This window comes from Ammospiza nelsoni, chromosome 3 (genome assembly GCF_027579445.1).
Source record: "Ammospiza nelsoni isolate bAmmNel1 chromosome 3, bAmmNel1.pri, whole genome shotgun sequence".
Lineage (NCBI taxonomy): Eukaryota > Metazoa > Chordata > Aves > Passeriformes > Passerellidae > Ammospiza > Ammospiza nelsoni.
Window position 1 is genome coordinate 101,095,059 of NC_080635.1, and position 132,940 is coordinate 101,227,998.

General features: G+C 38.7%; 1 protein-coding gene across 2 annotated transcripts; it reads right to left on the reverse strand.

Moving 5' to 3' along the window:
• Positions 1 to 22,565: 22,565 nt before the first annotated feature.
• On the reverse strand, positions 22,566 to 113,230 carry PRIM2 (DNA primase subunit 2). 2 transcript variants are annotated; one of them, XM_059468586.1, is made up of 13 exons: positions 112,996 to 113,230; positions 112,228 to 112,331; positions 111,845 to 111,924; positions 106,383 to 106,503; positions 90,957 to 91,052; positions 89,973 to 90,110; positions 59,637 to 59,704; positions 56,605 to 56,677; positions 55,464 to 55,649; positions 35,764 to 35,890; positions 34,841 to 34,923; positions 28,051 to 28,119; positions 22,566 to 23,160 (listed from the first exon to the last, which is right to left on the reverse strand). In XM_059468586.1, exons 1-13 carry the CDS (start codon positions 113,147 to 113,149, stop codon positions 22,933 to 22,935), a joined length of 1,527 nt encoding a protein of 508 aa, XP_059324569.1. In that variant the 5' UTR covers positions 113,150 to 113,230; the 3' UTR covers positions 22,566 to 22,932. The 2 variants fall into 2 exon arrangements, with proteins under 2 accessions (XP_059324569.1, XP_059324570.1); XM_059468587.1 differs by lacking the exon at positions 28,051 to 28,119.
• Positions 113,231 to 132,940: the final 19,710 nt, after the last annotated feature.

The window sequence follows — 132,940 nt, forward strand, 5'->3', positions numbered from 1 at the left end:
TTGGAAACAAGGTCGTTCTCAAAGCCCTGATTTTCTGGGCACACACCTTTGCCTGTGCATCAAACTACACTTCCTGACCCTTTCTGGCCCCTTTTATTTTGTCTCCAGTAAGGTAATAAATCACAGACAGTGGGGTACAGGAGGGGTGGAGGAACTGCATGCTCCTCCTCAGCATGCTCCCCGGCTGAGCAGCATTAGGTTAGACAAGCCTGGTTCTCCTGTGCACTCCTCAGCTGAGGTGCAAGTAACCAAAAACTGTGGGTTGGTACTTTTTAAGCCCTTCTAACAGAGGGACAGAGTTCCTGCACTCATACCCTCCCACAGCAAAAAGTAATTATACCTTAATCCTCCCAGTTAAATGCCTATTTCAACCCAACATCAAAAACTTTAGTGACTAACCAGAACCTTAAGCTTACTCCAACTAGGAGATTTAGTAACTGCTACTTTGGACTGTTGAAATGTAAATTAAAATCTCTTAGGGCACTTTTCTAGCAATTTAATTTCAGGCTGTGGAGGAACGCCAGGAAAAAATCTCCTTCTCCTTGCAGAAAAAAAATATATTAAAATATGGAAGCTGCTTTGCAGTCTATTGTGCTGTCATTCACCACATGCTACCTGTGCCAAGTAAAGGGCTGGGAATCAGGCAGTCAACAGTAAGTCTCAGAAACATCAGTGAATTTTACATGCAGTCTTCATGCTTTGTACTGGCACCAGAAACACTTGACTGCATGAGCCCTCAGAGATGGGGCAGAGGAGAACCTGTGCTTTGCCCCTGTGGGACACCAACCTGGAGTAAAATGCGTAAGGTTTGCTGCAGAAAGGTTATGTGGTGGGAAGAGAAAATACCTTGTCTAATCCAGGGGCTTGGATTCACTTTATTTTAAGTCTGTCTTCATTTCCTTTTGGGTCCCAAAGGCCCAAAAAAGGCACTTGGGACGAAAGCTCCAGAATCAGGCGTGCAGCCTATTGCTGTACACAGTGCAAAGGTGCAGCCATGCAAGGCAAGCCTCAGTCCTTACCTGAAACACCAAGGGCCTGGCAGTCCTTCTCAGCAGAGACTCTGTGCCCTGCAGCATGCTGGCCAGGTGCCTTCTCCTGCAACAGCTGGGAGAAACTTTGGAGAATCTTGAAAGCAAGATCCTTAGATGTGCATTTCACCATGGCCACCTTCAGCAGCAAAAATAAGCCTATAATCACAATAAGTTTGTCTTACTGTGGCACAAATTGAATATGCTGGAAGTACAGGGCAAAACAAGTAATCTGATTTATCACAACAGACACCAGTCCCCATTTATAAAAACCTGAATTTGTGCTGTACAGTTGTTGTACAAAAAGCCTCAGTAAGTCATTCTCTATCCAATAGCTACATTGAGTTATCACAGGAGCCCCATTACTCACAGTGACAGTCCCAGCACAAGCCCCTGCTGAGAGCAGGAGTTTCTGCCCACATGAAGCAGATGAAGCAATGGAAATCCATCTGCCTGGCTGAGCCCAGCCCCGAGCCTGGCTGTGCACAGGGGGACAAATCCACCACAAGTGCATCTCTCCAAAGGCAGTAACTCTCTGCAGGAGAAAACTGACATGCTGCTGCTTTTCTTCAGACAAGCCTGGGTTTTGTTGATTTGGGGGGTGGGGGGTGTTTCTTTGTTTGTTTTTGTTGAGTGAGTGAGAAGTAAAAATAACTCCCGTTTAACAGTCACCAGGCACATCAGGCAACATATGAGGGACAGGAGGTAGGGAGTAACCTTTCAAAAGTGATAGGGGCAAGCTTGGCTTTGATGTTCTCCATCAGACCTGATCTGCCTGGAGCACTGAGGCCCAAAGATAACCAAAGGCCTGGCTGTGGAGCCTTCTTTTGGGAAGAAAGGGGCTGTGCAGATTAGATCAGTCTTGGGGGCTATTCTAATACAAACCTACAATCTTATTTAAATTAGTCCCTAGACACCCCTATATTATCAAACATCTTGAAAGGTAAGTTTTCTAAAGCTGCTACTTGACAGAGATCAGAATTTCTTCTATTGCTATGTCTCTTGATTAGATATTTCCTAGCTGCAGGCAGACATTGCTGGATTTGAGCTGATCCCAAAGTATTTTTGTTAAAAACCTATCACCAAGCCTTACAGTGAAAACAGATGATTTATTCTCTAACCAAGAATAGTAAAGGAGAAACAAAATGTACACCAGTTATTTTCCTACTCTCAGAGTTGTTTTGTTGTAATTTTATAACTATTTCTTCCTTCTCCTAAAAAAAGTAATGGAATTCAGTGTCTGAAAACAGAATATTCATCTCCTGACTTTTTTTACTCCAGTTTTAGGATTTTATATCTTCACTGCATATTAGGAGGAAGACAACCCCAGTAAGTAGCTAGTGAGATTGATTTCTGGAAATGTCATTTAATCTCTGGGGGTTTTGCAGCTCGTAATACAACACAGCCAGTGGGGAACAGCCACATTTTGTGTTCATTCATCTGAGTAAGGAGAAAAAGTCAGTGCCATGCATTTAGTGGGGGATTGGATGAATTCCTACAGTCTGAGCCATCAGGGCCACACCTGTGCTCCATCAGCCCCTGCACACCTGCAGGCAGGGAGCTGCCAGGCACAGTCCTGCACCCCTGCACCCCAGTGTCCGCAGTGCCACCACCCCAGAGCAGCCTCCAGCCATGGCCAGCTGCCACCAGGGGCGTGCTCCAATCCCATGGAGAGTTCTGCTCCCAAAGAGACAGGAGGAAAGAAGGGGCTCAGAAAGTTCTCCTTGCTACAAGCACCAATGCTTGACAAACATTGCTACTGACAACAAGGAGGAAAATTATGCCCACCTGTACTCTTTTGTTTGAAACTTTGTTTAAAAGGAACAGGAGACAGATGGGGACAGAATAAATCTGCACTAAGAAATGAAGTGCAATAACAAATAAGATGACAACACTGAACTCCACTCTTCAGGGAGCACAGCTACATTCTTTCCTAACAGCATGTCCCTTTAATGATAATATACTGGAAACAGTTCAAAATCCCATTAATATAAAAAATAAGTTCTTGCCTTCAGTTTAAATGACAAAGATCTCTATTAATGTGAAATCCTTACTATCTCCTTCCCTGGATGAGGATGTCTAATTTGCAACTCCATTATCCTGGGGATTTAAGCTATAAATGACCCCACCTGATGCTGCAGTACTTTTACCCCCAGAGGGGTGGGAGGGTGAGGAGCAGGTTCTCTTCTGAACCATTGCCAAACACCACAGCACAGCAACTTCAGTACCTGATCAGGCAAAACCTCTTTTAAAAGGCAATAGTTATTTACACAGACAGCAAAGAGCTGAAAGAACAGAGCTCTGTTGAGTGGCACAGCCACAAGAAATTACACTGTGTCTCTTTGCCCAAAGATGAAGAACAGCACTTACAGAAACCACAGCAAAACTGGTCAAGTCATCCTCTATCCATCACATCTGCAGCTACCTTTGCAAGGCAGCCAAGATGATGATAAATATGGTGCAAGGGCATTAAAGTGTGTCTTTTTCCTGAACCACAAATAAAGCTGCCTGCAGGTTCTGCCTTCCCAGAAATAAATGTCAAGGAGAAATCCAGGGAAAACAAAGGGAGCTGGTTAATTGAGTGATGCCCACATCACACACCAGACATGATCCTACAGAATGGAGCATGCAGTTCCAATCTGGCACTGTTTACAAACACGATGCAACTGGCATCATTTCAATGTTGTTGTAACAGGTGAGAACTCATACAGCCTGGGGAGGAAATAGCATTTTTATTGACTGACAGATTGTGGGACTACATTACATTGAACATCCCTACGAAAAGAAGAGTGAGCCCTGCCTAAAATATGGCACTGCACTGTGCAGAGGTTAGCAGTGCAGTGGTCACTTTATTGAGGTTCAGGTTGACCTGCAAAGTTTTGCTGGAAGAGCTGTGTTGGTTATGAATGTTAAATAAATAAGTAAATACAAATCATATCTCACAGCTTAGCTCTGCTAACCCCTAGAGCAGATTTTTATCGGATGCTTTTATCATGCTTTATAACATGCTTTTATCAGATCAGCTGGGCTGCTGGAGGAAGCAGTGTAACAAAAGCAGAATCTCTCTGTGTGTCTGTGCTGCAGGGCTCAGCAAACACCTGGTGCCAGCACAGCTGCTGCTCCCACCATCAGCAGCCCCGGCACAAGCTGCCTGCACCTGTGTACCCACACACACAATGTGTGTCTGCAGGCACATTCCCTGACCCTCAGGTGTGGTTACAGCCCTGCCCCTCACATGTTTCTGGAGCACACACAGTCCTCAGCAGCTGCTGGCAGTGCCAGGAGCCACCCCACTGCCCCTTCCCTTCAGGCTGCACCTCTGGCCTGCCTAAAGCCAGATCGGAGAAGGTCAAAACCGAGAAAAAGTTCTTAGGCACAAATTTGACACTTCAGATTTTTCAGAGGTCTGAATTGCATCTCTGCTAATTACACATCTAGTTTTTCTTACTCTGACAACTTCATGGCTGACATTTCTTTGTCTCAGATTTGTGCACTGATCTTCCGCCCCTACAGCAGCCAGTGCTCAAGTATTCATTGAGAATCATTACTCATCAAATACCATTGAGAGTAAATGTATAAATCCTGTAGATTGGCCAAATAAGTCTGGATGGAATGACTTTCTGGTCTTGCAAGATTTCAAAGGTCTCAGGTTTGGCTTTTTTTCATGCACTCAGATGAAAAGTGATTTGGAAAAAACTAGAGATCACATATTTCTCAGAAATTACTACTGTACCAGTCAGATAGTGTATCCCAGATTAGAAAGATGTAAACTAAATCCTCATTTTGCTTCTTTCAGAATAGGAATTTCCTTCTAAAACCGTTCCATCTGAGAAAGATATTTCACAAATAATTTTATAAAAATAAATTTGGAAGTTTCTTATATTTCTGACAAAAAATTTTGCTCTGGACTATCAGACAAGAAGGTAAATTATAGCAATTTGCATTTGGATTAGAAACATTTATATTTAAACTAATCTTTCACTGAAAGAAGACTCACCCTGAGGGCAGACAGAGCTGACCATTTCATCACCTGCCTGTGCTCATGTACATTTGAAGGTGGATGGCTGAAAACCTGTCCATTCCTGTCCCTCAAACAGCAGCACAAGAATGAAGCTCTTAAAATCCTCGACCTCCCCTCCTATGCCACTTGTGCCTTCCCTGAATCCAAAATCTCTGTGCCTCCCCTGAATGACAAAGCTGATGTCAGCTTCTACTGCTGAGCAGCTCAGAGTCAGCCCTGACTCCCAACTGGCCAGGAATTTTCCTGAAACAATAATGAATGAAAAATTGGAGATATTTCTTGTTATGTCAGCAGCACGTATGTGGGCCTTGCATATGCTAAGGAGCAATGAGGAAACATCATCAGAGTATTCACAAACCTGTCACTCCACCTCTTCACACACTGCCAGCCACTGGTACAGCAAAAGCTTCACAGTCTCTCCTGGGTTCATAAACCTGAGGGCCTTTATAACTCCCAGTATCCCTTAAACTCTGCCTCACATTTACACAGACCCAGCAGAGCATTTCTTTCATGAAATGCAGATTATGCAGAGCCATAAGTAAGACTCCTTGGATGAAGCACAGCTGGAATGTATTCTGGGCAATGATACCACTGCTCAGGAGCAAGGACAGAGAACATCTATGTGTAGACAACTAAAAAAACAATATTTACTACACATGGACACCCTTGCTCAGTTATAGCCAGTAACTTCTCCTGCGCTTGGGGCTCTGATAGCAAATGGATGAGTGGAAAGTGGGATCTGAAAATAAATCCCTGTCTAGGAAGCTGCTCTCTTAGGCAGTATACACTGATATTTCTTACAGGAGAGAGAAATGCTTTCTTGGCTTCCCCTTTGACACAGGTAAGCCTGGTGGGAACAAACAGCAGAAGGAAAATCCTGCCCCAGGTGTCATGCTGTGCATGCAGCTCACACTCCATCCAGGGTCATCACTGCTCTTGGTTTTCAGAAGCCTGCACATTCTTGAAGAAACAGTCTGTTTCATAAATAAAATCCCTACAGTGTTGAAAAGATAGAAAGCATGAAAGTGTGCATGGAAAAGTAGGGGGGAGGACTACCAAAAGTGGTTTTCAGTCTTTAATTTCTTCCGTAGTCTGAAGAAAAGCTAACCCATATTATCTCTGCAGTTGCTTCAGCCAGTTCTTGTTCTTAAAATCCATGGAAATAATAATTTTCAAAAGTGCATTTAAAGGCCAGACAGGATTCCAAGCATTTTTTAAAATGAGACAAAAAAAAAAAAAAAAAAACAGCAGATCACAGGAAATAAAGCTAGAAGGAGCCAAAACTCACTGAAGTTTTAAGATATCTCCAGTAGATCCAGAAGCATTTGGTCCAGAGTTTGCCTTGTAGTCTAATCATCCTAAAGGCTGTTTGCAATGACAGAGTACAATTTCTCTTTTTTTCACAGTGAGAGTCACATGAATTGATGAATGCTGCCTCATTTGAAAGCTGGGTGCTTAGTCCCTGGCTCTAACAACACTCTGCAGACTTAGGACTGATTAATTGACAGGCATTTGGGATACCTAGGGATAAATATCAACAACAAAGAGAAATGTCAGCAAGTGAGTGAAATATATTGCAAGGCTTGTGTGGATTATGAGAAGCTGTATCATCAAACAAGAGAATTAAGTCAAGGGATAAGCAAGTGTAGAATCAGAGCATGCAGCAGGATAGTGATAATTAAGTCCAGGGAGATAATTTTGTAAATGTAGATTTAACAGCTTTAGTCAGATGCTCATCTTTTCTTGTATAACCAGCAGGTTTATTCAAAGATCATGTTGGTAATCAACTCAAGTACAAGTAGCAACGTGAGGAGAAAAGGGGTCGCACAGTGGAAGGGTTAGCTTGAAGAAAAGCAGAATTACAGTCTCCCTGCTGCCTGCTAATGACTTAACAACATCAAATGTGATCCATAGAGGGCTGCAAAAGAAGCTGTCTTTTGAAATTCAGGAAGTTTCACATCTGTTATGCTCATTTCCAGACATAGTTGTCACCAAATTAATATATTAAAAAAATATTTTGGCTGTCACTTTGGGCTCGAGATACAATCCTTTTCAGTAAATATATATATACATATATACTATATATATATACATACACGAGCAAGTAAGCAATAATGTCCCTTAGGTTAGAATTGTGACCTCAGTGTCACCCAGAAAACCAGCTGTGTTAATCGCCCAGCTGCAGTGCCATGAAAATAAACACATCTATTTGTGAGAACTGCCTGTTCTTACATACCTGTTACTGGGTGCCCCAGAGGCAGCATCTTACTTTGATAATGAGTCTGGCCAGAAAAGAAAGCAAAACAAAATGAAAGGTTTTATATTTCATCACAGAGTTTTGCCTACTGTAAGCACAAGCTGGACCAGCCATGCATGGCTCTGGGAGAGGACAGGAGAAAAGCAGTAACAAGATAATAAGTGCTTATTTTATAATAACTGCTGTGAATATCCAGTGTTAAACCACCATTCCTTGAGGTCCCTGATTTCCCAGCAGCTCCTCAGGCACAATACCACGTGATCATTGCTCCACACTGCATGCACAAATGAAATTATGGGCTTCCAGTTTGCAGCCTCCAAACCCATAAGGAGTCCATGGAGTGATTTTAAGATGTCCAAGAAAGGGGATTACAAAAGCAAGCTCCTATACTCTCTGTATAAGTTGGAAAAGGAGTTTTTTGGTCCACAATTGCTAGAAATTAAAATTCTCTGAGTAAACTCTTTAAACAGCCTATGGGAGTTTAAATCACAAGGCATGACCTGTGGTCTCATAAGACCAGCACAACTGACTGTGCCATGAGAGGACCCCTCAGCCTTTCTGCTGCAAACACCAAGCCAGAACCTGAGAAGCCTTTGCAACAGACCTCTTGCTAAAAGGTGTGCCCAAAACTTGCAATTCCAACAGATGATAGTTTCCCTACATCCATAACTTGTAAATAATAATAATAATAATAATAATAATAATAATAATAATAATAATAATAATAAAACAGAGGCATAAGCAGTTTGCACTAAGCACTTCTGTCTTGGCTTTCATAAATTTAGAATCAACTAGAAAACTGGAAACAAACTTCAGTGTAGTGAGAGATAACAACCAGAATTATCATAAATTACAATGAGAATAAATGGGTATTTATTTTAAAAATTGTAAAGTCTGATTTTACATTTAAGCTATTGTTTCATTATGATGAATTTTAAATACCTATAATTACATGTTAGTTACTATTGTTCAGACCATTTTCTAAGAACACATAGGGAAAATGTTCAGAAATAAATCCTGAGCACTGATTATTTTTAATAGTGTAATCCTTCTTCTATGGTAATTACTGGGGTACAATACTCATTAACCTACTCAGCATTCCTAGAGGAATTTAAGTCAAAAGCAATCTGATTAAGGTAAGGGCTTCCCATGTCTGCTTTCTCTCCCCCTTCTCTGCTCAAATAAATATAAATGTGTGTTAGCTATGCAGAGAATCAATGAAATTATATTCAATTTGCAATTCAGCCAAGTGTCTGCAAATTCAACTAATTATTTATATTTTGAGTCTTGTTGATGCTGCAGTTATTGTAAAGCTCAACAGTCCATCTCTTTATTGTAACCAGTACTTGAAGCTTTTATATGTCCATTTCATTAAATTTGAAACATTTTGTGACCTAGTTAAGTGCCATAGGCAGTTTTCTAATTATTTACCAGAAATTGTGAAAAATGGTTTAATCTCCTGAAATGCATTTTACAAAGTAGCGTATTTTTAATATGTGCCAATAGCTTAGTACACACGCTTTATAAAAATATTTGGATGTTTGGAAAATCATTTACTGACTGAGTTTACTTCCCATAGGACTTCTGTGAAAAGCTTTGGTCCTGAGAGCAGCAGGTCCTTTCAGACTCCATACAGCAGGCCCTGCTCCAGGAAACTGTGAAAATACCCAAAAAAAACCCCCATCATTCTCCCTGTTCCAATGGTAAGAAAGCAATTAGCTTGATGTTAGCAAATCCTGACAGGGACAAGGAAAGCCTGCCCAAAGACACTGGGCAGCCCTTTTCAATCTATAATATGACAAACATCGGTGCAAATAATTCAAACTTGATTTGAATCCACAAGGAATAGTTCACTGCAAAGACCTCCTGTCCATGGCTGCTGAACACCCTGCAACATTCATCAGAGGAGTAACAATCTCACTTTTCCTTGGGAGACATCCTGGCCCCCTGAACTGAGCTTTAAAAATGTCAGTCACATTACCCATTTCCAGCTTAAAAGCGTACATTATTAGCAAAAATGACATTTTGGTAGAGAGATAAACTATTTCAATGTAATCTACAAAATGATTTGCAGGGATTTTAGCAAAGCAATTAGGGGAATTTCTGGACTACAAACACTGCAGTGTGTAATGCGAGATTTCATTTTGACTGATAGACCTGTTAGGATTTCCATCCAAAAATACAGCTGTGTTCCCCTCCTTGCCACACCACCCTTTAATGAATTATATGTGAAATTGTTTCTTTCCTGTATTTTTTATTAGCACCTTGCCCAACTTTAATCCATTTCAATCCTCCTGTTGTCCCACTGAGCAGAGCAGATGTCCAGCAGGACTGCAGAAAAAGGGAGAAACTGATGCCTACAGGGCCCAGGAGCCACCAAAGAGAAATGCAAACCAAATTAAACCTCTAAAACTTACCAAGTGCTCATTGGGCAGGGGGAAGCAAGGTGAACCAATCTTAAGTTCATAAACAATCATAGAATGGCCTGGGTTGGAAGGGTCCTTAAAGATCTTCTGGTTCCAACACCTTTGGCTGCACTGGGACACTTTTCACTGGACCAAGTTGCTCAGATTTTAATCCAGCCCAGCCTTGAACATTCTCAGGCATGGGCATCCACAGCTTCTCTGACCAACCTGTTCCAGTGCCTCACCACCCTCACAGTAAAGAATTTCTCCCTAATGTCTAATCTAAACTATCCTCTTTCAATTTAAACAGCTCCCCATTGTCCTGTAACTATGTGTCCTTTAAAAAGTCGCTCTCCATCTTTTCTGTAGGCCCCCTTCAGATACAAAGGCCACAACTGAGTCACCCCAAAGCCTTCTCTTTTCCAGGCTGAGCAAATCTGATTTGCCTTTGCTCATAGGAGAGGTGCTCCAGCCCTCTGATCAGCTTGGTGGCCTCCTCTGGCCTCTCTCCAAGGAGCTCCATGTCCTGCCAGTTCTGGGGCCCCCAGAGTGGGATGCAGAGCTCCAGTTCCTCCTGCCTGCATGGATGATGCTGCTCTGGTGTGAGCTCAGCCTTCTGTTCTGCTGTTTGCTGTGACAGCCAGCTCAGACACAGCCATGCCAGCTGCACTGGGAGGGAACACAAGCACAGATAAACAGAACATTCAGAATAATTAGATACCCACAACACTGCAAATAATTTAAATAGGGGTTTTCACACTCTGAAGAGTGGGATGGAGCTGTTCATGGCACATTTTTAGTGGCTGCATCTGAACCTACTATTAAAGCAAACAGCAGAACAGAAGAGTGAACTCAAAGCAGGAGCAGCCTGCACCATCCATGCAGCCAGAAGGATTTCCTTTCCTGCCTTATGTATCCCGTGCTGCAGCCCTTACACACAGACCATGCCCAGCCCTGATGGCTGAAGAAGAGGTTATGTTGTGACAGAGGAGTGGGAACAGTTCCAGGTGCACTGCTGGAAGCACAAAGATTTGAAGGTAGCATCAAATGGCAGATTGAAAATCCAGTACTGCTGGATCAACACGAAATCCAGAACTTGACAGAGTCAGGAACTAGGAGTGTCCCAAACACCCAGAATGCTAGAAGAGGCTATCTGAAACATTTGTTCCCATTAAAATCCAAAGTTATTGTTCAAGTAAAACACCCCTTTACACATCATATGCCTGAAAAGAGAATTTTCATCATTGTTCATTGTCGTTGCAGGCAGATGAGACACTTCTCCAGATGTTACACAGGAGGAGAAACAATACCTGTGGTACAGACTGATGCAAATGGACCAGAACTGGGGTAAGGAGGAATAGTTCTCTCTCCCTCGCAGGTGAGACAGACAATCTGCCACAAATCACCAGGGAAATTCAGGGCCACACCTCAAATTGAACATAAGCATTCGCTGTTGTCCCAACATATAAGGGTATCCCCATTAAAAAGTGTCTCTGCCCACTGCTGGCATGTGACAGAGAGAGTAAGAGATTAATGAAGCAGAAAAAGATGGTGTCAACAGCAAAATCTGTTACTGCAGCTGTACCCCTCCAGAGCATTACACTGCAATTTGGGTATTTGCCCCCTTCCCCACAATTTCCCTGGGAGACCACACTAAGAATACAATGAGCAAAGTCCAGATACAGGCTCAGCCCTGGAAAAACTTCACTTAATGAAGAGAGAAGAGAGGGGTTTGCAATCAGCTTGTAAATCTGGAAATATTTGGCCTTAGGCTCATATCTGGCATTAAAATGTGGTAGTTTCTGATAAGCAGGCAAGACTATGTTTTTCTCATCATAACTTACTGGTCTTCCCATCATCTTCCAGTTCACTGAGTCAAAACCCTATTCTACCTACATCTGACAGCATTTTAACCTTCTCTTTCTGGCAGGATTGCCCAGCTAGTCCCTATTTACCTTCCTTCATAGTGCAAGCTGGATACTGCACCTGCTTGCACATCCTGAACGTGTGACTGCAGTTTTTCATTACTGCCTCTGAAAACCATCCTGCATCCTTTTGTGATGCAGGTAGATAAAACTGTTCTGTCCCTCAAGGCCCTACAATATTTTAATTTTTCATATCTTTAGTAAAGCCACTTAAAAATCCTATCAAGTGACTTGTTTTACTGCGACTTATACCTAAGGTATGCCATTTTGTGGTGCATTCATAAGAAATATGTATGCCAGAACAAAGAATTCCTAAGCTTCACCCACAGTGCATTGTGACAATGCATTTATTTCTGGCTGTATTCAGCCACCACCAGTGGCTCACAGTGCACCCTGACAGCTGCCACTGGTGTGTGACCTCCTGAGCAGTCCTCATTAGCACAGTTTCTCAGCCCATCATTTCACAAAAAAGAAATTACTATGGAACAGCTCCCAAATGAGCACCTCTCCCTGCAACTCAAATTCAAGGGATGAGACAAGAGACAGAACATCTGCCAGAGAAGAGGATATTTTGTATGTTGATCAGCAGTGGAGAGCAAATAAAGCATCTTCTGAAAATGGAAAATTGACTTCCTCCAAATCAGGAGAGCATCTATGCTTACTCTGAAAAGGAAAAGCAAGTGACTGACTCTGCATAAAGGAGCACCCATAATCAAAGGCAAGGTAGCTCCCCCGCCTTGGGGGAACTGTTCAGCAGGCAGAGGAAATGCTCCCTTTCCCACAAAGGCTGAGGTTTCTGGGTGATGGAAACACTAGCCCTTCAGCACAGGCATTACTTTAAGGAGAAAAATAAAAAAAAAATTAAAATAAAAAATTTACCTTTCTGACTTTTTTTTGGTTGGTATCTTTTAGACTCTTGTATGCTCTGTCCTCGGAACTAAAAGCTCAAATGTGACTGCAGAAACAGAATTTTTTTTCTTCTTCAGCCTTTTGTCAGGAACAAAAGCATTTGCTTACTGATCTACCTGCAGAGAAACAAAGCACTACTTCAAATACCCATTCCAAATCAGAAACAAAAGAGAAAAGCCAAATAAGTGGGCACCTGCTCAGGGTTCATAAATTTCTTTAATTGACATTATTTCTACAACAAGCTTCTTATCCTGAAAATACTATTTAAACCTGGAAAAAAATTCTCTACTGTAAAGCAATTATGGAATGGCAGAAAATAATTAAGTGACCAGAATACTGTTTTGAACATGTTTCAAGCGCTCATCATGAAGTTTTTTGAATGTATTTGACTGGAAGCTCTGGAAATAAAAACTAGGGCTAGAAAGAGCAGAGCAGGTAAGAGAACATGCTGGTTGTTTCACCCCAGACACATCTCTTAAATCAAATACATTATGGGAACATATCTAGAGTGTGGAAGACAGCTCTGTCATCATGTCAAAGAGGAATAAATAATCAAATAATAAATAAAATAAAATAAAATAAATTAAATTAAATAATAAAATAAATATTAAATAAGAAAAGGAATAAATTATCATTACATTCTGGATATTCAAGTATTGAAAAACTGTTGCTAATTATTAGGCTGCATGTAAAAAGATAAATTAACAGAAAAAAGAGTTCTCTTTTTCCTTAGTCAATCAAATCTGTCAAACAAAAGATATTTTCATTTATTTTTTTGGCTGGGTAGTATTTTTGTATATTATAAATTGTTAACTGTTAGTTATGATTATAAAATAATTACTAAAATATTAGACGCGTTTTATGGCATCAGTCCAAAATCATTTGCTGCAGCACATAAGCTAGTATATGAAATTTGCTGAAGCCAGGGTTTTACTCCAGCTATAAAATCACAAGACTAGAATACAAAACAGACCATTCAAATCCAAAGACATTTATGAACATTACCTACCTGTATTTAGAGAATGAGACCAGCAACACTCAGAACAGGAGGAAGTGTTTACAAGTACACACAATTCTATTCTTTGGTCAATCTGTAATAACAAAAATAGTTTATTTTTGGGGCATTTCATCCAATCTTCAAGATCTCTCAGAGAGGAGTACAATGATAAAACATGGGGCTGACTTTGGCTTTCACAACACTGAAATCAATCAAGTACCTGTATGCAGTCCAGAGGGATGATAAATCGTGTTTGTCACACCTAAAACCAATTTTCTGAGAAGAAAAAAAAAAATCTAACAATTTAGAGGAGCCTAGCTGCCCTATATTCTTTCCCTGAAAGCCAGAAGTGAAGATAGAGCACATCTCTCCTATATATATATATGTATATATATATACACATATATAAACATCTTTTTAAATAGAGCCTTTCTTTTTAGAGCTAGACTTCTTATCACAGCTGAAGCTTGTGCTTAAGGCAGAAGTTATTTGAAATGTTTGAAACAGCACTGTGGGCTCCATGTAGTGGCCTAAGCTATAATTCATAAAATGAAGTTATATTAATCTCAGCACTCATCAGGAACCATGAAAGAGGTTAAAATGCCTTGGATTTTTTATTAAAAATAATATAATGAAAAATCCTTTCTATTATATCTGTTTAATTTACTACCTCCTTCTACATATATATTCTAGTTACAAGACACATTTGTTTTCTTTATTGGTAAATATTAGGACAATATGAGATTTTAGATTAGAAAATATGTGCTGTTATGAGCTCTTAGTTACAGAATTACTTGTTTCCAGTAGATCTCCTGGATACATCACTGATCTATATAACCCTAATAAACATTCGAGTCTCAAACACAGTTGCTGACCAGGCAGATGATGTTTCTGGAGCTAAGAAAACACAGGAGAGTAATTTTCTCTGCAGCCTGTCCAGCCTCCTTTGGCTACCCCCAGGCAGAACTACCAGGTACACAGGAGTGTTCCTGCAGGTTGGATATGAGAGGTGATCTTGGCTCTGAGCCCAAGGCGGGCAGTGAGGCTCATTAGCTGCACTGCAAGTGACCAGACAAGTCCCTGGAGCTCTGGGACTGGAAACACAGCCTGCAGTCCAGGATGGAAATAAGCCACATACAAAAAAGGCACAAGAAGAAGAAATATGAGAGACAGAAGAACATCCGTGTGCAGAAATATCAAACACAGTAAGACTCTTCTGTTTACAAAAACCAGGACAGCTAGAACCTGCTATTTTGAGAAGGTGAAAATTATATTTCATAAAATATAATACAAAATCTTGTGTCATGGTAATACAAGAATGCCAAGATTATAAGTGTAAGTAACTTTAAAAAATGGCTTTAAAATTCATGGACTACCCAGAGAAGGATCACTGCCCACTTGTTTCCTTCCTCTCCTAAGCATCCAATGAGTTGCAGCTGCCAGGGATGAGGTATGGACTAGAAAGTTCTAGGACTCACTCAGCCTCATCAGGTAGCAAAAATTCATTGCAATTCAAATGCTGAGGGAGTACAAAGCAGCAGCAATAGCAATGAAAATTTAAGATTTGCCCATCAGAATAAACAATATACAGAATAGGCAATAAGAATATATCAAGCCTGTTATTGCCATTCTATGAGAATTAGAGCTGGGAATGAGACATGGCAAGTAGCTCCAGTAATCATCACCTCAGTTACAGAGCTACTTTCTAATCAAAGGTCTTTAAAAACAGAAGGTATCATGACTAGTTTGTGTGCATTATATTTACTTATTTTTATTTTGACTGAAACAAGCAAAGAAACCCAGCTTTTAGATGCCTTTGTGATCACTCATAAATGCAACTGAGTGCACCAAACCCCAAATAGATTAAAATAATCTTTACAAATAATTATGAGCTGACACCTAAGAGCTGACATGGCTGAAATGACAAATTGTCATCTCATGATGTGGATTAGCCTAGTGTCACTCAAAGCCAATGTATTTTAACCCATATCAAATTAGAATTGCCAGCTACTGTGGACTTTTCTTTGCTTGAACAAGGTACAGGTGAAAGGCCTGCCAAGAGAAACCCACATTTCTTTTGGAGCAATCTACAAACCACCTATATGTGCCACTAATGCTGGACGTGAGAGCACAGCTGTTGCATGTCAAAATGCTTCTATGGAGTTAGCACTGCTTTGGAAATAAACCAGGCTAACAAAAATGTGTTTTATAAGCTGAAAAAAATATCACAAAGCTGAAGGAAAGAGACTTGGACAACATCAGAAACAAGATGTGGACTGCTCTGTCTCCAGAAGTCCCAGGCAAAGAAATAAGTAAAGCTTTCAGAACACTGAGAAAAGCATGATTAAAGACCTTGTCAGACACAAAAGCATCATCTCATAGACATACATAAGAAATAGGCACATTGCTGTGCCCTTTGTTGTCATTGCAATGCCACATCAATAATCCAGAATTAGGAGTCAGAAAGTGAAAGCTCGTGTTGATACAAGAACATCTGCATTGTCAAAGATCCTGCAAACGTTTGTGGACAGTAAGAGAACACAGAGTAAGAGAGGTACAAACTTCATCTCAGGGTTATTTTGTATATTCTTTGTATTCATTGATTTAAAATGCTTCCTCAGTACCCAATTGCTCATACTGGATAGGCAAGTGGCCAGGGAAGACTTTGGATGTAATTAACATTTTAACAACCCACCTCAAACCTCCAACAATACATAAATGAAAAAATATCACTGGTCACAGTGCTTGCCATTTTACATTTTAATCATCTGCCCCTCGTATTTGTTACATTCACTCATTACCTCATCTCATAATTTAAACTGTAAACTGAGGACAAAAAATATTCTGTCTTCAATATTCTGTCTTCAATATTCTTGTGCAATGACACCACAATGAGACCTCGCCACAATAGCATCTTTGGAAATTAATACATGTAACAATATTGTTATATCCTTCCAACCTTTTCTCTATCATTTTGAAGTATGTTTTTTGCTTTATTTCTTTAGGAGCAGCAATGGAAGCTGCTGTCTGGTTTGCACCTCTTTGCATTTTGCACAATGTGCCCCTTACAGCACACATCTTCCATGGGAAAAGTGGGTAGTTGGAGCAGCAGAGGAAATGAATTCAGCAGGGTTTGTCCTTCAGGGGACGACGCCTTGGTTTTGTCACACTCCATGTGGTGCTCCAAAGTCACAGGACAGCAACAGCAGCCTTCTTTACACCGGGAAGTTAAGATTTTTACTAGTCACTTACAAACATCCCACTGAGACTAGTTCAGGAGTATATCTTTAATTATTAGAGTTCAGTCTTCCACCCGGCAGAACAAACATGCAAAGTAACCCATGGCTTTAATAATTTACCCTCTGCAACCACAACTTGGTCATACAGCTAATTCGTGCTGTAGATTCTGCTCAGTGAAGCACCACAAATTATCCACACAGGCAAAAAAAAAAAAAAAGACTCTTCTAAAGTAACCAGGAATAGAATGTGTTGGTGTTGTTTGTTTGATTTTAATTGAAATATTTAGACATTTGGATTTTAAAGGAATGCCAGCAACCTTCAACTTACTGGTTGAAATAAGTCCAAACCAAGTTTCTTATCTCCTTATGCAGCTACAAACTGAGCATTCAACTTGTGAATGAATTCTCACATGAATTCAGCACGTGAGATCTGAGTTTTCTAAGCAGTTGGTCAATGCACACAGTACAGCTCACCTGCCTGTCAGACCCAAATTCCTGTCCTCACATGAAAACAGTCATGAAGAACAGGTCAGTCTGATAGTAGGAATCTCAGCCCCGTTGAGACATAATACCAATTGCAGAATCAACCTTGCTCAGTAAAAGGGGTCTAATAATGCCAATTTAACAGCTGTTAAAAGTGGTTCTTATTAAAGCTAAAGTGCCCTTATTTAGACAATTTTTCCAGATTTATGGACAGCATCAGCTCTTAGGAATTAAATGTTCACTATAGTTATGATGATTAAGAAGAGGAAGAATAACACTGTAATTCAATGTTATTCAGAAAGTAGAATAGCACTACTTTCTGTTCTAGGATTTTGTTGTTTCAAGCTACAGAAAGCTCCTCAGGTGATTATTTTTTTTTAGAGAAAATTATAGCAGTCACTCTCATTGAAGAAGACTCAGGCAGGTTTAGGTCTACCAACATGAGTAAAAAAACTAACTTATTAGGAACAAACATCTGGCAATAAGCTCCAATGAATTAAAAAAAAACTTCTGTAACAGACTGTAATTAACAAATGTAGCAATTTTTTCAGTTTAAATGTATTAAAAACTTTTTTTAACAATTATTTCTTGTTAAGATTACCACAAAATACTGAATCACTACAGCTGAAGTGTGCAAGTGATATTTTTGAAGCAGCATTAAATTCTATTTAGGAAAAAAACATTTCTAGAGTTTGCTACTTTGTGAAAAATAAGATCAACACCCCTAGAGAAACTGAATCTAAACTGTGAACTGAGAGTGCTGGTGGCTGACATTACTGCAGAGAACTGGGTTTAGTTCTCTAAATCTGCACAGCAGACAATTTAACAAATACTGAACTTATAAAGTTGTGAAATAATCATGTGCTAAGAACACTTCTTGCAAAAATATGACAAGGCTGTTACAGTACAGCTGTTGTTATTCAGACATAAAACCCATTTAGAGAAAGCACTTTAGCAGAACCAGTTATACAGCTGGGTGGCATACACAGAGATAGGATTTTTCCCTCCCAGATAAGCATTTAAGCACCTTAAGTAAGTGTCACACAGGCAAACTGGCTTAAATAAGTTCCAGCTACCTACAGGAGACAAGTGGCCCTCCTCTGCCATCTAATTTGATACATGCTGGCACACTGCAGTTAAAAAGAGTGAATATCCCATCAAACTTGCTTGACAGCCAATTTAGATATTCCAGCTTGATGGTTGTGCTTCAGATAATTTTGGCCTTCAGGTTGGAAGCAGTTCAGCAGGCTGAATATTCTACTATTTTCATTTCTGATAAGAACAGGGAGGTTGGTTTGGTTTTCCCTCACAAATGAAGTCCCATTTACATATGTTCCAAACCAATTCAGAAATCAAAAGAAAAGCTTTGCCTCAAGAACAGGCATAAAGATGTCTTAAGGCTTCCTCAGTGTGATTACAGCCCCTGTTTAGAAGAAAATTTACTTAATTTCTTTACTTATCATTTCTTTTGATGGAAACTTTAGAAGGTCAAAGGGAGGAGTTTATTTCATTTGGCCTATGAAGGTCATCAGAATTTTCATTGTGTAGGGACTTTTTTCCTAGGTGAGGCATGAAAAAAAAATTAAATTAAGTCAGATTCTTTAATCCAAAACTACAAAATCCTGAGAATTCAAGGTAAGGCCTTACCTAGCTCATAAGAGGGAACTTAAGCCAAAACATAGAGGCAAGAGACAGAAAATCTACAAATATCAGCGATGAATTCAAAAAGGACATTCCAATGTAGTTTTTCCACTGCATAACAAATCTGAAATTTTTACAAAACAAAATTATAATGATCTTTAAATGAATGGTAAAAAAGGGAGAAATATACTTTTTAAGGCTCATTTCTAAACACACCAAGTAGAAATAATCTGGGAAAGCACTTCTTTCACATATTCTTGCACTCACCAGATTACTGTGACTGCACTACCAACATATTTGACTATTGTAACTGATTACACACCCTACAACTGACATGACAAGTATATTTAAATAATTCTTTTTATTTTTCTTATTTGTATGTTGATTCAGATATTTGTACTTGTTATTCTTGAGGTACTAAAGTATTGATGAAACTGAGAAGAAGACCATAGGTAAATACCTAAATTCAAGTGAAAAAAAACATATTTCTATTAATGCCAGGTCCTGGAAAAGGAAGTTTTACAACTACTCCTTAGGATATCATAATAGAGAGAAATTTAGATCACTGTAGATAAAACCACTCTTTAACAGTGCCTCCAGATTTAACCAAGAGACAATGTAAGAAAACTTTCATCTCCTTCCTAAGCCACAGTTGACAAGGATTCTCCTTTTCTCCCATTCAAAGTCATACAGTAACTGCAATTATTACTGGTTTTCACCTACAGCATGTTAAGAACTTCACATATTTTTAATTATGCTCCAATACCAAAGATCAGCTCAGAATCAAAGTAATTTAGCAGGTTCCCTGGTATTTTTCTACAGCCAACAATTTCTCTCTGAAAACTGTAGCTGGCCAAACCACTGACAATTCCAAGACCTGAACATTGAGTGGGTGAATCTCACATCTCTGACTCTTCCATCTCTCTTAGATTGCCTCTAACATCCCACCCAAAAGCACTACAGAAGCTGCCTGAAGCAGGGACACTTTCAGCTTATAAGATTAAATTTGTATTAAGCATAAAAATAAATCCACATGTCACAGACTTTAACGGCCAAAAGGGCCAGCCAGGCCATCCACTTTGAACAGTGCGACAGAGACCATGACATTTCATCCAGTGCATGCATCCACTTGACTAGTTCACTTTGAGCAAAGACACTTCTGATCTAAATTATTTTTTACTACTTATGAAGTGAAGTTCAATTTATGAGTCTGGCCATTGAGCATGGCAGAGATTTTCTGTTTGCATAACATCTCCCATGATACAGCTCTGATCCTGAGTAGAATGTAATATTCTTCTGAAAAAATAAACATTGTGCCATATAATTTTCCACTATACTGATTTCTTTTTCATCACCCCATTTTCACAAACCATCTTTATTAAAGCTTATGATTATATGACAAAACATGCTCAACTTGGCTGAAAACTCTCAGCTAGAAACACAGCTTCTCATGATGCTTCCATTGTGGTTGTAATTTTTATTCTAAGAGAAACTGAGAGTTCATACATCTTCCTTGTTTTTGCAGCCTAAACACCAATCCTGCTCTCCCCCAACAGATACACACTGATACCACCTGCAAGTGTCCAGCCATTGATCTACTTTTCACTCACCCTAACCCTCTTCTAAAGTCTTGCAGTGCTTCCTCTGTTAACAAGTTAGTATTTAGGTATCTATTTGTAATATTTCACAGCTATAATTCATTCCTGACATTATCCCAACCATTTTTATACTTGTTTTTCAATCAATTTACCTATATAAACATTTCAGGTTCCTTGTGGGATTGAATTATACCCATTGATCATAACCTTTGTCCAATTCAAACACCATAAATCCTTCAGCATTTGAGGGATTTAGACAAGTCTCAGCAAATGTGTTAAGGGGTGAAAGTCTTTATTTTTCTTTCTGTCAACTAGATACCACAGGTAGAAGTTTCAATGCTGAGATAATGCCATTACCAAGAGTAGCTCATGAGTACAAGAAGAAAAAAAGTGATTCTTCTGTGGGTTTTTAAAGGACTCCAAATTTTAGAATATGCTATATATGCTTTAAAAAAATAAATAACAACTGAAGTATCATGATGTGAAATACACCCAAAATAAATACACTTAAATATGGAGACCTTGAATACACACTTCCATCTGTAATTCATTGGATTTTCCTGATGTGTACTTGGGGAAAACAGGGAAGGCATCTAATTGCTTGCAATCAGTAAGCTTACCTGAAAGCTCACACAGACCACAGACTCCCGGAAAGGGATGAGGGGAAGGGGTGAGAATCAAAGAGAAAAAAACAAAAAAAAAACCCCAAAAAACAAAAACACACACAAAAAAACCCCAAAAACCTCATGGGTTGAGATAAGAACTGTTTAATAACTGAAACAAAATTTTAAAATATTATTATAATAATAATAATAATGGATATAGAGGAATAAAACCCAAGAGGAAGAAGTGATACATTAATACAACTGCTCACCACACACTGACTGGGAATTGGTGACTCCCAGTAACTCCCCTCAGTTTACACACTGACCATGACATTCTGCAGTATGGAATATCCCTTTGGCCAGTTTGGGTCAGCTGTCCTAACTGTGCTTTCTCCCAGCTCCTTGTGCAGCTGCTCCCTGGCAGAGGACAGAACACTGAAAAGTCCTTGATTTAGAGTACACCCTGCTCAGCAACATCTAAAACATCTGTGTGTCATCAACCTTATTCTGAGTCCAAAACACAGCACAGTAACAGCTACAGGAAGAAAATTGACTCTATTCCAGCCAAAACCAGGATAAATTACATGGATTTAGGACTGTCTGAAATGTTCACCATTTGCTCAAGTCACCTCCATTTGCTGTGCATTGGCTCACGCTGCTAATCAGGCTGCATGCATGCAAACTGGGTCCCTTCTGGAAGAAGTTCACACAAAAGGCACATTCTGCACATTCCTGCACCTGCTACTGACCACTCCAGCCACAGTGTAAGACAAAAACTAGCAAAAGTAAACCTCCCAAAACATGCAGAGAAGGAACACAGCGTGCTCAGCCGCGTGGATCAGCTCCGATGCTGGGTGCTGTGACAGTGGTGGCAGCTCCTGTCATTGCCCTTGCCAGGGCAGCACTCCTCACCTCACCACAGCCCTTAAAGCCTCACTCAGTCTGGGAGCTCCTCAGCCTTCCTTCTGCTGAACACCCAACAGTGACATCCTCTTCATCATTGGATCCTGAAAGGCTTTGAGATGTTTTATTGTCTTGGATGCTTGCACTTCACAAGCTGGGGGCCAGCATTCCTTCTGAAACACTCAACTCCAAACTGAACTGGGGTACATTTGAGATTACAGGCTGGATGGAAAGAAAACTACTTCCTACATCAGCATGACTGCTGCACAGAAATATGTGCTAATAAGCTTTTAGCTTCTTCATAATGAGTCAGTTGCTAGAGTATCTTTTTTTAATTACTTTTTTACATACAGGTGTCTAAACTCTGATTAGGTTCTCTTCCAACTATCAAAACCAGCTCTCTAAATTTAGCGCCAAGGTACAAATTAGGAAGCTGATTTCCCTCAGCTTCTCATACAGAAGAGCCAGACAGACTCCTCCAGAGGGTAATTTTGATCATAAGAACACCTACTTAATTACCATCCCAGTGTAGCTAAAAAATTAACACAAAAAACTTTTGGTTTGCAATTTTTTTATTACGATGATACACAGAAAAGTGATCACAAGGGGATGAAAATAGTTGAAAATTTTTAAGAAAATTAAAAAAAGATAAATCAGACAAAAATTACCTAATAATTGTGAAGAAAGTTTCATTTCCCATCCTTAAACACACCCTATAAAACAGCTTCCTAAAGCAGTAAGAATAAATACTGGATGCAATTACTGCTTCAATATATATCTTTCATTTTTTCAGCCTTCTCAAAGCACTAAATGCTTCTGTCTTCCAGGTGGTGAAGTGCATATTCCTCAGTACAGGGACAAATCCAGCTAGAGAAGGGAAATAACAAAAGAAAGAAAAAATAACCCAAATAACACAGCTGCTTAGTCTTCAGCGAAGTATGCTTCCAGTCCTTCCAGTTCAGTATCAGCTTTTTCATTTGAAGAGGCAGGAGTGGAACTTGAATTTATGCTTTCCTGACTATTATTTTTTTGTTGAAAGTTTCCTGAGTTATTGAATTCCTTCTTCGGTTCTCTACCACCATTTAACAACTTCTGACTCTCTGTGAAGTACTGATTAGGATGATTCAAAGAAAACCCAATGTCATCAATCTGCACATAGAAGGAAAGGAATACCAAGTTATTACACTTACTTCTAAAAATCATCTTCATATTCAAGAACAGATTAATTAACAATTTAGTAAGTTCCAATTTTGTTGAAGAAAAAGGCATCAGTTTGTAAATAATGCTTCAGTAAATGTTAGCATAACACAAATCTAGTTTCATCAGAAATTTTCTTCCTTCATTGCAGAAATAAAATAACTTTGGCATATTCAAACATTATTTCACAGTCTTTACAATAGTAAAAAAATAACACCTCAAAGCATCTAAAAGCACACAAGTAAAATGGCATCTCTTTAGAGATGTAGGACTATTGAACCTACACCTTAAAATGGACTTTCACCATCCAAAAGAAGGAGTGGGAGAAGCTCAGAGTGCAAATGAAAGTGAAAAACACTGCTAGAAGTTGCAGCAATTGCACAGCATAAATCTAGATCTTTAGTATAAGAGTGAAAGTGCAAATGGAAAAGGGGAGCTTCATGTCTTTCCCTGGTTTCCCAAGAAGGTACAAATGCAATATTTACAAGGGAGTGAGCTAAGACAGAAGCCCCAGAGATCAAACTTATCCTTGCTCCATCAGTGCCACCATCAGCACCTGACTCTAGACGCACAATCAGTACCACAGAACATTTAGTCTTCAGTGCTAAAAATACAGAAAACTAGCAGCAGATATGTATTACTACTTTTTACTTCAGCAAATGCATTCTTTCAACTCTGGAATTATTTGAAAAATGAACATTCACTTGATGCTCTTCAAATATTTCAAATCAAGAAAGCTTTCAACTTTAATAGGAAGCTATTTTATGTAATGACCAAGAAGCAGAGTTATAACTTTTGTATTTCTTTTGGGAGGCCCAGAAGTTGGAAATGCTTACTTTAAAAGGTGCTTTCACCTCCTATTCAAGGCAACCTGCACCTTTCATCTGCCTGTCAGTTCATGTGAATTGTAGGAACATTTAAAAAAAAACACTGCTCTTAAAATACATTGGAAGACTTACCAAATATGGGGTACAACACACCATGGAACACTCAGAGTCATATACCTGTTAATTTCTGCTCCCACTGCATTCCTTTTTTCCCAGAAGGGAGTGGCCAATTCAGGCATAATAAGCAACTCTGCACACACACTGAGTCTCCTGAGGACATACTGTGGCTAATTTAATATGCCAAACCCCACCAATTTAAATTTCAGCTGCTTGTGAATAATCATAAAGCAGAGGATCAGTGTGTGCTCTAAATGGAACCCTGATTAAATGCATTACCACTGCCTAGCTTAGCTCCATTAGAAAATGGTGACATGGATAACAAAATCTAATTCAGACATGAATTAGCAACTGTAGTCAGTGACCTTGCTTGAAAAATCTTAAAAGTAACAGTCCTAGCACTCTAATTTGGTATTCAAAGGAATAATGAAAAAAAAAAAAAAAAAACAAAAAACCTAACCCAAAGTCATCACTGAATTTGATTTTTGTTTTATCTGGATGAGTTTCATCCAGCCAGCTTTCATCGATGCTCCAATTTTCATTAGATGGGAACTAAATTACCTCTTTACATGAAAAAAGCTTAAAAAGAAGTGATATAGTGAAAAACTGGCTTTCCCTTAGAGGTTGTTAATGAGCTCTGGTTGTTTTAACCTTAAAATCTCAGTTCTCATCAGACCAATTTAAGAGTTATTTTGTAACTTTTAATGTTATTCTAAACTCTTCTCTCCCCAACAGTCTGGAACAAGCTGTAGAAGCAGCTCATTGTATGAATGGAGCCTACAACCATGTCTTCAGAGGTGATTGATGGTATTTGTGGGTTTTAATTTGTGTGTTTTTAAAAGTTGTCTATGGGTTGTTAGTTAAAATTGTTGATTTGATGATTCCATGTACCATTTTTTCCTTTTCAAACTTGAATGCTACTTAAATAAAACTCTATCAGATGAAGCGTAGACAACTCTTAATTATAAGAGTTTCAAACCATCAAGTTTTTCTGAGAGCTTTAAAAGAGAAGGGGGAAGATTTTTTCATTATCTTCATTTGTGATATAGTGATATAGAAAAGTCTGTTCTCTGTAATTTTCAATAGGGTTCAGTAAACATTTCTTTGAATAAAAATTTTCTGCTCTGCCTGGAAATTCACAAGAAATTTGAATACAGAAATGGAAGTATTTTTTTACATTAGACTGCCCATACAACTTTATGCAAGTTTTACATGTTTTTAAGTAATATAGATCAAAGCATATTAATTTTAAAAGCCTCATCATTAACTTAGTTTGTAAGTTAGCCGAGACTTACTACAAGAAATAGAGAAAGCAGATTTCTCTAACAGCTTTGCCAATTCACACTGGTAAATCTATCTGGAATCCACCATAGCCAAAGTAAAATGCATGTTCTGTGCAGCCAAAACTTTAAGCTTTTAACATGCAAAAGTTTTAAAACTTTACGCTTTTAACCAAGCAAAAAGACCTGGCACTTCAGACACAACTGTGTAATCCATCTAAGTAGGTGACACTAACACAAGACTTTGGATTCAGCACATTTTACACATACTGGCTCTCATACAAACTCCAGTTTAATATTCCTGCTATAGCAAATATTGTTTTGAAAATCCTGAAATAATAATTTTGAAGCTATAACATCTTAGAGTTTTAACCAAGAACTTTTAAAATGACAGCTAATAATGCTACAGCTGATATTAGAGAAAAACCACGTGGAGTGATGATGGTGCTAGAGCTTTCCTTTTGCACCCTTACTGAAGAGTTAACAAATTGCCTACATGTACCTTAGCTCCTGCCAGGTCCATGCACTGGGAGACACAAACAATGTTTGCTTTTGTTCTGTGGTTGTGAAAAAGTGCAACCAAAGCTCAGGAGAGGTGCAGCACTGAAGTTAACAAGCCCAGGTTACACAGACTACCCAGAGCAGCAGTTTTTGTTAGCCCATGCTGCTCAAACACAGCACTGACGTGCAAGGACACAACCCCCATCACCACCCCCCAAAAATCTATCTCAGCATTCTCACTCTAGTCCAGCTGCCTGTGTTAGCACAGCCTTGGTGCCAAGCACTAGACTATTGAAGCTGACCCTGTGAACTTAGAGAAATAAAATCTTTAACAAGTCTCCATTACAAAGTCATTCATAGTCAATCTTACCCACATAAACACCATAACTTATAAGAATAAGAATTGCAGGCAACACCAATAACTCTCCAACACATTCTTCATAAAATTTTTACATAATTTAAATTAAATTTCTCCATGTGAGCAAGTCCATTACTTCCATGAAAATTTTACATAAGATTGTTCCCCAGCTCAAAGAAACAATCAAAGTTATGCCACTTGATTCTTGTGAACTTTCCTTCAATGAAAAACTCTGCTAGTGATATACAGGAAAGGAAAGGTTTGATTGCAAGTAAAGGTCACCAGCTTCAGAGACACATCTTTTACCTCCCCATTGGAAAAAAAAAATAATAAAGCACAGAGTTGCAGAATAGAAAAATCAGTCCAAGCAGGCTGGTAACAAGCAGCTAAATTCTGTAAAAAAAATGCCATCATAAGCATGTGCAATTCAAACTACAGCGTGTGTGTGTGTGTATTTTGCTTTCTCTTACTGAAATGATATCAAGGGCAAAGCAGAAAGATGATTGTGAGTGCAAGCAGCAAAGACAGATATTTATATTACCACAAAATTGATAAAAATAATGCTTTTCTGGAATTTCCTATAGAAGAATGGAAAGACAGCTTTCCTAAAATGCATAGTACTGATTTATCTTTTGATGAATGCTGACCTTGGGGTCCACAGTCATCTTGGGAAATTATTATTTCTACTGACATGGGCTTACACAGAGCAAGTGTGACCTAAATTTAAAACTGTACATTATTTTGAATTTCTTCCAGATTAGTAGACTTTTTCTCACATTTTCCAAGACCATAAGACAAAGTGTTCCTCTCAAAATACAGCCAAAACAACAGTGGACACAGGCTCAGGCTACACCTTTGCTATACATTCATACATATGACATCTGGAAATATGTGAAGACAAACAGTTCCACTTAAATCAATTGTGAAAATCAGTTAAGAACAAAAAAGTCAGTGGTAAATGCCTCTGGGTGGGTCATCCAGTCCTCATCCATATCCTTAGTAAGGCTGTTCCCTAGTCTGCTGTTTGAAAGGGATGCTTCCATTTTTGGTTTGTGAAGAGAACAAAGCTGTAAGAAGAGCTGTGCTTCACAGGGGTTTTTTGATGACAAGGAACCTTGAACCAGTAAAAACACTGGTTCTTTGAATCAAGAAATCACACAGGAGATGGAGTGTGACCATTTATTATGTTAAAATTTTTTGGAGAAAATTTTAAGATAACTTTGCTTACAATTAAACAAATGGGAAAGCTCTGAGAATGCCCATCTTGATTTAAAAAAATAATCACACACGACTACATATGTGAATAAACACCAAATAAAAATTAACAAAAGGTACCATGAAAATGCTGGGAGATTTAATTAAGAGGTTTTAGATACTTTCCCTTTATTTTTCTAAGGATTTTATGTGTTCTATCTAAACACATCAAACTTGCTCAATGTATGAAAGCCTACACATTTGATTAAAAGCAGGATCTTGAAAAAGCTAAATTACTTGAAAAAGGTAAGATTCAACCATATTGACTTTTTCAGAAAGACAGCATAGTATTTTACAACACCTTGTAATATTGAGGGTATTAATAACATCAATATATAAATGCAGAAAATTACAAAGGAATATTTGAAATTACTGAAAGGATAACTAACAAGGCAAAACAGCTAATGATGCATGGGCAAACTGAAAACAGCCTCTGGGCTTCATTCATGATTTCCAAGGCCTTCCTCAAGACTAAGTGGGTGATCAAAGAGGAGCAGCTACTCACATCATGGGTCAGCTCAAAGTACTTCTGGCAGGCCAGCTGGTAATGCATGCCCTTCACCAGCTCCAGCACCTGCACGGGAGAGACACGAGACACTCACAAGCAGCACACATAAAACTTACTGACACCTGCAGCAACAGGGAGCTCCAGGACAGCCCTGTACAACAGCCATGGACATCTGCAGCACACCACACCTGAGAATCCTACAAATAACTGACAGCATTTTAAAAATGCCCTGGCTAAGTTAAAAACAAGATAAAACCACAGGAAGGTACGCCCGACCCTTAAAATGCAATTTCAATACTCTTAACTTCAAGAATAAGTTGAATCTATATTTTGGTAATATCGTTGTGACAGTTATTGTCAAACTATCATACTGCAACATCTCTTCTATAATTGCAGACATAAATCTAGCAATTCAAGTGGTTGAAGCATGAAGCAATCAAGGACATGATTTGTATTTTTATTTTCCCCATTACCAGTTTATGCAGATGCACAGCAAAATACTACTGTGCTCCCATCAAGAAAATTTAATGCAAATCCTTTAGACAAGTATCTGTGAGAGGGGAATGCTTTTACCTTCAATCAGATTTGTCCTTTTAGAAATGAAGCTATTTCTAGTCAAGCTCAGCAGAATATGTCAGTGAATAGGCTGTTTTGAACACGCATTAGGAAAATCATGCCATCTTTTGTAAATACAATTTGCTTTCCAATTCTACTTCAGGTAATCTCTTCTGTGCTGCATGAAGTCCCATTCTTATCACCAGAATGCAATGCTGGTTGAAATATTTTAAAGTTTCATTACCTCCTCCCTCCTTTATATAATCAAAATGTATGCTCTCTCTGCTTATCAAACAGAGAAAATTGCTGGAATTAAGAGATAGCCTCTGTGGAAGGAAAAATAGTTTTCAAGAAATGTTAATTTCAAGCCATTTCCCAAGGCTGACCTTTGTGTCAAACACAGCAATATACATCTTAAATCCCTGCTGTACTCATTATTGGATGGTGCCTTGTATTTATTGACAGATATATAAATAAATTACATTTACTGAATGGATAAAAACAGCAACACACTGCCAGGAAAGTACTTAGCCCCATTATTTCTCTGTAATAGCCCAACTGATTACATTTCTATCTCTCTTGCCACCTCCTGCTAAACCTTCTGTAAAACACAAAGGCCAAGGCCAGCCAGGCAATGAAGTCTGAAATCTGCCACTATCTGTGTATATAAATATATTTCCATTTTTCTCCTCTCTCCTTGAAATTGAAAAAATTAGTAGTTCAGGATTGAAAAACCTCATCTATTCTTAACACCTCAATTTCCTATTGCCCTACATTTGCTTGTTTGTTCTTTACAATATAATCCATGTCATACAAAAGAGCCATCTCTATTTTAAAGAAAATGCTAACCATGTTATATGTATATACTTTCTTAAAAAGTGTTTTTCACATAACATGAAATGATTATCAGAAGACCTATTTGTCTGTTGGTTAGATAAAAGAAACATTCATTATATTCTGTAGCATTCAGACCTGTCTAACCTGAATTTCCCAGTTGAAATAAGTCGACTAATTCAATCTAGTTCATAAATATTCACAATTTTCCCCAAATTCCTCTTATTTAATCAAGATTACATGCAATAAAATGATATAAATAAAAAGTTTTCTAAATTTAGGTGTAAACATTTTAAATCTCAGAACCCTAATTGAGCAAGCAAACTCAGGTATGCACTAATTCTTAGTGTAAACCCTAAAAGAGACAAAAAAGTTAGTATATGTATATCTAAGTTTCAACTGTACACATCATGGAGGTCCAGGTTCCACTTTGCACATATGAAAGGGAGGGGGAATTAAGGGCACATTTAACATATTTGAAGAAGAATAGCTTTAGTAGATTAACTTGCTTTATCAGGGGAGAAGTTGCTAAGAGGAAACAAAAAAGGTTAAACCCTGCAACAGAATGAAGCCCAGCTAGAAAGGAGTCTTCTGTATGAGAAAAACTATTAAAATAAAAAAGATTTACCATCCCTAATAAATATTATCTTTTCTGCTACATTTCTGTCCATAATGAAAGCAAGCTTGCAGCTGTTTTTGCCTAGTATTTCCCAGAAACAGACCTGCACTCAAAGCTTCATTCACAGCAATCTTTTGCCTCTACATACATTGAGCCATTTACACTGCATTGCTTTATTCTGTAAGCAGAGGTACACACTCAAGGACTTTTCCTGTTAGTCCTTATGTGCCTTTTTCTTCACTGCCATCTGCAACTTGCTTTTCTGATGTTGCTCTACAGACTGCTAATGAGGCTGACATGATGTTTGGCAGATGTATGCAGCCACCTGCTTTTACAGATCCTCAGCACTCAAAGTGAAGATGTTGCAGAGCAGGACAGTTGGGGCTCTATAATTATCCACTGTTATTTTCAACTTACTCAAAGTGAGTTTGGGTTGGGGTTTTTTTTACATTGCAGAATTAACTTATCATGAAAATCCTTCTACCATAGACTCAGTTGTGTGTGATTAATTTCTAACTTTTCCTGGAAACTTTCTTTAGCTGCAAGAAAAATAGTTTTACAGACAGCAATATCCTAAAACTTTTACAATATTAGATCAACAAGGAAAGTGTTATGTTTTCTTCCACCGTGGTGGTCTTGTGGTGGGTTTTTTTGCAGGTTTGGCAGTTATTTTCTTTGATGGGATTTTTTTCATTCATAGAAACATACAGCTGTATCAGAGGCCTAGGCACAGACTGGTTTATTTATTTCCATCTCTGTGAAGAATCTCCAGTCCACCAAAACCCTAAATCTGTTGAAAAATATTACACAAAATTCAGTGAGTGACTTTATCAAAACCTTTAATTTAACCCTGTTATGGGGGGAGGAAAAAGATTTTTAAATTAAGAGGAAAATTCTACTAGAAAGAACAAGCCTTCTTCTGAAGTTATCTGCTGTTCACCAACGTAAGGATTTTTCCCTAAAATGTTTTTACTCCTAGTAGAAAAGCAAAAAGAACTAGTCTAGACTCTCTGTTTCTCCTGTTTGTAGAATCAGAAATTTTTACTACTTTTTGCTTTTGCTATTGTTATTGACATGATTTGGGAAGAAGGCAATTTCTGCAAGAAAACTTTCTGAAACAAATAATAGATATTTTGAAATAACTAATTCAAAGCCTATCATTTCTATCTCTCTATATGTAAGATGTAGAGGCAACAAATTACAGTGCATTTAGTACAGCATCAGAACAGATGCATTAATCACAGAATCATAAAATGGTTTAAGTTGGAAGGAACATTAAAGATCATCTAGTTCAGACCCACCAGCCATGGATGGAGACACCTTTCGCTAGACCAGATTGCTCAATGCCCCATCCAACCTGGCCTTGAACACTTCCTGGGATGGGAAATCCACAAATTCTCTGGACAACCTGTCCCAGTGACTCATCATCCTCACAGTAAAGAATTTCTTCCTTTTATCTAATCTAAACCTTTCTTTCAGTCTGAAGCCCTTCCTCCTTGTCCTGTCACTACATGCACTTGTTCAATGTCTCATATGTAAAAACATATCTGAACATATTTTTAATCTTTATATTCTTCACATTGATTAGCTGTTATCAAACCTGATTTCATGAGGATTTTACCTAATTAGCAGTATACCAGAGACAGAAATGAAAAATTATACACTATAAATTCAAATGTCATGCACTTACACATCCATACATCAGATGCTCATCCAATGCTTCTTGTCCAAGAAGCATTAAAAAAAAAGCTACTATCACAAATATAGACTAACGTAAGGAAAATGTGAAATTAGTACAAGTTAAATAATTCAGTTCTTGGAATAAACATCAGGATTAGCTCTCTGCCTCAAGCACTTAGATAACTAGACAAGACCTGTAAGTCATCTGCTGCATTACTTTGAGATGATTTCTTCAGCAGATAGAATCCTAGACAAGATACAGCCTCAGAAAATATGGACTGGAACAACAGGTCAGATCCAAATACTTAATAGTGAGGAGAGTCACATATTCAAATGCTTTGATCCCTTTTTTCATTACTGACAGCACTACAAAATGAATGCAATGAAAGCAGTCTAATGCTCAGACTGACTACTGAAGTCATGTGAGATCTGGCAGCATTTGCTCTTTACCATCATCACATCATCTTTCCCTTTTCACACCCAGTCTTGTGAAAAAGCCCTTTAGGATGGGGTTTGTTCCTACTATGCAGCAATCAAATGCTTCATCTGAATTGGAAAAACTCAGAAATTCTTATGAACCTTAAAGGAAAGGGTGCATGGCAAGAGTATGGACAGCCCCAGAAACAGAAGGCTGAGAACAACCCTAGAAAACTGATCACCTTGGGTAAAACCATAACCATTAGGGCTAGACACTAACCCCCACTGTGGCTCACATCATAACAGCCATGAGGAACAAGCTCCTAAGACAAGGAAGGGCCTTGTTTGTGGGTTTGGATGGCAGACATGGAGCACTCTAACCAAAAGATGAAAATCACATCGGGAGACCAATTCCCCAGTGCATGGCTAAATTCAAAATAGATGTTTGAAAAATTATGCATCATTCCCAGAATTCTGGAACAGAACAGGGAATGAGCATAAGAGGTCCTGAGCCCCAGAAAAAAAACATACTTTTTATTGAAATACAAAGCTGAAAGGTCAAGCTCCAAACCATTAATTAAAAATAGGTATCTACCAGTTTGTAAGGGAGCTTTTGTTGGACCTGGAGTTAACAGGCAGCCTAAGAGTCAGAGGGTATGGTTTGAGTGAATGCCAGGCTAGCTACATGAGACCATTGAAAGATTGGTAAACCATCCACTCCTAATGTCTATTCACAGAGCTAAAGGAAAAAAGCATTTCTGATACTCAGTAACCATCATCAACATCAGAGAAGACTCCTAAAAGCCCCATCTGGACTGAAGGATCCTGACCTGTTCTTAGTCACACAAACATTACTGGACCATGAAAACAGAACAAAAAGGAGAGGCAGCAATAATGACAACTTGGAGACTGATGGCAAATATTTTTCTTCTTCTTCTTCTTCTCCTACTGGATATCTCAAAGACTGTCTGATGTAAAAGATTAATTTCTCAGAAGCCAGGCACAGCCAACATTTTTTATTTTACATTATTTTATTTTATTTTTATTAGGTTTTGCATGGAGGGTGTATAATTTGGTGGGGTTTTTTTGTTTAAAACTAGGAGTGAACACTGGAGAGCCCTTTACCCTAATTGCACTTAAACACCACAAAAGTCATGGAAAGGACAATATCCATTTCTGGGCAGACAAGATGTTGATGGAGACAGTTTCTCTTAGTCACTTTTGATAAAAAAATGTAAGACTGCTAATGAATTCAAATTCTACTTTACAAGAAAAAACCAAACAAAAAACCCTAAACACATACACACACAAAAATAAAATCACATTCACATTAAATAAGGAACTACATTAAATATGAAGATACTGTCTTACTGTACAAATTCACTGAAGAAATAACCTCTACTAAATCTGACCCACACATACAGCAAGGGATCTAAGCCTGTAAATCCTCACCAATCTTTCCAATTATTAGCAGGATAAAAAATCCTAGACCAGCATCAATTCTTATATATATATATATATATATATATATATATATATATATATATATATATATATATATATATATATATATATATATATATATATATATATATTATATATATATGGAAAAAAGCCAAAGGAAATGATCTCTAGGGCCAGTCAGATAGACAGATGCTTATTGATATGAACCAGAAGAAAACATGGAAAAAAGAGAAAAAGGTAAAAATACTCCTACAAAAAATATGAGTATTTCAGGAATTTGTCAAGAATTACTATAGTGAACAATAAACTCTTTAAAACTATTCTCTTTTAATTTGTATCTTAATTAGTCCTTCCAAGAGGGACTTCTTTAAGTGGAACTTTCACATTCTTTTCCATCTGGTACAACAGTCTGTTGATGCCTGACAAACAATGGTGACATTCCATATGAACTAAATACAACAACTTTAAGCAGGTTTTTCCTAAGGATCTAAAGCAGGTTCCAGCCAGTAAATACACAGAACTGTTTGGTCTCAGCTTAAATCTCACCAGTACCTCTTCTTTCAATGAAAATGATGACATACTCTTACTGCCTTAAGATCTTGCTAGAGAATGCAGTGGGAGACACAGTTCTTCAGGACACATCTCAAAGTTCTAATTCCTACATTTTATTCTATCTATAAGACAGATTTTTCAATTTAAGTTTACATTTTTTAAAAACTGATCAAAACTTCTGCTTAATTTCATTAGGTGTTTTATATGCTTTTGTCGTTCAGAGGAAGTCAGCACAACTGATAATAAGGAATGTATGGATTTTAGAAGTTTATTATAGAAAAGAATTACATTTGTGTACTGGCTACATAGTAGTCATCCACCAGTCACTGCAAGAATAAAACTAAATTCTCTAAAACACTGCCATAATTATTTAAACTTATTTTCTAATCACAGTGCAGTAAAACAAAGTATAAAAAAAATCTGGATTGTATCCACTATTGGAATAAACCTCCTCACAATATTAAACAATAAAAGGTAGTGACAATAAGCATCACATCAGTGGGAGCATTGCAGCCAGAAAGTTAAAATTCGGGTATAAAACCTTTATAAGAAGAAATATTTCACAATACACAGTGACAAATTGCATATGGCATTCCTACACAAATAGAAAGTAAAATTGAAAAGCAGAGCCTTATTAATGAAAGTGTCAAGTAAAACATGCCTTACCTGAGCTATTCCACTGGGAGGGATCTTGTATGACTGCAGCTTCTGCTTCAGCAGCTCGGGATCGCTGTGGCGGAATGGGCACCCTGACAGTAAAAAATAAGCAAGCTCACAAACAAGGCTGTTTACTCAGGAGTTAGTGCAGTAAGGTACTCAAGAGACCAGCTAAGCTGTTCCTAATTGTCTAACAGCTTATTAATAGGAAAGTTAATTACCCATGTGTACAATTGCCTTTTTTTTTCCTGTAAATAATTACTTTACTGCAGAGTTATCAGGGCACCACAGGCTCAAGAGTCACATAAAATATCCCACCATAAAGAGGCCACAATTCTTATTCACTGACAGGAAAAGAGTTTAAATTAGTTCCTTACTAACAGTGGCAGTGTTGGTACATTTAATAGCTGTGGAAAAAACCCAAGAAAATAAAAGTAATGAGGGTCAACTGGTCTTTAAAAGCATAGTCCATTGTAAAATATCACCTTATAAGTAACTTAGAAAGTTCCACTACCTGAGTGGAGGGAAAAACTCCTAGAGTGAGTTTTGAGACACAACTGAATGACACACTCAGTTTTAGCATAACAGCAGTGAAGCAAGTGTAGGTTTCCCATGTCTAGTCATACAGTTGTATGAGTTCTTAAAATACCCTAGCAAACTTCAGACTTCCTGTATGACTGAATTCATGTCTCAGAACACCTCCAATTGGTAATTTCTTTAAAAATCTGCACATTTAAAGTGTCCTTGAGCTACATGACACAATGTAGGTAAAAACAGCAGTTATCAAGTCTGATCTAAAGAGAATAGTTTAAGACCACTATGGTCTGGAAATTCAATACACAATTTAAAAGACTACAGGAGGGAGTAACTTCTCTAGCCAAGAGATTCTGTTGTTTGTAAATGCTTGGGGTTTTTCCCCTTAAGGAACTCACCATGATAATCCCCTTGACTTGGTGGATTGGACATGATAATCTTCATGCAGCTGTATGGGGTATAATCAGTTCTCTTTCCTTCTTTCCCATAGTTGTGGCGAATGCTGTAAGCATATCCTTTGTCAAACTGAATAAAAACAGAAGAATAAATTCTTATGTATTGGGTCAGGAATACTACCTTCTCTGCAAATAAAAATATTGAATAACAAAATCATTTTTCCAAACATACTCAAACTGAGGAAAATAAAAACCTAGTTGCTTGCTGCCAGCTTTGAGTTTTACATTACACGAACACACATTTGTACATAAATGTGCTTTACAAACACAACTCAAGAGAAGTGTGTAACTTCATTGATTTAAGGTCTTTTCAGCTGATTCTGTAATGGCTTTAAAGATAAGATGATATAAGGATCAAAGTTTTGGACCCCACAGTATTAGTAAATGGAGACAACATGGTAATTTGAAATATTTCACAAATATCCATGAATTGACTGCCTGATCAGGAAAAAAAAACAAACAGAAATTCAGATTTCTTTACTCAGGTTTATGTTCTTGTTCTCCCAAAGTATAATGCTGCACCTAGACTTTGCTTCAGCACTGAAGTTCAATTTTTAAGATTCTAAAATGAAGTATACTTTGCTTGTATAAAAAAGATTTTCTCTTATGTCTACCAATAGACTACCAACTCCTCCAAAAAATGAAATCTTCTAAAGTATATAGATGTAATCAAACATTTATCTTTACAGCTGAGCTCAAAGTTATCAGTATATCATTTTAGATAAGTCATGTGGAAGCCATTCAATTACATGAGCTCATGTCATTTTTTATGTGGTAATAGGTGATATAAAATCTGTAGAGGAATTAGATTACTTAATATACAGATTCCATTCAATAGCATTAGCTACTATAAGGCATCAAGGAACATTTGTTCAAATAACATACTTTAAGTTCTAAAAACCACAAATATGATTAAATATTGAAGCATCATATTTAGAATTACACCTTTTCAGTATCTCTTTGCCTTAAAAAAGAACCATGACAATACATAAAAGGAACAGCTTTGCTTTTGCTCAAGCCAAAATTATAACATTAAACTCAAATTCCCCACCTAAATATAGACAATACCTATAAGAATTTAAGTTTTCTTCTCAAAAAACTTTTTAAATTAATTTTTTACTCTAACTCTGGTATTTTACTGATAGAAGACAATGTAATATACTGAGAAAAATCATTCAAACATACCACTGCTAACACTACTACTGCAAGGATATTCTCATTTCTACTGATAAAAGTAGTACCCTATTTGGCCTATGGATGTCCAAAGAGTACTTCAGAATATTCATATACCTATGAAATCTCTTGACTGGTCTAAAGATGACAAAAACAAAATAGAAACATAAATGTATTTTTTTCATATAAAACACTTCAATTATTTTGAAAATATAGCTACTTAAAACTCTATAACATAATATGCAAATATACATGATAAATGTGTATAAAATATACACAAACTTTGAGAATAAAATCCTAAATTGCACCTGACTCAAAGAGTAAAAAAAACTTTTCCATCAAGATGCTGCTCATAATCAAGTCAATACAAGAAGACTAAAATTCAGCACTAATCCCTAGTAAGGTTTAAGACATCCAAAGCTCTGAACAAATACTAATTAATCTATACTGTGCATTTGACAAAGTGACTTTACTCTACTTCAAAAGTCTTTTTAAAAAGCAGGAAGGGGAAGAAAAGAGAGAAAATAGCATTTTGTTTTCCAGCATAGCCACAGGCAGGATCAAGCATGTGGGAATACTCCTTCCTATCTAGTGAACCTTTTTGCCCAGGAGAGAAAAGAACTGGATGGTTTAATAGCAAATGAACATCACTTTTTCCAGCAACAGAGTCAGGCTCACCAACTCATCATTAGAAAGATTCCCTGGGTGTGTGCTCTCACTTGGAAGGGTCAGGGAACAGCTCCCCACCCCTCACAGGACACCAGCAGCTGCTGGCCAAGCCCTGCTGCTGCTCCTCTTGGAGCTGCAAATGCTCTGGTTACTCCTGAAAAGCAGCAAAGATCAGATACAAAGATGTCTGCATTTTAATTTCCAATCTCTGCATGAACCTGTTAAACTGAAGATGGAATCTGTGATCCTGCAGCCACCTGTTCTTCTACCCAGAAGCTCTGGAATATTTCCTCCTTTACAAAAGATGAATTAATGCACATTTCATCTTCTTAACAAAGGATATTTGAGCAAGCAATTAAGTTAGACTAATTTTTTTTTCCCCAAGGGTAAAGCAAATCATGAATGCTTCAGGATGTACTGCTTAGTTTCCTAGAAAATTAACACCCCTCTTTAACAGCTCTGTACACTAAAATCTTGAGCTGTACTTTTCACATCACTTGCCTTAATGCCCACAGAAATTACTTTTAGTACCTAACTCATTACTTTATGCTGAGAAGCAGCTCTTGCAGTAAATAGTCACAACAGCTACATAATAACACAACACAGCCTTGGGACAGGTTGGATATTTTCTTGCTGCTTTCTTGTAATCCTGTTTGTTTCTCTCTTTTTGCAGTGGCAGATGGCAGAGAACAACACAGCTCCGTGGTGCAAGTTGGCACATGTGCAGTTACACACATCACTGAGAGCTCTCTCATCCCTGTGACTCAGCTCTTCTTATCTTTGATCAAGAAAGTAGGATTTTAGCAGGGCCAGTATCTGACAGGCTGTGTGGTCATTCTCAGTGGGAAGAAGCCATGAATTGGGACATTTCATTACAGAAAACCATCCTGCAGAACAGCCTTCTTGTACACTGGGGAGTGAACTCCATGGTCAGCCTCATTCTTTCCTAATACCATTACTCTAGGATGTGCATAAAGAAAAAAAAAAAAAACAAAACAAAACAACAACAACAAAAAAACAAAAAAAACCAACAAAAAAAACAACAACAAAAAAAAACATAACGAGCAACCTGTTTTGCTAGAAGAAGTACCAAGGTAAAATTAGACATGTTTGAAATCTGCAGAAACAAGAAGGCAGAGGAATCTGTTCCTTCCTGTTTATTCTAATGCTCCTAATTGAAGTGGTTCAATTAAAGTTCATTGAACAAAATAAATTATAGACAGCACATATCACGCAGGTAGATGCTTGCAGGATCATTCTAATTGCTTAGTTTTAAACTATTTTAGAGAAACAGCTTAAAACCCCACAAACTATTACCATCCATTCTAATTGCAATCTATTAAAAGGGCATTATGGCAACAACCTGTAAAAGGTCAGACTCAAATTAAGTGATCTGAAAAATCACCAAAAATTTTTGGTGATTTTTGTAAGAACTTTTGAGGGTCTTATGAATCCTGATATGAACTTGCTCAAGAGTAATGATGCTGCAGGAGCAAGTACATTTTCCTTGTACTGTGCTTGACAGTTTCCACAAAACAAAAAAATTCTTCACAGAAAAGCTGGGTATCATCTATACATTCCACCAAAGTTGGTGGAATATATTCTAAATATCAATAGAAATTGCCAAAGTTACTATGAAACAGTAATACTGAAGCAACATCATGACACTATTGAGATGACTTACCACTGGTCACACCTGACAGCAAGGATTCTCTCCAATTTTTTAACTGTATGGCACACATCAAGACATCCTCACTTTGCCTCTGTTCAGCTCTCTGAGCTTTCTAAAATCCGCAACATTTATAATTTATGTGTGAGGTGAACAGGCCATGGCTTTGGCAAGGGAGAAAGAGATCAAGAAATGTATCTTGTTTAAGCAATGAACTGATTCACACTGAGGCCAAAAAGTTGAGACAAAGACAGCCCTACCAAAAATTGTGACTTGGATCTTGGAATGTGCAAGTCTAGGCATTAGCAGCAGTGTGAATTTTTGTTTAAAAAAAAAAAAAACTGCAAGTAAACTCTCCAAGCTTTAACTTGATCACTAAAGACACAGTTTTTTAGGGACCTCTCTTTCCTTTAGGCATGGCTGCAGGATGCAGGTGATGTCACTTCAGACCAGACAAGTGGTCTGAAGTGAGGTTTCTGAGGTTTCTGAGGTTTTCTGAGGTTTCATGCACCAGTGTCTGCTGTAATGAACTGCCACATCCATTGTATGATACTGAATGTGCTAAAAGTGATACTGGGTACCCTGGTGACACTGAGGCTTTCTTAGACAACTCCTCCCTATGAGAAACAAAACTCTGGGTAATGATAAGTGGGACAAAAACAATGGTCCAAAGCCAGAACCAAAGAGGCTTAGGAGACAGATCACTTGGTGTAGATGAGTGTACTGTAGCAAGGAACTTATCTTCTGCTTTTATGTGGTGCATTCACATGAGTATCTGGGTAATGCAGATTAATTTATCTTATAAATGTTAGTTAAGACACACATACTGTACTAGATAGCCTTCACTAGAAGATATAAAAAGTTATAAATTATAGTAGAAATAAAAAGGGACAGATATAAATACAGACATCTAAAAGCTATAAATCTGCAACTGGTATAGCCTAATACCAGATTCCCATATTCCAGATAGGAAGTTCCAGATAGGGAAAGATACAGATAGGAAAAGCTTTTTTCAACAAGTTCTGATCACATAAACACATACAAGATCTTTAGCTATGGAATGAGGATGGACCTCAAAAGGATCATTTGGCAGGCGTATGCTCACCCTTGAAGGAAAGTTTTCAACAGACAGAGCAGAAAAGCATGGGTCATGTGTGCCCCATAATTATCAGTTTGATGTAACAGAATATACACTTTCAAAGCTACAAGAAATTATGTTCCCCAGCCACTCCAGTCACTGAACAATGGGCATCATGTCAGCACTGACAGCGACCTTCCTTATAGCACTTGCCATATTTGCAGATTAGTATCTGTACATATAACTAGGAGCCCCATTAAATTTGTTATCAAATCTGATATTCAGCATTCATATTAGGATGGAAAATAATTTGCTAAAAGGTCTTGCAAGCCCTGTATGCTCAGGTTCACACTTCCACAAAACTTTCATATTTGAGTTAAAACTATTTTTATATATTCTTGTAAGATTTTATGCATCTATTCCTTTCAGTACTGGGAAATTTATTTATTTAAAGTCTATTACCTAAGCAAAATGGTGCACTAACTTTGTCTAGCTTCTTGACTGACCACCTGATTAGTTCCACATCTGCAAAATTCAAAGAAGTAATGGCTTAACACTTTTTTTTTCAAAAAGTCATTGGGTAATTTCCTGTCTAAAACTGTTGAGCCTGTGTAGATAACAGCTTCAGATTCATAAATTTATCACACACAGTCATGTATCTGCTGAAATAATTGGTTCTCTTTTTCATTCATTTCCTAGGCAGTCACTCAAATCATTACTATTGACACTGCTTAGTTGGCGTATCTTTATCCAAGCAACTTTTTTTAAGCTCATTCTTAAAATAACCTCAACTCAAGATTATCTTTTTGCAAGCACAGTTGTATTTAGGAGCACAAATAAATACTTCTCTATCTGCCAACAACAAAAATTTGTCCTTAATTACCACCCTGTAGCCCAATTTCTACCTCAAAGGTACAAATCAGAGGCATCACCTAAAACCAAGCTGGAAAACAATTACATTGTGTAGCAGTCAGCACAGACCAATCCACAGCAGTATAAAAAACCTTTTCCCCTCCAGTTCCAGGGTTACCAAACTACATGAGGCAACAACCATTTAGTGCTGGAGAAGGTTTTATCTACTGGAAGAAAATCAGATATTTTTTATATCAGTCAAACACCTTGTGTACTAACTACCCATATGAGCATAACGTGTGGGTCTGAGGAACTAAAATCTGGCATGTAGGATTTTAATTTCAGCAGTCAAAGCTTGCCTTCATATAATTTAGCTAAATACACAATTTATGTACACATTTTTTTCCCACATTTACATGCACCAAGACTTGGAAAAGTAAAACAAACCACAGCAGGCTGTCTTCTGCCTCCAGACACTGCATCAAATTATGAGCACAGCATATTTTAAAGCCTCCTCTATAACAATTTAATTTTTCTTAGGCACATGCTTGGTCACCTACAAAAGATTTTATTAGCTACTACAAAACATTGCAATATTTCTTTCTGTATCTAAATTATTCTGATGGTTTCAGTTGGGATAAAGTTAATTTTCTTTCCAGTAGCTGGTACAGTGCTGTGTTTTGGATTTAGTATGAGAATGATGCTGTTAACACATTAATTAGGGCTTACTCTGAGTCAAGGACTTCTCAGTTTCCCATGCTGTGCCAGTGAGGAGGTGCACCAGAACTAAAGTTAGCTAAGGGATATTCCAGACCACAGAAATCATGCTCAGTACACAAACTGCTCTAAGCTGTGTGGGTGCTGCTGGTCACTGCTTAGGGACTGGGGGGGCATTGCTCAGCACATTTACTATGGATCACTTGTGGCTTGTTGGGGGGTGGGGATGGAGGGAGGGGGTCCTCTCTCTATTTTTATTCACTAAGAAAGTTCAACAGAAGTAGAATAGTAACTAACTGCACCTGAAGAAATAAGATTCCACTCCGAGCATCTAAATCCAGACATCTCTCATTATCATCAATGGTGGTCAATGCAATCAGAGGAGTCTGGGGAGCAATTCCATTTGCTCTGGAGGCTCATTAAATAAATCATTCTCTAGACACTATTGACTGTATAGGCTAGATTTCTATTGGTCAAAATGACAGTTTATAACCCAAGTCTAAAGAGAATGTATACCAAGGAGAAGAGAAGTTTAGTTTGTCTGTATCAAAACTGAAATCCATACTTACATGTACACCACAGCACCGTGTGTTACAGATCTGCAGGGAAGAGGGATGAAGACTGGCCAGGGACCCAAAGTCCAAAACTCATTTCCTACTGCTAGTGCAAGCCCTATCAATTCCCTAAACAGGAATGCTCTCATATGATGTTCTATAATTTTATTTGAATGTTACCCTAAGCCTTAGACTTTTAAACATGGCAACATCACTCAAAGACATCCAGTGACTGAAAAATGAAAAACATCCCTTCAACCAAAGTGACACAGTTATCAAAATTTGATACAACTGTGACAAAAACCCCTGGCTTTTACTGAGATTTGGTTAAACCTTTTCGATCAGTGACAGAACAAAAGGATATTAAGTCCCAATCACATGTTTCAAGATGTCAGCAAATCCTCAGTATAAGTGCAAATTTAAAAAAATTTACTTATTTTCTAGATTAATTGATCATTGGAGAAAAAAATCAAATAATTCTTAAAATAAAATTACGAAGAGACTGAGTAATGAATGAATTTCCTCAGGCTGATAAGTATGTTCCTTATGTCTACTCTAGAAACACATACACTTAGCTTTTTTGAGGCAGTCATAAAAGAATGACAAAAGCAAGGCAATGAAACACAAAACAGTACATGGATAGTTGATGTTTATTAACCCTCGTGAACATAGAGTAAACCAGATATTGGTGCTCTCCTAACAGCATCGTTTGGCTCAAGATCACTGGCATTCTCTCTCTAAAAACTCTGCTGCAAAACCAGATTTTTTTATTCATTAACAAGACAATAAAAGGCAAAAATCACATTTTAAGATAATGATCAAACAGAAGTGCAGAAAACCAGGTATCAGCCCTTGCTGTCATAATGAAGAGAAGTGCTTACATACAAAGAGCATTTTATATTTTATCTATGCAAAGTGCACTATAATCAAGACATATTTCAACTCTAGACTGCAATTACAACAAGATCCTTTCTGCTCTCAACAAAAGAAAGCTTGTTTCAAAAATACACAAGGCTATTTTCCTATCCTTTTAGGTTTTTTCTGACTAAAAGATTACCTGACTGGAGAGAAAATGGGAACAGAAGAATAAAGAAGCTCCACTACAGACTGCTCTGAACTGTTTCAGAAAAAGTAACACACATCTCACTTTCAGTGCCTGCTGTAAACTTCTAAGAACAGGGAAATAACTGTGGTAACAAAGTACAAAAAGAAGCCCAACTATTGTAATTGATTTTTTTTAAAGTTTGTTAGAATTCACTAGTATTGCCCCAGTTCTCATGATCCAAATTCAAATCCATTAAGTACATGAAAAAAAAACCAAAATAAATTGGAATTTAAACAGCAAAACTTGCCATAAAGACCACGTTTCCATTCCTACATGTATAGCAGGTGACCAAAAGAAAAACAGGGAAACAGAAAACAAATGAACAAACAAAAAACCCAAAACCACAAAAACTCCAAAAAAAACCCCATATTTAAGGACATTTTGTTTTTCTTCTTTGTAAGTAGAATTAAGAGGGAATGCAAGGAGATGTAAAAGCCTAGCCTATAGAATTCAGTTTCACAACTAAATAGCATTATACATTTCATACAAAATTAGAATCCAACCTTTTTTCAAGAAGTAGTAACACCTCTAACGTTGAAATACTTGAGCCCTATCATCATTTCCCTTTCCTAAATCTTAATATATTAAATTTCCAAAACATAAATTGCACACAGAACAAATAATGTATGAAGAGCTATTCTATCTTTATTCATGAGATCCAACAGATTTCAAAAGACATGAGGCAGAATGTTAAATCAATTCTGAAAGCAAAAGTACATTTTTATTTACATCATGCCTATTGTGATATATCAGCAGAGTGCACATTTGATACAATATGCTGCTTTTCTGGATGACTGAATATGAAACAGTCATGATTTATTGGCTGAGTATAGACTGAATATGACAGCTTTATGATGTTACAGCAATTACATGGACATTATCAAAAAAAGTATTCAGAATCCTGGGTTTTGTTTTTGTAAACAGTTTATATAATTCAAGGATATCTGAATTTTTGATAAAATTATTTTAAAGCATTGCTTCAAATAAGAGTATCAAGATTAAAAAAATTTCTATCAAAACTTTTCTGTTCAAAAAGCACAGGAACAAAACTGGAAGACATCTGCTGTGTTATTCAGCTTGTCCTGGTAGGTAGCAAAAAGATGTGGATGAAAAGATTTGCATCTCAAAAACCACTAACCCCTGTGTCAGAACTTGGGGTAAACAGCCAAAGAGCTTAAATACATTACCAGTGGTGTGTGCAGCAACGTGCAGCAGGCATTTTTCAGCAGCTGGTTAGAGCTCTATGGTTAAGAAGATATTCAAAAGAGGCTGTTGAAAGCTCTACATTTAGTGACACTCAGATACTTCACTATCCCTAAACTTAGAAATTTATCAGCCACACAGGCAAATCCATCTATTACATTTCTTAAAATGTCATGGAATGACTTTCTTGCTGCTGCTGCAAGGGCCAATAAAACAGAAAGCTCTTCTGACAAGTACAGTCCATCTACACTGAAGATGAAGTGCAAGGACTGACAAGTGATTCAAAACTACAAAAGGAATCTTAGAAAATTAAAGGTCGGGCTTCACCATTCATTTTTCTACATGCAGCTCTAACAAGACACTACATCAAGCAATATCTACAGCAATGTGTGTTGCTGAGAATAAAACCAGTCATAAGAGAGCAGATTCTGATCTAAATTAGTTTTAGTACAGGAAAGATAATTATTGCTTTCACTCTTCACTGCAAGAACCTTATCACCAACCAGCTCATACAGTAGATGATTATATGCAGATTTCTGTGTCTAATATGTAACAACAAAAAGTGATCCTCTTTCTTTTTATGGTAGCTAGCACATCACTAAAACTATGCCAGTACTGTTAATGTCCTGGAAGACAGATTATAGTCAGAGCTCTCTTCTACCCCTAAGATATGCCACAATCTGAAAGATTGCCCAAAATCCTCCCTTTTAACATAATTCAGAAGATGAAACCTGAAAATCATACATTTTTAACAGGTTAAAAAAAATACTGAACAAATTAAAGCACATTAAAGTGCATCATCATTGCCAAATGTCAGCACAACTTCAGCGTTGCAACAAAGACTGCAGAGCTCCAGTTTCGACTAGAATAATTGGGAATATTGAAAAGGGGATTGAGTTTGAAGTGAAAGAGTACACATTTTTTAGTATCATTTACTACTGTGTTTCCCCAAATGTTTATGTGCACACTATAGCCTTCATGTATATTACAGTCTAATACTCTTCAATGAGGCACTTTTCTAGTGCCTCATCTTCAGTTGGGATTCATTGGAATACCACCAATGAAACAAAAATATGGTGAAAAATAATGGGTCTATACCAGATCCATTTCATTTAAGAAATACTGCTTTAAGACTTTTAATCTATTATGCAAAATGTAGTGGTTTTTTAATTAGAAGTTTCTGTAACAAAAATACTTTCTTAGAAAAACAGTTACAAAATATTCCTAAACGTCAATAGCTGTAAGACACTGATATGCTGGTTTTTGGCTTAAAAAAGGAAAGTTTCAGAGGAAAATACACAGAGATATGATTGAGTCTAATCTGCATCTACATTAGCTACAGGGCATAATTAAAACATAATTATGTCCCAAAGACATTTCTTCCCTAGCATCCTTAACTTCACTGATAAACCTGTAAGCACCCTGGGTTTAAAAGGTCAGGCAATGCCGTTTAAAATAAATTCTTACAAGGAAAAGGTAAAAAAGGTTTTGCTTTGTTTTTATTCCTTCTAGTGCTCAGAACTGGCAGTGTGTCAGTCAAAACACAAACTATATGCAAACTGAAAGAAAACAGTATCAAGTGAAGTTACAGATTATTCCCCTGCCAAAAGGAACTGGTGCAGCATCTACCCTTGGAAGGGGTGTGCATGTGTATTTATGTGTTTACGTTTACATAAAGTTGTAAGTTAACAGTACCTTTGCAGTGTTGATTACATATATAGCATATGGGGCAGAAATAGTGAAAAAAAAATTACTTCCATCTTACTTTCCTGAAAAAGCTGGAACACATACTCTTATATTCACATCTAATTTTTCATCATCTGACTTCTTATGTATCAACTGAAATTATGATGTGCATTAATTTGTTTAATTTGGAATCAAAAGTAAAACAAACTATAAGAGAAAGCCACATAACAAGTCTGTATTTTTTTGTTTAGTAAAGAAGTTAGAGCAGCAATACCTACAAACATATTTGTGTGAGACCTGTGAACAATGTAGATGATACTGGTAAATATCTTTGCAGCAAAGTCAGATTTTTTTATCCATCAGGAAAGCAGAAATGGTTATCAACTGCTTTGCAGAACTTGTATATTAATCACATCAGGCAGCAACATCCACAAATGCAACATGGCATGTTATTTTAATGACAGCAATTCCACACCATTATTTATATCTAAGTCCTAATAAAAATCATTATCTGATGCAAACAACTTTAAACAATTTTGATTTGATCTCACGATGCTTAATTAAACAGGAAAAAAGCAGCTATCTCTAGCTCTGATTAGATGAGCTAATTTTCTGCAGTCTTTCCAGAATCACTGTGTACACAAGACTAAACACAAGTAATACTGACAACCCTATCAGGGACTTCCCTCTAGGCACAGTTATATCTTTACAGGCATTGCTAATCATCTCTACTTCTGATACTGCAAGGCAGGAATCTTGTCCCAGTTCCTTCCTATGGTCTGGCAGAATTTAACAGGACTCTGCAAGAAATTACTGAAGTATGCTCACAAAAACATGGAATCATTTATGTTAGAAAAGACCGTCAAGATTGAGTCCAACCATAAATTTAACACTGTCAAATCCAACACTAAGCCATGTCCCTAGGCACTCTCCTCCTTGGAATGCAATCAAATGCAACCCCTGTGAGCCTGTTTTCTCAGTCCTCTCACTTCCAGAATCCATTACAGATCTCCTTCCTGCTGCTGTAGTCAATAGGCACACACAACAAATTGACAAAATCAAACCATGCAGACCAGTGTGGCAGTAATCCACCAACAGGACTGCAACGAGCTTTCAGAATTCTGAAGCACTCCACAAGAAAGCGAAACAGAATGCTAGCAAGCATAAGCAAATGTGCCCAGGACACACAGGACATGAAGGAAACACAGGACAAACTCCCACCTATAAAACACAGCTTCAGATGATAATATATGACAGCAAGAATCTTGCACAGACTTAACATACATACTGTGATAGTTATAAAGCCAAAACCAACCCAATTTTAATAGCAATTGAAGCTTATTTTCATTCAGCTAAGGAAGGATATTATGATTTTATGATTCTATGATTCTAAAATCAGTGGCCAGATGACAGAGGTTTTCCAAGAAAATCCTACTTGTCAGGCTCAGCTCCAACTATTCATGTGGAGCCAAATGGTGAAGAACAATAGCTGCCCACAAAATAAGTCATCAGGATTTTCAGTTATTTTAGTCTTACTCCTCACTGCTAATTAGCAAATTACCATAGCCAAAGGAAAACAAAACAAAATCATTTTCCAAATACAACCAACAAGAATATTACTAATTCAGCTTGACTTAAATGTAACACCAGTAATCCATGTATTTATAGCTTGAAGTCATGCTTTTAAATCTCATGCCCGGTTGTATGAATTTTTACTATAAAACAAATTCACTCAAAACAACTCTTCTGCACATTGCTTATTAAAATACAAAAGGGACTCCAGCCTATCCTCTTAGCCAGGACCAAGGCAGCTCATCAAACTCAGCAGCCATCTGTCTTCATGTGAATATCACCTACAAAAACAGTTATGTCCCATTTGAACAACACACCTCTTGCAGGCTGCAATTTGTATGCAAAAAAAACCACTCAGGAATTATAAGAAAGGAGTAGATCTCCTGGTGTTTGACTCACTGATATTAAGCTGATTTCTAGAAATCAACATGAATAATTTTTTAACATATTAAGCTGATTTCTGGAAACCAACATGAATAATTTTTTAACTTGGTGTTCAGTGTGTCACTGTCTCAGAGGCTGTTCAATTCCAAACAAACATCTCAAAATATAACTCAATATCTTGGTCGAATCACTTTGCAGTTATGCCTAAATATTCTGATTTCATAGACTTGGCTTTCTTTTCTTTATCTAGCTCTTTTCTTTAGCCTTTAGGGTTAAAATTCAAACTAAATATTAATTTTTAGTCAAGCCTACATGCCTAGTATGCAAGCTTTGGATGATCTACTTATTGTCTTGAGACCCCTAACAACTGCACATTATTGTATTTTTCTTTGAACTTGCATTGAAAGAAAAGATTTAATGTAAACTAAACAGTATGTTTGGGAAAAAAAATGAGTCATGCAAATGAAAAATGCATTTTCGTGTTTCTTCTGACAATTAAATCACTTAAAGCCCGTGATTAAAGAAATTTCAAGAGCTAACTTTGTAGAATACAAAATGCATTTTGAAACATACTGTTTGAAACATACAGTTATACTACATAAGCATTGCCATTCAACATATAATAATGTTATGAATGGAATGCAATTTTGCCAAAACATAATAAAAATTATTCACTCAAAATCTATAAAATAAACTTGTTCTATTTCACTACAACTAGAGTATGAAATCGTAAATTCCAAATTTACGAAGACAAATACAGAAGTGGTTCTACTGAAGCTAATTTTTACAGTCATTGGTGGAAGGAAAAATACTTTGTGATTTTATGGTAAGTTTAACACAAACCCACAATTTAAAAAATAATGTGAATACCTAGGCCCCTGATAACCAATGAAAGCAATAACAACATTCTTTACTATACTAATACTTGTTACCATGACATAGTCCTTCACTGCAGAATTCAGGAAATAAGATATTACTGCCAATGCTGCACTTTTATTACAATTTTGTTTTAGATGTCCTAGAAGAGAAAACAAAACCTTCTTCAAGTTCTATTTCAGTGTTTATACATCTCAGGAGTATTCAAGCCTGGCCACCTATTTACATTACAGTACTACTGATGTACAATTTTTTTAAAATGAGATTTTAATCCATATAGAGGCATTTCAATTTTACCTTTTTCTCTTAAATGTTAAATATTGTGGCTTGCTGTCCAAAATGTCATTCTAGCCTGCAGATTTGTACAGTTTAAACAATTAAAGAATAAAAATAGCAGATAACATTCAATTAGAGAATTATAATTAAAAATATGAGATAATAAAGATCCTTTTCTGATTTACGAATCAAAACTTTCCAAAAATAGTAGCCAGCAATACCCAATATAAAGAGGGCGAGTAAGAAAAAAAAATCTAAGAGCAAAACAATGCAGAAATCTCTAAGAATTGAGAGATGAAAATATCAAACCCAAATGTAACCAACTGACTCATAGAGAAAACATTCTTGAGGATTTGAGCAGGTGCAGGTTGTTTTAAAGAACCATCCAAGCATTATAAATTGCACTGGGGATAGTTGTATGTGCTTAAAAGCACTGACCTGAAGATTGCCAAGTGCCTACTTCTACTTTCATTTAAATACAAAGGGCTTTTTAAATAATTGTATAGACTTACACACTTTAGAGCAAGAACACTTCTAATTTACATCTATACATTATATTTGTTTATTCCATACTATCTTGTCTCCCTCTAGTGGCTGACTCCCACAAACACGGGCTTCTACCCGGCTTCAGCCCTGCTGCAGAATCTCAGGGTAATTCAGGCTGGACAGGACCTCACGAGGTCCCTAGTCCAGCCTCCCCTCAAGGAATTTCTGGTTGGCCTTGGTAGAAACATTCATCACCAGCTCTCTGCAGTCAAGGTAAAAACTCACTCTTGAATTCAGACTCAAGAACCTCCTAAGATCATTTGGAAAAGAAATCATAGAGCCAGGAAAATAAAGTCACTGGAACTATCACTTGGGACGTATCATCATCCCAAAGTTTCACTGGTTTTTAACAGAGTAGGAGACATATGTCTTTGCGTATTGATGCAGTATATGGCTGTCTCATTATCTGTTCTCAGCTTCATACATGACCATCAAGTGTGGAAGAAACATGTAGAATATATCAATGACCAACTCAAGTTCAAAAGCTTCACTGTGAAGGGTTTGCTTCTTTACCAATAACAGACCCTGAGCAAGGTTGAATTTGAGTGAACTCTCCTCTTTCTTCTTCCAGCAAAACATCCGCCATGAGGACCTTCACCGGCAAGAAGGGATGAAGAGGCTTACCTCAGACAACTAGGAAACAACCTGCTCCTTGCCATTTGCAATCAACTGCAATAGAAAACAACATAATAGAAACAACATAATAACTTACTGCAATAGAAACTACAGTAAGTTAATCTGGAAGGCTGAGTCAGGATGAAAAAGAGACTTTGCCAGCCTGAATGCCACCACATCTCTAAAGAGTCCTAAAACACAGGGGCTAAAGAGCCATAAGAGGTCACAACAGACAAGAAAGCTGTTCTATCACAAGGATAATTTTGTAAATATAGTAATACTTCAGTTTTGGAGATTTATTGAATAAATAAACCCCCATGCTCTTGCACAATTTTAAGATGTGCTTCAGTAGCTTATGCAACAATAATTAAAACTAGTGCAATGTCAAGCTGCAGCACCAAAGGAATTACTTTTCAACATGGAGTATACAACCAGCAACTGTTACTTCTGCAGTAAGGTAAAGAGGTAAAAAATCAGAGTACTAGAAGAGGGCATTTTGTACCACCATACACCAATAACTGCTGAGAAAAAAGAACATGTATCACAAGTATATGTAGCAATGGGAAGCAAAAAGTGAGGAGCTGCCTTAAAGCCTTCCATCTGTATAAAAATCTCAGATCCAGGCTGTTAACTAAAGAAGTAACTGGATAACACCTTAAAGAAACTGATTCTGCATTCCTTCTTTCCTTTGTTTGAAATACTGCATTAACTTTCAACTCCTCCTTTTCACATTCACAGGTTAATAATACAAAAATACCTGAAAACAGTAACAAACTCCACTACTGTGATATCTGTTAGAGGATTATTTTCAACTATGACAGCATTGTTACATCTGCACTCTAATTATTTAATTTGTCTTGTCATCTTACTACCTTTGTGCATTTTTATATCACACTGGAGTTACATCCCCCCACCAATTTTTGGTGGTCTTTTTTTGGACAAGGTTGGGAGTTACTTTTTAAGCAAGAATAGTGAAAGAATCTATGAGAATCAATATTTTTAGAGTAAGATTTCAATTTATAGAAAAAAAACCCCAGTCTTAAAATAACATTGAAGTTATGAAGCCAACTGGCACAACAATTCATTCAGAAGTAACCCATCTACTCCTATCTGGCAGTTAATCCTTTCATCTGAAAAACAACAATTTACCATTTAGGCACTCTTAACCTAGCAATTTGCAGAGTAATTTTAATTGCAGTGCCTAAATTAGAAAATGTTTTATTTTGCATTCTGCTTTTATCCCTGTTGTGAACATGCCAATACATGACCATTCCCTCCCTCACTCCACCAACAGAGCATCTCCACCTTCCTTCTTTGCAGGTGTTACTTGATTTTTTTTCCCCACTGACTACATGATTTCACACTTCATTCATACTTCACGGATTCCTCTCTAAAGGTAAAATATAATTTCTTAAAAGCTCTTCTACAGTGTTTGTATCAATGAAGCCTGAGGTATGCCTGAATCAGTTATTCAGAGCACAGGAGGAGTTCTTTTTGGTGCAAATTGTCCATATGCCTATGCTCAGCCTGGAGACCATGCTTAGCCAGTTTGTTGCTCATGTGTTCATGGTAACTTCCTTCCTGCTGAAGACTGAAGGTGTGTGCCAAGAATTCATAGGATTGAAAATTGCCATAGATGTTGCAGCTATTAAAGACAAATATGAACAAACAATTTTGAAATCATAACCATTTCCAGCAAATTGAACACTCCCTCTCTGCAATATAAGAGTCAATAGGTAATACAACATTAACCTTAATCTTTATAAAGTATCATGCACATGTCTTCACAATGCTCCAGTAAAATGAAACAGTGTAATTAATTATCTCCACTCTACAAGAAACAAACAATGGCACGAATGCCAGAAAATAAAAATGTCAAAAGAAGAAAATAGCAATAAAAATTGCATTAATCTTCCTTTTTTCAGGACATTAAGCACTGTATGACACTACTGTGAAAAATCACAGGCCACCAACCTCCGTTAGAGACATGAAAAATTAGTTTTCTCTTTTATTCAAGATTGAAGCTGGTTATCTAGAACTTGAAAAGGACCAAAATTACATGGATGTAGCAGCTTGTGAGAAATGTAGTAAGCAAACTCCTTGTTTGATTCACAATGTACTTTCTAACTCTTGAAGCTAAACACAGGATCATAAAACTTCATTTATTTCTAGGGCCTATCAACTGAGATGCTATAATAGAAAGTCATAACTCTGTGATTGAAAACAGGATCCGAGGTGCATACAGGTCTTCATACATGTGCATGTACATATTTGGCCAAAGCACAAGGAGGTGGAATCAGATGTGTTCCCCCAATATTTTTTGAAAACAGAAATAACTAATGTGACGCTGTTTTATTGTTTCTAATAGTTTAATTCTTTCAGTTCTTTTACACACAGGATATGTCAATTGAAAATTCTGCATTTTCCTGAATTCAGGTAGTGTTGTGGGTTGATCCTGGCTGGATGTCAGGTGCCCACTCCCCTCCTCAGGTGGACAGGGGAGACAAAATACAACGAAGGACTCAAGCACACACTGGGATCACTCATCGGTTACTGTTACAGGCAAAACAGACTTCACTTGGGAAAAGTAATTTATTACCAATCAAATCAGAAGAGGGAAATGAGAAATAAAAACAAATCTTACAACACCTTCCCCTCATCCAGGTTTGACTTTACTCCTGATTTTCCTCCCTCTTCCCACAGGTGGTGCAGGCTGACAGGAAATGGGAGGCCACCACACATTTCTGCCACTCCTTCCTTCTCAGGGGAGGATCTTTACACTGCTCCCCTGCTCCAGAGTGGGGTCCCTCCCACAGGAAACAATGAACTTCTCCAACGTTGAATCTTCCCACATGCTGCAGATTTTACAAACTGCTCCAGCACAGTCCTTTCCATGGTGTGCAGTCCTTCAGGAGCAGCCTGCTCTAGTGTGAGTCCCTGTGGGGTCCCAAATCCTGCCAGCAAACCTGCTCCAGAGTGGGCTCCTCTCTCCTTGGGGCCACAGGTCCTGCCAGAAGCCTGATCCAGCATGGGCTTCCTACTGGGCCACAGCCTGCTCCAGGCATCCCTCTGCTCTGTCATGGGGCCCTCCAAGGGCTGCAGGTGGATCTCTCTTCCACCTTGGCCCTCCATGGGCTGCAGGGGCACAGCTGCCGCACCAGGGGCTGCAGGGGAATCTCAGCTCTGGCACCTGGAGCATCTCCTCCTCCTCCTTCTGTTGCGCTGCCCTTGGTGTCTGCAGAGCCGTTCCTCTCTCATATTCCCACTCTCCTCTCACTGGCTGAAGCTGTTATTGTGAAGGGGATTTTTACCCCCTTTTCTCAAATAAGTTATCCCAGAGCTACTACCCACCACTGCTGATGGGCTCAGCCCTGGCCACAGGGCTCCCTCCCTCTTGGAGCCAGTTGGCTTTAGCTCTGTTGGACAATAGGGGAAGCTTCTGGCAACTTCTCACATAACCTAACCCTGCAGCCCCATACACTACCAAAACCTGCACATAAACCCAACACAACTAGTAATTAATTGGCATTACACTGCAAGATTTACTGCCAGTCTTCTGAGATGTTCTAGAGACTTTTGTAAAAAAATGCTTTTTGAAGTCTTTTTTAACAAATTACCTATCTCCTTTTGAATCAAGTTATATTTGAGGAACTGGATAAACAGAGGTTTAGATGCTCATTCAAATCATACCTTTAAATCACTTTCTCCTTTCAAAAAAAATTTGCAGACAAGTTGATCTATCTTCTGGGTCTTGGAAGAGGCATATGTACCATAATTCATTTTAGCCAAACTTATTTTTTTCCCTGTATCTTCTATAAATAGCAATGGCCCAGACAACCTAAGGTAAGGAAAGATTGCCTACCAAGCACTCCAAAAATACTTCACGGTACTCTGGAAAGCTGAGATCTCACAATATTAAATACTAAGTACACTCCACCCAAAACAGATAAAGTCTGAAACTCTGCTCTAACACATACCACAGGCCAGGCAGAGAAGGATGAGGGAGGAAGCCTGTTTCATAGTACCTGATATGTTCAAGATAAGGAGCAGTCCACAATCCTCCAAAAATTAGACACTACTTCTTCCTCACCCACAATACTCCCAAAAATATTGGCAAGAGTGAGGCCAATGACTAATATGTCAGTAGTACCTCCCATGCACTGAATAGTATTTTCTCACTATTTCCTTAAACACATTCTTCTGTCTTCTGTCCCCAGTTTCTTCTTTCATTCTTCAACTGTAAATTTGCTAAGGCAAGACTACTTCACACAGAGCTATCCAACTAATATATTTTTTTAATAAACAACAAAAAAGTTTAACCTTGTCTTTCAGACAGTATTGGGTTTGGTCTCTGATCTGCTTGGTGAATTAATTTAGTCACATAGTACCTGTATTTCCTAAAGGACACTGGTTTCCTAGAAATTTACTGGTAAGGTTTTTCTAGTCCACACTTATAAAAGCCTCTTTATGGTTTGCCTTTTTTCCCCATAGTTCAGGTCAATACCCAACAAAATGACAAACTATAAGCAAAGAGACCAAAAAAAACCCCTCCCATCTTTAAAAAGGTGTACATTTTGCCCAATTTTCTACTTCAAAAAGCATCTATTCAAATCACCAGCACAACATACACATGAACTACATCCCCACATTTACATTTGGTTCAATTACCTTATCAGCATCCACTTTTCCTCTGATAAATTCTTTCTTCCAGAACTCCAGGGCCTGCTCCAGCGTGAGGCCGATGCCCTTGAGGAAGAGCCCGTACTGCATGCGGCCGCCGTGGCGCAGGTGGTGGCTCTCACGGAGGGCTCTGTGCAGCTGCCTCATGCACAGGGGGAACGACTTCACAGAGAGCTGACGGGAAAAGAATTTCTGTTTAAGGCACACTGATCATTTAATTCACAGCTTATGTGTGTACTGCGATTAATTAGCTCCATTTGAAAATGCCAATGGCTGGAAGAAAAGATAGTCATGTACAAAGAGCCTTGGGAGTGAATCCATAACACAAGTGAGTCCATAGACTATCCAATTCAACACCCATCTCAAGAACAAAATCCAGAGCACAGAGTAACATAGCTGGTACTATCAGACTGTCTCCAGCTACAAAGTTACACAGGTTTAATTGCTGTCAGGAAAAATATACCCACATTTGCATTACAGTACTTCTTGACTCTGGTTTTTTTCGCATCTGGAATGGCCGAATGACCTTTTACAGAATTTTGGGGGTAGGGAAGGGGAGGGGATTTTAATTCACTGCCAGAGAAACACTATCATGGTTAAGATGGATGCTGAAAACACTGGGTTCCTAAAATTCACATGAAGGAGCTGTAATATGTTTTGAATGGACTCTGTACAATTTATCCATGGTGTTTTACATCCCATGTTTTACTTCCATTTTATTTACTTCCTTGTTTTCAAAACCCTGCCTGTAAGTCAAAAATCAAAAACCAGCACTGGAAAGACTAATACTGCAACACAGTAATCATAAACTTCATGGTTTGCAAGATTGTTAAATAAGAAAATTTTGTTGTATTCTGCTTATAATTATGTTAAGTATTTGTAAAAGTACACAAAATTGAACAGCAAATTAAGTATTTCACTGCAACTGCACCCTGAGTCTGAATCCTGATTAGATGCATTTTCAGCTAATTCTGCTCCATCTTGAACTTCAATGCAATTTCCTTCAACAGTTACAAAGCAAACATGAATATAAAGAAGGTAAAGGTTTTATATTTAGTTTGTACATAGAGTACTTGAATTTAAAAAGTTATACTTCAACATCGTAGATGACTCCAGAAACACAACTTACAGCATCAATTTGCTCTAGAGAAATTTTTCCAGTGTTCTTTTGGATGCTGTAATCTGGGCCAACATAGGAATGGCTGAAAAAGAAAGCAAATGGTATGGCATCACTTAAAGCAGTTCCAAAATATTTTTAAGTTTAAAAATTCTGAAAGAAATTTATCAATTATAGGCTGCAAATATTTCGTATCAGGCAAAAACTAGAAACCCGGTAATTAGGCCTCATAAAGCATGAGTCATAAAATAATGTCATAAAGCATTAGAGCAAACATAGCAAAGAAACCCTCTTTGCCTTCATCTGAAAGGAGAGGTGAGGGATCATACAGGGTTTAGATCAGAGAGACCCCTGAAGATCATCTAGTCAGACCCCTGCTCAAAATGTTTGCTCAGGACCTCATAAAGCTTGCAGGTTGCTTAGGATCTCATAAAGCTGGATTTTGAGCATATCTAAGGACAGAGAATCATAACTTTATGAGCAACCTTTTCCAATGTTCAACCACTCTGTCAAAAAAAAAGTGCTTTCTTATGTGTAGGCAGAATTTCCTGTGTATCAGTCTCTGCCCACGGCCTCCTGGCCTATCATTGGATACCACTGAGAAAACTCTCACTCCTTTTTTACTCCTTATCAGACACCTATTTACATGCACTGATGAAATGCACACACACACACTTCCTGAAATTTATCTCCTCTGGGCTGAACAACCCCAGTTTTCTCAGTCCCTTCTCGTACGTACTGGGGAGCCCAGGACTGGCCACAGCCCTGCAGGTGTGGTCTCACCAGGGCTGAGTAGTGGAAGGATCATCTCCCCTGAGCTGCTGCAAGTGCCCTTGCTAGCGCCATGCAAGAGGACTGCCAGCTGCCTTTGCTTCACAGGCACTCTGGGGGCTCACAGCTTGCTGTCCAGCAGGACCCAAGGGCCTCCTCTGCATTCACAGCACATTCAGCTTACACTGGCACATGGAGTAATCCTCCCCAGCTGCCAGCCTTGCTCTTTCCCTTTGCTGAACTTCACGGGGCTCCTTGGCAGCCCATTTCTCCCTCCTGCCCAAGTCCATCTCAAAGGCAGAGCACTCATCTGGTGCAAACCATTCTCTCCAGTTTTATATCATGTGAGTCTTGCTGAGTACACACTCAATTCCATCACCCAAGGCAACAAAGTAGAGCCTAAGAAGACAGGACCCTAGGTACTCCACTATTACAGTACTTAATAGATTTTTTTTTTCATCACACAAAAGGGATAAATAACTTAAAGTATTTTAAACCATGTGTGTCTATTATTACTAATTTTACTATAGAAGCATCTAAATTCTCTTTGGTCACCTGTCTGTTCACTGCCAGAGGCTGCTTTTCAAGTTGCAAGATCTGATATATTTTGTTAATTTTAAAGGAACTTTCAAAGGGGCAACTTGGAAGCATTTGTATCATTTTTTTGGTTGGTGACAAAATAAACTGGAAACAGTCCCTCCATTTTCAAAAAAGCAAAATGGAAGTGATTTACCAGCTGTATAACACACATACCCAAGATAACATAAGAATGTACAAAAATACCAGTTGGCATAAATGTGGGGCATAGCATCCCTGTTAAAGTACCTTCTTTTGGAACCTTTCCCTTTTTCCATATTAAAAAAAAAAAAAGCACACACAGGACTGATGACAGAGCATACATCAAAAGAAAATTTCAATTTCTCAGTAATTACTCCTGGAGAGCACAGTTTATAAAAACCTAACTTAATTGCTCTTGATCTTCAAATTAAGAAAGGAATACCACTGAGGCATATTTTTACAACCCCAGTAAGATGTAGGGTACTAAAACATGGAAGGTTATTGGCAATCAGAAGTACCCCCAGCTATATAACAGTAACAATAACACTGCAATCTTTGTTTTCATTCATTGCTCGTGAACAAAGTTCAATCATATGTAAATAAGCAGAGGTATGAAAGCTATTTTTCCTGCTCTGATTTACACTAAAAACAACAAAACATAAAACTCTTCTGATATAACAAAAATTATGAGACTTTTAAAAATCAAAATAAAATGTTAGGGTTTGGGAACAGATAGCTCAAGCAGTAGAGCACTGTAGAAAATAAGGAGCAGGATCCAGCAAACTAGATCTGCATCCCAAGTCCCCATGCAATGGTGCCATGATGGAGCCTCAACACTTCCATTTCTAATACATCCAACATAATTTCAATAATCTTAATGCTAAGGTGTATGTGTTCAGAAACTGCTTTCATTGCTGACATCCCATATTTAAGTAAATTTCTATTCTTAGACACATTAAAAATTCTACAAAAAGAAAAACCTGATCTAACCAGATCTGCATTGAACACGGGCTTGATTAAATCATCTCCAGAAGTTCACTTCAAACTAAATTATTCCATGATTCTAAACCAGCTCCCTCTAATTGTATGGACCTTGTCCTCCTGCATATGACCACAGTAAGGAAAGTAAAAAAAAAAAAAAAAAAATATATATATATATATATATAAAAGAAAGAGACCAGAGTTCTTTACCTACCAATAAAGTAGAAAGCTTATATACATATATATACACACAACTAAGAGGGAGGCAAACGATTCACTCTAATGGCTCGCACTTTCAGCAATCTACCTAAGTCCATTAAAATAACAAATTAGTACTCCATTCATCAGTGACAGCAAAATCTTCCAAAAAGAGCAGGGAGCACAGAATATTAGCAACAAGGAAGGCTCATGCTCTGAGCACTGTAATTTGGAATCTGTTTTTGTTCAAAAAGGAGCTTAACAACATTGCATTTGCTATTTTTAAAAAAAAAAATCAAATCAACCTTTATAAAATCAACAACTATTTTTTGTTACTTAAAACCAACATTACTTCTATAAACTATTTTCCATGTAATTTATAAAGCTTTTGTTAAGTTGAAGAATTACTTTTGGGGTTTTTTTCAAGGCCAATCACACAGATGAGGTCTGTAAAAAACCTGTACCTAAGGCATTCTACCAAACCAATTACTTTAATCTGTATGAAGGAATGTAGTCATGCTTTCACTTTATACTACCTGAGATGATTAAGCAGAGGTTGAAGTCTCTCATCGGACTGTATGGAAGGTAGTGATCGTGCTGTCAGCTGGAAGAAAAAATGAGTACAATTTAAAATATTAGCTTAAAAAATCTGATAGCACCAGGCAGGAATTATGTTGGAAGTCACACTGCATTTTTACAACTTTATACAACATTGGGTAAGACGTAATTTCTCCTATTAAAAATAACTAAGCATAGCCTTCCAGAATCTGAAGCTAGCAGAAATATTTACAAGTTAACAAACAGTGAAAAATCATTTGTCTAAAATTAAAATGCTATTAGAATTACATAGCAAGACATCATTTAAAGTGGAATATGTTTTTCCCAACATATTTGAATTAAAAGTGATGTTGTGCCTAGACAGACTTCTACCAATGTAAATATAAATCATGAAGTGATATTATATATAATTTACATTTGTATAAAAGCAATTTTACACAGTTTTTAGCACTGTGTGACTTTTATATAAACATGCCTCTGTGTACACTCTTTTATTTTAAATGGGCATAACATGTTTTACAATTTGATTGTTCTAAAACATTTTTTTTCTTCTAGCTCATATGACTAATTAAAAAATTCAACCTTTTCCACAAAAATAAACCCAGCAATCTGTATGTCACGCTAGTACAGAATATTAGTTGACTGGTGCATTAACTAAAATAACTGGAAAAATGCATGTATTAAATTTGCTTAGTATCTCTATATAAGGTGGCTACCTTCACCTATAAAAGCTACAAACATAGCTCTTTGGATAATTCTGACATACATTAACTCAAAATACTGAACATAAACATGCATTTCAGGGTTCTGTGGCTGCCATGATTCTTCGGCTGTATTTTGAAAACTACCTCTGAACAAAGTAGAAATTTCAAGATATTTCACATTGTATAAATAAACATCAAGGTCTTAAGTATTTTACAGGTAACTCAAAAATAGCATGCAGTATTAATTAACTAAATTATTATGCATACTAATTAGAAATATCTAACTCCTGAAATACCACCCATTTGTTACACCCACTTCACAACTTTTGCTGCTGGCAGAAGTCAGACTGGGATCAAATTTGAAACATGCACCCCAAGCTTGCAGCACCAAGTGAATGAGAGGGGGTTGGAAGCAGCCAAGGGGAGGCTGAAGCCCCTGAACTCAGGGACAGCAGGGAAGGAGGAAGGGGCCATTCCTGCTGCTCAGGGAGCCCTGGACTGCAGCAGTCACAGTCACAACACGGCTCTTCTCAGCCCCAGGTGTGCCAAATGCACTCATCCGACCTGACTGCTGCAGGAAACATTAACCTGGCACACCCAGCAACACATTCACCCTCCTCTTAAAGAAGGCAGCTGTCTTGGCAAATACAGCATGATCCACATTCCCTTCTTTATGGAACTAGACTGAGATGCATATGATACACTAAAACTTCAGTAAACTCTGCATTTATTCAGAAGTTTCTTTTAATTAAAAAAAAAAACTCATTTTCCTACTATGCAGTAATAAGGTCAATATAAGTACTCTATATTCACATCTCTTGTAAAGTAACTCTCTAACTTTGTTTTAAACACAAACAAATTATTTCTGAAAAGAATTTGGAAGCCTTCTAAACACCAACCAAAGTTATCAGAACAAAGGCAAAACTGCCTGAAATACAATATGTTTCTTTCTCCATTATTAACTTAAGAGATACAGAAAACAGTGTTTGTGTGCACACTCACAGAGCCACAAGGTTGGAAGAGACCTTCAAGATCATTGAGTTCAACCCATGCCCTAACACCTCAACTAAACCATGGCACCAAGGGCCACATCCAGTCTTTTTCTAAACACATCCAGGGATGGTGACTCCATCACCTCGCCGGGAGGACAATTCCAGTACTTTATCACTCTTTGCATGAAAAACTTTTTCCTAATATCCAACCTATATTTCTCTTGAAAATTTTCCACACAAACACATAGGTATAATTTTAAATAGGACAAGCATACTGTATTTTCTTCTATGCAGTACTTGAAATATTGCATTTCATCAGAAAAAAAAGCATGCATTTATGACAGGATGTTTACTAAAGTCTGACTGGACAATGATGTAAGTAGCAAAAAAGAGTAACATTCAAAACCTGAAAAAGTATCAACATTACTTATTGTTTATTGTATATCCAAGTTTTATATACAATAAACTACATTTCTGTGTAAGCACTATCAATTAACAGAAACACTGGTTTAAAACTAATTTAGGAGACTTGCAGTAATTGAGGCAGAACCCAGACCTAGTGATCTTTAACCAAGGTTTTTCTTGACATTTCAATGAAAGAATATGGGAAAGGTAGCCTATGCTTGGCAGTTTCAGGATCTGCCATTAAAGGGCAAAAACAATCCCTTGCAGTCAAAGGAGAATCCACATGGTCAATATTTTTCTGAATCTGCACATCTCAGAAGCAAAATGACTCCCCATTTTCCTCTATTATGGTGCCTGGACAAGGTCATGTTTTCTACAGACCACCTTATTTTCACATTATCAGTGGAAATAAGATCTAACACTTTTCAAATCTTAGAACAAACACTTAGTCCAGTTATTTCAAATGTTTAATTTCAGGCAGATGTGGGATCCTCATGACGCTGCTTTTTTTCTATCTACCACTAAGGACAGCTTTCCTTAAACATAGCTGAGGAAACCTCACCAAAATATTTGAACAACTTTAATTGAGAGAGAACATTTTCCTTCAACTTGCCTGGATTATAAAAAAAAAAAATATATATATATATATTTTCAAGTATAAAGTTTCTTCTTATAACCATATCTTTTTATTAACAGAGCCACAGTGTAAATAAAAGCAGCTTTGACAAAAGTCATGGAAAATAATTGCTGGTGTTTTAAACTGCTAAGAATTTTATGAGCTTTTTCAACAGCAGTTTTCTAGAAGATGATCCCTATTACACATTCCAAACTGAGATTTTGAAGACTTTTTCCAATGACTCTGAAATGAAATTTAGACAAATTCCTGCAAGCACGGCCTTGCTTCTACCTCTATATGATACTCAACATAAAGACAGTCATACCAGAGAAAGAAAAGCAAAAACATGACATTTGACATTTTAGATACATGAAAGACATGAAAATCATGTCAAGTAAAAAGCATAGCTCCATACTGTGATCATGGTGAAGCAGTTTAATTTATAGAGAATATAAAACACTGCTGCCTTGATACAATTCAAGTCCCAAAGCCTGGATGATCAGAGAAGGGAGCAGAGTGAGCTCAGACACCTCAGAGCTAAGCTGAGCTGGTGACCTCATAACCTCACATTCAGCAATAAGACTGAGGGGTGGTTTTTCCAAAGTTGCCATTGCTCAAGACCTGGCTGGGCATCAGTCTGTGGCTGGCAAGCATTGCTTGTGGGGTGTTTTGGTTTCCTTTTTCATTTAATAAACTGTTTTTACCTCAATCCAGTCATGTCACTGGTCACAAGACTGAAGAGATCAGCATCTGCCCCTCCACTTGCCCTTATGAGGATGCTGAAGACTGCAGTGAGGTCTTGCTCAGTCTCCTCCAGGCTGAACAGACCAAGAGACCTCAGCTGCTCCTCACACAGCTTCCCCTCAAGGCCGTTTGCCATCCTTGTGGCCTCCTTTGGACCCTAACAGCTTAATGTGTTTCTAGAGGTGTTTCTTATATTGTGGCACCCAAAACTGCCCCCAGCACTGGAGGTGAGGCCATCCCAGCCCAGAGCAGAGAGGGACAATCCCCTGCCCTGCCTGGCTGCCAATGCTGGGTCTGATGTCCCCAGGACAGGGTTGGCCCTTGTGGCTGCCAGGGCACTGCTGGCTCAGATCTGACCTTCCATCATCCAGGACCTCCAAGTCCCATTCCACAGAGCTGCTCTCCAGCCTCTCATCCCCAGCCTATGCCCCATCCCAGGTGCAGAACCTGGCCCTTTCCCTTGTTAAAATTTCATGGTTGGTGACCACCCAGCCCTCTAATTTGTCAAGGTCTGTCTGCAGGGCCTGTGCCCAACTCACTGCCTGACCTATGCGTGCCCAGCAAAGGCACTATGGGCTATTTGTTTCCATTAAATGCATCACCCAGCTGAGTATGGGCCTGCACAGTAGCAAAGTGAAACAGGAAAAGAAAGTAGAAGCTTCTTTCCATAAAAATGGAAACTAAGACATGAGTAAAATACGACATCACAGTAGTACCTGGCAGCAGTAACTCATCTAAAGGAATGGTATACAATTAGAAGTTATCTTTAGTGGAATGAAATAAAATTACTTATGCCCTACTAATGCAGCACTACTTTACCTATTCAGGTCCTCCTCTTGAACTTTTTGAAACAGAGACTGCCTTTAGCGACAGCTATTTATAACAGGCACTACCCTTGTTCCAACTAACTCATCAGTACTAGATAAACTTTATTCAAAGATCTGTTTGGCCAGCATTTTAAGACGTTTTCTAAATGTAACCAATCTAACAGAATATCAAATTTTATGTAACCAAACAATTTATGTTTTTTTTTTACTGAGTATACTGTAGCCATGCCATATCTGAAAGTCAGAATTACAGATCCCAGTTCTTCCTTCGCTGGGAGTGACTGAGAAACAAAAGAAGACAGTAAGATGCTTTCTGTGAAAGTTTTTACCTTAATTACAGATTTTGTCCTTAACCCTAGTTTATCTAGATTAGCTATCCTTCTGAAGTATACATTTGATCAAAAGAAAAAAACAATCTTCAGGAGATGCTACAAATGCCTAGGGAAGCTTTCCTCTCTTCATTCCCATTTTAAGATATGGAGCAGGTTAAAAATAATGCTGTAGAAGCATTTTAGTTCTACTTACTTAAAGACTGTGTCATAACATTCATTATATTGTTATAAATACACTACATACATCTCAGAGTACTCTTTACATATTTATGGGATCAACACAGAATCACAGGACAGTTTGGACTGGAAGGGGTCTTAAAGCTCATCTAGCTCCAAACTCCCTGTCATGGGCAGTGACAGCTTTCACTAGACCAGAGCCCCATATAACCTGGTCTTGAACATGAATTCTGCAAATATCCAGCAAGATTATAATAAATAACTGGCCTTTAAGTATCAGTTCCACTTACACAGAGTCCATGAGTCCATATATAAGGCCATGCCTTTTACAAAAATGGAAACTCTACCATACAATGACATTTGAAACATAAATCATTCATGTAAAATCTCTTCCCACTGCAATCTGCCTTCAGCAGCAATATAGTTTTCATGTACATTTTATTCTAGAATTCAGCCTAAATAATCCAGAAGTAATAGTCACAAAAGACTTAATCATTTCTCTCTGATTAGAAGCATTGTTGATGAATAGAAACTCTAAAATTTTAAAACAAAATCTGAATTTTAGCTGTCTATTCTCTAAAATGCAGTATTAAAGCATATGAATTCTCCAGTAAGGCATTTTAATGCACCAGGCACCAAAATACTTGCTTTAGATTAAATTTCAGACTCAATGTCTAGAAAGGTTTTGTACTTCTGAGAAAAACCTTAATATTACTTTGGTTTATTTTTTTATTTAATTTATTTATTTACTATATAAATATTACTTTATTTTTTAAAAGACATTTCAGAATTATATTACCTGGTTTGTATGATTTTGCAGTAAGAAGTCATGAGATGCAGACATTGCCAGAACCCAAGAATTCAAGTTAATTATGCTCCAGAGAAACACCTTCAACACACAACTGAGGGGCAGGCTGTCTCATACCAACAGAAACTGACTGATGTTGAAACATCAGCTATGGTGCTAATGTTGTTAGAAAATGTCACAATGCAAATGCTATGCAGCTGGGGAACCTGGAATGAGAGGGCAGTGTTTGCATGCCAGTAAGCTGCTGTACCTAGACAGTTGACATTTTAACACTGATCAATTTTCTTTTGAAAAAAGTTGGGGTTTAACCTTTCACAGCATCTTACAAATCTCAAGCACTGTACAAAATTAGTAAGTAATTTTTGCCAAGGCTTCTTCAGCTATTAAAAGTTATTTCAGCAGCACTTACACAGAAATATGCTCAATAAAAGCTACACCAAACAATTCATGTTACATCTATTCCACAACACACAACCTATATAACAGCAAATAACATTCTTCAAAATTAACAAAACTATGAAAAAAAATGCTTTCAACATTATGAAACTTTTATTTTTAATTGGTCAATATAATTTAATACATAAAGCATTTAGATTATTTCCATCTAGTACCACCAGATTTATGAAAGGAAGGAAATAATATAGACTAGCATTACTTGGCTTCTAGTACAAATGTAACAATTCTGACATTTCTAAAGAACAGGAAAAAATTTCCCTCTTGAATCCCTAGTGGATGATATGAGTGTCAGTATAAGGCTGAAATTGGTTTGGTGGGTTTGCTTTTGTTTTGTTATTTGATTATATAAAATTCCTCACACACACACCCCCCTGTTCACAGTAACACAAGCTAGCCAAAAGAAAATAACACACAATGCTAAGTGGCCTTCTATGCTTAAGGAAAGCAAAACAAAGGCAGCAACTAACTTTTTTAAAAAACAAACAAACAAAAGAATTAAAGTTATATTATTAGCACTCTCATTTTCTTTTTGGACTCTAACAGGCAGGGCACAGTTGTTATCAATGTTGCTTAGATGCTGTATCTAAACACTTAAAACCTATACACAAGTATAATAAAATATAAATTACGTTGTAAAATATATATTCTAAATTATAAATATTATATATATTATGTATTCTTTTCATTTTGCCAGTTAATTCAAGCTGTCAAATGAAAAATTTTCCATAAGAGAAGAAAGAAATTAAGAGTTGTGAAAAACGTCCTTGCTAGCATGTCCTAGATATTTACCTAATGCTTTAAGAACTCTGAAGAAACTGAAGTCCACTAATTTCAGCTCAGCATTTGTCAAATGCACTCAGAATAATAATTAATGTTTTCCTGAGGCACTTGCTTCTGAAAGTAATTGATTTCTTTTTCCCATTTGCAAATGTCTAGGCTTTCATATTCACACTGAGATGTAAATAACACCTGGATAAGAGTTTGATATTTAGTCTTTAAAGCAAAATTTTTCAATCATTAAACCTTGTTTAATTGCCAAATGAGCTGTTGCTGGGTTTTGCAGCATTATTACTTCTGCATATAACCATTTCACTTGCATTTGAGGGTGACAGCATGCAAATGAACTCATCTCTTGTACTTTTTTGCATATTAAAATAAAGCTGAAGTTGACAGTTATGAAGATGCTCATTAGATATTTTGCCCCCAAAATAAGTTATTGATTCCACCTTTCTTACAATAGTGCATAGTGTGTTTCAGGCTTTAATTATATGTAGACTGAAGAAGACATTTAAGAAGCTACCTTGTCAGCAAACTCCAGATCTTCTGTTAAATAATGCTGCTCTCCACAGTTGTGAACGTTCTTCAGTGATTTTATCAACTGTTTCACCACTGACTCGGCCTTTACAGAGAGTTTTCTCAACTTTTAATTTAGTCCTGAGTCCTTTTTTAGCATCAACTTCCAGATACCCAGTTATTTTCAAACCAAATAAACAGTGTCCTGGAACACTCGCCTTCACAGCAAGCATGGAAAATGAGATCGTTTCTTTTATTATTTCATTTTATTTCACCATGAACTTCTGATTCATGCAAACAGTTCTTCATCTCTTCATTACTGTTTACTATTCTTTGGCTGCCTGCAGATTTTTTGTTTCTTCTTCTGGCATAATTTATGAACAGTTTGTTGCTTTCCCAGTCCTTCTCCCAGATTCACAGACTAAATGGTGATACCAATACTCTAAAGTAACCTGGAATGTATTCCTCAGTCCAGCTATACAATGATGCTTTAATTAACTTGCATCCATGGAGCATTACTGATGTGGGAGAAGGTAACTCAGACAGCAGTGATTTCCCCAGGGTGTTAATGTTATGATTTTCAAGTTTCACACATACACCCTGCCCCTTGCACTTCATTCGTGAGAAGGAAATTAAGAAAGCCAAAATCATCATAAAATCTCTTCTTGGTAGAAGGTACTAGCCAGTATCACATAGGAAGCAATTGGTTAGAACATATGAAAGATTATTATTTAAAGACCCTCAAAGTCACTGTCACAAACCATGGCAGGTGTTTCCCATCACAGACCTCATCAGTCCAGCACTGTGCTCCAAAACTGCCTTAAGAACAACCATGCTAGCAAAAGCTCTCTGATGCTGAAGACTGTATTGTCAAAAAGAGAAGAAACAACTCTCTACATACCCATCCAAAATACTTGATTAAAAGCTCATTTTCCATAGTCATCATTACTACTACAGGACTTCATCAATGTAGGCCTTCATAAAAACCTTCAGTTAAAAAATCTTACATGTTTTATCTTTACAAACCCCATCACTAAAGCCCCGTGCACTACAGGAAATAAATGTCTGCTACTACATAAAAATCAGATACTATAAATCAGTTTTATTACAGAGCTTCAGAAGAGATATTTAGATTTTATTAGCAATAGGATTTTACTACTGGGAATCAATTATGTGTCCAAGTTCTAGGCTCCCCTCTAACAGAGAGATGGACATACCAGAGAAAGACCAGCACAGGGCCACACAGATGGAGGGACTGGAACATCTGCTGTGAGGAAAGGCTGGGAGAGCTGGAACTGTTCAGCATGGAGGAAAGAAGGCTCTGGAGGAATCCACCAATGCATATAAATGCCTGAATGGAGGGTGCAAAAGAGCCAGGCTTTTCCCATGGGTTACCAGTGACAGGACAAGATGAAATGTGGACAGCAAACTGAAACACAGGAGATCCCATCTGAACACCACAAAAGACTGTCTGCATTATGTATCGTGCATTTGGTTTTCACCAGCTGGGATTCACAATGTGGCTGAGGTTTGAATGCACCTCTGAAGAGCATCTGGTCCCAGCCCCCAGACTGAGCAGGGCATCTACGGCTGTTTGACCTGGACTGTCCAGGCAGGGTTTCATTATCTCCAAGGATGGGGACTCTGCAATCTCCCTGGGTAACCTGCTGAAAATCAAATACATAATACAGCCCATAATACAGTACCAAGTATTTCTGAACTCCTAAGCCTTCCTGTTTTGCATGTAACAGTTTCCATTCTCTAAGCAGCCTCCAAAGTCCACATTTTCATCTGCATTGTAGGGAATTTTTAAAAATTAGTCATGATTTTACTAACAAATTCGAACAAGATTGTCAAGTCTTTTTCCAGGAGGATGAAATGAAGGGATTTTTTTTTCTTTGGAAACAAACCCGTTTTACTCTTAGATTTCCTTAAAGGAAAAATTATTAACAAAAGATCTTTAAAATCACTTGTTCCTAAAGACCAGGAGTACTTCCTGAAGTTGGCTCTTATCAAGGCTGTGCTCTTAATTCAGTCCTTAAACAATAAGATAGAGACACTAAAATCTAGGGAAAAAGGATACTATTGTAAAGCATTTTTCTGTGTTTAATGAGCTTCTCAAATCTCCATAAATAATTACTTTTTTCCCTTGACAAATTTACAATACAATTTCAAATAAGTTTAAATAATCGTTAGGAATTCCATACCTCATCTTTAGAAACAAACAACATAGGAAAGATTTTATTACAACAACCTGCATGACACCAATCTCTTACTTTCAAAACTCAGAAGGCAGCATTTGAATTTAAACTGTTTCATTCTCTCAATATGCAGCACTGCTTGAAAATTAATTGCTTTGTTGCTAAAACTTGGGAAAATATCCATCTTTTAAAAGCAAAAAAGTATTTGGACCACTTTTGCTCATTTGTGCATATTTTAAAATATTGATTATCTGTTATTAAGAAGCAAAATCAAATCTTGCCAGCCTTTGACAGGGTTTTAAGCCCCAGTTTCCCATATGTTCAAGTACCAGTGATTACATTCTTATCTTCAGTGAGTAGAGCTAAAAACATAACAGGCACTCATATTTCAAACAGCTAAAACCCAGCATTAATCTGAGCCTCCTTATCAACATTTTCCAACATTTTACTTCATCTCAACTCTCAATTGCCAGTAACAACTCCTCAGACATGAGTAAGAGTTAATGTTTAAGTCTTTTCTTTCAAAAACAGAAAAAGACACTTGTATCAAGGAAAACTACTATCAACTCCAATGACATCCAATGCTCTAATTTTTTTTAAATTATTATTTGCATTTACAATTATTACAAATGTTCTGAATAAAGAAATACACTCTGACACAAGAACACTTCCCCCCAGAAGTAAATTTCACAAAGCAGAAAACCAAGCCTTCAAAACAGCTGCTTATTTATAAAACAGAAATATTGCTGCCTTAGAACTAAACTATGGAAGTGGGACCTGCGTTTGACCCTCATGAAGGCCTGTGGCTCAGTGCCTTTCGGAGCAGATTTCGGAGCAGAAGGGCACACAGAAAGCTGCTGAAGTGAAGCTGATGGCTTCAAGCCCCGGGGATGTTCTCCTTCCCAGCCCCTGACCATGTACTCCTCACACACACACACTGTGCAGGCACTGCTGGCCACCTCAACAGCTCCACACACACAACAACGGGCACCAAAGACCGTGGAGTCCAGAAACCAAAAGTACAGATTGAAAGACAGAAGTTGTTTGAAGCCAGATGAATGTGCAAAGGAAAACCAACCCAAACATACTGCAAGAGCATGTCAGAAGGTAAGGTAAGCTACTTTAAAGTAATGCCTTCAAATACAGGAAGTACTAAAAAAGAGGTTTTTTATGAAGAATGTACTCTCCTAACATTACTCTTTGAACATATCTGGTATCCATTTTCTGAAGCAAGAACATATTGTTAAGCAAAACCTGTTACCAAATATCCTTTGTATTCTTGTATCACTCTAACATTCTTCAAACCACACTTTATGATCCATTGGGAGCCATGAAAATATACAATGATATTGGCCACAGACTGCAGAAGTTTGGTTTCTCCTGAGTCACACCAGTTCAGCACCCCCAGGGCGGAGAAATAGAGGATGTAATTACTACTGGCAGAGGATCAGAGGCTGTAATCAGTAGTTCAAGTATTTATATTAGCCAAGGACTCTTGCTGCTAGCATCAAATCTGTTTCACCATGGCTGCTGAGTAATTATAAAGCCCTAAAGGATCTCTAAGCTGCTCACAATTATTTGCAGCACGCTCCCGTAACAGAAAATAACCCATGTAGAGAGAGCATACATAAAATAGATAAAAAGCTACTTTCTACATAGTTCAGCAAAGTCATTGTTAAATATAGTATAAAACAAGTAAGGTCTATACACAATTAAAAGTTAGAAGTTACTAGATCCAAATACATATCATACCAGTCATGTTCTGTGTAGTTTACCAACATAGCTACAGCAAATAAAAATTAAAACATCACTTACCAATGAGAGTCAGCCTACTAATTTTTTTCCAGATTGGTTTAGCATAACCCTTGGACACCAAAATGGCTCCAAAGCTCTCACTAACTGGGATCAGGTGAAGTGAGTGACACTTTTTTCATATACACGCATTAGCTATTTTCTTATTTCTAGAAACAGTGTTCACAAGTCCTGAGCATACTTCCTACAGCACTCACCATATTGCATCATGACCATAAAAACACAGATTCCAAACCTGTGCACTTCTTTAATTTTGCTTTTTACAACACTTTCTCTAATGGCTACTGAAAATGATGTGAAAGCCCACTGTCCATTTTGCATAAGAAAATTAGCTTTTCATACAACTTGTGACTTTACCATGACTAAGCCTGTACAGAATACTCAAGCAAGAGGAAAATTATCTGGGACAATAAGGTTATGAAGGTTGGGAAAGTCATATTGTTTTCATCTATGTGCAAGAGATAATGGAAGAGGTTAGGTAAAAGCAGAAAACAATTCTCACAAAATGCCAGAGCAATCACACTCACTCCTCAGCCTATACAGAATATTGTTTTAGAAAGCAAAGTTAAATGAGAAATTATCTAAAATATTATCTCTTTTCTTTAAGATCAACTCACTAAGTGAAAATAGAAGAACACATGCAACAAACCACCCTTATTTTCCTTTATTCAAACCTTCCGTTCCTAATGCCTTCAAGAAGTGACAGAAACAACAGTGTATTTGTCCAAGTGTGCTTGGAAGTGTCACTCAGAAGACAGGAATTTGATTACATTTGTCCAGCTCTACTTCTTTAGATGATACCAGTCAGATGACTGCTGTAAAGCTTGCCCAGAGAACAAGATCTACCTCATTCTAATGGTTTAGGTCAGGGTGGGACAAGAAGAAGAATGGATGGATGAACTCATAAGAGCTTTGCATTCTTACACTTGGACCAAAATGCAAACCAGCGACAGCACTACAGGTAACATCAGCAGATGGGCTTTAGACATAGACAAGATCAAAAAGACAACATCACCAAGGAGGCCACTGACAGCTTTTGCCAAGTGCCTAAATTAGAATGCAACAAATAAATAAAAAATAATAACCCTGAACAGCAAGCAGGAGGTGACTCACCCATGAACACTGAGCACTGCGAAAGGCTGAGCCCAAACAGGAACCACTATGCACAGAAGCCAAGGCACCAGCCAAGACCTGACCTGGCTGGGAGTGCCCTGCTCAGAGTCCATGGGACCAGCCACAGCTTGACAAGAGGAGATTTGTTTGATGTAACTCTCTTTTCTTCAAAGAATGTGAGAGCTGGTCATAGAACCATGTGGTGGGTAGACCTTGGCTAAGCACCTAACTCCCACCCAGGCATTCACACACTTTCCCTCCTCAACAGGAAGGTGGGAGAAAATACATCTATAAGTCCATGGATTACTTATCAATTTCCATTATGGGCAAAACAGACTCAACCTGGGGAAATACTCATGCATTGATATCTATAAAAATAGATTTGGGTGGTGGGAAACAATGACAAAAATCCAAAATGCAACCTTGCTGTGACCCTTCTTCCCAAGCTCAGTTTCACTCCTGCATTCCCAATTTCATTACCCAGCCCTACCAAGTATATGGAAAAAGGAAAATGAAGAGACTAAATCAAAACCAGAGTGCAGTGTTTTAAGAGATTGCAATGTTCTTAACAGTATGCTCTAAAAGACATACTACATTTTCATGCAGATTTTTCAACTGTATTTTTTTGTTTTAATTAGCCAATAATTTATCTTTTACTCTATTTTTCAATTATATAATCTATACATGAACAAAAAGTACAGAAAATTTACTACCAGTGAAGCAGTATTAAAGATGACTGGCCCTTCTGTAATACCTGGCAAGAAGTTGTTTTCTGCCAAGTAGGGCCAAATACCTCTTATTTTCAGAAAGAGCCACTTCAGCTCTGTCTCTGACATCTCCTGCCACTTCAGTTGTTCTTCACTGAATGTTATATCTATAAAGTACTCCAGATGAAGAATGCAATGAGTATATGAACTATATAATTTTGTATGCCTGAGACAGTCTGAAACTTAGATAAAGATCACAGTTTTCACCAAACTAGGCCCCATTTATCTACAGCACAAAGTGATATTGCGTGGGAGCATTTGCCTTGCTCTTGAGCTGACCATTGCTAAAGCACTTTTCAACAGTGTGAAGCTACCATGGCCAGATCAATATTTTTCAAGAATATTACCACTATGGAAATACAACTGGATAGCAAGATGTGCCAGCCTTGCACCAAACAAGCATCAAAGAGACCAAAAGAGATCAGAGATCAAAAGCAACACACAAAGAAACTCACAGAATTCCATCAGGGCTTCTGGGTAGAAACGGGTGATAGAACACAAGTTATACAAGGCTGAACAGTCAAGTCTAGATGCCACAAAATTTAAAATAAAAACCAATAAAATCTCCATAAAACATCGTTGCTTGATTCAAATACTACATTTCAAATCCTAAAAACATCAAGTATTTTTTGAATCAAAACACAGCAAAGATGTTTAAAATAGCATGCTTAATTTTTGCATATCACCAAATAATCAGAAACAAGATTCTGTCAAGATTATGTGTTTTTAATAAAAACGCAAAACTATATTTTTCATACAGTCCTAATGGTCAACCAAGTACACTTAAACACACCCACCAGAAAACCAACCAAACAAAAACCCCTCCACTCAAGAAAAAAAGAGCTTTACATAACAGTCTATTATGCACAAAAAACCCCCCCAGGAATCCCTATCAAAACCCCATAAATTTTAAGTTCACAGAATGAACTAGGGTGGAATGGTTGCTTGAAATAGTCTGTTTGGATTTAATCCTCCTTATGTGTTAAGAATTTTTAATGACTTAGTTGATATAACAAAGACTGAGTAAATCCTCACCTTTTCTGAGAAAAATACTCAGGACCAATGGGTAACATGAAAAGGTAAAACAAGCCAACAAAAACATAAACCCTTCTCACAATTCACCTTGGTTCAATAATGAGGCAAATCTTGCTTAAGGAATGACACCTCCAGAACTTCAATACTGAAACACTAAGTGAATATGTCTTCTCCATAATGACTGTCTGACCACAGCAGTTACACATATCTTCTATTTTAATTAACAGTGTACTAAATTCAGTGACAAAACTGATAGGTCTGTTTTATTTTCCTAAAATTACATTATTACATATTGTTTTGATTCAAGTTTTAAATAATAAAACACAAGAATAAAAATATTATATTTGTGTATATATATGCATATATATTAAAACTCTGTTTGTTAGTCATTACAAGCATTTAAGTTCACTGCAAGATACATCAACAAATAGCAATTAAATTTTTTTGTAAGAAAAATATAATTTACTAGGACTAGGTTGAGAAACTTAGAATACCTGTTTTAACTCATAGTGTAGCTTTAAGGTTAGTTTAGAATCACTTCATATACCAAAGATCTTTTACTTCATCTTGCAGATAAATAAAATCTTTTTAAAAAGAAAAGCAAGTAAGTAAGTAAGTAAGTATACCTGGCACTGCTCTTTATTACAGATCTGCAGTTTCATGGGTCCATGATCAGCAAGAGGCATGAAATAAATCTTTACAAGTGCTCAAAGTATATTCAGCTGTGTTTTTTTAAACAGATGCCTGTTTCTAAATACTTGTGGGGTCTACTAATTTAATGCTGCATAACCAGATCATAAGAGTTGATTAAACTATATTTTAAATTCAACACAGTACACAAGTGTACACAGCACTGCTACTCTGACTGAAACTTCACAAACAAGGCTTAAAATGGCAAGTCCAGGAAAACACAGAAAACAATTTTTATTGTGAAGGTATCACTAACAGGATTAGGATTTATAAAGTCAGATCTCTACTACTCAGGAAGTACTATGCCTCTTATTAGTTTTATCTTTCTCCATTTTGAGAAAGACATTGCAAACTGCAGCAGGAAATGTTGTTACAGGAGGAAAACAGCAAAACTGAGCTATATAGGAATCACTGCTTACAGACAAATTATGTCAGAAAATGTGTCAAATATTTCTCAAAGCTACTTTATTGCTTTATCTTGCTGCAAGAGCAGACAACTGCAGCAGCATTTCAAACTGATATTTTTTTTACTCAAGCCTCTATTTCTTCATTGGTTTACCAGCTAGAACATAGACAGTAACAGGGTTTCAGCTTGTTCCTGATTTGTGAGACAACCTAAATTTATATTGCCATATAAATCAGGTAGACATGAGCTGAAGTAGAAGCAAATCTGAACCATGTTTGTGCTATATTAAAGTTCACATGCAGAAAATCTGTATTATGTAGAATCATTTTCAGAATGTACATGCCTCCACATGTGCTGAACACACAGAGCTTTTACTAGAAATACCACCACAAGTCCTAAGGATAAAATCATCATGTTAGCATGGTACTATGTCGTTACTTTCATCTACTTCTCAGTCATAGCTTGGCATAACACAGATATGCTGTGCAAGGTAATAGAGCCACATGTCACTAATTCTGTTACCTCTGCAGTAAGCTGCACAGTTGCCACCTAGCATAACCATTTTTTAAGGCTGTGGCTTTACAAAGAATAAATAACATGGTTTGCTTGTATGCTTTATTGCAGCCTATAGTAGAATTGTGGGTTGGTTTTTTTAAGCTTGCTGAAGAATTGGATTTGGTGCCAGGCAGGGAACACACAACTCAACATAAGCTAGATTTGACAATGAAGAGAAGTCAACAAGAATACAAGTCTGGGAGAAATAAGATTGTAAGATGCTACATCCCCTCCTTGAAAAGTTTTAGACATAAGCTTAAGATATTAGCTAAAACCTGGAATATTTCTTTTCTACAAGGAATCAGATACACAATTTCATAGCTGACAAGAACAAAAATCTGTGACTGAACCCCTGTGCCACTGTGGCTCCAGAGTACCAGGAACAGACTGTGCTCTTCTTACAATATTGAATGCAGGACAATGCTCTAAATATCCAGCTGGTAAAATGCCATCTATGGAGATCCAATACACAATATTTGCAAGAAAAGATCAAACACAGAGATCTTAAACTAGAATACTAGTCATATTAAGGTTAGGTGTGATGAATATAACCATCACATTGAGGTGAAAAACAATGCTCTGAACAGAGGATGACTTTTACAGCCAGCTGTCCTCTGATGATTATACATCTGCAGTATTTCAGGTTATAGAGGACTTGAGGGAAAATGCTCAAGCAATGACCTCAGAAAGCTGAAAAGACAGGCAAACAGAAGCAGTTTTTGAAACAAACGAGTAGCCAGTAGTTAAGTAGTAACACTTTTCTGCTTTTTTGGTAAATCCATTAGTAAATGGTAAATCCAAAATAGCATTATTTTTCAGGATCAACACTAGTTGGTAAAAAAATATTCAGAGAGAAAGAACCACTCATCTTTTAAAGATGACAAAAAGCTTTTAATATAGATTATTAAAAAAGGAACATATGTCCATTTAGTAAAAAAACTATGGCATCAGGAAGAAAATTAACTAAAACAAAAGAAAATAAGAACAAGGAAAAGAAAATAAGAACAAGGAATTGACCATAGAAATCAATGGCAAGCAGTCTCAACAATAATCAACAAGAAAAATATAATTGCTTATTTATGGCCAGATATTTCGTTTAGCTGATGCTAAGTCTTATGAAATGAAGTCCAATGACTGCAAGATTAACCTGTATAGTCCTAACATCACGGACAAAACGAAACATTACCTAGGACACTGCAAGCTTTGAACGCCCCAGATGTAAGAGACGGAGCCGCAGGTGACGAATGCGCCGAGGCCCGGGGAGCGCCGCCCCAGCGCGCCCTCTGCCGGCCGCGCCCGGCACCTGCAGCCAAGCCGAGCCCCGCGGCGCTTCCCTGCTCTGCCGGGAGAACGCGGGGAGAACGCGGGGAGAACGCCCGGGCAGGCTCTGCCGCAGCCACAGCGGGCTCACAGGCAGAGGCTCCCAGACCGCATCCATCACCCGTGTGCCGACCAGAACTAAAGCTGCCGCCGAGGCTTATAAAGAGTCAGCTCACAAAACATGCAACTGAGGAAGCCACTCCAAACTCCACACTCGGTGGGTACAATGTCCAATTGGAACACGTGATCTAAGTTGTGGAACTACAGCAGCCTGGAAACAAAATTCATACAAAGAATTTGATTTTTAGTATTTTGCCTGGGCTTGCTTTTCTGAAAGTTTCCATAAATTCCAGCCCAACACAGAAAACAGTACATTCACAGAGCTCACTTTAACAAGCTGAATAAAGACTTCAGAAGGCAATCTAACAATCTAACTTGAAAACAGACAGAATCATCCAAAAAGTTTTTTGAAATTCCCACACTCTGCCTTTTGAATCCTGCAAATACAGGAAACTTTTGCGTCCAATTATGCAGCCACTGAAATTTAATTGCTATAGCATTTCCATGTAATATTTAAAGTGCATAGTTTAATTATGTTTGCTAAGTGACAGGACATAGTAAACAAAGAAAAGGAGTATTGCATATTGACTTTTCAAATTTCCAAAAGTAAACAAAAAACAATTAGATCTTAAGTATTTTAGCTTCTAAGAGTAATGCCACAAATTAGAGACATGCAAGTTGAAAGCAATTCTAACCTTCACATTTTTCACATATCTTTATGATAAATTTCCAGACATTTACACCTTATAAAGATTATTTAAGGAAGCAAAGAACTACCAAGCAGTCAAAAAGGATTCAGTAAGTGATCTACCAAGAAATGTTCTCTAATGCCAAGTCTGTGAAACCTGACAGGATGTACCTGGGGGTACTGAGAGACCAAGTTATGAACCACTCTCCACCTTTGCTGGAAGGCCACTCTCATCAGGAGAGGCTCCCAATGACTTAAGGGCAAGTCCTCCATCCAGCTTCTGATGGAGCAGTAAGGATGAGTGGGGAAAAACAGGCCAGGCAGACTCACTCAAGACCCTGGGAAAGTCACAGTGCTTACAATTCTTGAAATGCACTCACAATGAATTTGTTTTTAACCAGCATGGTTGCCTTCTGTCACAAAAACAAGTACATCTGTGAGTAAGGAACAGTGGATCTCATTTGCCTTGGCTTTGACAGGACTTTTGATAATGGATCCCTGTATTTAAGCTGCAACTTTATAATCTAGGTTAAATTAGATGGCTGAAAAGCTGTTGGAAGGCTGGAGTGATGCTAACCAGCTCACTGTAAAATGCAAGCAGCTAAGGATTCTGTTCACAGTAAACCTGAGTAAGCCAAGCCTGGACTGTTCTGCACTGCATGTGTTGCCTGGGCTTGTGTTGTGCCAACCATATTCCTTGGCTGCAGGAGAAATTCAGGTGACTAATTGTGATTAAAATTCACCAAGCACAACTGAGAAGTCCCCTACACAGGATGATGGTCAACTCACTGGAGAACAGCTCTTCCAGAAAAGAGCTGAAAATCTGGTAAGCAGTAGGTTCAACTTTGGCAGTAAAGACAGGTAGAAAACACAGAGGGCAGAATTTTACAAAACTTGCCCCAGTTTATCAACATCTTGTACTGCAAGCCCCCAAACTAGACATAATATTCTAGATGTGGTCTATTAAGTGTAAGGGAAAGGGGGAATCAGCTCTCTCTACCCACCTGCCACACTTCTGTCAATACCACCCAAGGTACTGCTGACCTTCTCTGCTGCCAGGGCTCTTTGCTGGCATACACTGAAACTCCTGTCTGCTTAGATGTGAGCTACACTCAATCCAAACTGCAACACTTGTACTAAAAGTTTAAGCCACAGCATAACATAATCCCATTGTGGTTGCTTTTGCTATGCTATTTAAGAGGCTGAAGGAACACACATCAGTGACCAGTGAAAATCTTGGTGACACTGACTTAGATTTCAATAGTGCTACCCAACATTCAGAAAAAAAACACATAAGGAAAAGAGTTGAAGAATTAATCCTGAGCTAAGAGTAATCACTTATCCGATGAGAGCATGTTACCATTTGCTATACAGAGTATTATGTTTCTGTGGTGAGCCACATCTTAGAAATAAAAAAAAAACCAACACACAAAACCAAGAGCAGCTTATTTCCCTGAGACATTCTCTATGGCTTCTAGACACTGTCACAAAGGCAAAGGATGTCATGAAAGAAAATAAAATGTATTTCTTTTTTTGAAATATCTCATATCCTTCTCCTGCTTGTAACAGCATTCATGCCTGGGGAAAGGTTGCCCACCTGAAGAAGAGCTCTCAATGACCCTCACACAGCCTCTGCACAGATTTGCCAGCAGTGCTGGCAGAGCACCCTGCACCGAGCAGGACAGGAGCTTTCATCCTCCACTACTCCACATCTACTGCTGAACCCCTCAGCAGCAGAGCACAGGTTTATGCCCACACCCTGTATTATGTATTCTCCTTGCACCAACTGAATTCAAGTATCCCACATCTGTGCCTGAAAAAATCCAACTCTCTTAAGAGCCGAGCACCAAGTTGTGGACTTCATTTCATAAGAATTACCCATTGTCTTGGAGCCATTATAAATTCCCAAAGCCACAGACCTAAACATGGTGCTGCTTCGAAAAACATGTAGCTTGAGGAATTTTTTTTATTGCCTCTCTAATTATTAGTTCAATCATCTCTGTTCTTATTGCAGGCTCTAACAGCAATTATCCTATAACATAAAAAAATACATAGATTAATAGAAGAGTCTAATAGTTTTCCACTAGAAAGGGCACTAATGACAAAAACCACGGATTATTCCCCAGCCTAAATTTTGGCAAAAGCACATCATCAGATGAACCACTACTCTCTCCTCTTCATTACTCCTAAAATAACTTAAGATCAAAAGTCCAACTGGATTTGCTATTTAAAACTAGTTAGTCTAAAACTGGCTAGTTGTAATACAAGTGATGAAAGCACTGACAGGGAAGAAAGAAAAGGTAACTGTGGGCATCAAGATGCCTGCTCTCCAAAGCCTTTTGCTTCTTAGACAGTAACATCAGAGATCATACCAAATTTAAAAGCAGATTCACCCCAAGATATTTGTTCAGTAGCAACAATTTAGAGAAAGAATTTCAGTGAAGTTTAGAATCATGTTTCAAAAGAAATAGTGTAATTTGCATTTGAAATTATAGATTAAAGTGTCTAACACAGCAAAATGTATTGTTTGTGACAAATAAGAGACTGATTTTATATTTAAATATATGCTAAATTAATTCATAGCATTTATTTTTCCGATTACATTTCTTTTATTTACTTGCTCATGCAATATGAGCTATCATCAACTTTTATTTAAAAACAAGTATTTGCTTTCTGTCAACAAGGGGTGTCACATGCCTAGCATTCTACAATACTGCCTGGGAAACTCAACTCCTCCAAAAATTACTTTAAAAGCCTGTCATCTTGAGTAAGAAGTGATTAATAGTTTTATTCATTTACTCTGACAACTGGTGGCATTCTTCTCACTTTGAAAAAAAGTAATTCTACATTTCCACCATCCCCGAAGAAGATTCTCCTGATTCACGCTTCAGTTTTAAAGAGAGAAGGTGGAGGGCAGTGTGTTGGGATTTCCACATTTTGAAATTTTATTTTTACTGTCAATAAATCAAAAGGATGGAGTAAAAAGAAACATAAATAATGTTTGGGATTAAGAAATCTGGTAAGAGAACAACCTTCACCTCACTTTGCCATCAGAGCTACAAAAAAACAGGGAAAATGCATTGGTTTTTCTGTTACTTAAAGCTCTAAGCAGTACATCCAAATTTAATCCTTTTTTTTAATGTGTATATACATAACAAAGGCTGCAGTCATTAATAAACCAAGTCATTTTGCTTAACTTGCAACAGATGGTAATAAAAAGACCTTTGCTTTCTGATATTTGTTCATGAATACAGATTATTTAAATTAAACATACTAGTAAATACTAGTATTTACATGAAAAGGAATTTGTTTACATAAATACAGAAAAAAAATTCCAGCCAAAACGATCTTTCACAAGCTACATGTAAATTGGAACTGAGTATCTTCATTGGACTGGTTTTCCCTGATACTTCACCTTATTTTCTGCATTCCTACAATCCGACACTGGACAGCGAATTCAGCATCCCTCAAAAATCTACAGAGCACATGCAAGATTTTACAAATTTTCACATAGAACTGGAGACTTTTAAATACATCATCACCTTCCAAAATCCAATCTATATTATAGTACTTTGCTGTCTCCTCCCTCAGACAGATATCATCAGACCAACGAGATGACAGAAAACATTTATGTTTGTTGACACTACCAAATGAACACAACTCATGTAGGATCTATGGAATAATCCAAAGGGAAATCCACTCAAAAGAAGCCCCAAATCAATGATTACCCTACTTTAAAACATCCCTGCAGTCCAAACCCGCAGGGATACAGCGGGACACCCCCGAGGCAGGTGAACAATGGCCACTAGAGGCAAAGTGATGATCCAGGAGGAGCCTGGCAGCAGAGCACGGGCAGCGCAGAGGCACCTGGTGCTTTCCTGGGGACAAGGCATTATCCAGGCAGGGACCTGCTGCTTTTCAGGCCAGAGTGCAAAATGAAGCCACAGCTGGGAAGGGAGAGGGGCAGGATTCCAATGCTACAGAGCCAAGTTTAACAATTCTAGCTCATGCTTGCAGCCTAAATAAATCATGTTTCAGGAATATTTTCTGTTGTAAAAATTCTGTTCAAATATACAGCCTCTGAAACACTCCCTACTTTCCTACTATTAGGAAAAAGTTACTCTGAAAAATAATCTTCATTTATAAAAAGTATAAAAAAGTCCACTTCCTCTATAGCACAGGTATGCAAATTAGCAATTAACTGAAGAAGCAATTCATTAACAGATAAAATATCCTTTGGGAAACTGCAGTAAAATAGAAAGTCATACAATGAGGCCACCCAGAAATTAGCTGCAATAACAATGACAGTGACAAGTATTTCTAAAAATACTCACTTCATCTATATTTAATGTCTGAAAATAAATATTCAGTAAGTTCAAAAAGCATATTGCTACTTTTTTCTTAAAAGAGTTCAAAACACTTGAGTTGTGTAATCAGTAAAATTAGTGGGGCTTTTTAAAATTAGTTTATAGTAGAATTTCTTTTAAACACATCTTGGCAAAGGCATTGCTGAGATAAATCTTGTGCATACTTTATTCTGACACTCTCTGCTTTAAGGAGTGCTCCAACCTCTAAAAAGATTCTCTAAGTTAATCTGCCAAGACCTGAGATGACTACCAGGTGCTCAATTTATTTCAAGTCTAATTTTGATCTACTGACAGTCATTTCCAATTTTTCCTTCTGACTGAAAAAATGATTTAAAATTTAGCCCTTCCCCAAAGGTCAGCCAACCTTTATCATTAGTAGGAATGGCAATGAACATGTAAATGTCACATGTGCAATGTACATGGACATCATGTGTGTTAGGACAGCCTAACACTTTACTAAGGAGAACAGCCATTCTCCATATTTTATTGCAAAATATGTGAAAAAAAATCATGTAATTGGAGAGGTAGTCATCACAATTTTTAGTGATTCAACCCATTTCTTTTTGCCTGCTCCATAAACTTGCTAAGCCAAAGCACAGTGGATGAAATTAACACCAGACAGATACTGCTACAGTTACCACATACCAATGGCTGTGGGTCACAGGCCACACAGAAAATAATCAGGAAAAATGCAAATTTGTAGCACAGTGTCAACCTGAGATACAGACTTTCGTTTACTCACCAACTGCATGTGCCAATGCAGTTCCTTCTCACTGACTAAAGTGCATCATTCACAAATTACTGTTACCAGCATATTAATAAATGACATTTAACAGTGCCACATTCACTGATGAGTTTTCAGGTTATCATACTACCACACAACATAGAAATAAAATTGCACTTGCAACTAATATATTCAATTCCAAATTTTTTCTGAAATTTGGGAAACAACTAACTTAGGCAAGCCTTCCACATGCTTCAAATACTGCAATCTTGTTTTGTTAGCTTGACTGTCATGAAATATCGATGTGGATTTGAAGATTGAAGAATTTTCATACACACCAAACCAGACAGGACTATGTAGAGACCACAGCAATTGTTTATGCTGCAAATTTTCTACTTAACAAACTCTTACACTCTGTATGAAAGATGCAAGAAGACAAAAGAAGAAATAGAGAGAAAAAATACTGAATACAGTCAAATTTAATTTAGCCTCCTAACATTATTTATAATTACTTTATGATAGCAATCTATGTGGTCTCTAGAAGCAACACATGTACTTCAATAAGTAGAGGAGATAAAACATTGAAGGATGCATTTCAAAAAATAGCAATGGGACAACAGCCAAAAAAAAAGCCACAAAGGAAAGTCCAGTAATGAGTCCACATACAAGCTTCAGTCTTCTCTTGACACACACTCTAAATAATATCCCTGAAGATCACTTCTCCCACTCCAAATATCACCATTCTATTCAGCTGACCTGTGCCTTAGACCATGACCTTGTAATACTCAGAAACCAAGGGCAGCTGCTTCTCTGCAAAATTCTCACTGCAAACTTTGCCTGAAAGTCACTGTAATCACATTTTACCTTACACTGCCTAAGTTATTTCCTTACTAACCTTGTATGTGCAAAAATCATCCATTTATGTTACAGTGAATTACTTTAAGTTAACAGTGGGAACACAACACCTGAAATGAATTTCAAGTGACAAGACCATCATCAATCATACTTTCTCAGCATTAATGCCACCACATAAAGCCTTCTGCTCCACTGCTTAAAAATATAAGTGTTTCAGGAAGAAAATGTTTTACAGATGGTTCTATGTATACTGATACCTCTCTGAATTAGGAGGGTTTTTGTAACTATAGTATAAGTCAACCAAAATAGAATCTTAAAATGACTAATATTTCATTTTAAAAGACAAATCATTACAAATATTAGTAATGCAACTTATTTGATTCCCATCTCCAACTGTTTAAAAGATTACATGCCAAATCAGGAACAGAATCAGGAAAAAATGTACAAAATTAGAAAACACCAGTGAGGTCCTCCTTTTGCAGCAAGTCCTCAAAACCCAGAAATTTTATTTGTAGACATTTTTTTAGATTACAAAAGATAGTAATTCAAAGTAAAAAAGTGCTGGTATTAAATTAATAAGAAAAATGCTCTATCAGGATTGTATGTATTAATATTGGAATCAATTTCTTATGGTGCCAATTAGTGCTATTTCTAGGTTCTATTTTAATTTGCAAACAGTAAGATGTTATATGATGTTCTGACAAAGAGTTCTCACAAAAGCAACTTTTCTGCAGTAATTTAGAGACCAGCCAAGTTATTACTGCAATTGCTAGGCAAAAAAAGGGCAGTATTTAAAAACAAGTATGATAAACCTATGGCTCAGTTATGCTAGCACAGATAATTACAAGTCTTTGTAAAATAAACTCTTCAACACACCACAAAAGTACTCACACAGCAGGAATATTTACACAGTCTCAAGCATCAGTTTACAGCTTTAAAATATGTTTTTCAAAGACCACTAAAACTTTAGGACAAAGCATTTTCTGAATTAAGGTAAAACGACAAAGATTCGATCCATTTGATTCAAACACCACTGGGAGGCATCCCAGTCAGAGTCAAGTTTTTCAGTATCTAGGATCCTTACATCTTGAATTTATCAGGGAGCTGTTCCAGAGAAAGAGCCCAGGAAACACAAAAGCTAACATGGCTGTGTGAGCTGGAACCGGAGTGCTGAGCCTCCTTCTCTCCAGTATCCAACCGCAGATTGTAGCAGAACTACAAGCATCACCACAAAATACCTGAACAGCCACAGATAACCCACCCCAACATAAGGGCCAAATTCCCACACAGATAAAGACAGGGAGACTGATAAACAATTACCACTGCAAGTGAAACACTCCATGTGAGGGAAATAAATGTAATTTACTGGCAATTAGATTCAGGTGGTGAGGAGCAGAGACAACCAAGGCCATTGCTTCCCTCTCTCCTCAGCTGCACTGTGCCCCTTGACCCCACACCTCGCCCAGGGCAGCAGGGGCAGCTGTGACAGGCCCAGAACAGCTCCTCTCCACAGCCCCTGCCTGCTCAGGATCCCCCTGCCCTGGCATGGCTTTCTCCCATGGGATGCAGCCCTTCAGGAAAACAAAAATGCTTAAAAGCATGGGTTCTCCACAGGCTGTGGTTCCTTCAGGACTCTCCACCTGCTTCTGTGTGGGTTCCTTCTCCCATCCTTTGTCCGTGTGTCGGCTGCTTCTTCCATCCTCTCCCCCTTTTGTCTCACTTCAGATTTCTCTGGAGCAATCCTCTTTTATGCAGTACTGAGTCCAATACAACTCTGATAGGTCTGTGATTAGTGTCTGAGCCATGACACTAAGCTGAATCTTCTGGTTTTTTTTTAAATCAAAATTTAAAACTACTTTCCTCAAATATGAGATGCATAATTCCGTATGTTAGTGTAAACACAGTGAAACCCTCATGAATAAAACATTAAGCAAACTTCTATGAATTTAAATTGTGTTACATTATAAAACAATCGTTGAGCTAACATTACAGCTCACATGTTACAGAAAATGTTTCTACAGTTTAATCATCATTAATGGCACAAGGAAATTATTTACTATCAAATGGGTCAGAGAATACATAAAGAAGGCCTTTGCAGTATTGATTTCGCACATAAAATTAACATCTTCAGTTGTACTTGGAACTGCCAAGAAGGCTTGACTAATATCAACTCCTCTTATTATAAAGCCTCAAGAAATAGCCACAGCTGGGATGTCAAACTTGTTTTTAAATGATGAAAGAGAACATCTGAATGCTTCATGGGCTTGACTAGTAAGTGATTAAAGTGCAACTGACTGAACTGAACTTCTGCCAGTGTCAACATAAAACTTTTTTAAAAAGTCAGTGCTATGAATTATTTACTGTTCTTTCAAAGCTCAGTGTCAACACATCAATTCACTCTCATTCTATTCCTCCCTTACAACCCCAACTAGAATCACTCTAGTATGCAGGATGGTGACATACATCTGCAATGTAGCGAGCAATGTAACAAGGCTAGGCAAGCACCCAAATTATTCAATCCTTTGGAGACCTAAGAAGAGCATCTTTAGCACAAGCACATTCCCATAAGGTGTACAATTGCAGAACACCTTGGAAAAGACACAGCAGGGCATCATAATATCATTCCTGCATAGGCATAACTCCTTCCCAAAAACCTGTGCATGTGACTACTTAGAGTAGCACCAAATCAGCTCCACGAAGCAAAACATGGATCAAGTAGTATACAGCAGACTGTCAAAACTAGAAGTTTTGCCCAAAGTCACAGAATCACAGTATCAATTACACTACAAAAGACCTGTGAGATGATCAAGTCTAACCCATGACCAAACACCACCCCATCAAACAGACGACAGCACCAAGTGCCATGTTCAGTCTTTCCTCAAACACCTCCAGGGACACTGACTCCACAACCTCCCTGGGTAGCCCACTCCAATATCTAATCACCCCCTCAGTGAAGAAATTCCTCCTGCTATCCAACTTGAATCTCCCCTGGTGCAGCTTGAGGCCATGTCTTCTTGTCCTGTCACAATCACCTGGAAGCAGAGGTCAACCTTGCTACAACCTCCTTTCAGGCAGTTGAAGAGAACAATATGGTTTCCCCTGAGCTTCCATTTCTTCAGGTTAAACAATCCCAGCTCCTTCAGCCATTCCTCATGGGACTTGTGCTGCAGACTCTTCACCAGCTCTGTTGCCCTTCTCTGGACGCACCTCAATGTCTTTTCTTGAATTGAGGGGCCCAGAACTGGGCACAGGACTCGAGGTGTGACCTCACCAGTGCTGAGTACAGGAGGACAATCACTGCCCTGGGCCTGCTGGCCACACTATTGCTGATACAAACCAGGATGCCCAAGGCCTTCATGGCCACCTGGGCACACACTGGATCATGTTCAGCTGGCTGTAAAGCAGCACCTTCAGGGCTTGTCTGCAGGGCAGCTTTCCAGCCACTCTGTCCCCAGCCTGTGGCACTGCCTGGGGGTGTTGTGAGCCAAGTGCAGGATCCAGCACTTGGCTTTGTTGAACCCCATACCACTCATCTCCACCCATCTATCCAGCCTGCCCAGATCTGCAGAGCCTTCCTAAATTCCAGCAGATCACACTGCAACTCAACTTGATGCCATTCATGAATTTACTGATAGCATACTCGAGTCCCTCATCTAGATCATTGGTAAAGATGTTAAACAGAACTGGGCCCAATACTGAGCCCTGGGGAACACCACTAGTGAGCAGACACCAACTGGATGTGGCTCCATTCACCACCACAGCTGGGACCCGGGAATCCAGGCAATTTTTAAGCCAGTGACATCAAAATATCTAACAAAAGATACAATTTTTTAACTTAATTTTACAAACCCATTCTTTAGAAATAGCATATGCCTAATTCAGATTATCACACCATTACAGTCTTAAATTCTCAAATTCTAATACAAGGACTGTCCACAAGAAAATGCTGAGAACAAAGCGTGAACACCTAGATGCTGCAAAACCACTAAAACAACTCCCAAAAGAACAAACAAGTAATGCTTACCAAAGTGGCAATGTTATCAGATATATTCATTAAGAGACAAATTAAACAACAAAACAGGTGATGATGTTCAAGGCTTTATTACTGCTTAATTAAGTCTGGCCATGATGCACAACTTCTGTGCAAAGTCATGAAGACCTCTGTATCACCAGAGTGCCTGAAATGAAACACATTTCCCTTAGCTGATTCCTCTTTTGCAGTGGACACCAAAAAGCACCCATGTCCTAAAAAGCACAGCTAAACCAGCTGTACTTTTTAGTACTATTTGATCTAGGCAGAACTTGGGCCTAGATCAAATAGTATTTCAACGACTACTTTTCACAAACAATACTTGAATTGTGCTACTATGTCATAACTTCTGCCTCTTCAGTCGAGATATGGCTGAGGAAAATCGTTAAGATTATTCTCTGGACTTATATATACACAATCCTTTCTTTAAAAGTGTATTCTTACAGTTTCACTAAAATGTAAATTATTTTTATAGCTTTGTTCCAGTGAAAACTACACTAAGCATCCAGCTACCAAGTATCCCACTTCAATTAAGCCTCTGAGGTAACAGAGTTAATATTAGACTGACCTCAGTAAAACATGCTGGAACTTCAGCCTTCATTTCCAAAGACTCAATAATATCCCTAGCATCTCTCAGCCATGCACTTTCCTGGCTAAAATTAGCTGAAACAACTTACTAAATACAGTTTCTAAATTAGTAATCAAAACCCCCCAAGTTCAATTCAGAGCTATGGAATAGGACAGAAATCACTAATCTTTTATCCCTTACCTAGAAAACATGGTGAACTTGAATAAACAAAGCTTATATATTAAAAGACTAATGTGAACCAAGAACAATGTGAAGCACCACAATAACTTCTAATACAGCAGTTCTGTAGAAGATCATTTTCCTAGGTCATGAGTGTTCAAATTTCTAAACCATGACTACTAAGTATCACATAAAGAAGTACTTCTTTCCTATAATGCAGTTACTGCCTTTAAGGAAGCAATCTGGGTGAAATTAATAATATGTAAGATAGTGTGTGTGTGTTCTCAGATTTCTCCTCAAACTAAGTCAGGGCCTACTCATTGCAGTTCTTACTGGTTTTCACACTTCTCAGCTATTCACACAACACACAAATTTCAGACGTTCACAAAGCTTCTCAAAACCATTTTGAATAGGTGCAGATAATGTGCATATTTAGCTACATTTCTGTGGAATACTTCCTTTCTTTTTAAATCCCACACAAGTGTTATCAGCTTTCAGCAAAAACATTATGCATCAACTCAAATACAGGCATCTCTAGTTGCGGTTCTGTTAAAGTTCTAATGAAAATGTTCACATACGACTATTACAATCTTCATTGTACATTAAATAATTCCACAAACTCCAGTTATATTCAAAATTGATAAGACTGCAGTATGCTAATTTTCTAATTTGGTAAAGGAATGCATTTTTGCTTCCCACTGTTTGTTTACTAAATGTTTGTGGTCAACCTTGGTATTAATGTAACATAACAATACAAGGCTTTGAAAGCATTTTTGAAAAGCATTCCAATCTGTCTTCATGTTATTCAATGCTGCATTTTCTATGACTAAAATTTTGTGTATTAAACATGATCATCCCCTTTTAAACCCTGTGGAGAGTCTCAGAGATATTGCAGAACAAGAAATTCCTGAACTGATCACTAAATTACTAACAGAAGGACATTCACATACAGTGTTTACCACAGACGTCCTAACTAGATATAACTCAAATGTTCATGCAACAAAAACTTTACCTTTGCTTGACATATTCTGGCTTATCCTCATTTGAGTTCATAGAAAATTCAGTGTTAAAAGGGACCCACAAGGACCTCCAAGCCCAACCCTTAGGTGTGTGACCTGTACAGAGACTGAACTCATGATCTTGGCATTATTAGCACCATGCTCCAACCAAGTGAGCTAATCTCAGTCCTTACCAACAGAACATAGAGTCAAAATCCACAACTATTTCACTTGTTCCAAAAAAAGCTGTTGGACAATGTTTTGGGAGAAAAGATAGATACTAGCAGAAAAAAAACAGTTCTGTGCATACAGCTAACATGCTGAATGAAAGGGCACGTTACTATCTCTGCGCAAAACAATTTCTAATATCATCTACACAAATTTCTTTAGAATGCACATTATATGCTAAATACCATTTGAAATTAATGACACAGCTCACAACAAATGTTTTTTAGTGCTACCAGTACTTGTAGTAAGGTTTCCATTCTCCAGATGGAAGCATATACATTTTAAACCCAAAAAGGCTACTGTCCAGGAGTGTCACCAAATAATAGCACAAGAGTTGTGAAATTCAGACTTCATGTGACTTACCGCCAGTGCTTTGGATAATTTTGTTCTATAGTTATTCAAAACAATCACATCAATCTCCTTAAATGGCACAAAGGCAAAGCCATCTTTAATAAATACTCTTCTGGCTCTAAATAAATCCACAGCATCTGCAAGTCCAACCTGAGAAGAAGAAAAAGCCACATTGTGGAATAGCAAAATAACACAGTAACAATGTTTACAGCCCTAGGATTCAAGATGGGCCAGTAAAGCTTTAAGTCATTTTCTGACTTTTAACAATGTCTCCAGGCAAAACTCACAAATTTGTGAAATTAAATCTTAACTTAGGAATAGCTAATCATTATTTTGGTGGGAAAATATTGCTTGCTTACAGAAAGTCATGCAACTAGGCAAAATAAGGTACTTCAAAGTTTGTGTCTACAAGTATTGACCCAATTATGTAGCTTTGCATCACTTACTGATTTGATATTTGAAAATGGATTTCTGTTTCTAACATCTGGAAATATTTGATTCATGTAAGCTACATACAAAAGGTTTTGCAAGCCCATCTGGAACCCAACCAGCTTCACTCCAAAGAATCAGTGGGCCACATTACAAACCTTTTCCTCTCCCGTTGCTCTCTTCAAAATGAATTTCTGACTAATACAATCAGACCAAACCTAATTTCAGCAACAGATATTTGACGATGTCTTCATCCTGAACAATCTGACAGCCAGGTAAATTAAGTCATTTGTCTGGGAACATTAAAACTTAAGATCATTTTTGTGGCAAAAGTAAGGGATGGCAGAAGAGGACAGAAGACATTATTAGTAGTTTGAAGCTTCCTTCATTTTCCTAGTTCCTCCCTCCACCCTTGTAACTCACATGAAGCAGAGGAACTCTCATTAGTCTTTTACTGTGGCTTTACTTGCATTTACTGTGGCTATTAGGTAAACTTAAAATTAGTATCTTTGCATTTAACAGAGAAAATGAATGCAGATCTGTGGGACTCAGCAATTTTTTACTTACCTTATAGAACATTTGTTCTTTTACTTTAGGCAGAGTGAAGCCAGGAGTTGACGCAATTAGCTCATTAGCCAATTGATTTTTCAGGTCTTCACCAATCTAAAATTAAGAATTTGTTTTAAAACAGTTAAATTACTTTAGGAAAAAGGCTTCTTTATGTTAGCATTATCTAAAATATTACTTAACTTGCAATATTATCAGTTTAGTTGAAAAGAGAAAAAGAGGTACATATTCAGTAAGTGATCACTAATAATTAAGCAGAAACCAGCAAAACATTAGTGGTCAATAATGTTAAGCAACCTTACCTCCAAAGTAGAAGGGCAGATTTTAAACTACAATAATTTTAGGCATTAACAAGAACTGTAAAATACACTTTTTAGAAGTCAACTTCTCTAAAATAAAACTTGTGACAATCTTTGCTCGTCTCTGGATATGCATTAAAACAAAGCACAATGAATAAATAAATGGGAGTTAGTAAGGGCTTCATGAGATTTTAACAGAAAGAACAGTTTCAGCTTATTTTTAAATACAGATTTAACAAAACTATATCTAATCCTATATTCAGGAATTTAACTTTCCTTTTTCTAAGGAGTGAGAACAATGGTATCTTTATTGTCCTTTAAGCCTTACTGCTTTTGCAGTTCTTGAAATGAGTGAAGCAGCAATGCTTTAATTTAACAACTTGAAGTACTTGAAAATCACAATGTTACATTTCCTAATAAAAATACTTAAATGGTGCATATACATAAATACACATCATAGAATCACAGAATATGCTGAGTTGGAAGGGACCCACAATCATGAAATTCACTTCCTGGCACAGGACACCCAAGAGTCACCCCATGTACCCAAGAGCACTGTCCAAACACTTCCAGAACTCTGTCAGGCTGTGCTGTGACCTGCCCTGGGGAGCTGTCCCCGTGCCCAGCCACCCTCTGGGTGAAGGACCTTTGTGTGATATCCAACCTAAACCTCCTAAACAGCTTCAGGCCTCTCCCTTGGGTCCTGCCACTGGTCACCACAGAGATCAGTGCCTGTCCCTCCTCTTTCCCTCAGGAGGAAGCTGCAGATCCCAATGAGGTCTCCCCTCATTGGGGTCTGCAACCAAGTGACCTCAGCCACTCCTCATACAGCCTCACCTCCAGACCTTTCACCATCCTTGTGGCCCTCCTTCAGACACTCCCTAATAACTTTATATCTTTCCTATATTGTGGCACCCAAACCCAGGCACATTTGCATAACATGCTTGTGATGAAGTATAATGGGAGTAGTCCCTGAGTGCAAGCATTTGAAATGTTAAGGAAGGCAGAACACCTTCTCAAAACGCAGACAGACAAAAATGTCACCAAAGCATCACACGCTGTGTGACACTGCTCTCCACAAGCTGGATGTGTGCTCCAACACCTACAGACAGCTGATACAAGGCTGCAGTCAGGGCAGTTTTTAGAGACTGGTCAGGAACCAAGCCCAGGCCACCACATGCAATAGATGTGCAGACTCCAAATGCAAGATAAAGGCAACAAGGTCTTGCCTCTCCATGGGAGGGGATGTGCTTAAGTAGTTTTATCTCTGAATGGAGCAGAAAAATTTGTTGACCAACACTGATAATACGGTTAAATGGGCATTTCAACAAAACTTTTTTCCTTCTCAGTTGAAAAACCCAACAAAAAAAACCAAAACAAACAAACAAATAAAGAAAATAAAAACACTTCTCTTGGAAGTCACAGGAAGGACCATTTAATTTCAAACTTGCACAAGTAGCTTAGTGAAAAATAGTGATTTTATATATGCATATGAAATAGCCAAGGCAGCAATGTTGAGAAAGCTTATGGTTACCCTGTCTGCATCTTGATGCAATCTGCAGTACTCTCCCAGGAAAACCAGCTTTAAAAAATAACAAAAGATGCCAGCAAGGCAGAAGAATTTAGCTGAAGAGAAAGGAAATACACAACAGCATTATATTTCTGCATGCAAAAATGTAAAGCTCAGCAGCCTGTAAAGAAAGCATTATTCTTTAATGAAGTAGCTGTATCAAAACAATTACATGTGCTTCTGTAAATGAAATGAGAAAATACTTTCTACAAAATACTCTCATTAACAATCTTATTCTTGTTAGACTTTGAAAAATTCCTGCTTTTCATGACACATTGAAACTATATACAAATTTCACACAGTGGTACCAAAACTCCATTATTCCTTCCAGATGATCTATTTCTTGTCTAAGTAAGGATAAATGTAAGTCACTGCATCAGCCTGCAGCCTGCCTTTCACCTACCAGAAACCTAAGTTTTCATTTCAATTCCAAAATAATGGCTTCCATTTTTGAATGTAACAGTTTTGTGCATTCTTATTAGAAATCCCTTAGGAGAGCCTGTCCACCATGTCATTCCAAATCCTCACTGACTGTGGAAATACATTGGTCAAATAAAAAGAGTATAACTAACATGTTGTACATCAATAGTGGTTACAATTCCACTATTTCTCCTAGGATATCTTACTAAAAATAACTCCATCAAACAAACTAAGCCAAGGACAAAGCAGAGTTTCTTTCCAGAGAGAGCTATTAAAGAAGTCCAGAAACTGTTTTACAGACAGGCCAGCAATATTGAGGGGAGAACAAGAAGAGGGAAAGGGAAGGATTCCTTCTTTATTTGTTCTTCCAAAAGAAATCAGCTTAATTTCATCAACAAAACCGCTATTTTCTAGTATTACATCTTATTTCAAAGGGGATTTATTGCAAACTTCACAAGCTGTCTACATCCTTCTGTATCAGTAATTTGACCATATAAGTTTTGTATAGATGTAGTGACAATCATTTTAGATTTTCTTGCATGTCACTATCAAATAATTTAACATTGTTGGGGTAAAAGTGATCCTGGTGAACCCTCACAGAAAACAGGTTAATTGGCCATGACTAAAGATTTAGATAAGACTGTGGACAGTGTAACCAAAAATACAGCTTTATCTGAAATTTTTTTTTAAACTAACACAAATATTGTTGCAAAGTTCTATTTATTATATACATAAATGATGCACATAAAGCTGTTAAATAATTTGCTTCTTAAAGGTTCAAGTATGTTTTAGGTTAGGCAAACATTCAGCAGCCCCACAACCACGTTGCTCCTTGCCTTTTCACCAAATTCACACTGCCTTTGTGTTTTCAGCTAATAGAGAGAAAGAGGAAGAAGAAACAAGAATAGACCTAGCCCCTACCTAAAGCTGGAAAATTACTCCAGAACACATTCAAAAATAAAACTGAGTTCCCTAAAGACTGAAACATGAAAAATAACCTTCCATTTGCATTAATGATTTCACCATTTTCACATCAGATTGACTGAGGCGCAATGCAAAGAAATACACTACCTATAGTCTAAAATCAGACTCAAGCTTTCAGTGCAGCCTGTATTGCTGCATCCAGAGCATCATGAAACATGTATCCCAATTTTTCTTGGTTCAGAGAAGCCAGAAAAGCTTCTTTTTTACTGTTGTTTTTGGGATTTTTAATTATTTAAATAAGAGTACTACAGTTTGTATATTTAATAATTTCATCCTAAATCAGCACCTGCAAATGCACATTCCAGTAATCATTAAAAAATCAGATATAATTAAATACAGCTTTTAGGATTCTAATCAAGATTAGAAAGATAAACAAGCTGCTTAACTTCTGACAGAACTTGGTGATCTTCACCAGATAAAACACTGTTGCTCAAAATATTAAAAAAAAAAAATAAAGTCCTTCTGAGGGTCTCACCAGGTCATCATCTGACCGTCCACAAGGAACTGATTAAACTCACCTCACAGAAAAGAGTTCACTAGTTTTGCCTTGTTCATCTGTAGCCAGTTTAGTAAGCTGCTTATCACTGTGTCAGACTCTGCTTTGCACAAGCAAAGAGCACCAGGAAAAGGATCTTCCCTTTTCAGTGACATGGGTCAGGTATCATAGCTAGAAACAATTCAACAATTCATTGCAAATCCCTGAGACTTCGGAAAAATAAAGACAGAAAAAGAGAGGAAGGAAAAGAAGCAAGCACCCAGGACAAGTTCCATTATTTCTAGTTTTCTTGCTTTCTACATGCAGTTTATTCATTGACTTTTAATCACAGAACTGTCCTGGAAACACAAAGACACATAAATTTAGATTAAAATATGAATAATTTAATATGCAGGGCTTGGTTAAACAAACACAATGAGGTAGTCCAAAAACTTCAAAATAAATTTGATATCACTACTCTGTTTTAATGAACAGATAAAGATGCATGCACACATTATACTGCTATATATGTGCAACACTTAGTTTTACTAAGTCTCCCAGTAAGGAACAAGAACTCCATGCACAAAGTCCTTTCCTTTTCCAAGACTCAGCTTCAGGTATTAATGTGCACATGGCACCAGTGTCCTTAGAAAGTGAAGTTCCTAAAATTTGCTTTTAGTTACAAAGTACCTGATACTCAAGTGGCACAACACCCTTCCCAAAAACAAGTGCTGTCAATCTGTACTTTGCGGAATTGCAACTCTAGGCATGAAGCAGAAAAAATAAAAATTTCCTAATCAATATTCTCCATTGTCACACATTACACTACAAACTAAGTTAGCACTAAAATACCAAATTATGAACTAAGACACCATTAAATTTGAGAATATAAAGTGTAATCAGCCAGTTAATGAATTGCATGATTAGCAAAGGACAGTATTCCCACCTCTCCTACCAATTAAAAGAATGAAGAGCCTTAAAGAAAACATTCCAGAGGCTTGTAAATCTATCATTCACAAACCTGATGATTTTCAATTTCATTTTGGCCAATCACAAATTAAGAAGAAAATTTTATCTTCCAAAATACTAAAACTTTATATCTTAGCTAAAGTTCAGCTTGCTGGCATACCTGAAAATATCAAGTGCAGTACTTGGAATTATCTATTCTTATCCATCAACTGAAACATTGTTTGGGCTTTTTTTTAGAGTCAAGAGTGGGCACAGAAAGAACATTTTATGATCTGCCTCAATATGCAGCTCATTCATGGTTACCACAATGACAGAGAAACTCAGTGATACAGGTTCAGTCTCCTACATTCCTAACAAACATTTCCCAATATCCATTTAAAGGAAAGCTGAACAAAAGAATTACTACAGAATTACCTAGAAACACTACCACATACAAGCTAGAGTCACACATGGCTGTAGAGCTAACAGAAGACTCTTCTGATAAAAACATCAACAAGTTTTCTTTCATTTAAAAATCTGGATAGTAACATCAGATGCAATTTTAAAGAAACTTGTTAACAAATGTTTCTCTAGATTCAATCACAGGATTAGCCAGGAAGAGTGTTTCCAAGTTGGCAGACCATTTTCTGAAGCCGATCCCAAGCAGCAGCTAGTAAATTCTACTTGCAGAGTAATTACCACCTGCACAAACCATCCTATCAGCTTTTATGCTGCTGTATTAAGGAACAATATAAACATCTCCAAAGCCACTGCATTCACTGCTATGTAAAAAATAAATTCATTTTTCAAACATTATGAACTTCAACCACTACAAAATAACACTTTGATTATTCAAAAAAAAAATTCTTCTTGTACAACAGATGGGTATCATTTTTAAAAAATACAGGACTGATTTCCCAATTCTGTCTTCTCATTCCCCAAAAGAATCTCTAAAATATTTATAGAAAAAAAGAGAAGACACTTGATGACACGTTTCTGCTAGTCTATACTAAGTTTCTTCCAAGAATCCAAAATTACCAACTGCTAAGAACTAAAAATCTGTAAGGATGAGGTTAAGATTTACTTTTTTTTCCACCTTGTCCAAGCCTTTAGATAAATGGCAGTCAAGTATGATCTGCTCAACTACAGAGTGCTAGAGCACATAATCCCACAAGTAGCGTGGTTCCCCTTTCTACTTCTTCTACCTTTAAGCTCAAGAGCCTGGTGTACAAGATCCTATTTTCCACTACATTTTTGTCACAGCTGCCATTTCAATTTTACTTTAGAAATCCAGAGTTACAGCAGAACTTCTGCCTCAGGATTCAGACTGCATTCCAAATGTTGTCTAGCTGCTTTCAGCTAGATTAAGAGGAAGAATGTTTTTTTCATCATATCTTTACTGCAGCCTTTCCTGCAACTTTGAATTAAAAGCACATAACTTTGTCAAAGCAGTTAGAGATGTACTTCACCCAGGAAGAGCGTATATAGTATCTAGGGCAGAAGGATGCAGCCTTACAGTGGACTGTAAAGTTCCTATTTAACTCAAATGATGAATTACACAAAGCTATTTAGTGACAATCATAATGCCCCAGTGCTCTAAAGGGGCCCAAGTAACTGCACATCTTGTGGTGTAGTTTGACTACTTCCACAAGTCAATTTTAAGCAATAAGGAAGACCTTCTAAGGGTCCATTTAGATTTCTGCAGATAATCAGCATCTGCTTCTAATCAAACTGAGATGATTAACAAATTAAAATTTTAATTAGCATTCTGCATCATTTACAAACTGTTGTTCATTAAGTTTATGAAGGTGAAAAAGGACATCCCCAGTAGCTATATATTCTTTAATCACATCTATTACTCAATTCTACAATTGCATAGAGTATCACCAACATCATATGTGCAAATAAACTCAGGCAACTAGAATTACTGCAACAAAATGCACCAGTTTTCTCCATAACTAATAATAAAGTAATGCTTATAGCTCAAGGATCCATGAGGGAAGAGTAAAGCCCCCATACATCCTGCCAGTGCACCAAAAAAAAAATTTTTTTTTAATCAAGCTTTATTTTAAAAATCTGTGAGAGAGTATTACCACTTATTTTAAGCTTAAAATATTTTAATAAAAACTCATCCCATCTACCCATCACTCAAAATATTAGCTCACTAGAATATCCAGGCTGCTTGGCAATCAACCCAATTACTTTTAGATGAGAATAATTCACAATGTTTGTTAAAGCACTAATAGTATATGTTTCACAGTCTTATTTAACAAACTCTAGCACTTAAAATCCACCCTACTCCTAAGCCTTTCCACATACAACTTTGTTTCTGTTATGACTCTAAGCATGAAGTTAAATGACAGAATACATACTTTTGGCAGTAAGGCACATTTCCCACTTAGTCATGCATCCCTTATGACTTTCGCTGTCAACTGTAAGATAAGCATCACTGGTTTTCAAGCAAAGGGACAAACACAAGATTTAAGTAGTGGAAAAGCAAGATACAATTCAGAACCATTTCCTAAGCAAATGTAAACCATAGCCTGCTTGCATAGTTATTGTGTTATCTTGGCATAAGTTTCCCCACAGCAGTAGACTCCAGCCAGTTTCTACTTTTCCCTTCCTGTTTGGGAAAGGAAGAAATATTATTTGATGCCCCTGAAATGAAAAGCCATAAACCCTATCAGAAGAACATCCTGGATTAAACACCTGTTCCAAAATGGATATAGTCTCCTTTAATGGTTAGACATGATACTGAGTATTCTCTCAAATGTATCTGTCCTTAATAGGGACACAAACTAGTCCCCATTCTCATTAATCCACATCTGACTTTAGGATCTTCTGTACCAAATAAAGGCAGTCAGAAAATGTTTTCTCAAGAAGCTGAACTACGAATATTTATACAACTGCCCTACTACCAAGATAAATATTTTTGAAGAAAGCATAATAGTGATATCAGAAAGTCTCTCACAGGACTACTCTGATCATAAAAATGGAAATTAAAGAAGTTTAATTTCTACTGCTTAAAGCAGCTAAAAAAGCACTTCAACTGCATCAAAGAGCTATTGTAGAAAAAAAAAATCCCATCACTAATGCATTTTGCTCTTTCCATTTCATTTTGCAGTTCTTATTCCTTCCTCTCAAATGCCTGCAGATGCACTGAAGACCTTTAGCTCCCCCAGCTGACTATTCCCATTTGCCATTCCTTCCCCATTACTATAATCCAAAGCATTTTTTAAATTTAAAGCATCTAAAAATTAGGACATCTGATTCTGCAATAAGTGGCTGTTACTCAAAACATAAATAACTTCTAGTTTAGGTGCCTTAAAAGGTCATAATATTTTTTAAATTTCAAGAGGCTATTCAGAAGTAAGAAAGTTCAATTTAAACATGATTTTTTTTCTGTTCTGTGGAGTGAAAACAGCAACGCAGATGTATCCAAGATGAAATATACTACACTTAGAAGTTTTTTTATTTTGCACAATGCAGAAAGATAATAGTGAACAGAAGCACTGCAGGAAATATAAATCCAATTATACAACATCCTTACACCACAGATTAAGACATGATAATGCCTATTAATTTTCATTTCTTCTGGAAGCAACAAAGAGGTACTAACAGTCTGAAGATAAAGAAACCTGAACATTCAATGACACAAAAAAAAAATTCAAAATTAAATTTTGCATTCTACTCCACTCCATATTCCAGTATGTAAGTTAAATTCCTGGAAAGGTGTAGCAACAAATCAAAGCATCCAATAATACTTAGGAAAAACATGAGACAAGCAGCAACGCACCTGTGTCAAAAAATTCCAACTGTGATAAGCTGATTTCACAGCCTTTATCACAGTGCACAGACCTCAGGGGCATTAAAGAAAGCAGGTGTCATATTGTGTCAACACCCTTGAAGTCACCAGAACACACTTTCACATGCAAATGACCAAACAGTTTCAAACAGTTCAAGTGCATCTTCTACACCTGGGTTCAAAACCCATTGGAAAAGACATGTGTAGAAGAATTTAACTCAAAAGAGAAAAAGGATGTCTTAAGCCAAGTTTCACAACCTAAGTAAAATTTAACACTTCAACTTCCTAACCTGTACATTAAACAGGAGCAGATCACATACCAAAATGCCATGAGGCTGGGGGCACTGCAAGAGCTCTAAAGAATGGGATCAGAGAAGAAAAATCTAAATCTAAAATTGAAGGCTGTAAAAATGGCAAAGGACACTCACAGAAATGACAAAACATCACACAAAGAAAGGCTTAAAGAAGAAACAAGAAAGAACAACGATACATAGAAGGCAAATGAGAAGGAAAAAAACAAACTAGCAGGAAAAAAAGCCCTACCCTTCTCAACTAGTGGATAGAACAAGAAGAAATATGTTAGGTTTGACATTATTTTAAAAAAGTTAAAAGGAAACTAAAGCAGCAGAATGATGACCACTACTGTGAGACCTGAATTTACAGACACAGGGAACTTTGCAAGCAAAGCTGTGACATTTTCATGGACACGGCAAATGGAACTACTGTCATTTTCAAAATGCTGTCAAAAGTGTTGAAGGGAAAAAAAAAAAAACAAACCAAACAACCCCCACACCCCAACACAGCACTTTGAAAGTAAGCACTGAACATTTTGTCCACCTGAACAGAAGAGACTCTAAGGCCCCGAGAGAGAAAGTGTGACTGCTGAACCCGAACAGGTTTTGTGGCAAGTTTTCACAAGAACCAAGCGGAATGGACACAGAAGTTCATTAGATGCTCCAAATCAGCACAAGATGTATCACAGACCTACAGTTGCAGATGCTAAAAGGACAAATCTTCCATTTGATGTCTAAGAAGAAGTGGCAGGTCTTGGAGACTTAAAATTATGTGAAGCAAAGCAGACAAAAGGCTGAAACTCTGAGGGCTTCAAAGGAGGTATTTATTACCATGTCAAAATCAGCTTTGTAGTTGAAGTACAAGTATCAGTTACCTGTAAAACTATTTATTTTATATAATTCCTTCATATCCTGAACAACTTACTTGGAGATTAAAATATTTTCTTCAATGACTATATTATTGTAAATATTCACAAATTTCCCTTTACATATCTTTAAATCTGTTAGTGCCTTTTACTGCCAGAAACTGTCAGGCATCATTGATGTAATTACTCATTTTTAGTAAGATTTTAATACTTTAATCTCCTAAATTGATGTAAATCTCAATTGCACACCTGTGTTTGCATATTCTCTGATGTGCTCTGTCACCTGAAATGTCAGCATTTACTTCTCTTGAGTCCTGCTTAAGGATTTCTGATGCTCCCTGTGTGACTGACTTTGCACATAGAGTATTTAATATGCCTTGAGTGCTGAAAATTACATGCCATACATAAAAAGCTTCCGTATTTATCTGGACAATGAGAGTTCTGTCCCTTAAACACCTTTTTCTTTCCTTTTTTTTTTTCTATTATTTAAAGCATAGAACAGACTGAAACACCTTCAGAACCATTCCATTATTCTCCTTTTACTGTGATAGAAAACCAATCAACGTATCAGGGGAAAATACTCTTAAAGCGCAGATTTACTCTTGCCTTCCTTTTACCCTTATCCTTTCTCGACATTTTATTCAATACCATGCACTCTACCTCTTGCTCATGCTGGCATACATTGGTAGGTATAAACAATAATATTTCAGAGTACTGTAAAATTCTGAGCACCCAAGCAATGTTCCACTAGGGTGGGCAGCACCAGTCCAGGCATCTTCCACACCTGCCAGAGAACAGGCTGGCCAGAGCTGTTCCTACAAGTGATTAAAATGCAATCTACATGTTACTAGCCCAAAAAAGTATCTCAACTACAAACTCAAATCAAGCTTCATTTTTTTCCCCAAGAAATCCAGGTCCCAGAAGCTTCCTACAGAATACTAAAGATGGACTAACTTAATCCAGTGCCAGTTTTGTAAAAACTTTCCAAGGAAGAACTTACATAACCTTCAAATTTCCATGATTTATATTAAATGTAGAGAGGCTTATTTTCACAAATACTGTAAAAATTTTGAATTGTAATAATCCTATGCACGTTCACACATATTCATCATACTGAAGTCATCATGTTTAGCTTGTTTGTCACAAAGCTTACAGCCTTCCTTTTTCAAGTGACAGGCATCTTTATAATCAGGTAAAGCTCCCCAGAGCAGGCATTTACTAACTGTAATAAACACTGTGGCATATATTTTGCTCCATCAGCAATACAACTGTCAGCCACTAGACAAAAGAAATCCTATTAAAAAATTAAAACATTAGTTTTCCTTACATTCCATTTCTATTTTTAATTACAGAAAGCTCTTGCTCTTTGATTAAAAATTTCTTTAACTATGAGATGAGAACTATTATCATACCAAACTCTCTACAGCTAACTATCATATAAAAAAAGCTTTGGAAATCTGGTATTTTTTTCTTCTAGTTGTTAACAATTTCACTCTTCCAAAATTTGCTAAATAAGACCTTTTTGTTAAGTATTCAAAGACCCTAAATACGGAAAGATCTTAACAACTTAAGTATTATCCATAAGTGGGATTGAAGATGACTTGATTCTGTAAAGCAATAATTCTCAATCCTCAGTTCAAAAAATCTCCGAAATTAGTCTGCAAAACATATATGCAAGTATCACTTTCACATGCATGTAAGCAAATAAGAAAAGGTGACAGGTAACAGTTATTGAATTCTCAATTTTAGGTTCATTTCGTTCATACTGTAAAAGATGACAATGGTGACAAAACTGTACAAGACAATCCATTTATTTCTTCTCCCCATAAAAGAGTTGAGTCTTTTAATAAATAGTGGGAATCACTTCTTAGAATTGCTAACATTGCTATGCCAGACTACACCAAGGTCAAGCTTTAGCAGCTGTGACCTTTCTCAGATTACAGTTCTGAAAACAGAACCAGTATCTAGAAAATGCAAGGCACCTCTCTTCTGGTTAAAGAAATTTAACTACAAGTTTCTTAGTGCATCATAAGCAATTGAAAGATAGAAATTATATTTCTATCCATTTACCCATATAGGAAAGAGATTGTAACATCAAAACTTACTTCCTTTTTCTGAAGATCACCTTTTTTTTTCTAACAGGTAGAGCACAAAGTTTGATTTCTGTCTTGTTTTATGCATAATAAGGCATGAAAACATTCTAACTTCTAACAGGGAAGCATGAGGAGAATAGTTCATCCTAATTCCCTTTTCAAAGGAAATGTGTCCCTTTACAAATTGAACATCGAGAAAAATAATATTGCTTTTAGAGTGGCCTTACTTTTGTAGTGGCCTCCACATAGCTCCATAGCATTTAGACCTGTTTCAAATACATATGGAACTCATTAGTAATATTCAAATGTTTTAGACATGATAGTGCAAGGAAGGATTAGTTTTGCCTAAATTTCCATGAGAATTGGTAGCAGAGGGTGAAAGCAGAAGCAGGGAAGTAGATTTTCAATGAAATGATGCTTTTTTTTGCCTCAACAGGAGTAAGGAAATAACACCTTCCTAATAATTTTGACATATTGAAGGCACATTGAGCAGCACGGAATCAAGCCATACTCCCAGCTATTTCCAGCAACCTGCAAACATTTATTTATTCTTACAAGCCCAAATGCCAAAACTGTGACAGGAGAATATGAGGCTGGGTAATAAGCAACAAAAATACAGCTCCACAAAGACACCTTTCACTGAAAGGCCTGTTGAAGCAGAGAATGGCATTTCTAGTAGTCTCTCAAAGACACAGGAAAGCCTCTGTTACTCTTAACACTCCACAAATCCTATTTTACCGAGATGCACTGACACCAGATATTTCAGTCCAGAAACACATCAGCCACCTATCTCAGAATATTTAAGTCATTCTAATAAGCAGTATTTTAAGAGAAAGGCTTTCTCAGTGGAGTGATGATTGCACGACAATTTTTATTCACTCAAGTTTACAAGGAGAGCTACAGGCAAAGCTGGAGTTTCCCAACAAAACAGTTCATAGCTGAAGTGCAAAATACTATTAAAATCATTAATGAAGACACTGCAATAGACATTTTCCTTTAATCAACTCAGACAAACAAAACAGCATATAACAGCAGGAACTCTTTTGTAATATCCCTAAAATACCAACAACAGTTGTTTGTCTAAACAGACTTTGCATTTTCAAAGTTTTTCATCAAAAGAAATAGAATGAGCTCAAGTCAAAAGGGAAGAAGTTTTGAATCTAAGTTATAATGATGAAACAACAACTGTTGAATGAGAGCATTCACAGAATTTTGGACAACTTATATTCTGCATTGTCCATAGCATGTACTTAATGAGCAAAAATCAAATTGTCTATTAAAAGAAAATAGGATAATTCACATGTATATGCATGTATAAAGTCTAAGTTACAATGAAACTTATATAATTGTACATAATTTCTTTTAAAATTATAAATAATAAATAATCCTGATATAAATATAAATAATCCTTAGCCACAATTTGTAACTACTCTACTTAATACCAGCCTCTAATTTTGTGTTATTTAAGCCAAGTCATGGTCTTGGTTATACATCTATAGCTCCAGTAACTCCATAATATGCACAAACAAGAAGAGTCACAATGGTTTTTAGCTTGCACAAACACTGCGTGTCCCCCTGGTGCCAGTAACACAGAAAACTACATTTCTGAGCAATCCATACAGGATTTTCATACTTGGATTATTAAAATTTAACTACATCCTCAACAGCTATCATAAGTATTCACTGAATGCACTTATTTTTCTCTTCCACACAGTTTTCCAGAAGTCAGCGTTCAGAAAAGGAACAATGCACAAAGTCCCCCCATCACTGTAGTTTGCTGTGGTTTCTACAGCAAGAAGCCACATCTTAATAGTCAGAAGATTGTAAAGGTTCTAGAGCAAAGTTCATGAAAAAAAAAACATGTTTTGACCACAATTGTTTTTCAACCGAAGTCAATAATGTAATGAGAACAGACTGCACGTTCAATTCAAGTAAGAATCAAATGCAGTCACAGCTTTTCTTATTACCGAAACATTTAGGGTGAATTATCACACAATTCACCAAGAAAGCAAGGTATTATTAACATCAGTTAATTTGGTCCAGATAAGACCTTATCTGAAGAACACAAACTAGGGACCTGATAAGATGGATCCTAGAGTCCTAAGAGACTTGGATGATATAGTTGTCAAGCCACTCCCTGTGATATTTGAAAAGTCACGGCAGTGAGAAGTCCCAGGTGAAGGGAAAAAGGCAAACGTTGTACCCATCTATAAAAACCTTAGAGAAAACCATGTGAACTACCACCCAGTCTGCCTCACCTCTGTGCCTGGAAAGATCATGGAACAGATCCTCCTAGAAGCTGTGCTAAGGGACATGGGTAACAGGAGTGATTTGGGACAGCCAGCATGGCTTCACCAAGGGCAAGTCCTGCCTGACCAAACAAGTGTCCTTCTATGATGGAGTGACTACATCAGCAGACAAGAAAGGGGCTACAGATGACATTTATCTGCATTTTTGTAAAGATTTGACATACTCCCCCACAACACTCACCTCTCCAAACTGGAGAGAAATGGATGCAATGGGAAAACCATTCGATGGATAAGGAATTGGCTGGACATCTACATTCAAATGGTAGCAGTCAATGGTCAACTAAAACACAGGAAGTTTCTACATGAGGAAGAACTTAATGCTGAGGGCTGCAGACCACTGGAACAGGCTGTCCAGAATGGTTGTGGACTCTCCCTCTCTGGAGACATTCAAACCTCCCCTGGTTCCTGTGTAACCTGCTCTAGGTGACTCTGCCTTGACAGGGTGATTGGACTGGAAGACCTCCAGAGGTCCCTTCCAACCCTAACAGTCCTGTGATCCTGCCCCTCTGCTGAGACCCCACCTGCAGGGCTGCATCCAGCTCTGGGGTCCTCAGCACAGAAAGGACATGGATTTGTTGGAATGAGTTGAGAGGAGGGACACAAAGATGACAGAGAGATAGAACATCTCTTATGTTAGGAAAGGCTGGGAGAATTGGAATTGTTCAGCCTGGAAAACAGATGGTTTTGGGGTGACCTAATTGTGGCCTCCAGTACTTGAAGGAAGCCTAAAAGAATGAGAGGGGCTTTTCACAAGGGCCATGTGGTCACAGGACAAGGGGGGGGGATGGATTCAAACTGAACGAGAGTAGATTTAGATTAGAAGTAAGTTTAGAGGAGGAAAAAATTCTTGACTGTGAGGGCAGTGATGTCCTAGAATAGGCTGCCCAGAGGAGCCATGGATGTCCCATTGCTGGAAGTGTTCAAGACAAGGCTGGATGGGACTCTGAGCAAACTGGTCTACTGGAAAGTGTCCCTGCCCACAGAAGGGAGTTGGAACTAGATGATATTTAAGGTCCCTTCCAACCCAAACCATTCTATGACCTACTATCTAATCCACGCAAAATTTTGATTCAAAAATACTTAACAGCTTTAGTAAACCTTGTTAACTTACCTATGTAATCACACATTTTTTCAGCTGTGTTTGTAGACTGAAGCAGACTGAGCTTCTCTTGATGTAGCACAAAATTACATCACTTAATCCTCACACACACTATTCCCCAAGTTTGGAAGTTCTGTGTGGTTAGGATTTTTAAAACTATAACTGCACTTTCTATTTTTAAAATGTGATTGCTAAAACTATCTTAATGAGAGTTTTAAAACACAACAGACACATGCAACATAAATACAGAAAGTAACACACTTACAGCTTCAAATGATAAGTTCACATGTTCCAGAAATTTCTGCATTAAATTTTCAGTTAGTTCATTGAAGCGATATCGGAAGAGATCCATTTCTTGTTGAAGAAACCAACGCCGAAGATCCTCACTGCAAAAAAATAATTTAAAAAAAAGTTCTGAATATACTCATTTTTTTCTTGAAAACTAGACCACAAACCTAGTGAACACAACAGTAATGCTGACTTTGGCATGTGACCCACAACACACTGAGAAGCTTGGAAGTAAAGGCAGGAATCCTTCAGTAACACACACTCAATCACAAGAGACTTGAGGAGAGACAACACTTTTTACCTGTTTTGGATAAAAATAATTATAGGTAACATTCTCCCTTGGTAAAGGACAGGTTTTTTTCTACAACATGGCACAACACTTCATTGTACAATTAACATCACAATTAATGTGATGAGGCAAATATATTTTGAAGGCTGCTTCTTTTAATTCTCATTTTTGCTGTATTTCCAGCTGAAGAAATATGCATACATCTCAGTAAATGACAAGAGTGCACTCTGTTCTAGGCAACAAATAGCCTGGAAACAGGCAAAAGGAAAACATACGGCAATGGAGTTGGGTGAGGAACACAAATATAGCTTTTAACTCCTGACAGAAGAGAAAAAGGGGTTTAGCAAGTGCAGGTGAACAAGTGGAAGAACAAACAGGAACACAGGGGCAGGAGTCAGAAGACAAATTAAAACAACACTGAAGCCAATCCAAGTACTTTAAGTACTCATGGAACTCTTCACATCCTAGCGCTCAGATTCCCAGGCATCAGCACGTTACTCAAGGCTACAGCAAGAAGGTACCAGTAAAAAAAGCCACCTGACATGTGCAAGCACAGAATGCAGATGATGCTGTATCTCACCACCACAGGGCACTCTCTTAAACTGTCCTCTGAGAGCTACCCTGTGGGCCACTGCCCTTGGAAGTCACAGAGCACAGAAATACTGCAGTCTTATATGTGGTCTCTTTACAATATTTAAGCATCTTTCCCCATAGGGAATATGCAAATCACAACAGAGATTTTTGTGGTTTTGGTGACAAAACCACTGCTTGAAATATGGCTTGAAGAAAAGTAATTATTACATAGAACAGCCAAACAGAAAGGCTGTTAAGGTGCTTTGTAAAATGTACTCCTGTGGACAGTCTCAGTGCTTGGGATGTAATAATAATCAGTGCAACTTGAAATGGAAGTTAATGCTTTAATGACTGATCTGTTGCAGTTCTTCTGTGGCCATCCTGGACTGCAGTTAAATCCTGGCATATGACAATTTTTTCCATTTTCCTTGATTCACAGCACATTTGTTTTCCTGTTGGGGGAACCAAACAAAACAACACCACCACACATACACACACATAAAAAACAAACAAACCACAAACATGATCATATGCAATTTCTTTGGAGGCCAGCCAGTCTGTTATTCCTTTCCTTCAGGAAAGCAGATCAAACACTGTAATCCCACCTATCCACTTAAGTTACCATAACAAGGAAATATTGTTTTATCTTTTATACACACACCTATGTGGACTCTTCCTACAGCTGACAAAATAGCTGACAAGCTGACCTCACACTACTGTATATGTCCAGCAAATACTTTTAAACTGACTTTCCTAGGATCATCATAATTAGGGCATTATGTATCACTTCTAAAGCCAAACCATATTTTATACTCATTATTCACATGAAAAAATTTGTAAACTCTTATCTCAAATTCATACTAAAGAATAATACTTATTATCAAAACCCCACACTTAACTGAAAAGCAATGTCACTGTCATTAGCTTCAGCAGCAGCTTGGTTAGTTAAGGGAGTAGGAGGTCACTGAAGTATAGACGTTAGGAATATCTCCTCATTTTTTACCACTTAAATTTCTGGTGTGCAGATTACTTAGCAGTTTAAACCAGTTCATAGTTTCCCAACTTTAAAAATAATATAAGAAAACAGTCTCTTTCATACAGGGAAAAGCGCTTGTGGGGCTGGGGTTGGAATAGAAACACCCTTTGCCCCAAGGAGGGGTAGGAAAAATCAGCATAATTGGTAGGAAGCATGAACATAGAAGTACTTTAGGGAAGGTATGCAAATGCTGGTAAATCTGGGATTTAAGACTAGTAGCTCCCATTCCACAATCAATACAAGAGCTCCAACAACTTAACAGTGATTTATGAAAACTCTGGGCATGGCCAGATCACTGCTTTACTAGGCAATCAACACCAATACATTACTCAGAGTTTAAGTTTTAAAGACTAGACAACAAGGAGAACATGGGTACAGATAACACACAAAAGGAAATGCTATTCAACATAAAGAGGGAGCTATTTTAGCAGAGAAGTCTAATTTATCATTTAGAAAAAAATGTCAGGGAGCAGTGAACAGGCCTTACTAAGTCTAAAATAGAACTTATGTCCTTGTCATGAGACACAGACACAAAAAAAAAAATACTTTAAAAAGGTACAAAAGCATGTTTGAAATTTTCCTGGATAGAAGAGTTTTGCTGTCAGAGCCAAGATAAATTTTATTTCTTCCATCTTAAGAAAGTAAAGTGAAAATTATGCTCCTGTGACTTTCAAGGTTCTTCATAGCTGATCTGCTGAAGTGACGAGAGCTGCAGTAGAGAAAAGCAAAAATGCACACTCCCATCCACATGCAAATAAAATTATCTTTACATCTGCATCTGCCATGAAAGCAAATTAAACAAGATTATTCTATTTCCTGGTCTTGACAGATGTAAGTGACATTAGAAGAGGTGTGAAAGAAGGGTCTGATGAGACTGTAAATACCCTGTCACATGGAAATCAGCTTTAAAGTCTTGGATTTCAGAAAGCAGAAGAAGAAAAGTCAAGAGATGATGACTACCTTACCAATTTAACTGAACAGTGAAGCTGGTTACTTCAGATCATGTGAAAACCAAAATCAAAAAAATCCAATTTACAAGTGAGGACTAATAGAGACTAGAAAAGCAAAATCAATATAAACTTTTACCCCTGGATGGCACTGTTGGCCAACTGAAAAAGCACTATCACAGGAAAATGTAAGCACACGTACACACAGCTGCCTCAGGAACTGAATTCAACCTAGTTTGCAGTTATGTCTATTTAAGTGCACTTTTTCAATCACTCCTACTTTCTTCTTCAACAACTTTCTTCTTCAATTTTCTTCCATTAACCTAATGATTTGTGCCAAGCTTATTTTTCTGACCTAGTATGATAAAAACTTGAAGGACAGTATATTCTATTTGCCTCCCAATTTTATCTTTTGGGAACTTGCCAGTTGTAGATGATAGAAATATCCCCACAATAGTGGCTTTTCAAGAGAGAATAGAGAACCCTGGGCTACAGGCTCACCTCATAGTTCTTAGAATGCTGTTTTCCATGTTATGAGTAAGCACTTTCAAAGTACAAGTAGAAAGCCAAAAAGTTGACCAAAAGCTGCTTTATCAAAATGCAGCAAGCACATATACATGGGAACACAAAATGGCAACTGCAAGCTGTCTACACAGCTCAGTATCCCAGAAGTCTGTTCAAAACCCCTCCTCTAAAGATATCTTTCCCCCCAGATTACAAAGCCAGGCTCTTTCCTGCTGATTCTGTAGCCCAGAATAGCTTGTACTCACTTCTGCACAGCATCCACCTTCATCAAGCTGCCCATTTCTGCCCTGCCTACAGTCTAATTTTTAAGATACTTCCCTGAAACACAGGGTTTGAACAGAATCTGCAATTTATTTACTAAGGAAGAACTTCAAACAAATTTTCACCTTCCACAAGAGAAGAATTTTCATCAACTACCAAGACCCTTAAAGCATCTCACCTCCCACAAAAAAAAGTAATGGTCTGAATAATAACAAAATGTTCAAAGTAAAGTTTTGGCTTTGTAATTAAGTCAAACTGATTATTCAAAATGCCCCTTATACAAACCACTATGTTTTCAGGGACCTTTTAGAACCCAGACTGCTTGAGGATACTACCTTTCAGGGGGTTTTGGTAAACTTACATGTAAAGAAAGGTATTATCAAAATCAGCAGGATTAGTATGATTAAGGGAGTTTATAAAAAAATAACAAACAGGGGCATTAGAAAGAAGGCAATATTACACTTATTCACAATCACAAATTATACATGTAGAATACAAAAGTATTTCAGTTGCAATTCTGTTATTCAATCTGCTCCCTTCTTTCAGGATTTTGAGTTACACTATCAGAGACACTGGAGTGAAGGCTGGTATTGATATCCCCACCCACAACCTGTCCTCATGGTACATGCATTATGGATCTAGCAGGCTCATGGGTCACACACATTGACAAACTGCCTTCAGCACAGCCCAGATGCCTTTTGAAAGGACAACAGGATGGGATGTGAACGATCTGGAAGATTTCAGGGTGTTCAAAAGTCACCCAGGGCCTGTCATGGTGAGGTTTCATCCACCTGGAGGCAGGCTTTTGAGACCTTTGCTACTTCCTACTCTGATCAGGTGTTCTGCAGCTGGAAGCCAAAGGCATTTCAAAGAAAAGCCCCGTCCATTCCAGCTCCATATCCCTGCCTGGACAGTATTCCAAGCTATCCCTCCTACTCAGATTTCCTGCGTGTTTTTACTTACAAATCTGTATCCACAGCAGCACTTCAGTCATGTCAGCTATCACAGCATCATAATATGCACTCTGTCACAGTGACTTAACTTAAATGAACTGTACTGCAGCCTTAAGTGCAATTGAATCAACAATTCAACACACTTCATATCTGCCAGTTTTTATTCTAAAAAGACCACAGCAATAAGAAGTAAAGAGCTCACACAAAAGTATAACAAAACTACTTGCAGACATGAAGCACTGGCAACCTCTAATTTCATCCAAAAACTACAGGGGAAACAAAAGAATGTATTTTACAAAATTGATATTTTGCATTAAATTTCACATAATGTGAAATCAGCCACAGCAATGACTATGACAAGAAGCAGAGGCAGTAGATGAAACCTCAAACTCAGATGATATTTTTAGTCAGTCAGAAACAGTGCTCTCTATACAGTAATAGTAGTAGTAATACAGTAAAGCCTATTTAAATAGTCGGGTCTTTAGTCAGTTATCAACAGTTAGTATATAGAGAAGTTAAACCATGCTATCAATCACTGCAAATGCACGACAAACAGTTAATAATGTGCATTCACTTAGAAAAAAGCTATCAAGGGACTCAAACCAATTGCATGTATTTAAAAGCCAAAAGTTTGTAAATTTATTAGTTAGCACAAAATCCAGATCTTAATTGATTACACATATCCTTTTTCATCACAGTTGACAAAAGATTCATAGCAAAAAATCCTCTTTTGAGCCTCTCTCTTTAGGAGCCATGTAACTCTACAGCATCTGCAATGTCTATAATAAAGCACTGCAGTATCTGTATACACTTAAAATTAATAACAAAGTACAGCATAATCCACAAAGTACTTACGACTGGCAGTAGGCAAGGCGGAGTATGAAATGGGAGATGTGATCTTTTCTCCTTGCCTCATAATCATCCTCAGCCAAAGCCTGTAGAACATATGCTTATTATTTCTGAGAAATAATCTCTCCCAGATTAAAAAATTCACAATCAATTTACTGCTGTTTTCAACAGTGTATTAATAGTCATCTTTTAGACAATAAATGCCAACTCATTGAGGAAGGTGGTTACCCTAAAGGAAGAAAAACTTCAAAGAAAACCCTTCAAAGAAAACCTACACCTCTGACAAAATGACAGAACAGCATTTTATCACCTCTACTTTTATTTGTTGTTCTTGAATGATATAAAGGAAATAAAGCGCAAGAGAATTCTGTGTCTTGATCTTTACTTACTCTGTAGGGAAACTTCAGTTTCCGGAGCTCAGCCTCCAACTTAGTTTTGTATGCATCAGAACTTCTTACATAGCTCACACCGAGATTTTCAACTACCTTAAGCACTAGGCAAAAAAAGAAAATGTCCATGTTAGAGACAACATGCTGAAATCAAACTAAATGTACGATGGCTTGGGAAAGGCACAAACTGCGGTAAGGCCACAGGAATCACTTTTAGTGCCATGAGGAGCATAAGGGTGAGAAATAGGGAGGATGAAGTGTGGCCCGTGAGTCCTGAACAGCTGGCCCAACTCTGGGATCCATACTGCCAACAACGAAAGGGAGACAGCTAACTCTAATGGACCAGTCTCAGAACATCGGTTTCAACTCTAATGGAAATCTGGATAACCACTTTTCAGGACTTCGGGGGAACCCCTGGCTGCCAACGACAATGACCAGAAATGCAACACAGACATCAAATATGTCACAACATCTACAGAATGTGAAACGCGCTCATAATGAGAGCTACACTAAACGCTCATTGAGAAATCGGTCTCAGCTCTCCGAAACGCCCAAAGCAGCGCGTGTGCCTTTAACGGGAGGGAGCGGGCGGCAGCAGGGGCAGCCAGCCCAGCTCCAGTTCGTGTCCGGCGAACAGAGCTCCCAGGCCTGCCAGGAATACACACAGCCATCCCGGGAAGGATTCCCAGCATCGAGGGAGGGAAGGGACGGGAGGAAGGAGAAGGGAAAGGGGAGGAGGAAGGAGGGAGGGAGAAACACGCTACTCACGCTTCAGGCGGTCGATGGCAAAGCTCTCAAACTCCACCAGGGAGATGCTTTCCGTGGGGGGCTCCAGGTAAAACTGCAGGCTGTGAGGGTACTGCTCCCTCCGGTCTCCGGCCAGTCGCGCATGCCTCTGCCTCGCTCGACTGGAGAACTCCATCTCCCTCGTCCCGGGGCTGCCTCCGGCCCCGTCCCCACCGCCCGAGTCCCGCTATCCCCGCTCCGCCCGACGCGACCCGCCAGGACCCGGACCTGAGCGCGCCCGGCCCCGCGCCCCGGCTTCCCGCGCTCCGCCTGCCCCGCCCACTTCCGCTCAGGGCCGCGCCTCCTGGGTGCCCATTGGCTGTTGCAGCGGTGCCGGGGCGGTGCGGGCAGCGCCCACACCCGGCATGGCGGCCCCGGCACGGGCAGCGCCCACACCCGGCATGGCGGCCCCGGCACGGGCAGCGCCCACACCCGGCATGGCGGCCCCGGCACGGGCAGCGCCCACACCCGGCATGGCGGATCGGGCCGAGGCGGTGCTGGCAGTGCCCACACGTGGCATGGCGGCCCCGGCAAGAGCTGGAAGATCCTGGCAGGTGTCCACAGCTGGCACGGCCGCTTCCGGCACTCACACATTGTCCACTGTTCTAATGTTTTATAATTTTGTCACTTTTCCAAGAGAACTGCAGGATTTTCTGGTTTTTCCGCTCTGTTGGCAGTTTTGCCGCAGCTGAGGGTATGTTGCTTTATGCCCCTGCCACAAAATGCAATTTACCAATTTTTCCGTAGAAGTTGTTTAATGATCTTGCAGGAAGTTCGGAGCGTAAGAGCGGGAAATCAGAACTGGCATACAGTTTGTGCCAACAAAGTGAGGAAAATCGGTAGTTTAGGCTGCCAAGGCTGCGAAAGGATGATGGATCAGGACATGGACTAGTCCCGTGTTCGGGGGACACTCTCGGGCGATCTGACAGAGCGCGGCTTCAGCAAACCCTGCCCTGGGAGATCTGACAGAGCGCGGCTTTAACAAATCCTGTCTCTGCACCAGCAGATCAAACGTGGCGCTGAGCTCGGCTGAGAGGGATAACGCACTCCACCTTCAAAGCAGGTGGCCACATCCACACTGCCCACAGTGCGTACTGCTGTGCTCCTGCTGATACTCTGGGCGTCTCCTCTTTGGTCTGGGCCAAACCACTGCCACGGCAGTATCGGAACGTTTTAGCAGGACAGAAAGTCAAGTTTCGTTGTCCAAGATTCCTCTGTAATTTCCCAGGACAAAATATACTATTGATATATTTTTATGTATTATGTATTTTTTGTAATATTTAGTATTTAACCGGAAGCAAATTCTTATCTTTATATATATGTATTTATAGACGAACTTTAACCTGAAGCAACGTTTTCTCAAATAGCCACTGCTTATCTCACACAGTTTCTTCACCACCTGGCTGCAGCCTGAGTTGCTTAGGAGTAAAGATTACATCTGTCAAAATCCTCCTAATTTTTGCAAGAAGATGGAGCTTTTGCCTTTGACCAGTGTGTTAATACCCAAGAGATCTTACAGAGACTGGCAAGGCTCCGCCCCGAGCAGGTCAAGGAATTCCGTCAGTACCCACAACGGCCCAGAGGGGGCGAAGTACGACAATGCTGAGGAGCACAGCAGAAACCAGAGATGCTTTTCATTTTAATTTAATTTAATTTCTACTCATGGTTTAGGGTTTGGCACGTAAGCAGCACCACACTTTTGCAAACCATGGTTTGCAGTTTGCTGTCCATCGCTAATTCTACTGAGCCACGTGCTGCTGATTTTTGACGGGTCAGCAGCTATGTCTACATATGTTGTTTTCTTGTTTATTTCACTTCTAGGCTTTTTTTCCTTTCTTGCTGAATACTAATTCTCAAATTGCCTGCAAGTAGGTGAAGATCTACCTTATTTATTTGGTCTTTTTAAATTTTAGTTAACTGGTGGCACTAACAGCATTGCAAAATGATTACTCCAGCAGAAATTAAGAATCGAAATTAATATCTGTATTACTAGACTTAATTAGTATATTACTACACTTAAATAAAACTTAGAACTCAAGACCTTAACCATTTCACACAAAAATCATTTTCTTGGGAAAAGAAAATAAGCAAGGGAAAATTTTTCACCTTGGGGCAAAGTCTCCCCCCTCCTCCCATTTGAAGCATTCTTACTGATGCATCTATTGAAACCTACAGATGGTAATATTTTGCACTATATTTTGGTTACATTTTTCTAAATGTATTTTCATGACTCACGCAGTAACATTACTACTGGGGGCTGATTTTTGAAGTAGTTTTCAAGAGAATTATTGATCTTGTAATGACCCACCTCACAAATGTTCTACAACAACATCCATATGCTCAGCTGTCAAGCTGCCCCCATCATCCCATGCAAACACAGTCCAAATCAGCATACCCCAAACTGCAAACTGTTCTGCTGCTTAATTAATGCACTGTTGGGAGGACAGGGTTAAAAGTGGAAGAATGGCAATGAGGAGGAAGATGAGGATGGTAGATTCACTCAAGTGACCTTGCAGCTGGGAATATCAAAGTCTGGAGAATAAGTGAGGGGAGGCTTGTATATTATGTCTACTGTTTATACTCTTTTTTGAGGAGCTTTTCTGTGCAGAGATCATATGAGTGCTTTGAGAGACTTGGAGACACTCTCACGGACATGCTTAAGCTCCCTGGTTTTGGGAGAGAGAAGGGCAAAGCTCAGAGATCATAAAAAAAAGCCCAGAGGAGATCACAGCATGTTGGAAAACTACACATGCAGGACCCTTGATAAATTGGTGCAAACAATAGCTAACCTGCCTTTCACTCAGATGGACTGAGCCTAACAGTGCCTGCTTGTGTGTCTCTGCCAGGGTGCTGCCTTGGGATCTTCCAGTTAGCATGATAATACAATAAATTTACTCTTTGCATTTTAACTCTGTTTTTGTGCTTGTTCTAGCTGCCTGCCTGTGCCAACGCAGACACACAAACACCAAACACACACAAAATCCTTATTTGCATTAAATATGTATCATTGCACAGTTGATACTCCACTTTTGTTATATTAGCTAGCAGAGTACCTAATGCTAATCTGCCAGAGCCCAATTGTTCTCTATTTGTTTAACTACACCTGCTAATAAAAGGGTAAATATGGTGATGCTGATATGTAGTCTGTCTTTCAAACCGCATTCATCCCTCATGTCTGGGATGTTTGGATCTCTGTGCATGGCAGTGATCAGCACAAAAGGTTCCTTTCCTCCTTCCAGCTCTCATTCAGCTCATATTTTTAATTGACAATCTTACTGCATGCATCTTCAGCCTGACTGAATTCTCATGTAATTGTGTCTTCAAATATATTGTATTAATATCTTGGACTTTTGGTCTTTTCACCTCTTAAAATGTTCTTTTCAAAAGGTTTTTTAACTTTTGTTTGTTCAAAATATTTACTTACATATTTTCCCCTTGTCTAACTCTAGTCCTTCACTGAGCTGACCTTTTCAGAAATCTTTTCTTGTAGTCTATTGGTATAATTCCTAGCCCAATTCCTATTTCTTCTATTGTATTTTGCAGTTCTCCTTGTTTTTTATTACTTTTTTAAATGTTAGATGTCCAGGTTATACCAGGATTTTACTTCTGACTAAAATGTACAGATACCTCTATATTTACTATAAATACCAGGGTAAATGTTCTGAGCTGGCCTTTAAATTTCTGCAGGCTCTGAAGTGAATAAACCATAAATCATGCAGGCAAGAGAGGTTCAAAGGGCTGCTTTAGCTGGAATATTGTCTCAATGTTGATTTATTCAAGTGGGGAGTAACAATGGTCACATTCCCATGTGACACTCTAAATCTCTTTGGCTCCACTTACGGGTCTTACAAATCCTAGATTTATTCCCCAAATCTCCTCTCCAAGACTCTAGTGCAGAGGCAGAGAAAATCTAGATATAACCCTAGGCAGTAAAAGCAGCCTTGGGTAAGGCTGGTTCCAAGGAAAAATTATGGAACTTCAAATGGGCTTCCATTCCAGTCATTTAGGGAAGGAAAACGACATCTTGCAAAAGAGAAGAAAAAGGCTTACAAACACTCTGGAAAGGAGATATGATCAAATGAAATGCAATTTAAAAAACCAAAAAAACACCCAGAAAATTGGGAGATTTCGTGACTACAAGAAGGTGGGAGAAAATGAGGTGCAGTGCAGAGGACCAAAACATGCCAAAATTACCCTGACAGATGTTGTACAGTCAGGGAAAAAATCAAGGAGGAAGACACAACTTTGAAGGGAAGATAGAAGGGACATTGCATGGATACTTAAAAAAAAAAAAAAAAAAAAAAGAAAAAATCAAAAATCAATCTTTCCCAAACTTAAATCCATCAAAATGCATGGCATACTATCAAGTGCAGGGACATGGACAAAAGCCTGCAAAAATGATCAATTAATTTCCCAGAAAGAGAGAAGAAGGTCTTACAAACACTCTGGAAAGAAGATAGGATCAAATGAAGTACAATCCAAGGAAAATTAAAAAGGAATATGGGGACATGTAGTGACTACAAGAAATTGGTCTGCAAGAAAATGAGGTGCAGTGCAAAGGACAAAAACATGAAAAAAATAACCTGACAGATGTTGCCAAAGCAGGGGAAAAAATAAAGCAGGAAGACAAAACTTTACAGAGAAGGTATGAGGGACATGGGATGGATACTTACAAGAAAAAAAAAGAAAAAATCTTGGACAAACTGAAAGTCATCAAAAGACATGGCTTGTCATCCAGTGCAGGGACACAGACCAAAGCTTGTCCCATTGATCCCCATTGAACACACAAGATTTACCATCCCTTGCGGAAAGAAAATAAAATTTACTTTCAAGAAGGAAAACGAAATCTAGCGAAATACAGAAGGAAGACATACACCTAAGGTTGTGGTTAGAGTCACAAAAAACAGAGCCCAGAGCTCCAGGCATGCAGCAGCTGTGAAAGGCATCCCAAGGGGATTGCAAAAGTGCCACAACATGGCTGCATCCTCAGGTTTTTCCAGGAAAATGCTAACCCTAGGCTGATTTACCTGCCTAGGGTTCAGATTAAGTTTATGATTAGTTTAGGGTTACGGTTATGCCTAGGGTTACTGTCTCAGAAACCACAAAGCCCTGAGCTGGAAGCAAACTGGAGCTGCAAAAGGCATCCCAAGGGAAGCACAGAAGTGCCATAACATGGCTGCCTCCACAGCTTTTTCCTAGGGACCATCCCTAACCCTAGCCTGATGTACTGGGTAAGGGTTTTTCAAATAAGGAAGCTCTGAGCTCCCGGCCCACTGGAGCAGCAAAAGGCATCCCAAGGGGAGAGCAAAAGTGCCACAACATGATTGCCGCCACGGCTTTTTCCTTGAGACCAGTCTTAGCCCAAGGCTGCTTTTACTGCATAGGGTTAGGGTTACACCTAGGTTTAGGGTCTCAGAAACCACAGACCACAGAGTGTGCAGTGTTCACTGGGGTTTTCAAATCAGGGAGGAGACAAGAGTGTTGACTCCATATTTCAGAAGGCTCAATTTATTTTATGATATTCATTGCATTAAAACTATACTAAAAGAAGAAAAAAGTTCTCATCAGAAGGCTAGTCTAACAATAGAAATGAATGAATACAAAGGCAGCTGTCCCAGACTCTCTGTCCAAGCCACCCGTGCTGTGATTGGCCATTAATTACAAACAAGCACAAGACCAATCACAGATGCACCTGTTGCATTCCACAGCAGCAGATAATCATTGTTTACATTTGTTCCTGAGGCCTCTCAGCTTCTCAGGAGGAAGAAATCCTAAGGAAAGGATTTTCATAAAAAGATGTCTGCAACACTCAGACCAGTATCAATTGGGTGTATATGTACAAATCACAAACAGGACAGGACTGCTAGGGACATGCTTTGAACTGTTTTAGTTTTCAGCATCCATCTCATTACATTGTTATGACAACGGGAAGATGCCATTTTACTTTTTTTTTCTTAGAGACTACAAGAAAGTAGTCTGGGAGAAAATGAGGTGCATTGCAAAGGACCAAAGCATGCAAAAACTAACCTCACCAATGTTGCCAAAGCAGGGGAAAATATCAAGGCAGAAGACACATCTTTGAGGGGAAGATATGAGGGACATGGCATGGATGTTTACAAAAAACAAACAAACAAACCAAAACAACAAAAAAAACACTACTTCCCCTAAGGGAAAGCCATAAAAAGGCATGGGATGCCATCAAGTGCAGGGACATGGACCAAAGCTTGCCAAAATTGATCCATTAAAATCCTGGGAAAAGAAAAGAAGGAGTTACAAACACTCTGGAATGGAGATCCCAGCAAAGGAAATGCAATTAAAAACAAACCAAAAAAGGAGGAAGACACAACTTTGAGGGAAGGATGTGAAGGACATGGCATGGATACTTTAAAAAAAAAAAAAAAAGAAAATGACAACTCAAAAATCAATCTTTTACAAAGCGAAAGCCATCAAAAGGCATGGCATGCCTTCGTGTGCAGGGTGCCAGACATGCCAACAGAGTGCCAGATACTGAAAATGAAGGTGTGCAGTGTCAGGCTTGTAACATGTTAGGTGAGCTGTGCTACAGAAGAAGTCAGCTATTTTTCAACGTTTTCCACATAATTTCACCATGGTTTCTTCTTTCCCCCTTCCTAACCAGGTCAATGCCAATTATATGAATCTATGCATGTACCACTAATGCCATCATGTGTGGTGGCCATTGAAAAGAGACACTGAAATATATGAGCAAGCACAAGGCACATCACCAGGAGAACTGTGGCACAAAAAAATCTATCAGAAAAGTTTCAGCAGTTCACCGAGGTGGAATAGATGGAAGAGGCAGTACTTACATGGTTTTATTTTCAGATAAAATAGAAAAAAAATGGATGTACACTTTGTTGCAAGCACATCATCAGATGGCAGACTTTAAAAAGTATTAGATAGGCTATAGAAGAGGAAAGCCTTGTCAAAAACACAAACATAATTAATACAGTCCTTGCTATGACCATTTTGGTTTCTCATATCACTGATTTCTGCACATATTTCTTCTTCCACACACTTATCCTCTTTAGCCTCTCACAGCCAGCGCATTCCCTAGTTCAACCTCCTCCTCTCATTCCATGGCACATCCAAGCCAGAGTAAGCAGAAGTAAACAAGCTGCAGCAGCAGCAGGACAGCATGGCCCTGAGCAGCTGCCTGTCCCCATCAGAACTGCCCCGCTTCTGCCACCAGTGCCATTTGCTTGTGTCCCACCTGGGGACTGACCTCAGGGATGAGGCAGGATGGGGGTAGGCCTTACACCTAACACTGCACAGACAGATTAAATCCGGGAATGGCAGTCAGGGGAACAGAATCACCTGCAATTTTTTATTTCCATTAGAGCACAGAGACATGGAGGTTAAGGTAAAGAAAGAAGAAAATCTTACTGTCATTCACTCTATTTTTTCATGTGTTTTTCCATCTGGAATACCAGCTTGGCATTCTTTCTTTGCCAGAGCCTCAAAAACTGCAATAGGCAGCTGCATTAGGAAGCTACACCTCTCACCAAGAGTAGGTCTCTGCCTCTTGGAGCACAACACAGGCAGTGGGACTGGCAGGGACATGGGAAGTGGTGGGGACAGGGTGACAGTCAGGTAGGCAGTGGTGCTGAGTGCTGGAGGCAGCAGCACAACACCAGGCAGTGGCAATGCAGGCAGGCTCCCACCTGCTGGCCACAAGCAGTTCCACAGCTGCTTGTCCGAGCTGCCCTGTGCCACCCTGTTATCATATATAGTGCAAGAGTTCTACTGTCATTACATTGCAAGGGTTCCATATTGCTAGAGTTCCATACCTCCTTGGTGTTTCTTGTAGGCAGCTCCTCTAGGCACTGACACATCCTTGTCCTCACAGCAGCCAACTGACTCCAGTTCCCACCAATCCACTCTTTTATAACACTCTTCTGATTGGCTGCAGGTGCGGCCTGTTAACATCATGCCTGCTCCTAATCTTTAGTAATTGGTTCAGCTGCAACTCTTTAGGGGATAAGATTACATTCTATACCACCTTCATTTACCCATACTGTATCCCCCTGCACCACCCCAGCAGATGAGGACCTTGCACAAGTGACCACACTGTGAAGCCCTGGGGCCAGGGTGGGTCAGCGGGGAGGTCTGTGTCTTGAGGTTTAGTGTATCAGGGGAGTTTATCCCAGCATGAAAGAGACTATAAACAGATGTGTGTTTGTATCTGGAAGGAAATTATATCTTCCTGACAGCCTCTGAGGCTAGGGAAAAGGATGCTCACTGCCCAGGGTGGGGGAAGTGTGAAGTAAGATCCAGATTGCCACAGCCCACACTCGCTCCAATGTGTGGGTAACTGGAGGCTTCAGGAGAGTAGCTAGGGGGTTCCCATGGGTGGTAAAACTCACCCAAAGATGCAAAAAAAAACCCCAAAATAAAATACATCTATCCCTCCTTCTTCACTCCCTCTTCAAAAGGCATCACTCTCTAGCTGTGGGAAGCTGCCTAGCATTAATGACTTTGGTTTAAAAGGCAGTTTTTCTTTCCTCCATTGAACTCTCAGGCACCAGAAAATGGGCTCTGATTTCTTAGGCTAAATCCTTCCTACTCCCTCTCTGGCAACTGTGAATTTGTTATCAGAGGTTTGATACTAATAGTATTTGAATGGTTTATGTTTAAAGGAAAATAATGTCATTATTTCAGAGAGAAATCCAGAGCTAATAGAAGGGGGATAGTGGTTTGAAATGCTCTGGGCAAGGACCCAAAAAACAGACTATTAGCATGGGTAGTAGCAAGTTTATGGCTTTGCAGCACAGCATGCTGATGTCAGTCCAGAAACAGTCCAGGAAGATCAGGAATCTTCTCCAGAAATTCAGAATGTGGTATGTAGGAGAACAATGGGTGATGTTTGTGCTGAACATATAATGCCTTTTCCATGATTGTCATCAGTGGCCAGTGCAGGGTGTCCTATGCTACCACCCAGAGCTGAGCTCTGAGAATGCTGTTTCTCCAACATAAAAAAAAAAGAAAAACAATCTTCCCCTCTACAATAAAATATTTCTTTTCATTGAAAGCTTTTCAAACCTTTTCCTTCTGTTGACTTTATTCATTTCTCCAGCTTCTGAGCAAAGGCTGGGCAAAGAAACTAAATAAAAGCCAAAAAATATAGAGCAGACATATCTAAAGCAGCATGTTTCAAGACAGAATATGTTGGTGAACTTTTCTTTAAGACTCCTTTCTTTTAAAATTGCAAAACTCAAGATTATGTTGAGATTTCTAAAAAAGGTTGTCTGGGGTTTTCTTGTGTTTTTCTAGTGCTGGAGGTTGTTATTAATCTGTACATGCTTTTTGCACATGTTTTCTCTAGCTCCTTATGAGATCTTATCTCTCCATTTGACATTAAAGACATTGTCCAGTGTGCCAGAGCCAAAAGAGCAATTAACTATCTTCAGACTGGCATCCCTTTAACAGTAACCTCTTTCATAGCCCAGACAAAGTACTAGAAAACATTCAGCATTTTTGAGAGATGATTAAGATGATCTAATGGGGCTGTTTCAACTCTGATGTCAATAATTTGATGTTTTCATCTCGTTGCTCACTTTGTATTGGTGTCACAAATTTTCTCTTGGTTATAAATGTGTCCTGTAATTTCCATTATAGCATATGCAGAGTTGTCCATGAGTAAAACACAGTTGGATTTTGCTCTGTGCTGAGAAGCATAAAGTTGCTCAGGGACCTAACTGGTAAAAAAGTCTCAGAGAGGGGCAGTTGACCACTTTATCTGCTCACATTAGTACCCAACCCACATTGCTTGCATGGCAGCCTGCTGGGAAGCTTCCTTCGCACACCCAGGTACTGTCAGCTGACAGACCTTTGGTTGTTAGGGACTTCTGGCCATGTATTCCCTGGGCAGCAGCCCCGTGGGGCCTTTTTCCACCCCTCTCATGGGCCACAGTGTGTAGTTTAGGCTGCAGAGCAGTTTGGGGTGCTGCTGTCTGGGCTGTTGTGTTGGAAGTACAGTTGTGGTGCCCTGTCCTCCCATCCTCAGGAGCTGGGGAGATGGCCTCAGGGGCACCATCATCTTCCCCCACATGAGAACAGGGTTCTTCCTTAACACCAGTGTACATAAATAGCAAAGTCTTTAAGGAGCCTTTTAAATAGAAATCTGCAGCGTTCAGCCTCACTCTGGCCACGCTGCTCAGCTGCAAATTCAATCACCTGCTGCGCCTCTTTTGAAGTCTCTGCCTGTGACAGTATCTCTGCCACCAGCCTTTCTCCCTGTTTGAAGTCCTTTGCCTGCACAGAGCTTACTTTGTTCTCGCACTTCTTACAGATTTAATCTGCTTCCTGCAGCTTGGCATCACTGCAGAAACACAAGGTGAAACAGAAAAGAGATGAAAGAAAGCTCCAGGATCTGAGAGATCCCATTTTACCTGCTGAGCATCCCTGCTGCTCAGGAGATATGGATCTCCTTTGCCTTCTCCTGTTCATGTGTCACAAGCTGTGGAGCTTCTCCTGTTTTATGCACATTTATTTTGTGTAAGTCAGTGTTCCATAAAATATAAGATGCTGAAGTAAAATCGAATAATTCTTGCTTTAAGACATTATTTTTAAATACCTCGGCTCATCAGAAAATTAGTAGGAAGATTCTTATCAGATAATGAATAAAACTAGATGTAGTAGGAAAACAGACCTCACAATTACAAATTGCCTTCCTGCATGTGAAGCAGCTTTATTGTATCCATGCCCTTAGGACACAGGGTAAACAACAGTGATTTTACTTTTTAACTGGTAATTACTGACACTATTTATTGGTTTTCCAGGGGATTTAGCTTTTCAGTGAGTTTAGCTTTTGGTCCCACAACTTTGGCAGAATATCTCAGACCCTCTGCTGGGGTGGGTGCAAGCACCTCTGCAAGTTCCGTCTGCGAGGGTGACACTGGCACAGCCTGGAGAGAAGGTGACACCTGTGGCGTAGCCCAGGAGCCAGCAGCTAAGGCATCATCTCAGGGAATGCCTCAAGGGAGGGAGAGGAAAATCCATGAGTCAGTGGAATGCCTTGCAAGTGGAATAAAGGTCCTGGGAGCCTCCTGACGGCTGCGAGGGGAAAGTTTCTGTGTGTGCATCCACTGCAGCATCGGCTGCCTGGATCTGGGCAGCTGCTCTGTCCCCTGCCAAAACCCCTGCTGCTTAAGCTGCCTTTGACCTGCTTTTCACAGCCCATCTCACAGCCCGGTTCAGGTGCACTCCTGCTCCTTGCACCTCTCTCCTTTGACACAAACACCCCAAACCCCCGTGGCTGAGTCAGGGGGTCGGCACCATCCCTCCACCTGTGAGAGCCTTGGTGTGTCCCTACACATCTTCTGCACCCCTGGGGCAAAGGTCCACACAGTGCCCTTCTCCTGCCTCACACCGCCTCCTCTGCCACATCTGCACCACCAGGCCATGGTGTAACATATTGTACTCTTTAGGAAACAAGCTCAGCACTCCTGGAATTAGAATCTGAGTGATGCTGGCTGAATCATAACTTTTAAAAAATAGCAGGGTTTGGGGTTTTTTTGTCTATTTTTCCCACAGAGAAACAAAGCCGGATTTAAAGGTCTGCTGTGGGTGGATGATTGCAACCCTTGATCCCCAGCCAGAAGCATTACATTACATAAAGAGTTTTTTCTTCATTAAGAATTAATCTGTGCTAACCAACTGTCAGCTGCTGGTAAAGACCCTTTATTAACATGCTGCCCTTTCTGGACTAGGGGCATTTAACTGACTTATTACATTAGATGTAATATGAAAATGCACTTATCCATATCCCAGGCATTCACGTGGCCCAGCTTTCCTCCCGTCTGCCCACGCCTGTGCTGGTGCAGGGGAGCCAGGGCAGCCAGGCAGGGCAGGGCAGAGCCTCACCATCCTCCTGCCTCCTGCTGCATGGCTGCAGGGTGAAACCTCAGCCCACCAGCAGTCCAGCTGATGAAAGAGACCTGTCTGTAAAAGGTCCTGCTTTGGATTATACTTGGGAGCGTTAGTTGCCTCCATGTCAGGAATCAAAGTTTGCAGCAATGCTGTAGGCATGGAAAAGCCCTTCTATGCATTTATGGAATGCATGAGTTCATTGATGGTCAGGTCATTGGTTTATTCTGCCTGGTGGGAGTTTTTTAGATGTGCAAAATGTGTCCCTTCTGGGCTACCAGGTAATCTTAACAGGTGTTATGGAAAAACTGGGACTGCTGTTTGTGAAACCACCTCTCCGCAGTATAATTAAACGTTTCATGAAATAGATGAAAAACATATACGCAAAAAAAACCCAAGCAAACCAAAAGAAAACCAACCAAGAAAAAAAATGAAATTCCTATCTTAAATCATACCACTTCTGGAGAAGGAAATGGTGTATGCAAGCAGGGCTTGTGTAACTTGATAGCATTAGGACAAGGGGAAACAGTTTAAACAGAGAGATGGTAGGTTTAGATTAGACATTAGGAAGAAATTCTTTACTGTGAGGGTGGTGAGGCACAGGAGCAGGTTGCCCAGAGAAATTGTGGATGCCCCAATCCTGTAGATGTTCAAGGCCAGGTTGGATGGGGCTTTGAGTGACCTGATCTAGTGGAAGGTGTCCCTGCTCATGGCAGGGGAGTTGGAACAAGATGGTCTTTAAGGTCCCTTCCAACCCAAACCACTCTGGGATTGAAGTAAGGCTGTTGTGAGATTTTCCTGTAAAAAAACTGAGGAACTCTGAGGAGGATCTCAGACACAGTGGAGGCCACTTAGTCCAGGGAAGTGAAGAGCAGGAGAAACATGAGATGTATCTGCACAAATTTAGGTACATAAACTGTGCATAAACTTTACTTCATACCCACAGGGCTTAACAGACCCAGCAAGGGGGATTCAGCTGGGTTATCAGTGAAAACTTCCTAATTTTAAGGCTGGTACCCCTGGTAGGAACTCCCTGGGGAGGCTGTGGTATTGCAGGTTTTTAAGAGCAGTCTGCGTGTGCCCCTGCCAGAAATGGTTTAAATGTGGCCAATGATGCCTTCAGGCACAGGAACCTCGGCTGCCTGGTCCCTCCCAGCCCTGTTTGGCCTGAGTGTTGTGGCAGCACTTGGCAAGGCAGCCTTGTCCTGGTGGTGGGGACATGCCCCAGGACCATCAGTCCTTGGCCAAAAAGGTGTCAGCGCTGGAGCTGTGCTGAGCCTCTCTGTGCTGTGCCTGAGACCTGGCTGAGCCCTAGATCCAAGTGCATGTACTCCACCCAAGCACTGGGAACCCAGCTCAGCAGCCTCACCCTCCTTGTTCTTCCTAATCATTGACAAGCATTTTTCAGCCTCTTTCTCTCTTCAGCTTGTTTCTGGGTGACTCCTGATCTCCTGTCACAGCCTTATGGGGAGCAGAAACAAGGATCAGGGTAGACACCAGGAGACAGTTGTAGGGGTGTCTGCTTGGCAGCAAGTGCACGTGAAGCCTTTCACTCCATGAGCTGCTCTACTGACAGCAGAAGGTGAGGAGGCTGCAGTGGGAGATGGATGAGCTGCTTGAGGTGTTGAGAGACTTCCAGGTTCAGGGAGGCAGCTGGGAAGTGACACCGGGGCAGTTTAACACCACAGTGTCTGGATAGGCAGCTGAGCTCGCAGACTCATGAGATACTAACGTTGAGGCATTCTGCTCCATACAGGGTGAGCCAGGGCCCAGAGACTGGAGTCCAAGTCCAAGTCCATGCCTTGGGCTGGCCATGAAGTTTGGGGCAGCCTCCGTTCTGGAAGTGGATGTGCCTGGAAGCAACTCTGAGCATTTTATAGTTTAGGTGGCAGCTTAGCAGCATGGGATAGAGTGACTGAGGAATGAAACTCTGGGTCTAAGGTTCATCCTGGGTGGCTGCTCCCATGCTGGCTGCACTGATGGTCCTCCTGTGGGCTGCCTCCTGCACCTACACCCACCATCTGGCCAGGCCATGACTCCTCTCACCATTCTGTGTTGTGCATCCACACAGCCTTGATTGAGACCTGAAGTGAAAGCAAGACTAGGACTTCTTTCTGAGGCTGCCTCCTCCTCTGTGAAATCAGAAATTTTTAATTAAAATTTAAAATTTTAATTTTTATTATTTTTACAAGGCTGTTTTACCTCTTCCCGATTAAATTGCTTCAACTAATTGGATTCACATGGTAAGAAAACCTTACAGAGTTTGTATTTGTGAGTCAGCCTCAATGGTCCCGTCCCTTGGCAGAGCACCAGCACAAAGGTTTTGCACTGGAGCTGTTAGTCACTTATTTTGTCTTTTGTCGCCAGCTGAGACGTGGGAAGAATACTGACGTTCTGTAATATTTACGTCAGCTGCCACAGAACTGAGGAGGAGAAGGCATTAATGTTACAGCTGTGATTAAAGAAAAGCAGGAGAACCGAGGAGCAGCTAATGGCTTGGCAAAATACTGCCTTTGAAACAGCCACAAAAATACTTTCATTTGTGAGGGAGGACTTGTTTCGTCTTCTTGCCTCTTTCCCTACTTTTTCTTCTTTTTGAAAGGAAGCCATGTTCTGCTAAGCACAGCTGCATCTGCAGGAGGGCGAGTAAGAGGAGGGGAGAGCCCTTCCATGGGAGACTGATCATGGGGAAGGGGAAGCTGATGGACAGCATTGTTCCTGGGCAGCATCACTGCAGGGTCACCACCAGCTCCAGGCATTCCAGTACAGGTTAATGAGGTACAGAACCACACACAGAGCTCCTGCCCCAGCCTTACTCTGTGTGAGCAGTAGTGAAGTTTCATGGCAGCTCAGGAAGTGCCATTTCCATTTAGCAGCTCAGCTCAAAATTGAATTGCATCTTCATTTAGGGCACACAGTGCCCAAGAGCCTGGGACAGATCATTGGACACCAAGTAATCAGCAGGGCCTCCCATTTCAATCCTTTCATTTGATTTCTGTTCATACACCAGCCCTTCTCCAAAACAAAGGAATTCTTCAAAGCAAGAGCTCCTCCTCATCTTCCTCTCCTAGGTCACCACTGATGAAAGGAAGGTCTGATGCAGCAGGAATCTGACAGGAAGATCCTGCAAACAGACACCACCTTTTCAGACTGAGCACCAACCTCCCTCATGGATGGAACGCACAGAGAGAGCCCCACCTCAGCCTCAGCATAAGAGAAACTTCTTTCAGTGCGCCACCCGGGGAGCACCTCAGAGACCTTTGGGGCAAGGGGACACTGACCCCAAAAAGAAAGTAGTTCTTTACTGAGGCACAGAACTTGGACCAAGCCCTGAGGAAACATCCTCTGTCACCTTCCCCAGGGCGGCAGTTGGCATCCATGGTGCCATCATGGATGGGGGCTGTGGTTAGGGTGATGACCGCCTCGGTGGTTAGTGCCTCCAGGTCTGGCCAAGAAGGAGTTTCCTTTTCTTTGCTCTTCAGAGAGTCTTACAAAGTCCCCCCCAGCACCACCCCTGAGCACCCTGCCATACGTGTTAAATGTCAAGGCCTCTCTCTTGTGCAAATGATAGGATCTTTCTCCTGTGCAGCTCCTTGGAGAGCATCTTGTGCCCCTGCCCAACAGGTTAATAACTCTGCCTTTCCTCTTTTGTGAAACAGCAGTTCTCCTGAAACTCTAGATGCAAAATGAGCAGTATTTTTACTTGGAAGAGTAGTATTTTTACTTGGAGGCTGCTGCAATTACAATCTGTGCAGAGCACTGAAAGTCTCCTCCCATCTGTATCAATAAAAATGTGGTCATTATGCACCTTAATAAGAAAGGTTTAAAATTTCATGGTTGAAATTAATTTGGACCCTATTAAAAATCCAGATAAAATAGAAAGAGCCAGGAGGCTAGAGAGTTTTGCAGCTCTAATGTTCTGTCCCGTTTCTCAAAATATATTTGTTCAAGTAATTCAAACTGTCATTACAATTAACTTGTCCTTTCATTTCCTGCTCTGAATTCCCTCTAAGCTAAACACACAATTTTCTTCTATAAATCTGCATGACAAGTAGAGCAGTAAAATCTTTCCTTCTTTTTTTCCACATCATTTATATGCATTTTGCATGGGTTGAGTTGCCAGGCATTTCTCCTAAGCTGATTTCTATGGTTGCAAGTGCACATATACACAATCAGGGACCCCTAAAACCCTTGTGGAAGAAGTCCAGTTTGGACAACTGGCCAAAAGGAGTGTTCAGCGCTTTCTCAAAGGGAGGAAATATTAAAAATCAGGTGTCAAATTATCTTTTAAGGGCTTTGCTCCTTGCTCTGGGGGAGTGGACAGTGCAGGACTGTCCTGATCCTTGGCTGCCTTGCAAAGGGAGGGCTGGGGCACACATTCCATGCCATGCAGTCCCCATCTCTTCAGTGCTGCAGGGGCACACCTGGGAGCTGGGCATGTCTCTCTGTCTGGGATGGAGGGGACTTTGCCTGCCTGGGGCTCCTATGTGAAACCCTGACCAAGGACCAGCTGCTGACACACCTGGCCAGAACTGAGCCCAAACCTCTGGCCAGAATGGCTGCACCGCCTGCACTGCACCCTCTCATGGCTGCCTTGAGGCTGCTGGGGATCCCACCCCTTCTGGCAGAGGATAACCTATTTGTGCCCAAATCAAGGAGTGCCACATGTGATGTGTGATTCCCAGGCACTTGGGAAAGTTGGTTGCCCTCACCCTTGCCTCCACAGCAGGCCCTGCTCCCCTGGTGGTTGCTCCTGTCCTTCCACAAGAGCGGCACCTTTTCCATGCTTGTGCACAATTTCCCTTCTCTCTTATTTGAAATGATAATTCCTCTGACCAGGAAAGTAATGACCCTGATACATTATTTCAAATGTCATTTGTGCAAAGTAATTAATCAGCTTAATGTGAGGTTGGATTACATTTTAATTTTAATAGTGCTAAATTCTTGCTGTTTTTAAAATGAATTTTCTTGCTCTTTTACATTTCAGCAGGGCAGTATCTCGCTTAGTTAGGCTGTACCTTGCTGTAATCTCTCCACTGTGGAAATATGACAGACAATAACCATTATTCAGTGGTTCAGGCATCAGCCTCACCCATGCACATTTATTTTAGTTCCATAAGTCTGCCTTAGGGATAATAGCTGTGATCTGGCAACTGGGACCTCGGAGCAGTTTTATCTTCCATTGGGAAGTGTGGAGACAATGTTTTCGAAGGCACAAAGCAGGAACTAAATGACAAGTTCTCATTTGTAGTCAGATGGAGATTGAGATACATACCTGCCACTTGCTCTTTTGAAAATGTGCCATTAACTGTAAAGCAATTTTTAAACTTTCTTCAGTTGTGGTTTGCAGTTTTCACAAAAGGTCTTCATAGTTTATAACTGTGATTAACAGCTCCATTTCTCAAAGAGTTTGCATACTTCAAAGTACTCACATCCTTCCACTACAGTTCTTCCATCTTTTGAAATGGCTTTTTACTTGAAATCAATTACAAATGAGGTGTTTATTCAAATTCTTTGCCCCTGGGTATCAGCTTATAGGTAACAGATTTCCAGACAGAATTAAAATCACATTTTAAAGTTCACACCATGAAATTGACTCTTTTCCACCCTTTCCATCTGTTATTTTATTACCAGGTTTGATTACAGCAATCAGCACAGTGGATTGTACCCACTGTACAAGTTTAGCATCCATATTGCTTGTATCCTTCTCAATACCTCCTTTTTCAGAAAAATAATGTAAGAGAACCCATGTTTTTGCCAATACCTCATCTCTTGGTCCCTGACTGACAATAAGAGCCTTTTTTCCATTCAACATAGTAAGTTTTCTGGGCATAATAAAGGATAATTTACATACAATATGTTACAATTTCACATATGGACACTATTGAACATAGGCGCACATCCCAGTGTCTTCCTTGGTTATACATTATGCTTGCACACACATTATACATATGTGCACATATCTATATGGTTACTTTTTCTCAAAGACATTGTTTGGTTAGAAGTAAAATTACAATGGAGCCAACCTAGAATGAGCAGAGCTGACATTTTCTCTCTTTGAAATTGGACCAAGTCATCCAGAGAAGGCATTTTCACCAGTGGCCTCAATTTGCCCAAATCTCCTGTGCACTTGTGAAAATCCTCTCCTTCAGTGTGTTCATTGTCCATCTGCTCAGTGCTTCAGAGAACTGGGTTGTATCCATCAAAGAGCATTCAAGCCCAGCTTCAGGCACTCTCTCAATACACTGGTTTTGGGATCTGGCAACTGGAGGTTAGACAATGCTCATGGAGTCCCTTGTAATCCAGGGGAAATCAAAGGTGAAATACATTGTCAATACCACACTTCAAATATCTGCTCTAACTTCATGCCTAGCCACTCTCTTCTGAATAAACAGAAAAATACAATTCATAATGCTGACTGAAGGAGAAGACTTGGCTTTATTTGCATCTATACTTTTAATTTGGTGTTTCAATTAACAATGAGCTTAAGTAATGCCTAAGATAGAGGAGGGATTTTTTTTTTTTTTTTTTGCTTTAGTGGAAAAGCACCCTCTTGATGGTTTTACAGGCTGGCAAAAGCAGACATCAATTTCTATCAGTTATGTACACATGCAAATAAAATAACAGTAAGGTATCCTCTCCAAAATATGCCTATTAGATATTAAAAGCTACTGGGAATGCTAGTACAAAGATGATAGGACCTAAAGGACATCTTTGCCATCACATAACTTCTAAGGGAACAGGAGGTGTAAAAAAAGAAATGGCAAAGTAAAGCACTAGGGCTTCCTGGGTTTTGTATGCCAAGAGTCATTATTCATTGACAGCCCTCACTTTTGGTCTGTTTGTCTACACTTATCCCTGGTTTAGTATCATTGGAGTGCAGGGGAGCTATAACAGCATCATAAAGGCAGGAGAGATACCTGCTTTCTTCCAGCTGGGCTGGTTCAGAGCATGCATTTGAAGAACTCACTGGTAACTAACACAAAACTGGATTCCCACTGGGTGGCCTGCTCAGAAATCATAGGCATGCCCCACACACGTGCTATCTAAGCCTGCTGAGCCCCTTATGAGGTAGGCACATCCTAGTGCTCCTCACTTCCCAGATGGAGGAGCTGAGGCACTGCGAGGTTAAATGGCATGTGCCGTGGGTAATGCCCAAAGACTGGCAAAACAGGGGCACAGGAACCAAGCTTCTCACTCCCTCAACTCTCTGGTGGCTTCATGCTGTAGTTGGGCTGCCTTTCCCTTTGCTGCAACTGTCCTGCTGCCAGCTGGAACATTGGCTCTTGTTTTACACTCAAAACTGCTAATGCTGAAGAATGCACTAATGCTTTAACCTAATGCTGAAGTTATGCCCAGGGTTTAACCTCTCAAAAGATGAGTAGTCTATTTCTTTAATATTTTTTGTGTCTTTCTGGTAGTGACCTCCATCTGTCGATGTGAGGCGTATCCAGGTTTCAGCTCCATGAGCAATGAGTGGTAAATGCACTCTCCTGGTGGCTCAGGAGACAAGAGGCAGGCTAGGCAGTCCTGCCCCTCAGACACTGTCCTTCCTCTTCTTGCCAGCAACTTCAGGGCTGTGGTTTCTTACTTTTATGACCAGACAGAACTCCATTCATGTCAGTTATTAACATGGCTGATTAAAGAGGAGCATAGTTGTTAATTTTAGCTTCTCTCATCAAATTTGTTTCCTCTAAAGCAGCTTGACTTAGGCAGTAATATTTGAGGCACAAGGGAAAACCTGGGTATGGCTGACAGCCAAGAGTTGACATTTCTCTGCTACTTTCTGCATCCCCTGAGATTTAGGATGTAAGAATTCCTGCTATGTAAGCAGAAAATTTTATGTGTTGACAAATAATTATGGTTACAGCAGTATTTTTGTTTGCTTTTTCTTTATTCTAACCTCAGTCCTGGCTCTTCACATGTCAAGCTCTGCCCCTACTGCTCAGCTTCAGCTTGGTAAACAAGTGTTTTGATATACATAATCTCCACGACAGCCAAAAAGTCATGGTGTTTTCTTAAAATAAGGAGCACACAAACC

Coding starts and splice junctions, on each gene's coding strand:
- PRIM2 (XM_059468586.1), bottom strand. CDS start 113,149: ATGGAGTTCTCCAGTCGAGCGAGGCAGAGGCATGCGCGACTGGCCGGA. Junction 112,332..112,995: donor TGCCATCGACCGCCTGAAGC/GTGAGTAGCGTG, acceptor TTTTTTGCCTAG/TGCTTAAGGTAGTTGAAAAT. Junction 56,678..59,636: donor CCTCTGCTTAATCATCTCAG/GTAGTATAAAGT, acceptor TTTCTTTTTCAG/CCATTCCTATGTTGGCCCAG.